General features: G+C 39.9%; 1 protein-coding gene across 1 annotated transcript; it reads right to left on the bottom strand.

Moving 5' to 3' along the window:
• Positions 1-36586: 36586 nt before the first annotated feature.
• TFAP2D (transcription factor AP-2 delta) lies at positions 36587-95719 on the bottom strand. Its single transcript, XM_065913314.1, has 8 exons — positions 95681-95719; positions 94168-94665; positions 90622-90682; positions 79295-79460; positions 78855-78973; positions 62837-62978; positions 58402-58515; positions 36587-36806 (listed from the first exon to the last, which is right to left on the bottom strand). The coding sequence occupies exons 1-8, from the start codon at positions 95717-95719 to the stop codon at positions 36587-36589; spliced, it is 1359 nt and encodes a 452-aa protein (XP_065769386.1).
• Positions 95720-114960: the final 19241 nt, after the last annotated feature.

Raw genomic sequence — 114960 nt, 5'->3', positions numbered from 1 at the left:
AACACCTTAAATTATACAAAATCTGTACAAATCTTCGGCTGAGCGAAGATTTCCTTCTTTGCTCCTGGACCTAGTCTGGACATGGGGAGGCATTCTTTCTAATCTTGTTGTGTGGTGGGACTTGAAACGGGCTTTTACCCTCTCTTTCCAGACTTTCCAGAAATAAAACCAATCTCAGATCAATATTGTCTGAGATAGATATTATAGACTTGGAAATTCAAATTCTCTAGACAAAATTTATTAATGGGAATAACTGCCTTCTCCCTTTCAAGTCAGTAACTCCTTTATCTTTTTTACTTAAAGATCACTCCAACCCAAATAAAAAGCACTTGGAAAAGAATCTTAACTTTTTTCCCTAAACGCTTTTAACACCTTTTTATCTCTTTTTGGTATATGATTGCTCAGTCTAAAATAAATAAACTCTAAAGCTTGAAACAAACAAAAAAGCCTGAGAAGGATACTTTTATTTAAACAACTACTTAAAAATACACAATACGTTTTTAGGGTAACTATTTAACATAGCCGTATATAGAGAATTTCAAATTTTCCATGTGTAATTTTATTTTGTGGTACAATTGTGTATTTTAAAAATTAGCACTGTCTTGAAATATTTGGTTGAAATTTATGTAAATTCTTCAGAAAAACGGAAATCTGGTTTATTAGGAATGAAGTATAAATTTTAAAATATATACACATATACATATATGTAAGAGATACCCAAGGAAATACATAATTTATCATTAAAGTCCGAGTCAATTTTTCAACGTGGGCATTATTCAAAAAATCCTTGAAATTGCAAGGGAAATTTTTTTTAGGAAGCCTTCCCTAAGTCATTGAACGGGCAACAGCGCCCTCTGTCGGGGTTTTGTGTAAGCAAATTCTGCACGAAAGCACGATTTTTTGTTTTTTCCCCCGAGAGATTTCTTTCGGTTCTTCAAAACCTGTTATTATTAAGGACATTTTAAAAGTTCAAGTCTTATCATGTCTACTAATTTTAGAAATGATTTTTTCCCGCATCTAAAAATTCCAAATGTCTCAAGTATATACAAATAAAAGTTCATTCTCTTCTAAGAAAAATTTCCTAACTTGAGCCAGCTTCTAACTTTCCATTGCATTTCGCTTTAACCTCCAATCACGTGATGCAGGAACAGCTTCCCACAAGGACTCAATAAATGCAAAACAAAATAAAGATAAAGGCAAAATAAACTCTGATTTCGAAGGGAAGATAAACGACCCAATATATGTATTTTCATCATCGTTTCATTTTCCATTTCATCACGCCTTACACCCATACATACATATTTTCTTGTTTTTGTTTTGTTTTTCAAGGCTGGCACACGCTAGTCTAAGTAGAAGTGCTCTGGAGACATCCCAGGTTCATATTTTCCGCTCTCACTTAAACTTACGTTTTTAACAGCAGAAAGGAAGGTTGATAATACTCCCCTTTTCTCAGTCTCAGAGAGAGGGACTATTTTCCGATAAATGTAGGCGCCACACATGGATGTGAATGCTCTTGGCATGGAGCCCTCTGCTGGCGGTTTTCTAGTAGATTTCTAACTTTTTTTTTTATGTCACCGAAAAATACTCTATTAAATCAACTATTCCCACTCTCATGTCTCACTTCTTTCTTCTAGAAATCTAATTAAGAATTGTCTAAATTTCTCCGACTTCCTTCCTTCCCTTATTACTCACCTTGGCACCTGAGATTTAAGGTTTCATAAACTCTCTCTGTGGCTCCCTGTGACTGCCTTTACTTTTACACGATACACTGTCGGCCTGGGTCTCCCTCTTCTGTCATTCCAAGCCACAAAGATAGTAAAATGGGGGAACACCAAGATTTTGGATTATCGTGTCACTTTAGGACCCAGATCCCTTTCATCCTGGGTGTTGGAGTAAGCTATTCAATAGCTAGCGTGCTGAGCTGTGAAATGGGAATGCATATGAGAATTCCTTAAGATCACACATGGGAAGGAATCCACTCCTGTCACTTTGCAAAACAATTTAATTTCCCATCATCAATTCAAGACCCCGAACGGGGTGTAAAGAAAATGAAGGCTTTCATCAGCTGGGGACGTGCATAATTTCCTGCTTAGAAAGTAAGGGTGAGAACTCCAGCCTGGATCTCCCACCTATGCACATACTCAGCACTTGGTCCACACTGCATGATGCTGTCTTTCTTCCTCCCTCCCTTCTTTCCTTTCTTCCTCTCGAAATGAAGGAGACAATATTTTTGAACTATCACTTTTCTCCAGGGTTATTTTTGTCCTGGATTCATAAACAGGCAAAAGAAAGCAAGAAAAAGGGAGCGTTGACTTATTTTCACATTCCCAAATACCACTTCAACCTCTTACCCATCAAAAAGCATAACTGCTCACCAAATCAGACATTATAGGTGCATGTTTTGTTGTGATAGTCTGACTCTAATTTTTTTGTTTACCACGTTTCTATCTGGAAGCTTTCTTGTAATCATATTTTGGAGGAATCTTGATTATATAATTTTAATATCAATTTGGAAAAATTACTGTCGAATGTGTGAAATTACAGTTCAAGCTCCTGCCCTTAGATTTATAAGACTTTGCTACCACGTAGGTGTCAGTGATCTGGATATGAGAGAGCGAAATAGAAGGGACTAATGTTTGCATAAAGGTTTTCTTTTTCTTAAATTAAATGCGGGTGAAATGACCTCTAGAATGATTCTTCGTGATTATACAGATGGAGGCAAACACTGGAAAGGAAACAACTTTTCTTGCTTTAACCATAATGTTTAATCAATGTCAATACTGTGAATTTCTAAAGTGATGCTTAAACTGAAATCACTTGTAAGGATGAAAATCACTGTGACTACAGAAACTTCTACCCTCTCTGGGACTTGAGGAGCAGCAGTAATTTTATTGCCTATTTTGGATGTTTGGACATCCTTAGGCTTTTCTGTTTAATTGTGGGGGTGTAAAGTTGCAGAAAGGAACACTTTTCAAATTTCTATCTCCTGGAGATAAAGAGGTTAAGGAATGGAAGATGGGGGTAGGGCTTGGAGTAAATGGTGCACAAAGCCAGAGAACAATTGCTTCCAACACTCGTGGATATTTCACATACAAAATGTGAGAGGTGCTCATTTTCCCTGGCGTGACCAATGCAGGGGGACAGGTACTTCCATCGTTGTGAATATTTTCCATATTATTGCTTAAAGAAGGGGCAATCTCAAAGGGTGAGAATGCTAAACAATTTGGTTTCAAAATGCAACCAATAGACCAATACACATCTGTGAGGAAAAATTTGCAAATAAAGACATGGAAAGATGTAGAGCAGAAATCTAACCTTTAAAGCATGAGTAAACACATACGATGTATAACATCAGAGCTGAAATGTCTCTTAAGTCCAAGGAACATTCAGGAGAAATTAGCATTACATTGGAACTATTTCCTAAAAGTCCCATTCATGAACTTTGAGAAAAATGGAGATTTATGTGTATTCAATGACTTTTTATTTCTTTAACATAAGCAGATTCTTTCACTTACCAGCTATGTCATCTTGGGCAAGTCCTTGGATCTTTCCATTCCTCAATTTTCTCATCTACAAAATGAGACGAATTTAATGAATGATATTGAAGTTCTTTTTCCTTAGAAATGGACTTAATGAGATTTATAAAAGCAACTAATGGTAATTAATGAAAAATTTTAAACGAAAGTCTTTCTTTCTGAACATGTGACAGCAAAATCTGAACTCTCTGGGACTGTCTAGGGGACAGTTTAAGAGAACTGACCCTGATCTTTTGATAAATACTAGTTTCACACATGGGCTTCCCAGGTGGTGCTAGTGGTAAAGAATCCACCTGTTCATCAATGCAGGAAACATAAAAGACATGGTTTGATCCCTGGATCGGGAAGATCCCCCGGAGGAGGGTATGGCAACTCACTCCAATATTCTTGCCTGAAGAATCTCATGGACGGAGGAACCTGGAGATCTACAGTCCATAGGGTCGCAAAGAGTCAGACATGACTGAAGCGACTTGGCTCACACACACAAAAGCTTTTAGGAAAATCATATTATAAGAAAACGAAGAAAGGATAAGAATAAAACTTGAAGGAAGAGGCAATCATTTTGATAGTACCTAATAGGAGCTTTGAAAGAGATCAAGTGTCAAGTCTAGAAGAATGACATCCTAATATAGTCAAGAGTTTGCAGTTTCGATCTTGAAATTATGGTCAGTTACCTTTGAAAATGTATGCAAAATGGGAAGAATGTGTAATAGCAGAGGCTGAAAAAAAAACTTATTTTTCAGAAAGAGGGAGAAAGAGGGGCTCTAGAAACTACAGGTGGGGAATCATGCTGCTGTTTCCACAGAAAAGTGATAGTTTAGATTGTCAGCGTGGCTAGTCATGCACTCTGGAAGGGTAAGAGGGCACCCCTAGGGGCCAGCATGGATTCTGGAAGAACAGATCCTTCCATGTGTTCCCACATCCTTTGCTATAGATTTACTAGACTGAGTATCAGGGCCATAATGTATCTGGAGCTTACAGAGACATTTCAAAACTTTCTCACTGGCTTTCCAGTCTGAGTTGAGTGATCCATGCTATGTGAAGGCAGTGTGACTTTAGACTAAGGACATGAGCTTTGGGGTGGGACAGACATTTGTGAATTTCAGATCCATCCCTTGCTCTCTTGGATATTAGAAAATTACATAACCTCTCTCAGCGATAATATCCTTGTATGAAACCCTTGAAACATACCTCCATATATGAGACACATTCCTTATATGAAACATGCATAGCAATAATCTTTGCATGGCCATGGTTGTGATGATTAAATAAGATAATACATATGAAATGCTTATCATGGCCTCCAACATAAGGAAATCAATTGGTATGTTGTATCTACCACTTTCACCCCAGATTTGCAGCTATTTGAATAATTCTCTCCCAAAGAGGTTGATTGACTAATAGAAACCAATTTGAGACAATTGTTTCAATGATTTGCTATAGGACTCTTGTCCTTAGCCTTATCCTTTCTAATATTAAAAGTTAGTGACTCAGAAGAATTAGAAGATGTGTTCATTAGAGTCAGTAGCTTGCGTTATAGAATGAGGATTCAAAAATATGTTGACAGGCTAATACTCTGGAAAAAAATCCTCGAGGCTATAATTTAACAAAGATAAAAATAAAAACGTAAGCGTAAAGGGGAGGATGAGAAATGGACAGAGGAAGACATGAAAATGTGTTCAATTTGGGGATTCTCTGGCAGTCCAGTGGTGAACACACCACACTTACACTGACACAGGCGTGGGTTCAATCCCTGGTTGGGGAACTTAGATCTTGCAAGCCACAAAGCATAGCAAAAACCACATTAAGCATCATGCCCAGCAACACACTGAGACCGACAAACACAGGGAGTGAGTGAAATCCCAGACTGCATTAGTAAAGATCAGGGGTGATGTGCTTATAACCTCATTTGTAAACCCAAATGTCCCTAACAGAGAACAATCAGATTAGAGAAAGTCCTGGACATCATATTGAGGGAGAAAGAGTTGAGGAGATTTCGATCGTCATCCTAGAACAGAGAAAACTTAGAATTGTGAACCCTATCCTCCAGTATTTGGGGCTGGTTTTGGGGAAGAAGATGTAGACTGCAGATGAAGTTGGTATTTGTTTCTTTCATTCTTACATTGCCAGCATACAGCAAAATGGTTCACCCAGATGTGCTCAAAGCATTTTAGGTGAAATCATGCCCTTTTCCTAAAGATATAGGATAAAAGACAGTCGAGAGATGTTACCAGGAGACTGATTAAACTCAATGTGAGAAAATTTTTTTCTAAAAATTTAAAGGACTGGAAAGACAGCTTTGACTGTGGTGAACTGCCTGTCCCTTCAGGATGTAAGGTTAGCCTGGGCGATCTCTGTCAGGGATGGGGTAACACTGACTGTATAGAACTGGGTGGGAAGTCCTTAATGAAGCCAAGGTATTGTGATTCTGCTCAATGTGCTCAGCTTGACATTCTATTGCAAGTCTTCCAGATTAATCATTGTAAAGGACTGACATTGAGAGGTGTATGCAGAAGATCCTGTCATTTCTGCATCTGTATGACTATTATCTGATTGAAGAATTGCACACATTTACTCAGCACGTGTTTCCAGGTACTGTGTATGTTCAGTTCAGTTCAATTCAGTCGCTCAGTCATGTCTGACTATCTGCGACCCCATGAATCACAGCATGCCAGGCCTCCCTGTCCATCACCAACTCCCAGAGTTTACTCAAACTCATGCCCATCGAGTCGGTGATGCCATCCAGCCATCTCATCCTCTGTCATCCCCTTCTCCTCCTGCCCCCAATCCCTCCCAGCATCAGAGTCTTTATCAATGAGTCAACTCTTCTTATGATGTGGCCAAAGTACTGTACTTTCAGCTTCAGCATCAGTCCTTCCAGTGAACACCCAGGACTGGTCTCCTTTAGGATGGACTGGTTGGATCTCCTTGCAGTCCAAGGGACTCTCAAGAGTCTTCTCCAACACCACAGTTCAAAAGCATCAATTCTTCGGTGCTCAGCTTTCTTCACAGTCCAACTCTCACATCCATACATGACCACTGGAAAAACCATAGCCCTGACTAGACGCACCTTTGTTGGCAAAGTAATGTCTCTGCTTTTTAATATGCTGTCTAGGTTGGTCATAACTTTCCTTCCAAGGAATAAGCATCTTTTAATTTCATGGCTGAAATCACCATCTGCAGTGATTTTGGAGCCCAAAAAAATAAAGTCTGACATCGTTTCCACTGTTTCCCCATCTATTTCCCACGAAGTGATGGGACCAGATGCCACGATCTTAGTTTTCTGAATGTTGAGCTTTAAGCCAACTTTTTCACTCTCCTCTTTCACTTTCATCAAGAGGCTCTTTAGTTCCTCTTCACTTTCTGCCATAAGGGTGGTGTCATCTGCATATCTGAGGTTATTGATATTTCTCCCGGCAATCTTGATTCCAGTTTGTGCTTCTTCCAGCCCAGCGTTTCTCATGATGTACTCTGCATATAAGTTAAATAAGCAGGGTGACAATATATAGCCTTGACTACTCCTTTTCCTATTTGGAACCAGTCTGTTGGTCCACGTCCAGTTCTGACTGTTGCTTCCTGACCTGCATATAGGTTTCTCAAGAGGCAGGCCAGGTGGTCTGGTATTCCCACTGTGTATGTTACCCGATGTCTATTAATAGAAATAATATCCTAATAATTATACTCAGTAACCTTATTGGTCTGTCAGTCTCTGATTCTTTTGCTTGTCATTATCACTTTTTTCTTTATTTAATTGGATTTCTGGGGGGTGGTTTTATAGAATTATAAAAGGAAATTTATTTAGGTTATGGATGAAGGGCACTTAAGCTTTCATTTGTAATCATTTTTGAGGGACATTTGTTTGACCCATAAGAGTAATAAATCCTCTGCTGAGGATTTATCCAATGACCACACTCCAAACCAAATTCTATTGGAGCCAGTTTCAAAACTCTTTTATTAGAGCTTTGTAATTCTAAACAATGAACAGTAATTTTATTTCTGGATTCTTTTGTGTAGGCAAATCTTTTTGCTCCCCATACCACAGTAATACTGTATCAACTTAACTCACAGAAAGGTATATTAAATAAATAAATAATTTTAAACAATGACAGCACCACAATAAAATATTTAGACAGTTTAACAAGCACACAATAATAGAAAAGTCATTCTTTTTTTTTTTTTTTTGGTTACTATTTTTATTTTCCATTTTATTCAACTTGTGTGTTCAGTCGCTAAGCTTTGTCTGACTCTTTGCAACCCTATGGACTGTAGCCCGCCAGGCTCCTCTGTCCGTGGAATTTCCCAGGCAAAAATACTGGAGTGGGTTGCCATTTCCTTCTCTGGGGGGTCTTCCTGACCCAGGGATTGAACCAGTCGTGTCTGACTCTTTGCGACCCCATGGACTATACAGTCCATGGAATCCTCCAGGCCAGAATACTGGAGTGGGTAGTCTTTCCCTTCTCTAGGGGATCTTCCCAACCCAAGGATCGAACCCAGGTCTCTCGCATTGCAGGTGAATTCTTTACCAGCTGAGCCACAAGGGAAGCCCAAGAGTACTGGAGTAAGCAGCCTACTCCTCCAGCGGATCTTCCCGACCCAGGAATTGAACTGGGGTCTCCTGCAGTACAGATGGATTCTTTACCAACTGAGCTAGCAGGGAAGCCGCCTGCATTGGCAGGCAGTTTCTTTAGCACTGAGCTGCCAGGGAAGCCCAGAAAAGTCAATCTTTTAAAACCTTTCTTTAATTGCGTTCACCATTATTTCTCAAGAAATTATGGCCTATATCCTTTTCCTATTGTGTTGTAAAATGTTTTTAATAATGCCACCATCACAACCTAAACAAAGAGCGAAAAAGTATTTTAAAACCCAACTAAGTATGGACAGCATGTTTTAAATCATCTCTTTCTCACCAATTTCCTTCAAATTTTTGGTCAATACATGAAATATGGAGTTTTCAGCTTGAAAACCATCTGAAAGCTTCCAAGGAACCAAAATGGAAACTTGCATTAGGTCATATTTTCAACTTTTGAAGCCATCTGATGCTTTTACGGGGCCCATCCTTTCAGTAAATGCATATTAAGGGTTTATTGTTTGCAGTGCTTTATACAGATATAAAGGTAAATCAGAGAAGGAAATTAATTGGAAAGATTTTACTGTCTTGGCAAAGGAAGTGAAATAGGATGAGAAGAGTTTGTGATTTGGGCAATGAAACTACATTAAGGGGTATTTTATTTTCTAATGTAAAGCCTTAAATAACTTATCCTATCTAGAGTTTAGAAGCCCGAGTTCTGACAAATTTTGCTTTTCTTTCTATGAGTTTTGCTTTATTTTAATATATAGAAATCATGATTAGTGTTAGTACATGAAATGCATGTGTGTGTCCATGTGTGTGGGTTCAGTTCAGTCGCTCAGTTGTGTCTGACTTGTTGCAACCCCATGGGCTGCAGCACGCCAGGCCTACCTCTCCATCACCAACTCCCAGAGTTCACTCAAACTCATGTCCATCGAGTCAGTGATAACATCCAACCATCTCATCCTCTGTCGTCCCCTTCTCCTCCTACCTTTAATCTTTCCCAGCATCAGGGTCTTTTCCAATGAGTCAGCTCTTCCCATCAGGTGGCCAAAGTATTGGCATTTCAGCTTCAGCATCAGTCCTTCCAATAAATATTCAGGACTGATTTCCTTTAGGATGGACTGGTTGGATCTCCTTGCAGTCCTAGGGACTCTCAAGCGTCTTATCCAACACCACAGTTCAAAAGCATCAGTTCTTTGGCATTCAGCTTTATAGCCCAACTCTCACATCCATACATGACTACTGGAAAAACCATAGTTCTGATTAGACTGACTTTTGTTGGTAAAGTAATCTCTCTGCTTTTTCATATGCTATCTAGGTTGGTCATAGTTTTTCTTCCAAGGAGCAAGCGTCTTTTAATTTCATGGCTGCAGTCACCATTTGCAGTGATATTGGAGCACAAGAAAAAGTCACTGTTTCCATTGTTTCCCCATCTATTTGCCATGAAGTATGTGCATAGGTGGGGGTCTATTTGTTCCCTTTCAGGCTGTATGATCCCTGAGCTTTCATTTATTGATAGGAAGAACTGTTCCATATTCTGCCAGTGGTGACTGTGTCCCATGAAGTCTCAGCCTGAGCACCCCAGGTCTTGATTTACACAGTCACTAGCAGAAGCCTCGGCTTCCCTGGTGCCTGCAATGCAGGAAACCCGGGTTTAATCCCTAGGTCGGGAAGATCCTCTGGAGAAGGAAATGACTACCCACCCCAGTATTCTTGCCTGGAGAATCCCATGGACAGAGGAATGTGGTGGGCTACCGTCCATGGGGTTGTAAAGAGTCAGGCGCAACTGAACTGCTAACACTAGTGGAAGCCTATCTTCAAGGTCACATCTCTTATCATCATCATAACCTTTGGTACTTGGCCCAAGGAAAGCAAAGAGCTTTGGACTGTGAACTGAAGAGGAGCCCAGTCCTGGCCTGGACACTGGTGTACTCACTACCTGGTCTTTTGATCTTCCTGGGCCTCAGAATCCAGGATCAGTATTCTGTGACTCAGCGTTCCTGCCTGTTGAATGACAGCTCATGGAGACAGCTAGGTCAGGCAGCAACTAGGCAGTTACTTGGCGATGCTAAAAAGGATATGTTCCAGGATTAAACAGCTTTACTAGCCTTTCTGATTTTCACACATCTTGAGTTCAAGTCTGACCTTGGTTTATTCTTAACCTGGTTTCTTGGCACAACAGCTCTTTTTTTTTTTAATGATTTATTTATTTTAATTAGAGGCTAATTACAATGTTGTGGTGGTTTTTGCCATACATTGACATGAATCAGTCACGGGTGTACATGTGTCCCTCCATCCTGAACCCCCCTCCCCACCTCATCCCTCTGGGTTGTCCCAGAGCACCAGCTTTGGGTGCCCTGCTACATGCATCAAACTTGCACTGGTCGTCTATTTTAAATGTGGCAATATACATGTTTCAATGCTATTCTCTCAAATCATCCCACCCTCTCCTTCTCCCACATAGAACAAAAGTCTGTTCTTTACACCTGTGTCTCTGCTGCATGGCGTACAGGTTTGTTATTACCTCTTTCTAAATTACATATGTATGTTAATATACTGAATTGGTGTTTCTCTTTCTGACTTACTTCACTCTGTGTAATAGACTCCAATTTCATCCACCTCAATAGAACTGACTCGAATGTGTTCTTTTTATAACTGAGTAATATTCTGTTGTGTATATATACCACAACTTCCTTAACCATTCATCTGCCAATGGACATCTAGGTTGCTTCAAGGTCCTATTTGGGATAACAGCTCTTTGCAATCAACAGCTCTTTTTAATCATTGGCTTTGATGTTATTTTTGAAAATACTTCTAATTTCAGCTCCAGTCTTGAGGACAGTAGTAGAAAATGAAGAATACAATTTTAGATGTGATGATGTGGCTGCAAAGCGACCCTTTACCCAAAGGATTCCAAGAATAACAAAAATGAATTTGACTACAAAGAAAGGCCTCCAAAATCATATTTAATATGAAGAGAACCAACATATCAGCTCTAGCCTTTTGAAATTAGGGTGTTTCAGAAATATTCTCCAAACATTACTTGGTGAATTTATTGTTTTCAGTCATCATTTTTTTCTTCAATAGTAGAAGAGAGTCACTACTTTTAGAATGACTATTATATCAATATATTTCTAGTACCACACACTTACATTTGAGAATGAACTCAGTTGTTCCGGTGAAACAGTCCCATGACAGACACTTAGAAGGAATTAGCAATTTTTTGGTATAACTTGGCAGAAAGACTCAAAAACTGATTGACCACCAATAAATCTGCCCTTTATTCTGCATTTATTTTCTTTGGGCTAATTAGATTGTACCTGTTTTGACAACTAACAATAATAGTTTTAACTGCTATTGTGAGCTCTTCTACTCTTAAAATCTCTTCACGGTGACTGAGGTATGGCTTCCTTTTCCCTAGTAACCTCCTATTAGTAAGTAATAGTTGCCACCTGTTGAGATCTTCTCATGTCCCATGCCCTAAGCTAAGTACAGTAATTAGTTGAGCTCACTTAAACTTAAGATTCTGCAACTCCAATGCAGAATTTAATTCTTGTTCAGGGAAATGAGATCCCACATGCCACATGGTGTGGCCATTAAAAACAAAAATCAAAAAAACCTAAATGTCCGTGAGATACCTACTATTGGTCATCAGTGCTTCAGTTTAGTTCAGTTGCTCAGTCATGTCCAGACTCATTAGCACTTAGGTTATGATAAGGATGGCTAATGTTTACTAGGTGCTTTTTTGTGCCAAGCAAAGTTCTAAGTGTATGTGTTATAGGTGTTATCCCATGTACTGTAGCAGCCACTGGACGATCTGGAGATGAGCAGAAATCAAAGCAGAATTCCTTCATCCTTTGGGAATATGTATTTAATTGAGAAGCAGTGCATACCAGTCTGAAACCCACTTATATATGGAAATGTCTGAAAAGAGAAAAGGATAGAAGGGAAAGTTAGTACTAGTCACACATGATTTTAATCAGAAAGGATTTCTAGGAGAAGGCGAATATGCAGCTAAAACTTAGGGGGAGCAGAGGAGAAGGAAAAACATGAAGAGGAGGAATGGGTGCCCAGGAATTTTGAAAATATAAAGATAGCCCCTTCCAACAGCAACTGAGAAATCCTGTGAAAGATACTGGAATATGCCCTTGGTTGATGGATCTTTTCCCATGGTTATATCTGAAGGTGGAGTTCTAAAGCTAACGAAGTGACTCAAGATGAGTCTAATTCAACTTGATCCTCGTGACCTTGGGACCTGAGGTCTTTGTGTGTAAGCCAGACAGAAGGCAGTCTGAGCCGCAAGGGGTTCCAGCAGACGGACTGTGCCTTTCTCAGATGCAGAAATGGATGTCCACACCTCTACAGTGCATTCAATAGTTTATTTTTCCATCTAGCTAGCAATCTCATTCACTGAGATGAAAAAAAGGGGAAAAAATTATCTATTTTCCCAGGTGACCAGAAATGTGCATAGGATGCTGGCTAATTGGCTCACTGATGTAGTCAAATATTTTTGTTCAAAGGTGTATCTCTCTCAAACATTCTATATATGGGCTGATTTTTAAAAAGCAGTAATAATACCGCCTTTGTTTTAATAATGCTACTTCATTACATTAAAATAGTACTGAATATTTTAGAGACACTATAACAAAATGTTAAGCCTAGGTGTGAAATTTTATTATGTAGTTTATTAAAAATATGTTTAAAAAGAATCATTTTGGTTAAAAAATATCATCTACTAATTTACCATAATATTTTGGTGGGGGGCTACCTGTAGTTGAACTATCACAAGACAGGCCCGGTTTCCATCTTTGTTACTTAAGGAAATCAGGATTGGCCAGGTTCAAGGATGCTCCTGGGACTATGCAGGGACTTGTGTCATTAGGGAGTAGATTGTTCTGTTTGCAAAGCAAATCTGGCTCTATTTTTACTTACTGGTTTGTGTTTGTTTTCACCTCTTTGATTTTTTTTCCAGTGGTTCTCATTTGCCTCTTCCCTGGATCATTGCTTTTGTAATCTTCAAAAGCAAGTTGTTATGTCTTTGACATTTCCTATCTACAAGATTTGAAGCTAGGAATAAATTATATTAAAGTCATATTTTAAAAGTTTTTGTATAAAGAGGACTTGTAATTAAAATCAGACATTTCAGATTAATCCCTGATACAAAATGGAACAAATAAAATGAATGAAATATGGTGAAGGAAGATAAGTAGCAAAAACTGATAAAGGAAATGTTTCTTTTTGTTAACATGTGGCTTAGGGTTCATGAGGAATGAAACTTCATATGGCTCTGCAAATTTGAATTTTGGCATAATTTGTTGTTAGACAATGGAGAAAATATAGCTTTCATTTCCTATGCAAATAATAGCAATGTTATACTTTAAGCATTCATGGGAAAAGATAGATTCATTCAAACAAATATTTTAAAATCTTTCTTTTTTTTTTTTTCATCTTTTAATACAAGTGAAGAACTTCCCCAATGGCTCAGAGGGTAAAGAATGCACCTGCAATGTAGGAGACACAGGAGCTGCAGGTTGGTTCCCTGGATCAGGAAGATCCCCTGGAGGAGGAAATGGCAACCCACTCTTAGTATTCTTGCCTGGAAGATCCCATGGACAGAGGAGCTTGGCAGGCTACAGTCCAAAGGGATGCAGAAAGTCAGACATGACTGAGTGATTAAGCACAAGATACAAATGAAAATGTCTATACCAACTTTGAGGAATTGGACAAAAACATAACACATTAAGCAACATTCTTTTTTTCAAATTCTGAAACATCATATAGAAACTAAATATTCCCTTCCATTTTCCAGGTTATGGGTCTACATATTTACATACAAAGAAATAGTGAGAACATAACTGGTTAGGTACAAAGGATGGAGGAGATGGTGGGAGCCTTGAAACCTATATGTGATTACAAGTGGGGAAAAAAAAGTTGTAGCACTCACCCTTTTCTTGAAAACTCTCTAGACTGTGAGGTAAATAAGATGGTAAAACTCAGTCCTTGTGATTTAATGTCACCTGATTCATCCTGCAATTGTGACAGATAGGGAAGGGTAGAATGCAAGTGGAGACATTTTGCTTGAATGTTTTGGCTCAGACAGTAAAGAATCTGCCTGCAATGCAGGAGACCCAGGTTTGGTCCCTGGGTCGGGAAGATCCAGGAGTAGGAAGTGGCAACCTGCTCCAGGATTTTTGTCTGGAAAATCCCATGGACAGAGGAGCCTGGAGGGCTACAGTCCATGGGGTCGCAAAGAGTCAGACACGACTGAGTGACTAAACACAGCACAGCACAGAAATTACGTGTTCTCACTGCATCCTTAGAAGGTCATTGACGTCAGCCTGTGCCATGATTGGTGCTATCAACGTTGAATGACTGGCTCAAATGGTGTCTGCCATGTCTCCTCTGTAAAATTATTTTTTCTTTTATCAGGAAGGAACACTGCATTCATGCTACTTGAGAGATAAATGACAACTGCTCATGTAATGAAAGAGGGAGAAACTGTTCCATGTTAAAGGAGATTAAAGGGATAAGACAACAGAATGTAGTGCATGATCTGATATTTTCTTTCACTTTAAAAGACGTTATTGGTATTATTGGTGAAATCTAAATAAGACTGTAGATTATAAATAGTATCTTAGCAATATTAAGTTCCTGATTTTGAAAGTTGTGTTGTGGCTTTGTATGCAAATATCTTTACCTACTAACACATAAAATAGATAGCTAATAAAATCTTAATGTATAGCACAGGTAACACTACTCAATACTCTGTAATGGCCTATAACAGAAAAGAATTTTAAGAAAAAAGTGGATATGTGTCTGTGTATAACTGATTCCTTTTGCTATATAGCAGAAACAAACACAATGTTGTAAATTTACTATACTCCATTAAAAATTTAGACGATCTTAAAAATTAAGAAAATTAAATTTTGTTTTTCAAAAAAAAGAAAGAAAACTTAATGAAAAAAGAGAATACCACCATACTTGGGAAACATGCTGAAGTTTTCCAGAATAAAGCAGCATTAAGTCTGATGTTTGTTCTCAAATGGCTATACGAAAAACAAATGAACTAGATGGTTAGTATTTGGAGAATCTGGTGAAGTGTATATTAACATACATAGCAATCAATAAGGCAGAAGAAAAAGCCCAGTTTTGGCAGCTGGTCCTTGTTTTGATTTCTTATCTAACCCTGGGAAAAATACTTGGGCATCTTATTTTTTTAACTACTGTAACCATCAATTTCACTATTTTTCACCTTGGTCTGTTCTCATTTGTAAAGACTTTATATTCACTCTCTAATGCATTTCTAGACTTTCTATTCACTTTCTTACTTTACAACCTCAAGTGAGTTCAGTTTTGCTAGGAGTAAACTTTGCTGAGAGGCTGTCTTTTCCAGCCTCTGAAGGTCATATATGTATATGACCAGTGAACTAAACATGCAGTGAAATTTCAGGATGGATGCTCAAAGAAAGATTAGGCTGAAAGAGTCCATTTAGTCTTTTCTGTCTTCCTTATTTCTCTTGCCTGCTATGTGGGTATGGTGGCAGTCATCTTGGACCATGAATTGAATCTTAAAAATGGAAACCAGGGCTTGGATGGTGGATTTGAAGGATAGAAGGATCTTGGGCCATTGATGACTGGTGTCACCACACCAACCCTGGGCCTCTTACCTCTGGATTCCTTTTATCTAAGAGAGAAGTAATTTTTATCTTACTTAAGACTTTGGTATTTCAGATTTTCTGTTAAATCTTTTCCTGATTGACCATGTTACTGTGAGATTCTCAATAAGACAGTTTCTCTAGGCACTTACTTTTTAAATATATCAGACCTAAGTTAATCATGTATTTCCCTAGTCTTTCAAGTTTGGCAGGCCTTATGGAATGAGTACATGGCTGAAGACCAAGCTATTCTTTAGGTTTATTTATTGAGGGAGGATGAGTCAAGACTTATGCTTCACCTTTGGTTCTTCCCAAAGAACTGCAGGTGGAGGACGCAGAAGTATAGTGATCTCACTTTTCTTCTTGTGCACAGGAGATGCATATATTTCTCCTCTCCTCCCAGACTTCAGAAGTTCACTAGGTCTGGAAAGAGAAGGCTTCTGATTCCTGGGAGAGGCTGACAATGTCCCGACATGCCTATTCTTGAGGGAAACGTACAGTAGACTCAGTATGTAGCTCAGACCCTCCAAAGACAGCTATCGGCCTCTCCCCTTCAAGCTTGAGACTTCCACTGTGTTGTATCGAACCCTCTGTCTGGACTGTAAGACTTCCAAAATGTTTCTCCATGCCCTTTATTGGGTTGTTTCTGTCAGTCCTTGTCAACCAGTTTCCATAATCATACATCAATTACATCATTCCAATTCCCATATCTGACTTTTGTTACTCTCTGCGAATTTCAACATTATTTAAGAATCAATCCAAGTTTCACCTTCTCCTTGAATCATCCCCCAAGAGTTAGCGCTCTTTGATATCTCCAACTGCAGTTAAAGTCAGCAGCACACAGGTTAGTAATTGATTATTATATGGCTCATGGCGTAGCTATCTCCTTGCAAAAGATTAACATCTGCTTGAGGGTAGACAATACAGCATATCCCTTAGCGAATCCCATAATTGCCTCTTCTCTTCTTTTGTGTACATGACTTTCTGTATCCTTGCTTTTTTTGTGTTTTTTATTAAATTTTTTAAGTTTTTTTTTTTTTTTTTTTTTTTTTTTTTTAACTTGGCTGCACCACACAGTTTCTGAGATCTTAGCTCCCCAACCAAGGACTCAATCCATGTGCCCTGAGGTGGAAGTGCAGAGTCCTAGCCATTGGACTAAAAAGGAATTCCCTCCTTGCTGTTTTCAATTTCAAAACACTTAAATGAGGTGGATAAAAGGTATTTAAAAAATTATTTAATAGGAAGAAAAGCTGTAAGGCTAAGAAAAGTGAAATGGTTAATGGAAAATAAATTGGACAATAAACATTAGAACCCAAATCTCGTTTCCTAGATCTTCCTCATCCATTAGGTAACACAAGTTAGAATATACGCTCCATGAAGGCAGGCACATAAGTTTGTTTTATTTGCTGATATAACCCCAGTGCCTAGAAGAGTGTCTAGAACACAGCAGGTTCTCAGTAAACATTTACTGATTAACTGATGGGAGCTTTTGAGCCTAGATAATCATTTGCTCTTTATTTAAAGACCACAGACAAATAAGCATTGGTCAGAATGTGGAGGAAAGAGAACTCTCCTCCACTAATGGATATTACACTTGATCTTAGCCAAAAAGCCGAGAAGTGATCTCCTGCACTAATGGTAGGAATAAAAATTGGGGCAGCCACTATGGAAAACAGTATGGAGTTTCCTTTAAAATTAAAAATAGAACTACCATATGACCTGGCAATGCCACTTCTGGGTATTACCTGAAGAAACTAAAAACACTACTTTGAAAATATATATGCACCCTTGTGTTTATTACCGCATTATTTATAATTGACAAGACATGAAAGCAATCGATAGGTGCTTATCAATAGATGAATGGACAAAGAAGATGTAATATATATATACATATATACATGTACAATAGAATCTTATTCAGCCATAAAAAAGAATGAAATCTTGCCATTTTTGACAACATGGATGGACCTGAGGGTGTTATGAAACAAGTCAGATGGAGAAAGACAATACTGTATGATTTCACTTTAATGTGGAATCTAAAAAAACAAAATAAATAAACAAAACAGAAACAGACCTATAGATACAGAGAAGAAAACTGGGTATCTGCCAGAGAGCAGGGGATGTGGGGCAGAGAACAAAAGGTGAAGGGGATTAAGAGGCACAAACTTTCAGGTACATAAGTCATGGGGATACAGTGTACATGATAGGGAATAGAGTCAATAATAATGTAAGAGCTTTAAATGGTGACAGGTGGTAACTCACGGTGGTAAACATCTCTTACAACATATATAAATATCAAATCACTATGTTGTACACCAGAAACTAATACAACATTTGTACTTGAATTTAAAAAAAGACCATAGACATATAAGCTATTTTCCCATATCTTCAAGAAAGTGTCAGAAGTTAAGTGTATTTTAAGGCAGGAAGCAAATAAAAATACAAGGTATATTTCCATCAAATAAACATAAATATATGAAACACCTATTTTTCTTATGTTCTTAATTAGCTGATAAAATGAGTCTTCAAAATCCAGGTTAGTCACATATATACGGAATTTAGATAGATGGTGGCGATAACCCTATATGCAAAACAGAAAAAGAGACACAGAAATACAGAACAGACTTTTGAACTCTGGGGGAGAACGTGAGGGTGGGATGTTTTGAAAGAACAGCATGTATATTATCTATGGTGAAACGGACCACCAGCCCAGGTGGGATACATGAGTCAGGTGCTCGGGCCTGGTGCACTGGGAGGACCCTGAGGAGTCGGGTGGGGAGGGAGGTGGGAGGGGGGATCGGGATGGGGAATACATGTAACTATATGGCTGATTCATGTCAATGTATGACAAAACCCACTGAAATGTTGTAAAGTGATTGGCCTCCAACTAATAAAATAATATTAAAAAAAAAAAAAAAAAAAATCCAGGTTAGTAAAATTGCTGTATTTTTGTATTTGTAAAACAAAGAATATTTTTAAGACATTAAAAAAGATCATTTGTTTAAAATAAAAAAAGGAGAGGTAATTTATTTTGAGAAGAGGAGAATTCTTAAAGGTGACTTTATTGCCATATAAATTTGTATTATATTTACAAGGGTAGTGATTTAGAGTATTGTTTTAAAAATAGAGATAGCCACATGCAGCTGGAATGTACTGATTAGTACAATGGAAACTAACCTGAAGTTAAGTGGAAATTCCCTCAGATTTTCCAACTTAGAGTCATAAAAGCCTGTTTCACCAGGGGGGTTATGAATGAACCATATAATTTTGTGGTTCACAAGTAAGGTGCATTCATGATACCCTCCCATCTGTTACTTACTTATGCAGGTTGGAGTTGCAGACACACGAGGAAAGACTTGAAGGACAACATTTTGATCCCGAGGAGGAAATGCTTCCCCTGGTTAAGGCAACCAAGACATGCAAACATTCTTACAGGGGAGGACATTATAAAATGGTTAACAGAATGATCTGGGCTGAAGACGTGCCTGCTGAAAGGAAACAAAAGGTATCTATCCTAAAACCATCGGACCAGCAGGGAGGTCACCTCACTGCCGAAGAGGCTCTGAGAGTCAAGAATGACAGCCTAACACCTCTCTACTGTGGTCCCTGGATCTTATGTTGCTTCTAAATGATGACTGCTGAGAATGAATGGATTTTCACTTGTTCTTTCCATTTTGGACACATGGATTCTTCTAATAGATAGCAAGAAGGTTGGTCTGGATCTGTGGAAGTCATGGGATTGCCCTAATAGTTTAGAGGTAAATAGTTTAGAGGTGAGCACTGGAGGTTAAAAAAAAAAAACAAAAAACACAAACAAAACACCTCACCTTCATAGCTGCCCTGGTTGTAAACATTAATTCAGTTAGGTGAGAGAAGGGGAAACTATCCTATGACTCTAACCAACCTGGTTATGGATAAAAGAGGGGAAAGGAGCTGGAGAAGCAATGATACATGTAAAGAGAAGGGTATTTCTCTCTCCCCTCAAGGCTCTATAGGGGCTGCAGTTTCTCTCAGCTGGTCACCTGTTTATGGGTCTCCACCCTTAAAATGGAGGGTCTAAGAAAGGTGGTTTTTTGGTTTTCTTCTTCTTCTTTTTTTAAATAAAAAGCTGCTTTATACACTTCAGTTAAAACAAGTTAAAAAAAAAAACAAGAAGCAAGATCTCCATTATAACACAAATTTGCAGCAGTTCTATTTTTCTGAGCTCAAACTATAGTTCCAACAGTGGTTTTGGATTTTTTTTTTTTGTTTTTAATTTCTTTATTTTAATTGGAGGCTAATTACTTTACATTGGTTTTCTTCTAATGCTGCGTTCTGCAGGAAGATTCTGCAGTGAACTCAATGAGTGACCTGTTGCTTTTAGAAACTGGAATAATGTCAGGTAGTCCATAAGGACCAAGTCATTAAAGGACAAAATACCAGCAACAGTTTTTTTTCAGCATCTGCTAGGTGCCAGGACTTGTGCTTTGCACTCTGTACGCACTGTCCCCCATTCTCCCCTAAATTCGGCAAGTTGAGTTTCTTTACTTTCATTTTATAAATGCGAAAAATGCAATGCAGGGAAGAGATTTCATGACTTACTAACTCCATGATTGAAGTCAGTGAAAGTTACTTAAAACTTTCTGTGCCTTAGTTTCTTCATGGGTAAAGTTGGCACCTCTCTCCCGGGTCTCTTAAACATGGTATATGCTATGCAAGTATTTGCTCTAACAGATATTCGGTGCTTTGTTGGAACTGAGATAAAATTCCAAGTTTATCTGAGCCTGAAACCTATGCCTGTTCCCAGCATGATGATGAGAATAACATTCTTGAGTCAGTGTTTCTGTCCAAACATGACCCCAGTGAGTCACGGAGGCATCATTCAGAAGTGAGTGTCAGCAGTACCTGGCAAGGGAGGATACAAGTATGTTCCTAAACTAGAACAGCTTAAATTTTAAAACCATTTTATTTCCAAGTTTCTGGAAACTTTGAGTTAAACCTATGGTTATAATAAAACTATGACATTAAATATGACATCTATTTTTAAGAAAATTCAAGCAAACACAGTTTGTCACCCTCAGGGAACTTCGAATATTGGAGTAAAAACGTAGATGGGTAAGCTAAGGCAGAAAGCAATGCAACTATTTATGAAATGTGTTAAGGGCTCTCATGGAATACATATAGAATAGAGAAATGAAATAAATTATAATGTTGTGATAAAACCTTCTTTATCTATCCAGTTATTCTTTTCTTACTTGACAACAATTTTCCAGTTTCTAGCCTAAATCTTTTCCCTCTGTGGAGCATCTTCAGTTTATCAATTATCTGTACATGGGTTAGGACATCTCCTCTCACATTCCCTCCTTGTCAAATGCCTGCCATCTAAAAAGTGTTATCCTAGTTTTATCTTTCAAGTTTGTAGAAGTTTGATTTAGAACTGAAAATAGATCTAACACAGTTGCAGAATATAATCAATCTTATCTCTGAATAATTATCTATACACTTATCAATTATCATCTCTATCATCTATCCATCTATGTATCCACCCATCTATTCATCTCTCATCTGTCTATGTCTATATCCATCATCTGTTTTAGATGATACATTGGCTGACAGATGCTAATTAACCTGGATTAGTTGACCGAGAGAGCAGCCATTTCCTTTTTAGTTGATGGGTGATAACTCCATCTTCCAGCAGAGGGCAGTAGAATACGGTCTCTTGCTTATCAACGCCTTCCGAGCTACTGCTAATATTTGGGAAAGGCAGTATTCATTTGGAGAGAGAGTAATGTGAAAGTTTTAGGTAAAAAAACTTAGAGGAAAAGTAGGGGTTACATTAATTCTTGTCAAAAGAATGAAAAATTATTTTTATTGTAACTTCTTTCTTCTTCAGGGAATTGGTAAATGCTGCATGACTCAAAAACCTCCGTTACCACAAAACCCTGTACTTTTCCTGTATCTTTGTGAATTATCTCCTATATTTGAATATTTCATCCATTTTGTATTTCCTTGTGAAATGGGTTGCAGCGCATATAACTATAACGCCTATGTGTGTGTGTGTGTGTGTGTGTGTGTGTGTGTGTGTGTTCAGTCGCTCAGTCGTGTCTGACTCTTTGTGGCCCCATGGCCCGCCAGTCTCCTCTGCAAGGAATTTTCCAAGCAAAAAGCGTCCTCTGCATTTGCAGGCAAATTCTTTACCACTAGCGGCACCTGGGAAACCCCCGTAACACCTGGTTACTAGTTTATTTAGTAAGATAAATCTGTGCTTTATAGTTACTAAAATAATTAGTAGTCAGAGAAACCTGTGCCCTTAATTATTAGTAGTTAAGTAGTAGTAAAATCACTCAGTCATGTCCAACTCTTTGCGACCCCATGGACTTTAGCCCACCAGGCTCCTCTGTCCGTGGAATTCTCCAGGCAAGAATACTGGAGTGGGTAGCCTTTCCCTTCTCCAGGGGATCTTCCCAGCCCAAAGATGGAATTCAAGTCTCCTGTATTGCAGGCAGATTCTTTACCATCTGAGCCACCAGGGAAGCCCATTTTATTCAAGAGACATGCAAAATAGCTTCAAAAATATTTTACAGACAGAGATCCTCTTCCAGAACCCCACGTCTATAGATGATTTTATCCAAAACCTTGTTTATTCATGCCACTCCAGTGTGTGAGGATATATAGGAAGTTCCCTCAGCCCTTTGATCTCACTGCCTGTTTGATCATATTTTTATTCCCTGTTACCCACATGGACGCATCTCCACCATTCGCAAATATCCCTCCTTCCACTGCAGTGATCACTGTCAGTGCCAATTTTCCATTAAGAAGACAAAGTACAGGAAGTAAGATAATGGAAATATTCCCTCAGGTCACAATTCCTTGAGGTCTCCTGGTGCTGGAGACATTTAGTTGTTTGCTAGTCATGATGAAGGTGAAACTAGAATTTGGGGAAACAACATGAAGGAAAGAAGGATGGGCCATCACAGGACAGATGGGAAAGTTTGCTGAGCAAAGTCACAAAGTTTTTTGTAGCTGTTCTTTCGAAGATTTAAAGTCTGTATCACCTCAAATACTCTATTCATTCTTATTTTTAGGACTAAGAGGCTGAATTATATTACATGTATGGTTTATTCCAATTCCAAATTCTCTAAATAGCTCCTCTTACCTGTTTGTCTGGTTGGTTTGGTGCAACACTTTTGATAACTTTTCCTGCTGCCCCAGGTGCTGTAGGAATAAGATAGATAAAATCCCTACCCACTCATGGACTTAATAGTTCAGTAGAGCTCACAGGGTATAGATAAACCCAATCAAGAATTATAGGATTGCCCCTTTATTTAGCCTTTCTTTATGTAATTGACTGATGTGTATTGATGACCTACTCTGTGTCAGGTATCCCACTCCCATGGACACATGAAATAAATCACTTGACAAATAAATAAGATACTCCCAGAGAGTGGCAAGTGCTATGAAAAATGTAATCAGAGATTCTGTGTGTGAGTTAGTCACTCAGTCATTACTTTTTGAGACCCCATGGACTCTCAGACTCTTTGTGACTATGTGGACTGTAGCCCACCAGGCTCTTCTGTCTATGGAATTCTTCAGGCAAGAATACTGAGTGAGTAGCTATTCCCTTCTCCAGGGGATTTTTTGCGACCCAGAGATCAAATCTGTGTTTCCTGCACTGCAGACAGATCCTTACCATCTGAGCCACCAGGGAAGCTCAATCAGAGATTACTATACTACAAATATGGAGTGAGGGCGAGATCATCTGCAGGATCTAGATGGGATGACTTGCCCTTTCAGATTGTTGAAAACGTTCAGAATCTTCCCACGATCTCGGAGAAAATTTGGCGGCTGGCAAAATTGGAAAGGCTAACAGAGCAAAAGAACTGAAGGTCCCTCTGTTTTGTTAAGGTGTTTGGGCTTTGTCACAAGAATACTGGAAAACAATTCAATAGAATTGCTTAACGTTTTAAGAACTATTTTCTAGATATGCTTTGACATTGGGTGCCATTTTCAAGTTTGTGAATTCTTTGCATATGGTCCTTTTGTAAGGGTCCTGTATTAAACGTGTGTTTTCCAAAGAATACTTTTAATTTCATTCATTTATTCATTAATATTTAGGTGAATACTTCCATCAGTGAAAGTGAAAGTCGCTCAGTTGTGTTTGACTCTTTGTGACCCCATGGACTATAGAGTCCATGGAATTCTCCAGGCCAGAATACTGGAGTGGGTAGCCTTTCCCTTCTCCAGGGGATCCTCCCAACCCAGGGATCAAACCCAGGTCTCCCGCATTGCAGGTGGATTCTTTACCAGCTGAGCCACAAGGGAAGCCCAAGAATACTGGAGTGGGTTGCTTATCCCTTCTCCAGCGGATCTTCCTGACCCAGGAATCGAACCGGGGTCTCCTGCATTGCAGGCGGATTCTTTACAACTGAGCTATCAGGGACAAAACATTAAATTTTTCCTCACATGGAAGCTCATTTGAAGGAATAAATTAGAAAAAATTTACTCGGGGAACTGTTGTCAAGAACTATGTAGGGTCTGAGATTTTACTATACTTGCAAGACCCTGGCTTGATTTCATGCAAGCTGGCAGAAAATATAAGAATCCTGGGCCAGAGACAAAGGACTTTATTAGAAGCCAGAACATAAGCATTTGTGCCCATTCCCACAAGATAATGTGGAGAGGGTCAGATAATACCTATACATGCCGTGAGTTGTGTTATAAGAGAGGAAACCTGAGCTTCCTGAACACAGATCTTTTATAAAAGACAGTAAACAGAATGACTATCCCTTGCTCCAGAGGGAGAAATTACACTATATTATTATTTACACAGTACAAACAACCTTGAAGAGCTAGTTCAGACCAGAATACTCAGTGCAAAAGACAGAAGCACAGGAAATCCATGGAGAACAGTCCCCCAACAGCTTTATCTCTGTTCTAGTCAGTTTAAAGCATGGGCCACGGTATTGTTCCATGGCCAAAATAAGACCGAAGTGCATCTGCTGGTTTTTTAGTAACAGTATATCTGGATCTATCCTTAGTGGGTCTGCACAGGTGAGTTTTGTGACTTGCTGACCTCCATACATTAGATCTACAGACTTTAGTCCTGCCTACAGACATGTTTTGAGAGGCTGGGAGGTTTGGGGTTTTAGATCCTCCCTTTTGTGACTGTTGGAAACTTGTTACACCTTTTAGCAAACTTCAAAGCTGCTTTTCCTGTTTACATGGCATTTACATGCTTATGTATAAAGATAAGAACAAGGTAAAATAAAATATACTGAAAAATAAATTAATTAGTAAAATTGTCATAGAGAATACATTGGTGGTTGCCAGGGGAAGAGGAGTGGGAGAGGGATGGATTGGGAGTTTGGGATTAGAAGATGCAAAGTGGTGTGTCTTGGCTTCCCAGGCGGCACTAGTGGTAAAGAATCTGCCTGCCAATGCAGGAGATTCAGGAGACATGGGTTCCATCCCGGGATGGGGAAGATCTTCTGGAGTAGGAAATGGCAACCCACTCAAGTATTCTTGCTTGGAAAATTCCATGACACAGGAGCCTGGCGGGCCATAGTCCATGGGGTCACAAAAGAGCTGGATGTGACTGAGGATACAAACACACACAAACTGCTGTGTGTGTGTGTGTGTGTGTGTGTGTGTGTGTGTGTGTATATTTAATGGGTAAACCACAAGGTCCTACTGCATAGCATAAGGAACTATACTCAGTATCCTGTGACAAAGCATAATGGAAAATAATGTGAAAAAAAATATATATATATATATAAAACTGAGTTACTTTTCTGTACGACAGTACTTAATGCAACATTGTAAATCAACTGTACTTCAATTTAAAAAAATCAACACATTGTAAATCAACTATACTCCTATAAAAATTTCAAAACAATAAATAAAATAAAAATTTAAAAATTGTCAATGTGGTAGCTCTTAAAAAATTGTCATGGAGAATTTTTTGGCCAAATTTTTAATAGATATTTAAGATTGGGCATCCTTTTTGATGGCTACCTTACTTTGTCAGTGCTTCTAAGTGATTTTCAATCATATAAATAATATTTTAATTGTTACCTTTAACTCTAGAACTCTAGTTACTTAAAGTTTAATGTTATAGTATTTTCATACAACATATATTTAGTTTCTTACACAGTAATTATTGTAAATTTTAAAAATGAGAAATGCTGTTCTTGTCAAACATACAAAACATCCATTTTGGGGAGTTGCAGGGATAAAAGTGTTTTAAAATACTAAAGGAGAAAGGACCAGTGTCTTACTTGGTTAAGCACAGAATTTTTTTTGGCAAAAGCCTCACACTTGAAAGATTCACTTTGTAAAACCATTGATCAATCCAATGGAACATTCAACTTCACAAACTGATTTTACCCCAAGCCCCTCTCCTCTTTTTTTGGATAAACTATTGTATGCTAAATCTAGATGACACTTACCTATTTAAATAGGAGTAGCTTTTTCCTATTTTTCCTCTAAAGAAGGTAGGGTGGGCATTTTTAGATGAATGTCATCAATATTTCTATTTCTTGATATCACAGAGTTAATGTAAATTCGTGTGCCCAACACACAGTGAGGACAAAGAAACTGAAAGCAGAGAAAGGTTCGCTGCAGAGCCTTGTGAGGAGACACGTGACTCCTGCCCTAAAAAGCCTGGAACTCCCCAAGGGTTTTGGCAAAGCATTTTTAAAAGTCAGGTGAGGGAGCAGATTTCACAGGGTACTTTATTAGATTGTGCAAAACTCTCTGATTGGCTAATGGTGCATCACAGAGGTTATCATTGTCAGTCCCTGGCTCCAGCAGACCTGGGGCTATGTACTTATGGTGATCAAGTAGTTAACATCTTCCAGTTGGTGGGTGTTCACATCTGCAAAACAACTCAGGAAATTTGCATCAAATACTATAATCTAGGTACTTCAAGGATTAGTCAAGGAGTACATCAAGGCTGTACATTGTCACCCTGCTTGTTTAACTTATATGCAGAGTACATCATGCAAAATGCCAGGCTGGATGAAGCACAAGCTGGAATAAAGATTACCAGAAGAAATATCAATAACCTCAGATATGCAGATGACACCACCCTTATGGCAGAAAACAAAGAAGAACTAAAGAACCTCTTAATAAAAGTGAAAAAGAAGAGTGAAAAAATTGGCTTAAAACTCAACATTCAGAAAACTAAGATCATGGCATCTGGCCGCATCACTTCATGGCAAATAGATGGGGAAATAATGGAAACAGTGAGATACTTTATTTTGGGGGGGCCCCAAATCACTGTAGATAGTAACTGCAGCCATGAAATTAAAAGATGCTTGCTCCTTGGAAGAAAAGCTATGACAAACCTAGACAGCATATTAAAAAGCAGAGACATTATTTTGCCAACAAAAGTCAGTCTACTCAAAGCTATGGTCTTTCCAGTAGTCATGTATGGATGTGAGAACTGAACTATAAAGAAAGCTGAGCACAGAAGAATAGATGCTTTTGAAATGTGGTGTTGGAGAAGACTCTTAAGAGTCCCTTGGACTGCAAGGAGATCCAACCAGTCCATCCTAAAGGAAATCAGTCCTGAATATTCATTGGAAGGACTGATCCTGAAGCTGAAACTCCAACATTTTGGCCACCTGATACGAAGAGCTGACTCATTGGAAAAGATCCTGATGCTGGGAAAGATTGAAGGCGGGAAGAGAAGGGGATGACAGAGAATGAGATGGTTGGATGGCATCACCAACTCAATGGACATGAGCTTGAGCAAGTTCTGGAAGATGGTGATGGACAGGGAAGCCTGGTGTGCTGCAGTCCATAGGGTCACAAAGAGTCAGACATGACTCAGTGAATGAAATGAACTGAGGTACTTCAGTGATGAGCTAAAGCAGAGGATATGGGGGAAGGCCTATCCCAGCCCCATAGGGTCCTGCCTGGTTACAACAGGAATATTTATAGTTTTAAAAACTAAGAAGATGTGAACTGGAGTTTCTTAGGCCAGGCTCTGTATTTAGAGAGCTATCTCATTCATCTCACTGGGTTTCCCTCGTGGTAAAAAAGTCTGCCTGCAATGCAGGAGACCCGGGTTTGATCTCTGGATTGGGAAGATCCCCTGGAGAAGTAACTGTCAACCCACTACAGTATTCTTGCTTGGAGAATCCCATGGACAGAGGAGCCTGATGGTCTTCAGTCCATGGGGTCACAAAGAGTCAGACACAACTGAGCAACTAACATTCATCCAACAGTGTTAAACTTTATGGGAAACCTGTATCCTCAGGCAACAGCAATGTTTAAGAAATCCTCCCTCTCTTCTGCTTTCAGGAAATGCCTTACTGCCAAGAAACACTCTTCCCCATGTGACTTTGATAAGATCCAGGTGTCCTCTCACTGACCTTTGGCCATGCCAGACACACACCCTCCACATTCTCATTCCTTTTCTCATAAATGATGGGTTGAACAGTTTGTACCCACTGACTAATCTGAACAAAATACCTGACTTGACTAAAGTGAAGTGAACTTGGTTCCTTCGCCCAAACTCTTGAACTTTGGGTTATGCGCAATCTGAGCCAGTGTACAAGCCCTTCTTAACCACCCTTCCAAGAATCAACTGACCCAAAGAAGGTGCATTCCTGGATGAACTGTCTGATCACCCCACGTCCTCCCCCACCCCAGATTCCTTCTAGCCTTATTTACTCCCCATCTCTTATTAAAGTCCTTTTCTGCTGGACCATTGAAATCCTGCAGATCTTCCAACTGGGGTGTCTCCCTACTGCAAGAGGCCCCCCTTCCCAACCTGTAATGATCTCTTTGAATGAAGTTTCTCCTTAACTAAGTCCAAATTAGTTTTTATTTAACACAGGTTTAGTCTCCAATACTGTTCTTTTCACCTCTCTTTGAGGAAATTGTCAATCTTGTTTACATAGAAAATTAAGTTCAATTCACAGGCATGTTCAAAACATTCAAAACACTTGACTGTGGATGGTCGGATGTTAACTAGGACTACCACGGTGCTTGTTTCACAATATGTACAAAATCCAGTCATTAGAATGTACACACAAAACTAATAAAATGTTGTCAATTATATCTCAGTTAAAAGCAAAACAAACAAAAACACACTTGACTATGGTTTCCATAAATGCTTGGAATAAATCTAAAATGTCAAGTTCATATGAATTTCTTGGGGGTCCAGTGGTTAGAACTCCATGCTGGAGGGCCCCGGTTCAATTCCTGTTTAGGGAATGAAGATCCTGCAAGCCACACAGGGTGGCCAAAAAATAAAAAAATAAAAATTTGAGATGAACTTTTGCTGCTGAATACTTGCTTGTGAAAAGTCAAGTACAGATTCTAAGGAAGCCATATACTAAAGATAAAACATGATGTGGCAAATACTTGAATATCAATTGGTTGCCAAATCCACTCTCAGCAAGTGCTCCTGGGGAATTTGAAACTTCACACATAAAAGAAAGTGGCCCTGCCATGATCTTTGGTTGGGTATCTTCACTGAGGACTTCAGCAATCCTGGATTTTGAAGATGCAGATTACCACGCTTACCCTGAGGTCTAAGGGTTAGGGGACTGGGCAGCCTCCCTCTGGAATCTCACTGATGCTCTTTGTCCACCTCATTCTACAGACATGCACCTGCTTTTCTAATGAGATTTTAAAATATTTATTTCCAAGCTCCCAAAATTATTTACCTGTTTCCAACTAGAAGGGAGCCCTAAAAAGAAAGAAAAACATAGGAGTTCTAAAGGACAGATAGGAAGAGGCTTTGAGGACTGAAAACCCCAATTGGTTTCGTCATTTTCTGGATTAAAAACTCTCATTGGCTCTCTGCTGCACACACTATGAAACACAAGATCTAGAGTTGGACCACAGGTCTGGAACATTCCTGCCATCTCATCTCCACCCCTACCTGTGGCTCATCGGGCCCTAACTCACCCCATGGAAGCCACATTGGCCTCTGACAGTTCCTGCAGATGCCAAGCTCTCTTCCTCCTCGAGGGCTTGGCACATGCTGCTCCCCCACCAGAAATGATCTTCACTGTCCCCTTGGATTAGTTAAACACCACCATCCTTCAGGTTATTCTCCTTTTCATTAGTAAGGTTTACCTTCTCTCTCCTTGCCTAAATTAATTCTTTGTCATCTTGTCTCCATAATAGTACTTTATATTACTTCTTGATTCGTTAATTCATTTCAAATTAGTGCTGAAGTGCTGAGGTTGAGAAACTCTAATTTGCTGAAAGAGTGTTGTTCATTGTTCCTTTCCCAAGGATTTTTTTGAAAGACTTTCCTTCTCTTAATCTAAGTGTCAGAAATAGTTGTATTTCTGCCTAGCAATTGCTTTGGCTTAGTCTTAGGCGCAAACACAGTGAATTGAATAAATGATCAATTTCCATTTTGCTATTAGAATTAAATTTGTTACCTACCTGTAGTAAATGGGACTTCCCAGGTGGCTCAGTGGTAAAGATCTCCTGCCAATGTAGGAGATGCAGGAGATGTGGGTTTGATCCCTGGGTCAGGATCCCCTGGAGAAGGCAATGGCAACCCACTCAAGTATTCTTGCCCAAGAAATCCCATGGACAGAGGAGCCTGGCAGGCTACAGTCCATGGGGTCACAAAGAGTTGAATGTGACAAAGCACACCTATAGTAAATACTCATAACTCTATTTTTTATTTTAGCTTCATTTCTGGCTCTACTTTTGATGATCAATTTGTATTTCCGAGCTGTTTCTAAATTGTAGTATGTTATTATCTGTATAAGTTCTTGAAAACTGTATTAAATCTTATTTTTAAAGAATCTAGGGGTATAAATGAATAAATGCATAAAACAAAATAAGATATTTTCAGTCTGTGATCAAGGACTTACTAAAAAATAAGTACATAATAAGAAATTCTACATAGCCACTGGAAATGAGAATATCTTAGGTCTAGGACTTGAAATTAATATGAATTTTTAAGAAATGAGGCCAATGAAAGCAAGTGAAAAAAAAAAAAGGTTTAAAGCTCTAGTGCTGAGCTTATTCAGAATCCGCTATTAAATATTTAACATAGTGACTAGCATGTACTAAGTTCTCAATAAGTATTTGTTGACTAAATAGATGAATGAATTTGATTAGTCTCCATTCTCATCATGACAGTGAAATGATTTTATAAGAAAAATTTCTGGGTTCAAGAAAGTCTGTTATTCAATATGATCTGTTGCTGAAAATTAGAATTTTAGCTTGACCAATTTATAAAGAAGTCTGGAATTCCCAAAGTTACTATTATTTGTTCTAGGAGTTACATGCCCATATAACAATTAAATACATGCCTTCATTCAGGGTAACCAGGAAATAGAGGGAAAACTTATATACAGTGTGCTCTGAGCATAATACTGCTTTTTCTTACATGTTCTAAGAAAGTCACAGGCAATCTTTGCCAAAACCCTTTCAATAAAACCATCATAAATCTTCTGTTTCAAAGTCATTATAATAGCTTTATAACTTCTAGGATAAAAGACTATAATTTTCAGTGAAATTCTGTCATTCATTAAGAAAACAAAATTTATCCACTATAAAATGGAAGTTAACCAATTAGAGAAAGCATTTAGGAAGTCAGAAAGAAAATGCAGCTTTTCCATACCCTCTCCACTACTCCAGAAAAAAAGAAAGCACCTCAACTGCTAGTAAATAGGCTTTAAATACATAATTAGGATAACTAGGAACAATAAGCATTTATACCCATTTCAGTGCTTTTGAGGACATGACACTATGTACCAAGAATGCTCTGCCGTGCATGAGACAACAAGTTGTCAGTTTTATTTTGCATCGCTCTTTCATTTAAAATCTTGGTTTCAGCAATGTGCTTACAGGATGTATACACGGAGGGTGAATGTGACAGTGACTTTTTCTGTGTTAATGCAGGAGATATTTTGCTACTATCACTTTTTGTTCTGGCACTGTGAATCTGAAAACACTTCTAGGGCATCCAATAATTTATGATTGTTCATTTTCTTAGAGTCCAACCTGCCCTGCTTGCCAGCTACCTGGGTTGCCTCTGGGTGTGCCTGAAATATCCATTTTTTGCTTCATCTCTCTGAGTTGCCAGAATAGCTGCTGCTTTCGTTTTCTGCTCACATCCACATCCTCCCAGTCTCTCCCAGCCATGCTGACTCTTCTTGTCTGAGAACTGTCTGCCTAGACACACTCCAGATAGACAGCACCCCAGTTTCTGCTCAGGGCTGGGTCTTCTTTCTCCCTCCTGCACCCCCAGCATGTGGTCTCGTCTTAGAGGGATGCAATGATCACTAACCTTTCTTCAATGCTTCTTTTATCCTCTCGTTCTTTTGTCAACCTGAGGACTGGTTTTTTTTTGGACTGCTGTATGTGTGTGTGTGTGTGAGTGTATAAGGAGAAAGATAAAGGTCCTGACTGACTTTTAAACCTCAAGTCCTAGGACTTCCTTAGGTTAGGACTCCACGCTCCCAACACAGGGAGCCCAGGTTCCACAGCTGGTCAGGGAACTAGATCTTGCATGCTGCAACTAAAGATCCTGCATGCCACACCTGAAAAAAACAAAACAGAAACCTGCAAGTCCTCCTTAAGGCTTAGGATTTTGCAACTGAAAACTTGTATAGAGGGGCAACGCCTTTGCAGTCTGCATCCGCTTGGTCCTTCCCTGAGGCAATATGGGCAACTTGTTAGGTGACTCTGCAGATGGAGGAAAAAAATAACCGGAAGTCCAAGCAACATCAGTTAGTTTTCAAAAGTCACATCCTGCCCTAAATGTTTTTAACTTACCCGGAACCGTAAAGTCTCCTGGTTCCGGTTTCCACCTTTCCTTACCCTTCCACCTTCACAACCTCTTCCTTGATTTCCCTCCCTCCCTGCAATCCCCTGGACCTGGGTCTGGTTTGTGTCAGGGTAACTTGATATGTTTCCATCAGGACACTAGCCATATTCTAATGGCTGGGATCGTCATAGGAGACCACAAGAAACTCAAGTAAAACACTTAATTCCACTATCTTCAGTCTCTCAGACAGAGCCTGACATATATAATAGAAAGGAGTCAATAAACTGAGGAGATAAAAAGTATGGTTTGTCCCAACTCTAAGTACTAATAACAACAACTAATACTCAAGTAGCAGTAGCTACGCCCCTGCTCTTGGCAGTTTGGATCTGTCAACTCTTTGATTCAGACAGTAATTCTGTGAATAGGTATCTATTATTACTCTTATTTTACAGATGGGGAAGTGGAGACACAGAAAGGTTCAGCATCTTGCCCAAGATCACACAGAAGCAAATGAAAGGTCCCTGATTTGAACCCACGTGATTTGGCTTTAGAGTCTATGCTCTTAGTCACTATCTCAGGCCACCTCTCGTATACTGACTTGACTTTCAAAGGGTGATGGCATATTCACTGTGTAAAAGATGCTGATACATTTTAAAAATTACTGGTCAAAAACACCTCCAATGAAACCCAAAAGAAAGAAAACATAGGGCAATGGAATTACATTGCTTTACTCATCTTAACAAGGATAATTCATTGACACATTTACTTTAAAGCACCAGATGACAAAAGGTCAAATTCCTATCACTCTCAGTCTAGCGTCTGGATGCTCATCTGTGCTAAAGGTCAAGTTCAAGTTCGGTCTTAGATACTGAAGAGAACACACCCTCACAGATGGGAAAGGAAAAAGGAACTGCAAAGGTGGAAAGAATTACCCCTTTTCAAAGCATCTGGAAAGAAGGATGCAGGAGAATAGACTAGATACCTTTCCTGTGCTCTGATCTTTCCAGAGAAGAAAATATAGAATAATTCAGTTTTCTTTACTTTGCGAGAACCACCAAACTTAAGTTAAAAGGTAACTCCAGTGAAATAACCATGGCAATGGCATTTAAATTAGTTACTGAAATGGCTTTAAAACAAACATTTCTTTTTGTGGGAGTTTGACTCAATCTTTCACAGGTTTATTAATTCTAAGTAATTAATGATAGATTTGGATAAAATGCCTGGGCCAGTAATAGTTAATCTGGAAAGCTTTTTCATTCCTTTCTTACTTACTGAAATACTGAAAATCAGATTTTGGTGACTTATCTTCCTTTGCTATAAATTATGATACTGATAATGATCATAATTTTACTTCTGTGGACATTCTGATACTTACCTTGTTGCTTTTATTTTATATTAAATGCACCTAATTGCAACTAATGTGATAGAGTGGAAACATTTTCTTACTCAAATAAAAAGTGTTATCCATAAATTACCATGGAAGAATCCAGCCAGATTGAAACAATGGGTATCCCCCCAAAAAAAATCAAAAGTAAAAGTAAAAGGTCCTTTGGCCCATTTTGGACAAAGAACACACACACATTCATTTACTCATTTATTTAAAAAGTGTTGAGTACCTATTATATACAAGGTAAAAGTTGGCATGTTAACAATGTCTATTAAATATGATAAATAATTACTCTGAACATGACCAGTCCATTAATTCATTTATGTCCTAATGGCTGGTTAAGTTAAATGATGGGTGCTGTCCACTTAAGGCTCTGAAGACACCCAAAGTCCTGGTAAATAATATGCACTGTAGTTATAGTTTTACTTCTGTTTCAAAGTTAATAAATATAACACCCCACTGAGGTGTTAAGAACCCCAACTAATTACATCTATGGGTGAAGTAAGCTGGTACTATAAGCCGGATCTAATTTTTTTGTCTGATTATGGGTGAACATTTGACATGGTATATAACTACATTAAGCACCTAGCAGATATGCATATCAAAATGCCATATTAAGTACATATGTATGTTAATAATAAAAGGAATAAAACTCAATGTGGAAATTTCATTAAGGAAATTAGTAGCCCACATTATCTGTATATAGCTTTCCTACTAGCTATTAAACTGAAATAGTCATCATTTTTTGTTTCATGTATTTATTTTACAATATGGGAATTTTCATGTAAAATGGAGTCAATTTATTTTGTGATGAAATCTGGAACTGCAGCAGAATCTCAGCTTTTATTCTATTTTTTTAAAAAAATTTAAAGCCATGAATAACGGTAAGATTTTAAAAAATGGAACTAGAGAAACACACGAAGTCACAATGCATTACTTTTACATTTTCTTTAAACTCTTCTACTGTGTAACTATAAAACCGCTTTATTATAGAATTCCTTATTAGGGTCTTTTGTTAACTGAATTTAATCTAGAAAATTTAGATACTCATTGGTTATGTTCCTCTTTTCTGTACAAGATTGAAGATAAACGTTAAATGATTTTAAGAATTATCAGGTAAAAAACATTTTCTTGTGATCTCTTGATGAAAACTCTCAAGCAATTTCCTTTCCATTAAAAATAATAATATTCCTTATGGGGTTATAATGTGGCCGAGACTTTCTGAAAGTAATTGATGTATGTTAACGAGAGGACAATATTTTCATGCCAAACAATATCAGGGGTTCACATATTTTTTAAATGATATTTTTCATTGACGATGACCTACATTTTTATTTGCTTACAACTTTGAAAACTGTTAACAGTAGAAAGGTTAGTACTATGTGGCGCCAATTAGGTTTCTCTACACATTCAGGTTTTAATGGACTGAACTTTCATTCAATTAGCCCCTGGACTTGGCAGCCAGGAACCTCTTGTTTTCCATGTTTTAACTAAAGGACAATAAGGCTTAAGAACAAGCTATGAAAAAAGGAAGCATCTTAAAAGCAAAAGTCTTCTCTGATCATTGTGTTTTCGTTTTCTTTATTGAACACAGACCTGAATGCTTTGAGCCTCTAAAGGTTTAGAAAGCAGCTACTGGGCAGGGAGAAGAACCACAAAGGTAGAAAAAGAAGAGTGGCTGTCATCATAACCATACAATCATTGGCCGCCAACACGTCGAGGGGCCTCCACTAGTTCCCTGGGCTCCTCTCCTGTCTCTGAGGGACAGGGCTTCCTGGAAAGTGCTGTTCCTATGCTCATGCTTTTCCAGCTGAGACAATACCACAGCTTTTCTTTGGAAGCCTAAGTAGCCAAGCTCCCCTTTCCTATATCCATCTTGCCCTGACCCGCTGTGCGCAGTCTGTTTCCTTAAACTGTTAGGTTGGGGATGTGAGAAGATTGGATAGAAGAGGTCATCTCTTATCTCTTAAACATTCTGCTGAGTCTTTTCTTTAAAAAAAAATTGGTCCTAGGATGGGATGAGAATAATCACACAAAGAGGGGATAGAGTTTTCTGGAGTTTTTAAATACCACCAAGGCACTGGTAGTTAAGTGGGCTAGCAGTGACCAAGATTTTAAAATTGCTGTCAAATCACAGGACAAAGATTCATGAATGCCCTTTTCAGTTCCCAAAGCATTTAATGATGGATTGATTGCCAAATTGGTCTATTTAGTGGAAAGAGGCACTCTTTTGTTATAGGGGATTAAGTTGAGAAAGACGGGCGCTGTAGGCGCTGGTGGTGGGTTCCAGTTTGGTCATGCTTTCTGATCCCTAACTACAGAGTTGGATAAGAAAGTGCATCAGTTAGATGTGAAAAAGCATGTGCTGCCTCTCCAAAGTCCAGAAGTGCTTAAAAATTGTGATGTATATAATTCGGAACAATAAATTACGTGCACAAAAGGAGTTTATCATAACATAAAATTAAAAAGTGACAACTTCATCACACAGTTACACTGCTGTTTTCCTTTTTTTTGTCTTTTTTTTTTTTTGATTTTGTCCTTTTTTGTTTCGTTTTTCATTTCCATTTTTGTTTTTTTTTTATGGAGGGCTGGGGGAGGGCAGAGATTTTCTCCACTGAAGATTAATCACCCTCAATGATATATAAATTAGAAAAAATATCAGCAGCAAGACTCTCTGGAAATAGATTCTGTTTGATGTAGCTAGTCTGTCTTTTCTGTTTTGCCCTCTTTCACGGCGGCCTCTGAAGTTTTCCGCAGGGGGGCTTTCTCCGAGGTGCCATGTCCTTGGCCAGAATCTGCCGCTCCACCATTTTTGTGAGTCGTGTGTTTTTCCAAGTAGTTCAGCATTTCACTGAGGACTGTTTGGAAAGTGCTTAGGGCTGCACATATTGCTGGGGTCCCAAAGCCATGAGTGATCAAACTGGGAATGAGAAACAGTAGGAAAAGGAGATTAGCAATTTGCAGCATGATATAACAAATCATCCCTCCCTCCCCACTTAATCTGGAACATTCCATTGAAAAGCATTTATTGTATTCCTAAACTGTGCCAAGCATTGTGGAAGGTAGATGCAGGTCAATGTACTGCTCTGAATGATAAGAAATTCAGGGTCTATTTGTTATAATGTGTCATTAATGGACTTGATTTGTTGTTGTTTAGTTGCTGAGTTGTGTCCCACGCTTTTTTGACCCCCATGGACTGCAGCCCGCCAGCTTCCTTTGTGCACGGGATTTCCCAGGCAAGGACACTGGAGTGGGTTGCCATTTCCTGCTCCAGGGTGTCTTCCTGACCCAGGAATTGAACCTGTATCTCCTGCACTGGTGGGTTCTTTACTACTGAGCCACCAGGGAAACCCTGACAGACTTGGTGGACACTAATTATTAGCAATTCCAAGTGTTTGACACATGCCTTGACTCTGAGTCTTTATATCATTAAGAAAGCCAGTAAATACAACTTTCTATTGTGAGAATCATTGCTTTAAAGAATGGCACATACACTTCCATAAGCAGAGATCACATAATAAGAGACCAAAAGTGGCTGAGTGTGCCTGATGGTTAGCTGTTCCTCTAACTTCATTCTTCTTTTCTTCGAAGTTATGAAGTTTTATCTAAGCATGAGGCACCCTGCTGGAGACCACATTCCCAAGCTTCCCTTGCAGGTAAGTTTGGACCCAGGACTAACCTTTCCACAAAAGACCAAAAGAAGAAGTGATGTTTGCAATTCCCATCGGCTTAAAATGAAAAGTACTGCCCTCTGTTTTCTCTCAAAATAGCCATGCGGCTGAGCAGATGAGACTGGAACAAGATGGCAAGAATCTACTCACCTCCTGTCTCCTATCTCTTTTTTGGGGTTTCAGCAAGTAATTAATTCACTAATAGCCATGACTAATGAGCCATGTAGGGAGGGCTGTGGCAACTTCAGCACTGGTAGCCCATCCAACCGTAACAAACATCCTCTCTAGTTGAACAAATACCTAAGCGTAGATTCACTCTTTCTGCGAACAAAACCCACACAGATTATTCACTTGTGTCTGTTGTTCCTGAAATGACATTGTCAGGTTGCTCCCCATTATTCATATCTTGTAAAATATAGAAAAACATGCTTTATGTACATAATACACATGTGATTATATCCATTTATCTATATATAACATTGCAGATAAATGGTACATTCGATAAGAAGTTATTAACTGCTTACAAGCCCTAGTTGTTACAGTTATTGTGACATTGTGCTTAGTCACTCAGTCGTGTCCAGCTCTTTGTGACACCCTGGACTGTAGCCCTCCAGGGTCCTCCATCCATGGGGATTCTCCAGGCAAAAATACTGGAGTGGGTTGCCATGCCTCCTCCAGGGATCTTCCCAATCCAGGGATTGAACCCAGGTCTCCTGCATTGCAGGTGGATTCTTTACCAGCTGAGCTACCAGGGAAGCCCGCTGTGATATTAGCAGTTTTAAAATCAGATAGTACTATCCTTCACAATATGTTAACTTGCTAGTTATCCTTCTTAGGGTATGTAATCTTAAGGGACAAAAATGACAAGTTCTTAAAATATTGCAAATGATGAATTTAGGATCAAGGTAGCTACTGATATGCCTCAATGGTGATAATAGTAAGATCGAGCACATGGAGTTGTTGCCTAAATTAATACACGCAAAGGAGTCTGCATGATGCCAGACTATTCTTAGGAAGTGTTTCAGCAAATGGTAGAAATTGTTGGCTGTGGGATGTTCATGGTGAGGGTGAATTTTTCTGCATGTCCATTATATTTTACAGGTTGCTACTATCTTTCATGCTGGCATTTTACAAAGCCTACCCTATTCCTAAGTCATAACTAAATATATTAAAAAGAAAAAAACAGACCTCAGTCACCAATTATTTAGAAAACAAGACTGGTTAATGCTTGGACAACTATATACACCAAAGTTTGCCTTTTATGAGTAAGGCATCACCATTGTTGAAGCATATACATATACATATCTTGCACTGCTGAACAGGAAAACTGACTTCAGCTCCATTTCTACAATGATAACAGTTAGAGGGGAATCCAAATATTTTAGAACTTATCAGGAAGACAGAACATAAATGGAGTTGATTGAAGTGGTAGAAGAATTAATCATGGCGGCAACCACATAAAGTACAAATGACGCCATCTATTAATGTCTAGATGCTTGACCCTGAGCTAAAACTGTTGGGTTGACCAAAAAGTTCATTCAGTTTTTTCCATAGGATGTTATGCATGCTAACGTGATACCTCTTTTCTCACGCTTTATTCCTGTTCAGGGCTCCTGGTACCATTGAAAGTGAAAGTCACTTAGTCATGGCTGGTGTCTGACCCATTGTGACCCCATGAACTGTAGCCCACTAGGCTCCTCTGTCCACAGAATTCTCCAGGCAAGAATACTGGAGTGGGTTGCCATTTCCTACTCCAGGGGATCTTCCTGACCCAGGGATCAAACTGGGGTCTCCTGCACTGCAGGCAGATTCTTCACCATTTCAGCTACCAGGGAAGCCCATTAGATGAATTTATTTTTTTCTCTATTGCCATGTCCTCTTGGTTTTGACTCCTCTTTTCAGAAAAATTACAGAATTTAGTTCCACTTGGGTAAATATTAAGGTTAGTAGCCAATATTTGAGTCCTGATCATATGACAGGCCCTGTTCTAAGTGCTTTCTTCTACACCTGTGATACAATCCTGGCAACAACTTGAAGAAGTATTATTATGTCCATTTTACATATGAAGAAGCAGATACTCAGACATATTAAATAATTTGCCTGGGAAATTCTGTATTGCCTCTGTGCTTATTTACGTTCCTCTCAGGCTGTGAGTGTGTTTATGATTTCACTTTGAGAAGTGAAGTCTGTTGGCCGTTTTTGCTCAGCTTCTCTAATTGAAGTTTGTTCTATAGGCCAACTTATAGCCTGAAAGATCATTCTTACTCATTCTCCTGTTTAAGACCAGGGTTCTAAAAGGCCAACTACAGGGACTTCCCTGATAGTCCATTGGCTAAAACTCTGTGCTCCCAATGCAGGGGGCCTGGGTTTGATCTAGTCAGGGAACTAGATCCCACATGCTACAACTAGGAGTTCACATGCCTCAACTAAAGATGCCACATACAGCAATGAACCTTGAAGATCCTGCACACCACAATTAAGACCTGGTGCAGCCAAATACATAAATAAAAATAAATATTAAAAAAAATCTTTTTAAAGGCCAAGTACAAAATAGGTCTGTATAAATGCTCTACTTCTCTATGTTGAGAAGAGTGGTTGTCATAATGAAAGATTCTCAGGCTGGCATCCCTCCTTGGCTGATGGTCATTTTTGCTTCTAAAATATGTACCTGGTCTTTAGTAAGCTTGCCCCATATGCCCTGGGTTGAGAACTCCTTGCATAAAGTCTTCACACTGCCTTTGACCTCAGGCACTGTGTAATTTGTGGGAAGTTATGTAGCCTTGTGAAATGGTCTGATGAAAACATCTGCAAGTATCTTTCCAGGTCTAAGCTGCGGTTCACTGGTATAATGCTTATGGTGCACTTCTTAAAACCAAGGACATGACAGAAGGTTATGGACATTGAAAAACCACTTAGCTCAACAAAGAAGTCTAAAACTCTGAAATATTCAATGTAAGGAAAGGAAGGGCCCGAAGTGCTATCTTCAACACAAAAAATATAATGTAAATGGTAATTTCCTTGATTTCACATTACCTGCACATCAAAAAATATGCATGGAACACCACATAGGATAATGTTAAATGCAAAGTATAGTTCTGCTCTAGCAGTGTTCAGTGAGGCTTATGAGTCCAAATAATTAAAGTAAACTGTTATTGTATGAGAATCACAGAACAAAGTGTAAAATCACAGGATGATTAAAAGAATTTCTGGGGACGTCATGTTTTTCTTTTGGCCCCAACCATTTCAGAAAAATAGGTATATCTCTCATTCACAGTGACATACAAAAAGGAGAAAAGGAATAATGTAGAGTCTACAGAAAAACAAGAGAAAAACAGAAAGCTGAGGCTGACTTTCAGTCCTAGACAGAAAATAAAGTCATGTGTAAGGTAACACCCCATAGTCAAATCTTCAAAATCTTTGATAAGGCCCTTTTCTGCCCTTAGAAAATATTTTTAGCCATAGATTTAATGCTTAAGTTATATTTGGTATTTGCATCTATTTTTATCAAATTAATATCAGAGAGCATTCACAAGTAAATATTACCTGGGCTAAGTAGCAGCCATGATGGCTTGAAGGAGGTTATCAAAATATAAAAGTCTTTATAAATTCATATTCATCTAAAAGTTTGTCCTCAAGTAGGCAAGTGAGAAAGACAACCAACATCGTGCTAGATGTATCATCTTCATGCCACGTTGACCACATTTTGCTCAACAGTGGCAGAGAATACAAAGGTTGTATCAGATTCTTAATGTATTTGCATTTTACTGCTCTTCTTTATTCACTCTTTATAATCAGATGTTCTATTATTGTATTTTTGAAAGGCTTATCTCTTCTCTATCCTTAAACCTGCAATGGTCATTCCCACTTGTGTTTGTTTACCCTCCCTTTCCAGCCACTCTAAAAACCACTCACCCTTCAAAGCTCCTTGGATAATATTGAAAAAAGGAGTCAGTTTCCTGGTCCCCTGATTAAGACACTGAAAAGGATGTGCTTCTAAAAGCATGGAAGCTTGCCAAAGGACAGAAACTTGCCCAAGTGATGAGAAAATTTAACCTGAATTCTGAAGAGAAGGGAGTAACATTCCCCACCCCACCTCCACCCCAAAATATAAAACTAGAGTCCAGAGAACACAATGAAAAGAAAATAAGTGAGGGCAAGATCTCATCATCAAAGAGGAAGCTATATGGAGCCATATCAATTACAGCATAAGTGATCATCAAAGTTTCAACTTCAATCATGCCTGAAAGGGCAGTCAGGAGGTCCTCCAGTGCCGGCAGGAGGGCCTGGGCTCCTGAGACTCCAACGGGAACAGCAGCCTCCAGGTTCTGCCCTTGTCCTCAGGCTTCTAGAGGCTTCTCAGAGCTGTTCCTCAACTCTGGGACCCCCCCTTCTACTCTGTGTACGTAAGCTGCGAGCAGACACCAGCTCTCATGTGGACACGCGTGTCTGCCCAATGCAGGGGAAGATGGTGCTCGTGGCTTCCTCCAGGCAGCCCTCACCCCATCACTCCCTGCAGGGCCTCGGCGTTTGCACATCCCCCGTCTGAGGCCTGAGCCGTCCTGCTCTCAGCACCCTGGGCCGTGGGCTGCTCCCGGCCGGGCCCTGATCTCCCTTCTGCCTCTGGCTGGGTTGCCTGCCCTGACCAAGTAAGTTCTGACAGTGCCTCCCCTACCTGGGGCCTCCAAGAAGAGTATTTTTACACCTCTCTCTTGCTTCCTTTTTTATTCAACTTGATAATAAAGAGCTTGTAGTGAGAAAAAAATTTAATATAAGATTTAGTATATTCATATAAAATCTATATTAACAGAGATTTTAATGTAAGTGGCAAATAAGATGTTAAATGTATCTCCAACAATCTGTGGCTTGAACTCTTACCATAAACTGGTAACCAAATGTTAGAGTCTAGCCTTCAAAAAAATACCGAGGGCTGTTAAAACAAAATAGAACCAAACCACCAGCTAACAGCAACAACTAAAACAAGGAGGACTGAGACAGGGCACTTGAATTGTCAACCTACACTCTACTTGACATGGTCTGGTTGCCACCATTTGTGTATTTGTGACTTCCAGGAGGCACCAGTCTTGAGGGAGAAGAGGCAGGACTCCCATGTATGGAAAAATTGAGTTAACGAAGACTAAAGTTCCCTTGGTTTCATCCAGGAGCCTATAGAATTTAATTTTTTTTGGTTGTGCTGGGTCTTCATTGCAGGCACACAGGCTTAGTTGCCCTGCGGTATGTGGTATTTAAGTTCCCCGACCAGGGGACCTGTGTCCCCTGCATTGGAAGGTGAATTCATAACCACTGTTCCACCAAGGAAGTCCAAGACCTGTAGTCTGAATTTCTGCTCCAAGAACGAGAAAGAGGAACAATACAGAGACAGGCTTAGGTGAGGGAGTACTATGTTAGCAAGTGATAGATTAAATGGTAATTAAAATATTTTGCTTTCTTTTCAAAGAGGTTAATCTTTAAAACTGGCAAGGGTGTTAGTGGAACTGCAACTTTTTTTTTTAACATAGGAAACTCCTATTTAAACATAAAGAAAACATAGGTGTTTGTTTCTGACACACTCGAGTGGCTGAGTAATCTTTGAAAAATCACAGAAGATGGAACAGAAGTAGTGAAATAGAAAACTCCAATACTCTGGCCACCTGATACGAACAGCCAACACATTAGAAAAGACCCTGATGCTGGCAAAGATTGAGGGCATGATGGAGGATGGGATGGTTGGATGGCATCACTGATTCAATGCACATGAGTGTGAGCAAACTTCGGAAGATAGTGAAGGACAGGGAGGCCTGGCGTGCTGCAGTCCATGGCGTTGCAAAGAGTCAAACACCACTGAGCGACTGAACAACAAATACCTTAATAATCAAAGCAGGGGGGGAAAGAGACAGATTTTAGAAATTCTAGGTTATTAAATTACATTTAATTAGTCCCATAGTAAATTTCTTATTTTTAAAAATCATGTATACCTAGTTTGAGTTTACATACAATAATAGTAACCCTTTTTAGGGATGTAGTTTGTTGAATTTCAACAAACTCACAAAGTTGTGTCATGACCACCATTACCCAAAACATTATCTTGTGATTTGTTTTGGTCAATGACACTTTCCTCACCCCGAGATCCTGGGAATCAGTGTCCTAATTTCTATCTATATAGTTTTTACTTTTCCCCTGAATGTCATATAAATTGAATCATGAAGTCTACAGACTTTTATCACTGGCTCTTTTCACTTTGCCTAATAATTTGGGGATTCATCCAGATTGCAGTGTTTATCAATAGATGATTTCTTTTTTACTGCTGGTAGGTTTTCCATTAAATGGAATTATTGCAATTTGTTCATGTAAAGAACACATCCAAGGGGCTAATATTTTTTAAAAATAGAAGTGATCACTACAGTGCTGCATGGGTTCAGTAATAATAATTGAGTTCACAAAAGCTAAATATTCCTCAGTTTCCAATGGAATGCTGCAAGACTTTCTCATTAATCCTACTCTGCTCCACATCTTAATTGACAATGGGATTGACAGCGTCATGGATTTGTAACTTAATGGCTGGCATTAGAACAGAGAGGAAAATTCCTGCATTGGATAACAGAACCAAAGTTCTGAAATACCTTTATGTGGTAAAAAGCTTAGTTGGTGGGCTAAATCAATGATGTGAAATTTAGGAGAGATTAAGGAAACACATCCACTTGCAGTATATTGAGAAAAGGAGATAGCTGACTCGAGCAATTTTCAGGGAAAAGGCTCACCAAACAGTAAGTCAAACCAAAAAGCGAGGGTCAAAATGTGAAGTCTGGATGCTAGCTAGCCAGGCTTAGAACTACATTCACCTTGAACTATTTTCTCTCTAAGTAGATTCCAGCTCATTGATTTAATTTTCCCAGAACTAATTTCACACCGAGGAGCAGACAGGTTTTGACAACCACGTGCTGAGAAAACCCAGACTGTTGTAGTTTACAGCACCTGATGTTCTAGAAAATGTAACTTATATTTAACAGTCATCTTCTCAATTTTACTCATGGTTTTAAAAACCCCTACTTTGCTAGACCTTTTAATTGACATTCTCTAGAGCATCTTTCTGCCACATAAACCATTTTCAAATTGACTCAGTTTAGGAAGGTAGGTAATAGTTTGCTGGATCCAGAGGTGAAACCCTACTTTTGACACTGCCCCTAGTGTTAAAAGTATGTTCACATCTTAGCAGTGGGAGAGGTACCAAACGGTAGAACCACCTTTTCTAGGGAGACTCTCTGTGTATGCACACATGTATACCCAATTGACTTACACTGTTTTTATTGACCTGAACACATACTGCAGAGATAGATTTTAACTTTTTTTAAGGAAAATATATTGCAACAGTTCAAATTGTCCTATTAGTGAGATTAAAAATGAAACAATTGAGGGACTCCCTGGTGGTTCAGTGGCTAAGACTCTGAGTTCCCAGTGCAGGGGATCTGGATTTGATCCCTGGTCAAGGAACTAGATCCCACACGTCTCAACTAAGAGTTTGCACGCTGCAACTAAGACCCGGCACAGTCAAATAAAGAAATAGATATTTTTTTAAAAAAGAAGAAATTGAGGAAAAATGAAAGCGGTCATAGAGGATGGTAGAGACGAGACTGCTGCTTGAAAAGGAATAAATTGTTATTCTTTTTTTCTTTTTCGCTGTGCAATTTTCTAATAAGACGTTATTAACAACCCATCTTTAACTCCAGCAATATTTATGTTTATAAACTACTTGACATTAATCATGAGGAATTATCAGGAGACTTCTATATAATAGAAATTTCACAAACTCCCTGTGATCTCTGGCTAAATGAATATTTTTTGCTTGTGGCTAAATCCTTACGTATTTATCTTTAAAATCTCCAAAGCTTCAGTGCTTACTTGGAATATAGGTTAATATAGGATTCTGAATAAACATCTACCAGAGGAACAAGTAAATATAGTTTACATTTCAATAGCCTTGCTGTCAGCTAGAGACATGTTACAAAGCTTTTTCCATATTGCCCTAATTGTCCTTCAGAAATGCTTTATCACAACTTTAATTGATTTGTCTAAACTAATTTAAATTAAGCTACTAAGGTAATTTTCTAAAGCATGGCCTAAAGCAAATTTCTATGGAATCTTCCCCTGAATTCTTCCTATCTTGGCAAGAGTTGGGCCTGGCACATGAAAAGATGATCAACATCACTAATATTAGAGAAATTCAAATCAAAACAACAATGAGACATTACCTCACACTTGTTAGAATTGCTATCAACAAAAAGTCTGCAAGTAACAAATGTTGGTGATGATGTGGAGAGAAGGAAAGCCTTATACACTGTTGACAGGAACATAACCTGTAGAACAGTTATGTAGAACATAACTGGTAGAAAACAGTACAGAGGTTTCTCAAAAAACTAAAAATAGAGCTATGATATGATCCAGCAATTCCACTCTTGAGTATACATCCAGAAAAAAATGAAATCACTAATACAAAATGATACATGTATACCAACATTCACAGCATTTATTTACAATTGCCAACACATGGAAGCAACCCAACTGTCTATCAACTGATGAATTTACAAAGAAGATATGGTATAGCCACTTTAGGAAAAATTAAAGTCTGCCCTTTTAAGCAATGTGGATGAACCTAGAGAATATCATGCTTAGTGAAATAAGTCAGAGAAAGACAAATACTGTATGAAATCACTTATATGTGGAGTCTAAAAAATAATACAAATAAATGACTATAACAATACAAAAACAGGCTCACAGATAGAGAAAACAAACTAGTGATTATCAGAGAGCAGAGGGAAGGGGAGAGGGGCAAGTTAGGGTTATAGGATTAAGAGATCCAACTATTATGTATAATAGATAAGCAATAAGGATACACTGTATAGCATAGGGAATTATAGTCATTATCTTATAATAACATTTTTTAAAAAGTCTAAAAATACTGAATCACTGTGCTATATACCTGAAACTAATATAGTACTGTAAGTCAACTGTACTTGAATTTTAAAAAAAGTTGGGCCTGGGGTCCAACATATCCTCTCTACCTACTAAGCAAACACTCTCTAATGGCAGAAAGTGAAGAGGAACTAAACAGCTTCTTGATGAAAGTAAAAGAGGAGAGTGAAAAAGCTGGCTTAAAACTCAACATTAAAAAACTAAGATCATGGCATTTGGTCCCATCACTTCATGACAAATAGAAGGGGAAAAAGTGGAAGCAGTGAGAGATTTTATTTTCTTGGGCTCCAAGATCACTGTGGACAGTGACTGCAGCCATGAAATTAAAAGACGCTTGCTCCTTGGAAAGAAAGCTATGACAAACCTAGACAGCATATTAAAAAGAAGAGACATCACTTTGCTGGCAAAGGTCCATATAGTCAAAGCTATAGTTCTTCCAGTAGTCATGTACGATGTGATAGTTGGACCATAAAGAAGGCTGAGTGCTGAAGAATTGATGCTTTCAAACTCTGGAGAAAATTCTTGAGAGTCCCTTGGAAGGCAAGGAGATCAAAGCTGTCAATCCTAAAGGAGCTCAACCCTGAATATTCACTGGAAGGACTGATGCTGTAGCTGAAGTTCTAACACTGTGGCCACATGATGTAGAGAGCGACTCGCTGGAAAAGACCCTGATACTGGGAAAGATTGAAGGCAAAAGGAGAAGGGAGTGGCAGAGGATGAAATGGTTAAATAGCATCATCAACTCGATGCACGTGAATTTAAGCAAACTCTGCGAGACATAGTGAAGGACAGAGGAGCCTGGGCTGCTGTAGTCCATGGGGTCACAAAGAGTCAGACAAGACTCAACGACTGAACAATAACAACAACAACAACAACAAGCAAACACTAATTTAACAGGATTAAAAGGAAAATGAAAGTCTCATTACCATGTGCCACTGAAGACCGCCTCATTTAGTTGTGTCCAACAGCCAAACACAGATTTTTTTTGGCTTTCTTTTGGGATACAAAGAACTGGGCATAGTAGATACTATCATGCTACAAACTAGAAGACTGAAATTCAAGAGGAAATATCCTGGGACTTTCCTGGTGGTCCAGTGGTTAGGGCTCTGTGCTTCTACTCAGGGGGCACAGGTTTGATCCCTGGTCAGGGAACTAAGATCCCATAAACCACACAACCAAACAAAAACAAAAAACAAAAAGAAATAAAGAAAACTATCATTTAGATAATTACAGCAAAACTTGATTTTATTTTATAAAATAAAAAACTTTTCTATCTGGAAAAGTTTTGGTGTCTGTAAAGGTTGAAATAGTTTGGGCTACTCCTATTATTTTGTTATGTTGCATCATTCCGATGTGTGCTTGCTCTCCTGTATCTTTGATTTCCTGAATAGCATACGGATGCCACTGTCACCAACCTCAGTTCTGTTTTCTGGCCTCCGGGAGGCATGCAGGTAGCAAGATTTAAAGGGAAGATAAGTCTTCTTTTCCTTCTCTCCTGGATTTTTCAGTGACTGCAGGTTTGGGTCCAACTGTAGCCTGAGGCACAGTCTGTACTCCTCACTACAGTTTTAGGTGGCAGCTGGAAAAATGCCTCCTTCCACTCGTGAGAAAAGCCATGAGGGCAGGAGCCTGGGAAATAGCCGCTGGAGAACGCCAGCAAAGGATTGTGGGGCTTCTCTGCAAAACCTTAGTTCTTTTCAGAACCATGAGGGGAAGATGCTTCATGTCTCCTGAATATAGGTCATGGAGAGAGACCTCAGCCTGAGAAAAGAAGCTGGGGCCTTTGCACCCAGAGCTGCTTGATGACATCTATCCTTTGCAGCCTAACTGGACGAGGAAGCAGAGAAAAAGGGAATTGGCTGATTGTGCTTATTGTCTACATAAATTATGTTATCCCACAGGCCCAAGGGCTTTTGAAATGGAGGTTGATTGAGGTGTATAAATAAGGTGTATGGTTCTCTGGTAGGGAGGAATCCTTACAGCCCACTCATTAGCAAGGCCTGTCAGCACTCACAAATGTTCTGTGGTTCCTTTGGGTGCTGGTTCTCAACCCTGGATACATGCAAAAATCACCCAGGGACCTTATTTTAAAAATGCCAGTAGTCTAGATGGGAGGGAAGTTTAGGGGGAAAATGGATACATGTCTGTGTATGGCTAAGTCCCACTGCTGTTCAGCTGAAACTATCACAACACTGGGCTGTGCCCCAAAACAAAATAAAAAGTATTTTAAAAATAGATTAATAAAAATTGCCAACATGTGGGTTCTATCCCAGAGATCCTGATTTAATTGGTTTGGGATGGGTTCAAAACATTAGCATTTTAAAAACAGTACTAAATAGTTTAAATGTAGCTAAGGGAGTTGGTCGTGTTCCCTCATCCCCAAGAAATGACACCCCAATACCAAATATCCTCCCTGGATAAAGGAGGATGGTGAACTTTTCTTGCATTTCCTGGAAGAACTTCTGCCCAACCTCAGTTCCATGGAATGTTAATAGGTATTCTGAGATAAAACAGTTTCTGTGGTCAAGTTTTGGAGACTGGAGGCTAAGCATTCCTTCTATTCAAAAACAGTTCTGGGAGCTTATAATATGCTAATTGCACTAGCTTCTTCCAGAGAGGAGAATGGTAGTCAGAGTTTCTTGAGCCAGAAAACACTAGACCATGACACATTTTCAAGGAGCAGCTCATGGAACTATGAAACTCACCTTGGAGAAATGCATTTATGACTGTTCTGAACCTCTGCCAGGTTGGGAGATGTGTTGCCTGTCCACCATCCTAAAGTCATATTTCTCTTGTATTTTTCAACTACTTAACTCTGAGGTCCCAAAGAGATTAGGTCCTTATGATTCCATTTTACTGCACTCCAACTCATTAGCAAAGAAAGCTAAGGTTGTAATAATTTCACACATTAGGAGAGACCGAAATCGATCACATCCAAGTCAACTTTTTGAAGGTAAAGACATTTTTTTTTTTAAATCTGTGCCCTATTTTTAACATATGGAGAAAGAGCCTTTCAGGATAAATTAACCATGTCTTTATATGTCTCCCTATCAGACAACTCAAATTTTCTATGTAAAATAGGGGAAGGAAAATGCTAAGCTGAGGTCTCTTGCGCTTTCTTAGATGAACTGTACTTGACTGTTGACTTTTGGGGGAGTTTTTTAATTGGGGTAACACTGTTTTATAACATTATGTAAGTTTCACATGCACATTATACTTCTACTTCTGTATATATAACAGTGTCCCTATCACTAAATATTTAGTTCCTATCAGCTGTCAACTTTTGTAAATGAACAATTTGCTAAAACATAAAGAGAAGAAATGAGATCACATGGAAACACAGCATAAATGACTGATTTAGCAGTAAATGGAGAATAGAATAAAGAAGCCTAGAAAGAGCCTTAGAGATCACCCAGTTTAACTGTGTCAGTTTACAGATCAACCTGCAGAGGCCAGACTGGTAAATGTCTGCTCTAAACCCACATTTCCAGCTGGTAACCAAGAGAAGACTGAGCCAGACCCTTTGACATCCATCCTGAGTGTCTCCTTCGATCTCCTGCTGTCTCTTCTCCAATCCAAAGACAGAAATTATTTAAAGAAAAATTTACCAAATTATTCACATATAATAGTTAGGAAACAGTGTCATAATTTTTTATAACTGTTGCCTCTGGTTTCTCTTGTTTGAATTACTAGTCTCCTATATGGTGAACCTAAAACTCCACTAAAATGTTATCAAATGACCTGCAATAGATGCTTGTATGTTCGTTTCTCTTGCAGCATTTGGTTTGGGGCCATGCACCTTGAGAAGTGGGCTTCCTCAGTGGCTCTGTCAGTAAAGAATCTGCCTGCAATGAAGGAGACCTGGTTTGATCCTTGGGTCGGGAAGGTCCCCTGGAGGAGGAAATGGCAACCCACTCCAGTATGATTGCTTACGAATTCCCAGGGACAGAGGAGCCTGGCAGGCTACAGTCCACGGGGTCGCAAGAGTTGGACACGGCTGAGCGACTAAACCACCACCACCTTATAAAGTATAATAAATGTTGGCCACTGATTTACACTTTAATTTCCTGCTTAACATTAAATGAAGGTAAGTAATTTAATATAGATTCACACAAGAAAGGCATAGTGGTTTCACTTGTCTGCTAAGGAAACCAGTTGCCTGTTTTATTTTTTAGTCTATATTTCTTTCTATTGAAAGTTTTACTTCAAGGGAAATGGGTTTTTTTCTCCTATGTAAATACAGACTATCCTTTTTAACTTAAGTAGTAAATAAGACGAGAAGGCAATGGCACCCCACTCCAGCGCTCTTGCCTGGAAAATCCCATGAATGGAGGAGCCTGGTAGGCTGCAGTCCGTGGGGTTGCGAAGAGTCGGACATGACTGAGCGACTTCACTTTCACTTTTCACTTTTATGCAATGGAGAAGGAAATGGCAACCCACTCCAGTGTTCTTGCCTGGAGAATCCCAGGGATGCAGTCACACAGAGTCAGACACGACTGAAGTGACTTAGCAGTAGCAGTAGCAGTAAATAAGACCTGACCACTTACAGGTATGTTTTTCTTTGTAGTTGTGAATGTAAGTACATTTTTGGAATTTAAGTTTTAAAGTTTAATTTCAACCTTACAAAAAGGAGCTTAAGTTTGTAAAGCATAAGAGTTTTTTTCCTTCACAATTCAGGCCTATTATTTCCCATATTCTTAAATAAAATCATCTTCGAAGTTGCCTTGAACTGGCAAAACATCCTGAAGGAGGCCTAATGATTCTATTTCTTAAATCCAAGCCTAGTCAGGTAATTTATGATGATTTTCTTTGGGAACTGGAGATTGGAGATTTAATTGAAATTTAAATTGAAATGACATCTCTTCTGATATTAAAAATGCTTTCACAAGATTAATAAAGTAGCCCCTCCTGATTACATTCCCCACCAGTTTTCCATCCCAAGAAAATTTAAAAAATAAAAGCAAACAACAAAAATAGCATACATCTTCGGCTCCTTGGAGAGGAAGACCAAACATGCTCACATTTAGTAGAGACACATATCCTATCTTCCATGTATCGCCAAGCCAGAGCACTCAGAAAATACTAGTCAAGTTGACTGGCGTGCATGTTATGTGTGGAGCACAAAGAAAAGGAGGATGAATAGCCCAGAAAGAGCAAACTCAGAGAGACATGAGAGCTGCCTTTAGAAACTGGAAGGGAAACAGGATTGAACTGACTCTGTAGGGCCCCCAAGGAGTGGAATGTTAGTAAGACAGATGTTGCCTCAGTGGAAGGAAAGCATTTCTAATAGAGCTGTCAGAGCTAGAAGGGATGCCGAGGCAAGAAAAGAGCCGCCTATCATGGGGAGGTTTTGAGCCTGGTATGGGTGACAGCTTGACAGGGATGTTGGAGGGATGATCCAAATGTTGAAGGAGAGTGGGCAACTTGAGGGGCCTTCCAACACTGAGAATCAATGATGAAAATTTAATCACCAGCAAATACAGATACCTAGAAAGCCTAGGCATTTCTTATTTCCAAAGTGTTACAGCAGTTGTAGGAGGGTCTAAGAAGATGTGATATCAGTACACTTTGTGACTCAAACAGAACAATTTAAGTGCATGGATCATTTCACTTCCCCAGCCTATGGTTCAATTGAAATACCATGGCCCTGGGAAGGAACCAGGGGAGAATACATACAAGACCTAACAGAGTTAGCATCATAATCTACACTTAGTAAAATATTTATTGGGCACATATTAGGGCTAGGAGCTTCCCCAACGGCTCAAGCAGTAAAGAATTTGCCTGCAATGCAGGAGACATGGGTTCAATCCCTGAGTCGGGAAGATCCCCTAGAGAAGGAAATGGCAACCCACTCCAGCATTCTTGCCTGGAGAATCCCATGGACAGAGGAGTCTGGCGGGCTACAGTCCGTAGGGTCGCAAAGATTTGGACACAACAGAGCATGCACACACATTCATTCATTTGCTAGTGCTAAGTACTGTGGATCTAAAGAGGAAATCCTTCAAATACCTGCTGTATAGCACAGGGAACTATATTCAATATTTTATAATAACTTATAAGGGAAAAGAATCTGAAAAAATACATATATGTCTGTATAACTGAGTCACAGTGCTGTACATCTGAAATTAACATGACTGTAAGTCAACTGCACTTCAACTATAGAAGTATGTACAGTAAAAAGGAAGAAGAAATCCTTTCCTAATTATCCCAGGTAAGTACCTGCACTCTGCTTAACTCTCTATTATAAGCTCCCTCTCTCTTATATTTTAAATCTTTGCATGTAATTGCCTTCCACATTAGAAGTTCTTAAAGACGGGACAATTCTATAGTCATCTTTGCAGCACCTGCCACTAGCAAGGGAAAATACAAGAAAAAATAAAATAGGCTCCCAAGGTGGGTGTTGAGAAAGGAAACGTCCTTGTTTTTCTGATAGGCTGTTTTCTCTAAGTATTAGAAAGGGCTTCCCTGGTGGCTCGGTTGGTAAAAGTCTGCCAGCAATGTGGGAGACCTGGGTTTGATCCCTCGGTCGGGAAGATCCCCTGGAGAAGGAAATGGCAACCCATTCCTCCCTGGAATATCCCACTAGAAACAGTCTGACTTCTTCCCTTTATTTATATTGGTTGATGTACTTTCACTTGACTTCAGATTCAAGGATATTATAAGAACATAAGAACAAAGAAGGGCAAAGTTATTAATTTCTTGAGCTCTCCAAGAAGGGAATCCCTAATGTTTCAGAAAATCAGGATTTTGGTTTCTATCTGAATGGGGTCTGTAGGGGCGTCTGCAGATTTTTATCAATCATCTTCCCCTTTCCCGTAGGTGTTGTGGTGTCTGCTATGTTCTCTAAAGCAGTATACACTTTGGATGGCCCTCAGTAAATTATAAATAACGAATGAACCTGCCTCCTGTCATTTTGATAGAAACAAGCAGCATTCCAGGCTGTGAGTCAATCAGCAGAGGGGTCACTGCTCTGCCCACAGTTTCCCAGAGCACCGTGATATGTCAGCTACCACAGAAACTGGAAGTAGTTATTGGGGCTTCCCAAGGCCAGTTCATTTCCTAGCTCTACCTGGACATATTCAATCTGTTGAGAGTAAGCCAGAGTTCTCCAGATATCAAAGCAGCCACCCTGGAAGGTGTAATTCAAGAAGTTCGCATTGGGAAGGAGATTTTGATCAAATAAAACAGTGTAGCACAACTTGATGCTACTAGTTAGAGTTGTCTCAATGCCTGTCTAATTACACTGTCTCCCTACTTCTTTCCCAGCCAGCACTAAGCAAAAACAATGGAAATCAGTCTCTCCCAATGGACTGCTTTCAATGTCAGATGTAATATATTTCCTTTCTAAGTCATTTTTCTCTTGAGCTGATGCTTCTGTCAAAATTCAAGTTACCACTATCAGTTAGGAAATTACAAAATAGATACCCTCCATGCTAACACATTGCTACCCAGATTAATAGTAAGATAAGAGATGTAGAATTTCTTTAATTCACTAGTGTATGAGACAGAACTTTAGATACCCTCCATGCTAACACATTGCTACCCAGATTAATAGTACGATAATAGATGTAGAATTTCTTTAATTCACTAGTATATGAGACAGAACTTTACATAATTCTCAGTCACTTTAAAAATGAATTAGAATTATTTTTTCTTCTAAGGGGAAAAAAGCTAATAGTCTAGGAATATCCTAGGACTGTGGTTCTTTCAAGCTGTCTAACTATGAAAATCAACTTCAGATTTTGCAAATTATAAAGATGCCTAACTCCAATCTGAGACCTGACCTATTAAATCAGATCTTTAAGAGCGTACATCAGGTTTCAGGATTTTTAAAAAGCTCCAAGAGAAATTCCACTACAAAGCCACATTGAAGAGCTACATTTTTAAAGTGTAGAGTCTTTTTCCAAGGTCAGGCAACAAGCTGGACTTTACAGTCCTATCAAGATATTTTATTGAGGCTACTTTTAATAAATGCATAGTGAAAACCAAAAAACACACATTTAAATTCAGTTTACAGCAGGAAACTTAAATTTGGATTTTAATTGGAAATGTCAACCATGTTTAAATCCTGTGTTTAAAAGAAAATTCTTTAAGACATGCAAAAAAGTGAAGTTGGACACATCTTATACTGTATACAAAAATTAACTCAGAATGGATCAAAGACCTAAACATAAGGCCTAAAACTATAAAACTCTTAGAAGAAAACCTCTAGGGGGGAAGCTTCATGACACTGGAAATGGCAAGGATTCCCTGGATATGACACCAAAATCACAGGCAACGAAAGTAAAAATAGGCAAATTGAACTACATCAAAAACTTCCATACATCGAAGAATACCACAGAATAAAGAGGCAACCTGTAGAGTGGGAGAAAATACTTACAAATCATATGTCTAATACAGGGTTTATATACAGATTTCTAAAGAACCACAACTGAACAACAAAACGCAATCATATTTACAAATGGCAAAAGGTGTGAATAAATATCTTTCCAAAGATATCACAGAAATAGCCAACAAGCATATTAAAAGATGCTTAACATCATAATCATTATGGAAATACAAATAAAAACTTCAATGAAATATCACTTCACATTCATTAGGGTAACTACTACCCACCCCCCCAAATCAAACCACAATGGTAAATAACAAGTGGAGGCCCTGTGCACTGTTTAAAAGAAAATTCTTTAAGACATGCAAAAAAGTGAAGTTGAACACATCTTATACTGTATACAAAAATTAACTCAAAATGGAAAACAATATGACATTTTCTCAAAAATTAAAAATAGAACTACCAAATGACATAGTGATTCTACTACTGGACATATATATTAAAAAAAATTGAAAGCAGGATCTCCGAGACATATTTGCACATGCATGTTCAGAGTAGCACTATTCACAATAGCCAAGAAGTGGAAGCAACCCAAGTATCCACTAATGGATGAATGGATAAGCAAAATGTGGTTTATGCGTACAGAAGAATCCAATTTAGTCTTAAGGGGAAGGAAATGTAACATGTGCTCGACATACATGAACCTTGAGGACATTATGCAAAGTGAAATAAACCAGTCACAAAAAGACAAATACTTATCAATTTACTTATACGAAGTATTTAGTCAAATTCATAGAGACAGAAAGTAGAATGGTGGTTGTCAAGGGTTGGGGGGAAGGGGAAACTTGTTGTTTAATGATTATAGAGTTTCAGATTTGCAAAATGAAAAAGTCCTGGAGACTGGTTGCCTAAAAATGTGAATATACTGAATACTACTGAATTAGAAATCATTAAGATGGTAAATTTTGTGTTGTTGTTTTTTTTAACCACAGTTTTTAAAATGATATAATTCAGGAAATTTGCTATAGCATAAATTTTGGTTAAGTGATTTCTAGCATCATACTACCTACCATTATGAAATCCGGAAGATTTCATCTAAATAAATAATCTGGGATGCAGTTCAAGCAAAATAAATGAAAAAATCTGACAAACATTAAAAAAGTATAGTAAATGAGAGTTAAAACTTTCTGATGGCAAATTACTCAGCATATAAGTAATACTGCCAAAATTTTATAGGTGATCCTTTTATAAGTAGATACACCAGGTAATGTTGAATGTTTTAAGATATGGTTATACATTTCAAATTGCTGTGATTGAGAATCTGCAGCCCAAACATCTTCTCAAGAGTTTTATACCCAAAATGTAATTTCTCCCTTTTTTCTTTAAACTGAGAACAAGGAGGGGTTAATTTACCATACATTTAGCTCTTCTCTGGAAAACACCAGACTAGCTTCTCTGGGTAATTCTAGACTAGATTGTTACCATATTCTGCATGGGTAGGAACCAAACAGCACATAAAGCTCACTAGAAAACATTCAGCCCAAGTGTAGCAATGAACATTTTCTCTAAAAAGTCCTGAGACATTAAGCTGGCAGTGACTAAAATTATTAACAAATCAGCAGATTATGCGTATGCTAAGCAAACAAATGGTTGCTGATATTCAATTTACACATTGAAGTGTAGTCTGTTTTGAGCCTGATAAAGGACAGACCACTGTCCAATAAAAGCTGCAACATCTGTGATTGGAAATGACCTAGCAGACATGACAGAAAGCCTCAGTTCTCTGTATTTGAACAGTGAATTCCTTCTTAGAGTAAATTCGTAACTCAGTAAACTTCCTTAAATCCAGAACTAAACTTGTATAAAAATTATTAAGCTTTGAACTGAACTTCTGATGAAATTATCTTTTTAGTATGTACACAAATAAAAATATGGAAAATATTTGTACAGATATGATAGTAGAAATCTTTAAACTTGGATCAGTGGTGCAGTAAACAGTGTATTATTTATCAAATGCTTACTCTATGTTCATTTTCTCATTTTAGCCCACTGCCACCATATAATGGAGGGGTTCTTATTCCAGCTAAAGCTAGAGAAAGATAAGCTTGAGAAGAATACATACATTACTCCAAAAAACCCAGTTAAAATGTACTAGGGGTCTGGAAGACAAGTTCTTTTGACTCTAAAACCTTTTGCTCTTACTTCTGGGCACAATACTTTATCCAGTTTTAGCACATTCACCTTCACTAATCTAATTGAATGGTAGGAGAAAAGTCCTGGGAACATATACTACATTTGATGCATTTTTAGAAGACAAATTCTAAGTTTAGTTTTCAAAGATATGTCTGTTACATCTTGAGGAGCATTGTGATGCATGAAAACTTAAATATTCTTTTTTGACAATCTCTAAATTGCATATAAAATTCCAATTTACTTAAATACCCACTAGTTTACATAATGGAATATCCTCTTCAAAGGCATTATAGTCATTGAGAGGTATCAAAAACTTTTAAAAGTTTAATGTATGTTAGTCTTTCCTTAGCATTGTTTTTTTAAAAAACTAAATAATAGTAATAAAAAAAGGGGGATACATATTTTAATTGGTGAGAAATACCATGTTGGCATTAGAATTCTAGAGTTTTACAATTGGAAGTCACCTGAAAAATTATCACATTCTTTTTCACATTGCATTCAGAGTATAAATTAATCAGGAAAAATAGTCTATCCTCTTCTGAAGTATCTCAGAAAATTAAAGATATGCTTTCAATAATCCTGGGTTCTTTAAAAGTATCCTGGGTTCTTTAAAATATGTTTTTGTGGTCTAACTTAAGAACCATTAACTGAGGTGTGCAATTTCTAACTACAGAGAAATCATTAACATAGTCCTGGAAAAATCAGTCTATGATAGCCTACTAATTTCATCTGTCCATTCAACAATTTGATAAACAATCAAGATAAAAAACTGCGTAAAGGATTTCAGTATCCTAATCTGAAAGTGTTATGGTTGAAATAACAGTGCTCACTCTCAAAGTCACAAACTCTTGGAAATCACACAAAAATATAAATTTTCTGATCCAAAGTGCTTTATGCTTTATTTATCTTTACAATTTGATCTTATATGCTTGGAATTTCAAAAAATTCAGGCCACATCATATAAATATATATGTTATCTCTAAATGGAACTGTGGCAGGACTGCAAACATGCCTAGGTTAGCAAAGACTGTTTTAAGAATTGAAAAGAGAGTCAATAGAGGCGAGAATGGGGGGGAAGGGACAGTTAGGGAGTTTGGGATGGATAGGTACACATTGCTATATTTAAAATGGATAACCAGCAAGGACCTACTGTATAGCACATGGAACTCTGCTCAATGTTATGTGGCAACTTAGATGAGAGGGGAGTTTAGGGGAGAATAGATACATGTATATACATGGCTGAGTTCCTTCACTGTGCACCAGAACTATCACAACATTATTGATCAGCTATCCCCCAATACAAAAGAAAAAGTTTTTTTCAAAAGGGGAATCCAACCAAATTGGAAAACCAGTCTTACCTGAAATGTGTTAAGTGTCTCTGAATGTCAAGGTCTAGAATTGGAGTGGGTCTGGAGGAGCCCAGCGGTGATCTATCTTGACTCAAAAGGTCTTGAAATTCTTTACAAATTTGTCTAAAATGAAAGACTCAAAATTAAGGTTGAACTCTTTAAACAGGGTTTGAATTTCATTCCATGATATCTTTCCAAAAGTTTGCTTTCTCTTTTAAAAGAAAGCTTGATAAAGTTTCACAAGACAACCTCTGAAGTTCCATCTACAACATACAGGTGAGGAAGGACAAATGGACAGAATAACACTGAAACATATACATTAACATATGTTAAATAGACAGCCAGTTGGAATTTGCTATAATGATGCAGGGAGTTCAAACCCAGCACTCTGTGACAACTCAGAGGGGGTGGGATGGGGTGGGAGGTGGGAAGGAGGTTCAAGAGGGAGGGGACATATGCATGCATATGGCTGATTCATCTTAATGTTTGGCAGAAAATAATATAATATTGTAAAGTAATTACTCTCTTATTAAAAAGAAATTTATAAAAAAATACAGATGAGGTTCACAATGGCAACTATGTCTCAAATACTACAAGATGATCATTTAAATATATTAAAAAATTTAAATGGAGGCTAAAACATTGCTTCAGTTCTTATATTAGGATATTTGAATATTTTTGATAATTGAATAAACTAATTTATAAGTTGGCAGATCAACTGCTTTACTGTTTAAACAATAGAACGAGTTACAATAAAGTTAAAGTTGAGGAAGAAATGAGGAAAATGCAAGTATGGAAAAATTTAGCTTATGCTAAGCAATTCAAGTACATCACACATGAAGCTGTATCCGGAGTAGTTTCAGAATTTCAACCTTGATGTTTGATTCTTTTTCTTTATTCACCGACTTAGGAGAGCCTCCAGACTTGAAAACAGATGACAACTTTGTAGATTTCCTTTAGGCAATTATCATATCTTATTATGACAGTTATTGAGTTATTATTTTTATGCTTAATTTCATTCTTATTTAAATTGTTATTTATGAAGCTACAGTAAAAAGATTCTTATTTTTTAAGCAAAATGTCACATTATGAATTATGTAACACACAAGATGATCTTTGATGAATCATAAATTCTAACTTTATCACTTACGTCATGGTCCTTAAGGGCATAATTTTTTAGATGATGTCTGAATTTAAAGTTTTGTTTTTCCTTTTGACTATCAATGTTACACTATCAATTAAAACTCCCTAACTATTCTGCTTTACCCTAATACAGATTAGTGTTAATCATACTGAGTTATAAATTCAATGAAGAGGTTTATTCATGTTTTTCATAAATCAAATAAATGTTTTGTCAGGTACATTTTTTGATTCCCAAAACTGTCTAACTCATTTCTATTCCTCTTTTTAAATAATTGTCTAATTAATCAAAATATTTAGTTAATCAACAAAGCCCTGGGAACAATGAGGAGTTAGGAGGCTAATGGCATTTAATGAGCTCTTCGTACAATTGTATATTTGGCAATATAATTAAATAGAACAGAATCTGTTATTCATAGAGGCAAAAAAAATATGCAACCCAATGTGCCAAGGCAGATGAGTTATTTGGTCTCTCTTCTAAAGAGTTTTAAATTTTGTATATATTTTGGATATAGTTGTCATAGTCTTGTGAACAAAGGTAAACTGATTAGAATGTAATGAATATCCATATCGACTACTTCATTTCAACTTTGAACATTTTATTTGAAAATGGCCAATGCCTTACTGCTGGAAAAAATAGAAACTATTCAGAACACATGTTGGATGCACTAATATTTTCAGAAAGGCATTAATTCCAAAACTTTCCTTATTTCATCTACTTATATTAATTACTGCTTGTATTTAATACGTTTGCTATGACTGCATAGTCTCTGGTTCTTCAATTCTTCATGTGGTCTAAAAAAGATGGAATGGATATATATAACCACAAAGACAAATTATTTTGTCTGTCTTTTAATTTCCAGATGTTTATAGCCTATCTACTCTTGTATAAAATAAGGTAATTTGAATTAGTGAATTCAATTCTTGCTTAACATTTAATGGTCTGCTAATGTCCAGCTATGGGCACAGGGATCAAAAAGAATTACATGTTCTTGAAATATTTTTTGAAATCAAAGTTCAAAAATCACCTAAATTAATATATATTACTTAGATCCCAGGTAACAGGGAAATACTATTCCTTATTGAATCCACTTGACAAATATGAAAGAACTGATGCTTCTCTTACTTCTCCTAAGTTCTTCTAATGTTTACTTCTATGAAAACAAAATCTCAGCATCCATTTGAATGCACTGGTCCAAACACTCAAACAGAGTGATGGGAATTCTTAAGAAAATGGGAACTTGTGTTTGGAATAGCAACGGTAGCACCGCTGTGGACAGAAGGGGTGGACAGTTATACAGACATTTCTGGAGGAAGGAGGACAAGAAGGATTTCTCTGGATCAGAGGTGTGAAATTCTTGGAATATGCATGATAAAAACATAATCAAGTGGTTTCGAGGTATAAAACATGAAGATGTTTTATTTTGGGTAATTAGTATTGGCAGATAATAGTATCATTCAGAGGTATCACATGGCTATGCATATTGGGAAATCAATAAAATCCTGCCAGTTACAATGCTTTGGGAACACCTAGAAGATACTACCTAACTTCTAGCACTATATATTTCTCTTAATCTGTAACAAACTGTTATAGTCTCCTGAGATTATTTTAAGGATAGAAATGAACAAATGACATGTTGGGCTGGCCACAAAGTTCATTCAGGTTTTTTTGTAACATCTTTCAGTTCTCTCTGGAAAAAACTGAAACATGGTGGATGAAGACCCCTCTGAGTCAAAAACTGCTGGAAGAGGGAAAGAGTAGAAACAAAACAGAAGTGAAGACACCCAGGGAGATAAATGGCCCCAAAAAATCCAGGTTTAGGTCTTTTCACTCATAAGTATTTGGGAACTTCCCCACCACAAAGCTCATCTCAAAACTTTAAGTCCAAATGCTATATCCCCCACAACGTTCTTTCTCAAATTTCTTGGTCTTCATTCTCTTTCTGCTAATATTTTCCCCTTTATCTCCTTGTTTTGTCTTTTCTTTTGCCCTACCTTATGTTCCCTTTCTCTCTGGGGGCAAGATGAGAGAACTATCTACTACTCTCAGAAAAGCAATGAACAAATATATCTGAAACCCAAGCAGTGGCAGCCATGAGCAGCACGAACACCAAATGAGGGGTTTGCATTTCTTGGGCAAGTCTGTTGGGTATCCCATATACAACCTTAAATTTTAAAAAAGACCTATCTTACATTGGATGGGGGTAGAAGGAGGAATATTTAGTTTTTGTTTTATGCATTTTGAGATAATTTACATTTTAGCCAACATATCATAAGGTCATTTTTTGAAGCAATGTTTCTAACACTATCTACCATATACTTTCTCTTTAGAAGTTTCCCCCAAATAAGAAACTAATTTATAAATGATAAGTTAATCAGCTGGAACTATTAGCTCTAAAATCTGAACACAGAGGTAGGAAATTAAACAAGACTATTAATTGTCTATATGTAGCAATAACTTATTTTAGTAAAGGGAACAGAGCAAGAATCAGCCGTCACTTGAAAGATTTTGGACTAAAAATCTGAATGTGACTTGAGCAGTACTTAAGTACTTAAACAGTACTGAAGCAGCACTACTGGGTTTTCACACAGTAAATGGTAGTTCTTCCTTTAATTATCAAAAAGTTTTCAAGTTTGAGGGAATACGGAATCATCTTATGCAAGCTTCCTCCTTTCGGCATCATTTGTCTCATTATCTTAATTCATATTTTAATTGAGCTTTTTACAACTTGTAGAAGTTCTCATACATTCTGTCTTTTTCTTTTTGACAATATCACATGAAAGCTGGGGCAATACAGGGGTCATTTGCTCAATCATATTCAGGAAAAAAATGGGGGCACTGATGCCAATCCTGGATCCCAGAAATCTCCCTGTTACCTCTCATGCATCTGGGTCCTGAATTTTTGTCACACTCCCTGAACACTTCTAGTGTTTCAGATCTTTATCCTCATTCACTATAGCACAGTGAGTGGCTTAGACCAAATTACATATTTAATACCAACTAACTGGCCTACTTGCCTGGAACTTGCATCTTCTAAACACATTTATCTCCTAAGAGTTCCCGTTATTCTGAAGAGGTTTTCTAAGAACTTTCATCAGGGTCAATGGTAGCTCCATCACTAACACAATTGGCAAATCTTGCTACGGGTACCATGCTGAGGAGGTCCTTGTTTAATACATCTAGCTGCTGGTGTATGAGACCCTCTTGTTTTAGAGAATGGGTGTTTTCCAGACTGTATTCCCTCATTCAAAGAAAATGAAAAAACAGGATGAAGGCACATAGAGACTCCCCCACTCTGCTTACTTGGTGGCTAGGATCATCTTTTTTCTTGCTGTCTGTTCTTTCTGTTCCATATGTTGTCTGGCAAGATGTTCTCCTACTGCTTTGGCTGGAAACTCTGTTTCACAAGTGTAGCCAAAATCTCGAGCCAAGTGTAATGCCTCGCCTGTTGGCAGACAGAAAAAGTCAGTTTCTCACTGATGTCCACACTCAACAAGAGGAATACCTTCTCTTTCCTCAAGCCTCATTCCTGGCTGTGGGTCAAATGGATCATTTTTTCTATTCATTGTAAACAATCCAAGAGGAAAGGAGCTTTGCAGGGGTGGTGAAGAAAGAAACAGAAGCTACTTACCAGGCAGGGGTATGTGACAAATTGTAGGAGGAAAACTGGAACCACAGTCAAGCAGTTCTGACTCCCCACCAGGCTCTGACCATTAGACCAGACGGACATCAGAGATCCTACATCTTAATGCCCTAGGCAAAAGCTCTATGGGCATGTCATTTTGTTGCTGCTCAACCTATAACTTATTCTCAATGTAACTGAAATATTCAGATATCTTTTCCATGATATCTTCTCTTGTGGCTTCCATAATAGCTTCCTTATGGCTCAGCTGGTAAAGAATCCACCTGCAATGCGGGGGACCTGGATTTGATCCCTGGGTTGGGAAGATCCCCTGGAGAAGGGAAAGGCTACCCACTCCAGTAATCTGGCCTGGAGAATTCCATGGAATTCCATGGGGTCGCAAAGAGTTAGACACGATTGAGCAACTTTCACTTTCACTTCACTGCCTTTTCCATGAGATCTATCAAAACATTGACAAACATTCCACATAATTTTTCAATGAACTTGGAACACTTTGGAAAGGCAAATAATCAAATCGTGTCAATTTCATAACATTACCTTGCTAAAGAAAGCATACTGCATAATTAGAGTACTAGCAATGTCAGGCTTTATGGAGAGCCTCCGTACCTTTCAGCACTATGTAAGTGCTTCTTCAATACATTATCAAAAATAATAATATTTTTAAATATAGCATAATGATTAATAATGTTTTTTCTTTCATATAATCTGAACCCTGAGCAAACTTTTAAGACAAATGGTAAAATGACTTATTGGCAAAGTGGGATTTGGCCACGGACGTCAGTTTGGAAAACAACAGTATTTTAAAAACTCAATCAAGCCAATTCTGACTTGACCATTAAAATTTTAAAAAAGCAAGTTCTTGCTACATATGTACTAAGCACCTATTTTGCTCAAGGGGCAGTGCTAGGTAGGCCTAAAGGGGGTATAAAAGGACACTAAAGATTGTCCCTGTTTCTAGGAAGATGACAATCATATCAATAATGGTAATCACAGCAATAATAAACCCAGAAAACACCTTAGAAGCATTTCATAAGTTATATTGCATCTATATAAGCATTATCTATAATCTGTACATGTTCATTAACATTATACTAATATTGTATATAATGAATGTTATCATATTGTATTACAAGTATCAAGTGAATATTAGAGATAAAAAATTTTCAGAGGAGGAGAAGGTGGTACTCATGGAAAGGTGACCAAACAGTCAATCAAATTTTGCCATGAAGAAATTAAAAAATAGGTTTGATGACCAAACCTCATGACACTTGTTTGGTGATTGGCCAAAGCAATGTATTTGATTCTGCTTTATATTCATAGAATAAAGAGTAGTCAATAAATCAATACCAGGAAGAAATAAAAATGATTAATATCACTACAGAGAAGTAGGAAAAGTTTATAGATAAATACACATAATAGGCTAACTAATATCAAAGAAACTTTCCTTAGTAAAGATACTATTTTTTTTCTCTAGAAAAAAAGAGAAATATTAATCTTTCAGATTGGGAAGCTCATATTTTTAAAAACGACCCCAAAATTATCAACAACAGAAAACATGAAAACATTTTAGGATAGTATAGAGCTGAAAAAATATAATCCCAAGAGTACTTTTCCCTTAAATTTTTCTTAGATACATTTTTTCCCCTAGGATCTTTAGTTGTAAAAAATGTAAATAATAATGTTCAATATTTGTTTTGGGGTTTTTTTTTCCCTAAAAGCTTCTATCTCAAAGGTTTTTTCTTATCTGTCTTAAGGAGAAGAAGGAACAAGACGAAGCGTTCTTTAATGATGGTTTAGTTACGCACAGAGTCGGACTGAAGTGACTTAGCAGCAGTTACGTGATTTATGCCCACAGGACTAATGGAAATTGGTAGGGTTCCTGCCCTTGTTCATTTCACCAAAGGCACACTTAGCCTATGGAAAGCTCCACCATCACCATGCAGATATTAGTTAATACCCTGATTTGAAGCTTCAATGTGTACAAATATTAACATCAAAATTAGACTTGCATTTGTACAAGTGTGTTTAAATTTTATTTATGCTACTATGAGACATCAATGTTGCAATTCATCCTTTTCATTCATTCCCTGAGTCTTAAACAATTTTTTTCTTTCCTCAAACCTGAAAAGCCCTGTTCTAGGCCTTGGAAGAGTCTAAGTTAATATAAAAATATAATAATGTGGTAAAATGCTAAGTCAGATAATGCTTTGTGAATGATCCAGTCATGATTTTCCCCTCAGTCTGTTTCAAAGCAGCGGCAGGTCTTAAGTCAAGACTTCTTCATGTGGTAGAAAACATCATTTTTTCTCCATTTGAAATAGAAAGATGACAAAACTGGATAAAAAAGGTCTCAATATTGACTAGTCTGGGTAGTGCTAATTATTGGAGGGTCACACTTTTAGATAAAGCTTCAAGGTATGAGCAATATTTTAAAAGAGCTTATCACAGCAGTTGATCACCCTAACCAATTAGGAAAGAGAATGTGTGCTTATTTGACAGAAGAAAAGGCACAGATTTTTAAAAAAGGGACATTGTAGGGATGTCCCTGGAGGTCCAGTGGTTAAGACCTTGTTTTCTAATGCAAGGGGTACAAGTTTGATTCCTGGTGGGGGAACCAGGATCCCACATGCCTCATGACCAAAAAACCAAATATAAAAGGAGCAATATTATAACAAATTCAATAAAGACTTAAAAAATGGCCCACATTAAAAAAAATCTTTAAAAAAAAGGATATTGTAACACCCTTTGTAATGCCCAATGTAGGATGATGACTTTTGCTAAGAAAATGACAGCAGGGAGATAATTCAAGAAATTTCAAATGTGAGGTAAAACATCTTAAAACTTGACCCAGCAAAGAATGGCTATAGCACCTGACCGGAGGACAAACTCATGTGACCTCAGGACTCAGAAGTATTTTGCAACTAACACAAACACCTTTCATAACTTCATCCTTGTAGAGCAAGTTGAGTTATATAAATTGATATGTCTTCATACTGCAATATTCATACAGAAATTGATATTTAAATAAAAATTTAAGAGACTATTATAGATACACACACACATATATATATGGATATATGCACAATACATTCTTTTCCTCTACTGTTTGTGCAATAGGAGAAGGAGTGAAACAGTGCATACAGGGGAACAGCAGCATGCCTCTTAAATTTTGTGCTAACACCTGATTCTCGGGGATCTGGAGCATTTTATGCAAAGCTCTTACCGTGCGGAAGTTTTAAAAACAGTTTGGATGGAACAGCTGCTATTTACATTTGCACTGACAGCCAGATCCTTTCTTCCCTTAGTTCTGTTTACTGCTTTCTCCTGCTTGCGAGGTAACATTGTTACTGGATGTAGAGCAATGCTATATCAAAAGAAGTGGCAAGTGAAGACATTCTGACGTGTAGTTAAAATGTGTAGACTGTGCCACAAAGCTTTGGCTGTGAAAACCCAAGAATGAATGACTAAATGGGTCCGTGAGTTAAATGACACACACCATTCAGGAACAATGACAAATCTAGAGTTCAGTCCTGTACCATAAGCATCATAGAGTCAACAGGTTTAAGAAAAATGAAATATGGGGAGCGGAAAAGCACGTGAATAAGACGTTAGGGGATTCAACTGATTGGTAACAATAAAGATCTACAAGCTTTCCTGTCTCTGTGGGGGGACGAAGTAGCCATGTGAACAAGTAGGTGCAGGAACCTGGGGTGACAGAGTGATCCCTGAAGGGCCATGATCCATACATGATCCATACAGCAAACATGGCTGCTATTGCCTCATTTCTGGGCACGAGGCGGCAGGCTGCCCCATGGTGGCTGTTTTCCAAAGTGGATTTAATCTCTTCCTTTACTTCAATGCATTGTGCCACCTGACAAACCAGGACCAACCCACCCCCTTTTTTACACCACTGAAGCAACACAATAACTTTGGCAAATACATCCATTGTTATTTCATGCCATTCCAAGAATGACCATTTTAGAAGTAGATTACATGGGGATAGTAAGAGAGCTTAGAGTATTCTCAGTGCAAGGCTTTAGGCTCTCTAGGCCAAGGAGTGCCATCCTCCCCTTCCAAAAATGGGGGTGGGGAGGGAGGCGGGATTGGGGATCGGGATGGGGAACACATGTAAATCCATGGCTGATTCATGTCAATGTATGGCAAAAACCACTTAATTAGCCTCCAACTAATAAAAATAAATGAAAAAAAAAAGGGGGGAACCACCAAGGGTTTTTGATTTTTTAGCAGGAGCAGCAACAGATGATGACCCATATTGAGGCTCTCTCTCCAAAAGTTGGTACAAGCAAAGTTACAGAATATGGGAAGAACATAAAGAGAGAATTTGCTCTTTGGTTTCAGGGCATTTGTTTTTCACACTGAAAAGCAAAAAGGAAAAAAAAAAAACTGAAGGGTAAATATTAGGAAAAATGTAAATGGTAATTATTGATGCAGCCCAGAAATGGACAGTTAATGGAAAAATGTTTTCTGAAGAAAGTGAATTGCTCATTTTCCTAACATTCTGGGTTTCTCCATTATGTTACCTGAAGTAGATCTAAATGCATCTTTTTCAAAGATTTTAAAAAAGTGGAGTGTAATTGCTTTACAGTCTCATGTCAGTTTCTTGCGTACAACAAACATGAAATCAGCCATATGTATACATATATTCTTTTCCTTCGCATCTAAATGTAGTTTTAAAATAGAAATGGACACACCTGATTTCAACCTTTTATCCAATCATTAAGGATTTTTTTCTTCCTTTAAAATTACTATATTTTAGAGGTAAATATATTTTAGACAACTATCAATAAATATCTAAAACTAGTTTGTACTAAGGATACTTCTACATTATTATTCATTGGATAATTCTCACCAAACATCACTAAGTGCACTTCCTTGGAAATTATCTAGGTTTAACTTCTTACTGTAATACTCAATAGTATTCAGTGAAAGCAATAATTCATATGTGTTAAATTCTAGTCACATATCTGTGATTTCAATTTTAATTACATGTATGGAAAATAATACATTCAAATCTATCTCTGGGATTATTCCAAGAAGTACATATTGGAAAGCAAATTTGAAAATATTTTCAAATCTGGGTAAGATATTATATTAAATAAGTTATCTTATAACATCAAGCTGCAGTAAATCCTAAAGCTGAAGGACAGGTTTAATGTATCTGTTATAGGCATCCAGAATGATTCTAAAAGGAGTGCATTCTGTAACACTATATATCATACAGCCTGGGTTATAGAAAAGGGTCTTATAAGGTGGTAGTTTCTCTATTTAATGATGATTTTGTTTCAATACCAATACTTTGTTTTTAAAGTCATAGTTTTATTCCCCATTCCATGCCCTGTACTTAGTACAGTATCTGATTCATAATAGGTACTTAGTAAACATGTATTAAATGGAAAAGCTTTCAAATATTTTATTGGCTAATTGTAACAGCAGTCTTGAGAGGTACCCCTTGGAAAATATATAAATGAAAAACTAGAGCAAAAGAGAATTGCTAGAAAGAATGAAATTAAAAAAAACACTTGAGTATATCATTGTATCATGGAGCCATTTAATAAAATAGGTAAGTTTAAAGGTAGTGTTTTTCAACCCTTGCTATTCCCACAACCGGGGATTCTGTTTAATACATGTATATACAAGTGCACACACACACACACTCACACATACACACATCAGAGTTTCATCCTACATCATTTAATCTCTGGAGCCAGGGCATCTGCATTTTTTGAAAGCTCCCGACCTCCTCTCAAGCCAGGTTTGAGAACTACTGTCCTAAGATGAAAGGAAAGCATTATGTGGGAAGGAACTCTACACCTTCCCCCAAACCAGGATTCTGTGGCTTATGCAAAAGAAAGCAGTCGCTACAGAGTTAATATTAAACTGTAAAGACCTCTGTCTGTCTGGGTTCTCTGCATTCTGCCTTATTGGCTCTAACACAGTACACACTCTAGAAACAAAAGTGGCTATGTGGTGGTAACGGAGAGATAGCATTCTTGGGGGAAAAAAGTCATCGGTCTATTAAAAAGTACATTTGTATAAAGAGATTTAATGTAAGATAAAACTTGCTTATCATAACAGTAGGGGAAAATGAATTATCAATAAAAGGTGTTGGGACAACTGGCTGGCCATCTGGGCCAAGAAAGCAAATAAAATTATATCTATATCATACATCCAACAACAAAAAACATCCAGATGGATCAAAGATTTAAAGTATAGATCCACAAAGTAATTAGAAGATAATGCAGGAGAAATATTTTATAATCTTGGAATAAAAAAAAAAGGACTTTCAAAGTATTATAGTAAAAAGCTAAAAGCTATGGAATAAAATATATGAGAAATATGATTATATCAATATAAAAAAGTTCTGCATGATATAGACCTGAACAAATAAGCAAGCAAAAAAAGTCATAGTATCAAACAGACAAACCAGAGATGGGGTGGAGAGGCTTTGCAACTCATATCAAAGATATACAACCTGTTTTCCTTATATATAATGAGCACGTAAAAAGGAATGAGAGAAATGTCAAAAAATACCCCACCAGTACAAAGTAAATAGACAAAAAAGCTCATAAAATTCTCCTAAGAATATACTCAATCTCTTTCATAAAAGATGGAGTTTATTTTTTTTCAATCAAATTAGCAAAGATCAAAAAATTGATAGTACCTGGTATGGACTAGTGAATGGAGGGAAGTACTAGCATATAGATACTTCTTACCTCCACCACTGATAAAACTGTAAAGAAAAATCTTCCAATAATCTCCCAAAATTACAAACGCAAATATCGTTTGATCCTGTAACTCATTCTTAGGAATTCACTGAATAGGTGTACTTGCATATCTGTAGAATTATTTATACAAATGTGAGCTTGCTCACTGTAGCACTATTTGTAAGAGCCGAAGATTAAAAACTCCTTTATGATATCTAGTGGAGTACTGGTTAAATACTTAATAATGCATTTAAACAATGGAATACTGTGAATGTTGAAAAGAATGAACAACTTGCAAAAACTGAAACAAAAAGAGCACTATGATAAGGTGTGAAAAAATGTGTAGGACAGTATGCACAGATAGCTATAAATTTTTTTACTTATTAAAAAATAATTTATTTTTAATTGAAGGATAATTGCTCTACAGAATTTTGTTGTTTTCTGTCAAATATCAACATGAATCAGCCATAGGTGTACATATGTCCCCTCCCTCTCGAACCTCCCTCCTATCTCCCTCCCCATCCCACAGATCTAGGGTGATACAGCGCCCCTGTTTGAGTTCCCTGAGACATAGAGCAAAATCTCATTGGCTTAGATTGCTATAATTTTTAAAATGAAAACCAAAACTATGCACACACACAATACACACACACACACACACACACACACACATACATATCTTCTTGGAAGAAAACAGAGAAACCAATAACATTTCTTTCTTCCAGGAGGGGAACTAAATGAAGGATAAAGTGAAAAGAAGCTACTTCACTCTTTTGTAACTTTTGGGTTTTTACCATCTACATAAATTATCTATTTAAAATTATATTAATTAAAAACAAAACTACTCTCTGACCTAGATCTTAGAAAGTTTTTATTCAAAACTCAAATATTAGTTGTAAATTAAAACCTAAGCAATTTCAAAATTTCCATGACTATTCAATGGGCATTAGACATTACTAGGAATTATACAGTTTGCAATGTTATTAGAATACCTACAAATTTTGATAAATGTAAACAATGGAAATAAGCAGAAACAGGAGTGTTTGAAAAGCACATTAGTTGGCATAAACTTTGAAAGAGAGGGTAATAGAAAATAGAAAAAAAACAACTTAGGCAAGTAATGCAGGAACATACTTTCAAGGGAGCATCCTGATTTATGAGAGTGAATAATAAGTTGGACCTAAGGGGTAGGGCAGGACTGAGCCAAACAGGCTTAGATAAACTTAACTTTTTGTGCCTGAATAGGAGTAGGACTCTAAGGACCCCACAAGCACACAGTCAGACACAAAGGCATGCGTGTAATAATAGCCTATGTCCTCTACCCCTACATGTAAACAACTTTCTCCCTGAAAATGAAAGAAACATAAGACGCAGGTCAGAGGAGTACTGTTAGGAAGTAAGCAAACAATTTAAGAAGATTCCTCTGAGATTGTGTCTGTTTATGCATAATATTATAAGATGCTGAGACCAATCACTGACAATTCTGATAAATATTAGTTCTCAAATATTAGACAAGGATATCGGACTGTTATCTATCAATAGTCAAAGCAAAGTCTCTCAGATAGAAACTATTCCATGACTTAGAATAAGAAATTTACAGATAAGACAATACCTATTAGTCTGAAAACGAGCCATTTTCCAAGAAAGACCTTAAAATAACTAACATAGACTGCACTAGCATTTACTTATTGAGTCCAATTCCACTGGCATCTCTGAAAAGCAAAACTATGCCCGAGAAGACACTGTCTATGCCAGAGTGTGTGCAAAGGGGGAGAGCAGGCTCCCCTAGTGATTGGGCTTTTCTAGCTGATCATACGACCAAAACGAGCACCGGTGAGAACAGTTACAATACAACAAGGAGGCAATTTATGGTCTTTCTTTAATATCATATACAGTTTTAGAAGAAAGCTAGACCTTGTTATCCCAGAGGAAGGACTAAAGTGGAAATATGTCTGGAGTGGGCGGTGGAGACGTTATATCAGGATGATGGTCCTTTCAGACCTACAAACATGCCGTGGAGGTCCCTGGAGTCCCTGGAGGTCACCCTTAAGCTCCACATGCCCAGAGAAATCCACTGTGGTACCTGTGTGAATATCATGGTAATATCAGCTTTGTCCTAAAATCCCCGAGAAGAGCAAACAATGCTGAACATACTCTGTGCATTTATTTTTACTGATACCAAAGGATTTTGGTGTTTTGAAGCCTCAAGTAGTGAACAATACCTCTTCCTAAATTAAATAGCCATAGACTAATTATAGCAAAAAAAAAAAAATCTGCTCCCTAATATCTCTTTTAAAGGAAAAGAGTTTATTGTCAACTTGATGGTTCTTTCCCCTGTTTTCTTGGAAATGCAATCATACAGACTCAGGATTAGAGACAAAAGGGACACATCACCAAGTGATAACACTCCTTTCTCCTATCTTTGGTTGGTTTGGCTGAAGTGAAAAGAAAATATTTTGTAAGATAGTCTAACTAACTAGATTGGCATCCCCTTGAAAGGACAAGAGATACTTTTGATAATTATTCCAGAAAAGTGGAAAAGGACCAAGATTTAATGTCATCCTAACTTTGAGGGATTAAGTGGCAGCAGATGGTATATCAGGATGTTAAAAAATAAATAAATAAAACTTGTACAAGAAAGCTCAACAAACGTGCTCAGGATTCCTACCAGCATGGGATGTCCAATCCGTGGTGAAAAACAGGCCAACTTCTCTCTATTCCTTGGTTATACTGCTATACCGTTATAACTATAAATATATAGCTGAATTCAGAAGTAGTTCAGCAATGCAACTGCTCGCAATCTATATCACTAACATAAATCTGAGTGGAAAACACATGGTAATGTTGCAAACCAGACCTGGATTCTCCTCCTCGCTGTTCCCGTGATCCTGTGCAAAATGGTGAATCTCACTATACCTTCCTTAGGTACATTTGGGAACAATGATCACTAAATTTAATTGACACTTACTTTGTGCTGGGAACCCTGGGAACCACTCTACAAACATTCAGATTTCACTCCCATGACCATCTTATGAGGAGAGTACTGTTTCTGGTGATGGACAGGGAAGCCTGGTGTGCTGCAGTCCATGGGGTTGCAGAGTTGGACATGACTGAGTGACTGAACTGAACTGAACACTCCTTAACACTGATGCTCATAGAGGCTGTGTGTCTTTGCTTGTAGGACACAGCTAGCAAGTGTAAGTGGTAGAAGTGGGTTCAGACAAGGTGATTTGACTCCAGAAGCACATTGGTAACCAGTGATACTATGACTTAGTGCTTTGGACTATTCAGTTTTCCATTTCCCTCCAGGGCTAAAGTTTTATGATTCTGAGTAAATTCTGCTATGAAGTAATACTATTGTTTAGGGAGAGGAAAGCCAAAGGACAGGTACTTATTTTTAACAACTGCCTCTGTGCCCCACGGCGTCAGGTGTTTAATCTAGCAAATGGATTTAATGCTACAAAAGACACACAAGGCAATGTTATGGAAGAAAGGGGTGCTGGGCCGTCCAAGGTCTATCCTTTCTTTTACACTAGAGAGTTGCTGCTAAGAAGGTTCGGGACATGACATTTTCTAGCATATCTCACACCCACCTCTGGAATGAGGTGTGCTCATGGAACATAGACAGCAGCAATGTAGGCTACTTCCTGACCAAGCAGGTAGGAAGCTGTGTCCTTTTACCATCCGATCTTTCTTTATTGTGAGCTGAATGCATAGGGCTCTGAAAAGCAAGAGGAGGGCATAGCTAGAGGCAGAAGGACTCTGGCCCCTGAATGAGACTATGAGAAGAAGGAAGGGTCCCGAGGAGGAACACTCATGTCATCTGTGAAGAGTGAGAAATAAGCTTCTCCTGTGTTAAGCCCCTGAAAATTTGGAAATTAACTATTATAACAGATAGCATTACCCTAACCATTACAGATAGTATGACCTTTGTCTGTATATTAGGAAACTGAAGCTTAGTCAGGTTAAGCAACTGACCCAAAGTCAGACAAAATGTCAAAAGTGATATTATGGGGGGTGACGATGGGGGTGTACAGGATAGGGTCTGGAAGCCTACTGATTTCTTTTTAACTAAAGAAGGAAGCAATAGCAGCAAAGGTTTTAGATTTGAAAGAGTGAATAGAAATCATACACATATTTGTAAATGGTCCCCTTTCTTTTGCTGATGGATATTTATACCCTTCCCTCCCCCCATATTGTTTTTTAAAATATATATGTTGTTGTTCAGTCACTTAGTCGTGTCCAATTCTCTGTGACCCCATGGACTGCAGCACGCCAGGCTTCCCTGTCCTTCACTATCTCCTGGAGCTTGCTCAAACTCATGTCCATTGAGCCGGCGATGCCATCCAACCAATCTCATCCTCAGTTGTCCCCTTCTCCTCCTGCCTTTAATCTTTTCCAGCATCAGGGTCTTTTCTAATGAGTAGAATTTGACCTCTAGCCACGACAAACTGGAAAGGGCTTCCCAAGTGGCGCCAGTGGTAAAGAACCTGCCTGCCAATGCAGGAGATACAAGAGACATGGGTTCAATCCCTGGGTCAGGAAGACCCCCAGAGGAGGGCATAGCAACCCACTCCAGTATTCTTGCCTGGGGAATCCCATGGACAGAGGAACCTGGTGGGCTACAGTCCACAGGGTCACACAGAGTTGGACTGAAGCAACTTAGCATGCATGCATACATGACAACCGGAAAGCCCAGCCATTTATGTTCAAGGACTTAAACTGTGCTTCAAACTCCTGGTGTTGCCTGAGGATGCTATGTGAGCTTTCGCAAGTTCAGCAAAACTGTCCCAGGAAAGGACCCCACTCAGGTAAACAAAACTTCCCTTCAGCAACACTCTGCAACTTTGACCATCTTGGAAAACCTCAAGTGAGGTGGGAGTGATGGGCAAGAATGACTACATAACTGACTCCTCATATTTAACACCACCAACACTGCAAAGATTGTTCTGGAGTAAAATGTAGAGGAGGCAGTTAATTGGTGATTCATAAATAATAAATATATAGCAAGGATATTAGAACTAGGACAATAATATTGGCCAAATTCTTTGAATGCTTTCCAGAGATAGAATTCTTCCCACTCTTAAGAGAGTATTGGATTATCCCAAGATCTCAGGAAGATCAGTAACTTGGGTTAAGCAATTCTAATCTGAATCTTCCAGAGAATGACAACTCTCTGGTATTATAGATACCAGAGTGGACCAAGGAGAAGTCATAGCAATGTGATTAACAAGGGGAAATAAGAAGAACTTTAGGCTTGCAATAAAGTGGATAAAAGAAGCTGTAACAACCATTAGTTATATATTTACACTCCACTAAATGAAGGCATATGGGTAACAAGGAAACAGTTACATTCAGGGGATTAGTATTACATTCAGGGGATTCTGAATTCAAATACTTATATTTTATTGTAGATCAAATATATCTGTACATGTGGACCAAAAAATAAATCCCCATTCTAAAGACGTACCTTACTAAAATGTCCCCTTTCAAACAGCTTTAAAAGGTGAAAAAAGTCAGCCACTTTTGAGTTCATCCCATTGGTTACTAGGTGCAGTGATATTTGTACAAACGTTGTGAATAATTTAAATATAAATTTGCATGAAATAGCCCTCTCATACGTTCTTAAAACAGTCCCTAAAATAATGACTCTAATACGTTGATTTGACACCGATGCTAGGATGGCACTATTAGTAGTGCCAGCCCAGGTTGGATGCATGAGACAAGTGCTCAGGCCTGGTGCACTGGGATGACCCAGAGGGATGGGGTGGAGAGGGAGGTGGGAGGGGGGATTGGGATGGGGAATACATGTACACCCATGGCGGATCCATGTCAATGTATGGCAAAACCACTACAATATTGTAAAGTAATTAGCCTCCAACTAAAATAAATAAATTTATATTTTTAAAAAAGCATTTACAATCACAGTGTATTTATAAAATGCAAATAAACTTGATTGAAAGTTTAAAAAAAATGTCCAAATGATTGAAAAACCTAGTATTCTTTCCTACAAAACCAGAGGTTTACAAGAAAACTGATGAACTATTTTTGACAATTAGAAATCTCATTTTAGAATTTCTAGAGAAACACATCAAAAATGTTGCCGGCTCCTGTAAAAACGTCTGCTTGAGGGGCAAAAATATTACCCAAAGACATGGTCAAAACAAGGTCCATGAATACCAACTAGTAAATATGGTAAAGTTTTAATATTTACTAGCTAAAATTATGCAAGCAAAACACACTTGAAATAACTAAATCAAATTCACATTAGCACCAAAAGGACCAAGGTCACAAAATATTAGGTTCTCCTCTTATTTTAAGACAACTTGTAGTTTTTAAAATTGTCAGTCATGACACGTGACTCAACAGTGAGTCTTGAAATAAATTTAGTGGGCTTATGTTCAACATTTAAAAGTAGTGGATCTACAATTAGCATTCTAAAATAATATAAAAATATGGAATAGAATAAAAATACTATAGTATGTATTAATGTATATAATATAGTACACAAATGAAACTTAAGATGTGCGTGTGTGTGTGCATATGTGTGAGAGGGAGAGAGAATACACATTTGAAGGTCATAACATAATATATGGGGAGTTGAGGGATACAAACAATCCTTTGCCCTTAACTCTCATTTTTTCAGTTCCATCAAAATGCCTGGCCTGGAATTCAACAATAAAATATTTCTTTCTCTACATCGTGAATATCTGGAGGATTTCAAAAGCATCCAGTGAAAAGTAGGACATATCTGTGGAACCCTGCTCAATGTTATGTGGCAGCCTGGACGGGAGGGGTGTTTGGGGAAGAATGGATGCATGTATATGGACGGCTGAGTCCCTTCGCAGTTCGCCTGAAACTATCACAACATCGTTAATCAACTATACCTCAATATAAAATAAAAAAGTTTAAAAGAGAAAAACATAAAGTAAGATGTATCTGGGAAGAATAAAATTTTAAGTTTCACCAGCCAAGGCTGACGTAACTCCTCTGTGAACAGAGGTCAAATGAATAGAACACAAGTTAGGCATTTTTGTGATGAGAGGTTTGCTGGAAGAGTAGATGCCAAAACCATGAGATGGTCCTAGGATTTCACACATTTAACCTGTATCCTTTCTGGTAGCATTGCTCAAGGATTCCCTCACAGGGTACTCGGTGTTTCGGGATACCATAAAAATCAACAAGAAATGTGAATATGTGCTTTTAGGGTTTTTAAGGTTTTACTGGGCAGTACATTCACAGACACTGTGGATAAAAGTCTTTCTTAGGTCTTTGCTTTTCATACTAGCTACATGAAAAGTATCTTAAGGAACATTTAAATCAAGGATCCTTAAACCTCATTATATATCAGCGGGTGTTTTTAAAAATAAAGATATGTGCACCATAACCCCAGAGGCTACATTTCAAGTGGTTTGGGAATGGGGTCCAGAGATTTTAATAAACATCCTCAACTGATTTTACTGTGGAACTGGGTTTGAGAACCAATGAAGTTCTTCTAGTCATGTGATTCTTGAATTCACCATTATATTTTGAACATGCTTTTGTTCTTTTGTTAGGTAGCTATAATTTTAATGATGTTTTTACTTAAATTAAGCAGGAATCTGCTTCTCTTTTGAATCAACCCATGAGTCATTTTGAATCAACCCATGCTCTTCCTTTAGTACCTCCAAACCCTATGGGTGGATTATGAGTCAACTTCAATTACCACATGCCAGCTCTCAGTATCAGCACACACAGGCAAATAGCACAAGACATACACTATAATAACATTTGTTTTCGTTCAGTTGCTAAATCACATCTGACTCTCTGTGACCCCATGGACTGCACACGCCAGGCTTCCCTGTCCTTCACTATCTCCCGGAGTTTGCACAAACTCATGGCCATCGAGTCGGTGACGTTTATTAAATGTTCACGGCCAATAATAATATTGTGGTTGTTATCATTACTACAACTAGGAAGTAAAGCAAAGATACCTGTTAAAAGCAAAATCACCAAAGTGATTTTGTCAAGACCAATGTCAAGAACACACCACTTCACAGAGTTGTTCAATAAATAGTGTGTGCTGATAATCTGGAAAAGGACAAGATGTTTGCTTTTGTGTTTCACTTACTTTTCACCTCCTACAGTGCCTTATAGACAAGTGAGAAATCAATGCAAGAAAAGTGTCACAGGTGTGTGCAGGTGAATCTTGGCAAAAAGGTTCCTTCATTCATTTTTAAAACAATAGCATTCTAGGTTATACAACAACTCTCCCTGACATTCAATGGCTCCTCTACGAAGTGTAAAAGATGTCCAGTGATAACTTTTCTTGGAAGATTGAATGAGAATATGTAAAGTTTAGTTCTTACAGAAGAAACACAAAAGAAAAAATAAATTGGAAAAAAATAACTTCTGGGAATATGTTTCTACCCCTGTGTCTACCCCATTGGTTAGCCTTTGTGGGTCAGCTCACTTGCTCATAAAGTCATGGAACTTCACTGAACCTTAAGAGATGTCTACAGGATTAATACAACATGCTCTCAGACTCAGGACCATGCATTGAGTCCTGTGAACGCCTTATAAAGGATTATTGGTTATCCTATAGAACATGCTGCACTGAATAACAATTAGTTAAGCCAGATTGATCTGAACTTTAAAATAAACAATAATAAAAGTAGCTCAGTTTTTTGTTGCTGTTATGAAGGGAATACGTGTCTAAATATCAAAATCTTCCATTGCTATTGTTTTTCCTATTACTGCTAAGATTAGTAAATCAAATGATAGTTTATGAATCTACATCTAAACCTTCTATTAATTCTAACTGAATCATCACTATCACAGTTAGTTGGGAAATTCACCTGTAAATCAACCGTCTTTAACATATAGACAAAAATGAAATGGCATCATTAACAAACCTGAATTTCAAAGAACTGCTAACCTTGCATCATTACTTTGCTGCGCTGAAAACTCCTACCTTCAACTAAGGAAGTGAGGAGAGTCACATTGGCTGCTTTCCGTCTTCCCGCTGGCAAGTTCAGACCCAGCCTATCCAGCTTCTCCCTCAGGCAGCGACCCCCATTCTTGGATTTTGCTCTGTCCAAAAACAAACAAAGGCTAGGTTTTGCAAGTTGTCATTTAGAGGAAAACAATTAAGACTTGACTATCTGAGCTGTTCAACATGAGACAGAACACGTAAGGGCTGAGGGTTGAGGTGCATGGTATCAGTACAGATGGAAGATCACAATGCCAGTGACTTCGCTGGCTGCCCAGTGGTTAAGACTTCGAGCCGCCAATGCAGAGAGTACAGGTTCAATCCCTGGTCAGGGAACTAAGATCTCACATGCCACACAGTGCGGCCAAAGGATAAAACACCGCCCCCCCAAACTACAGTACCAGAAAACTGCTGAGTCTTACCTTCTCAAAATGCCTCCCAAGAGTGAAGCGTTGAGGCATTCAGGGGGTGAGAGGCGTCTCTTCACCTCGGCAATGGTCACCTTGTATTTGGAAGTAGAACTGAGAAGGGACAGACGACCAGGGACAGAGCAAAATAAGTCTGTGGGGTTGACCACACAGGTGCCACCTTTGGAGGGAAAAGTATATTTTATATTAGTGACCATGAGCACAGATATTAGTAACTATATAAAACACAGTTACTAGCACGATGCTACTTAGCATTTGGAAATACACAGTGTGGTTTTTCTTTCTTTTTTTTTTTAAATTTTATTTATTTTGGCTACAGTGGGTCTTCGTTGCTTTGTACTGGCTTTCTTTAGTTGTGGAGATCAGGGGTTACTCTTTATTGTAGGGAGTGGCCTTCTCACTGTGGTGGCTTCTCTTGTTGTAGATCACAGGCTCTAGGCACGTGGACTTCAGTAGTTGCAGCACACAGGCTCAGCAGTTGTGACTCGTGGACTTAGATCCATAGCATGTGGAAACTTCCCGGACCAGGGATCGAACCTGTGTCCCTTGCACTGGCAGGTTGGATTCTCATCCACTGTGCCACCAGGGAAGTTCCACAGTATGATTTTTCTTATACATTCACCACCTGGGACATCTCAGAAAGCTGCTCTGAAGATGTCTCTTCCAGTAACACTCAAGCTTTGTCTTTCATATATCATACAGAAAATGTTTGTGAGGGTATGATTTTCATTTTAGCCAAAATTAGCCTCCTATGAAGTGCTGACTGGCCCACCAATGTTCATTTTGCCATCATCCACCACCAGTCCATCCTAAAGGAGTGACTGATGTTGAAGCTGAAGCTCCAATACTTTGGCCACCTAATGCGAAGAGCTGACTCATTTGAAAAGACATCAATGCCGGGAAAGATTGAGGGCAGGAGGAGAAGGGGACGACAGAGGATGAGATGGTTGGATGGCATCACTGACTCAATGGACATGGGTTTGCGAGGACTCCGGGAGTTGGTGATGGACAGGGAGGCCTGGTGTGCTGCGGTTCATGGGGTCACAAAGAGTTGGACACGACTGAGCGACAGAACTGAACTGAACTGAACACCAAGAAACACTTCAATTAGTTAAAAACCTCAAACTATACCAGCCAGCCCACAAAGGGTAGGTATTATATAGCCATGGCTCTGTGTGTATGTGTGCACACACATGTACACAATGAATAGATATATTTTTATCCATGACTTACCATATACACAAAAGCTTTGAAAGCTGTGTTCTAAAATGATTGAGAACTGCCATCTCCTTTCCCTCATCTGTCTGCCAAGTACAGGCACCAAAGTCACTTAGTCCCCAGGTACCATTAAAAATCACACGCCCGTTGCCAGACACCTCCAACCCATATGTGATCATGTGCGTGCTAAGTAACTTCAGTCCCATCTCCTTGCAACACTATGGACTGTAGTTCTCCAGGCTCCTATGTCCATGGGAGTTTCCAGGCAAGAATACGGAGTGGGTTGCCATTTCTCCTCCAGGAGATCCTCCCGACCCAGGGATCGAACCTGCATCTCCTGCGTCTCCTGTATTACAGGCGGATTCTTTACCGCTGAGCCACCGGGGAAGCCCTGCATTGTGCATGGGGCACACGATCTTGAGCTAACATTAGAACATAGTAACAGTAACATATAAAATGCTAGTGGCCATTAATATTGTTATGCTTGTTATTATTACTATTACTAGGAAACAAAGCAAAGATAACTGCTGTTGGCAAAAATCACCAAAGCAATATCTCCCTGCTGGTGCTCCTGGAGCAGAAGCCTTCTGTCTCCAGGATCCAGAAAGCCCCCTGGAGCTTTTCTGTTCTCCAGGAATAAAAGAGAACATCCCCTACTCTCAGGCAGCTGAAGTAGACTGAGGACCCAGAGCAATCCATCAATCATGAGCGGGGAAAGTTTCCTACTGTCAGCCCTTCCTTTATTGCAAAAATCCGAGCCAGTGTCCACGCCACTGCACAGCCCCAGGATGCAAGGCTGCCTCCCCAAGCACCAAGGGCAGAGCTTTAGAGGTTCAGTGGCAAGTTCAAATTCAAAGGTTACTTTTCTGAGCATACACTGGAGTTCTTGAGTTATAGGCATTTTAAGATCCATCTCCAGAAAAGGGTCAAGTTCAATGAGGTTAATGAGGAAAAATAAAAGAGAGAGAGAGAGAGATGATGATTAAAGAAAAATGGGCAGAAGAGTGTTGCCCAATTGTTTTACTCAAAGGGTGGTTCTCAACTGGCAGCATTGGCATCTCCTGAGAGCTTGTTAGAAATGCTGAATCTCAAGCCCAACCCCAGATCTTGAGTAGAGCCTGCATCTGAACGAGCCCCTCAGGGGGCTCACCTGAACTTTAAGTTTTGAGAAGCACTGGTCTAGGACTCACCACCTGCCCTCCCTTCTTTGACAAAGCAGCTCAGATGGAATGTTATGTCCACTGGGTCTGTGGCATTAAGATTCAGGTGTGCTTTCTAGGCACAGGGGTTAAGGAACCTGCGAGGATGTTTAAAAAGGTAAGAGGCCCTGGACCTGGGTGCAGAGAACAGACTAGCTTTGCCCCACTCTTAGGGGATTCCTACCCCTGTGCTGTCTAGAATTCTTCCTGCTTTCCTAGGGTTATCCAAGATTCCCCTGAAAGTGCTGGCACCCACCAAGATCTTTCTCCTGAAGCATTCCAAGGCTGGAAATCACCCTGAATGCCTCCTACCCCAAAACACAAGAGAAGATAATAAGAACATCCAAGCAGCCAGCTTGCTACAGGTTGGAAGATGCGCCATGTACACTTGGCTAAATTCCCAATGGTAGAGTTTGGAAACCTGCCCCCTGTTTGAAATCTAAAAGGTAATAGTTTCAATGATCAGATTTGAAATCTTTTTCTTGGTAATTAAACTTGTAGCCAGTATAGTGGAAAAAAACATACAAATGCCTGCCTCAGGAGCAGGGAACAAAAATTCAACTGTGCTTCTTCACCTCATATTCTCAGAGAGGATTTTAAAACCAACAGTAATAATAATAACTTCCCCAGATGTCTAGAAGTAGATTCCTGTTGGCTCAGATAATAAAGAATCTGTCTGCAATGCAGGAGACCCTAGTTTGACCCCTGGGTCAGGAAGACTCCCTGGAGAAGGAAACGGCTACCCATTCCAGTATTCTTGCCTGGAGAATTTCACGGATAGAGAAGCCTGGAGGGTTCCAGTCTATGGGGTCGCAGAGAGTCAGACAAGAGTGAGTGACTTGGCACACAATGGTCTAGAAACTACCATTATACTTTCACCGATGCTTTCACTTTGTACTTGTAGATGCAAAATGTATTTTAAGGACTTTCCCAATGGCACAGTGGGTAAGAATCCACCTGCCAGTGGAGGGGACACAGGTTCAATCCCTGGTCCCTAGTCCAGGAAGATGCTGTGAAGCATCTAAGCCCATGTGCCACAACTACTGAAATCTGCGCACCTAGAGCCTGTGCTCTGCAACAAAAGAAGCCATCACAATGAAAAGCCATGTCCCCACAACGAAGAGTAGTTCCTCTCGAAAAGAGTAGTTTCGCTCAACGCAAGTAGAAAAAGTCCACATCCTCCAACAAAGACCCATGCCCTCCTCCAGGGTATCTTTCCAACCCAGGGATTGAACCCAGGTCTTCCACATTGCAGGCAGAGTCTTTACCATCTGAACCACCAGGGAAGCCCAAGAATACTACAGTGGGTAGCCTATAGCTTCTCCTGGAAACTTCCAGATCCAGGAATCAAACAGAGGTTTCCTGCATTGCAGGTGGATTCTTTACCAGCTGAGCTACCAGGGAAGCCCAACAAAGACCCAATGCAACCAAAATTAAATCAATAAACTCAAGCAACTGCTCAAAAGTTGAGATGAATAGGAAAGTAAGTTAGGTATCAGTGAATTTGGATTTTATTGTCATGTAAGAATCATGACCCTGTGAGCTTCAGAACTTAGGTCATACTGAGTTCATCTGAAGCAGAAACATTAAGAAGATAATACCCTGGGTATTCAGTGGGTTAGGACTCTGTATTTGCACTGCTGGGGGCCCCATGACACGGCCAGAAACAAACAAAACAAGAAATGATAATGTTTTTACTAAAAAGTCACACGTTTTGACCTGATAATGAGCCTTTCCCTGTGGTCACTATGAATCATTAGCAAATTTATATTCTTATATAAATCTTCTTCTCTTGCACACTAGCCAGTACACAGTGGAAGACACAGGAATCTCACTCAAATTGTCTTAAGTTTATTATAAGTGTATGTGTTGTTTTCCAGGAAAGGAAAGAGCATAGTTTTAGAACTTTCCTATCTTGGCTAATCTATGGTAGGTTAGACATGAAATTTAGGGAGATGCAGAAGATTGTAATTTTTGTAAAAATTTTTTAAATAGTTAAATTGGGCTTTCTCCAACTGGAAAATTGCTTCCTTTGGACAAAGTGAATCCGCGTGCTAAAAGCCAGCTACTTTCAAGGAAGTCACTGAGTCTGCTACCTCACCAAAGGTGAAATTCCTGAACCCTAGGCCTTCTCTCCTGCATCCAGGTTAGTCTTCTGGCTTATGCTCAAATAAGCATTTATTAGGTAAGTCACACAGGCTGCATATTAAGAATATGTTTTATGCACACACCAATTGCCTGGAGGATTTATTTTGTATTCAGGATTAGCCATCAACTCCAGAGTCTTTTATTTTTTATGTCACAGCATCTTTAAAGGGAATTTCTGTTACTTTGATACTTGGCATTGCTGCAGCCTTGGGGAACTCTCTTGTCCTGGCTGAAGATTTGGCAACTTGTAGAGTTTACAGCAGCGTGAGGAACTGATGTCTTTCTTCCCAGTGCTTTATTTTTTAAGGAGGAAGAAAAGAGTCATAGGTCAACATAATCAGAGTTTTGCATTTGGAATGAAGGTGGGCCACCTCTAAGGGGATCCAGACTACAGATGGCAATGATGAGATTTCAAAAAAGGAAAGGCATGACAGGGTCAAGGATGCCAAGCCATTGACAGTGTTCCGCCCCAATGTGCTAGCTGAAGTTCCTCATGGTACCTGTGTTGCATGTCAGTTCTGATTGAAATCATGCAATATTCATTCTAGATCCAGCACTCTAGTTAGGGGCATCTCTGCTGCCATGGCCAAAGTCCTCACACCCAGCTCTCTTTTCCCAAGTGTACATCTCTTTTCCATTCATAATGTGCAGAGGCAAAGTACTTCCACGGGGCTTACTATTTTAAAAATAGAAATTTGGAGATAGAGACTCCTATTTCCAGTGACGCTTCAAACCCAGATGGGTAGCTATAGTAACAGCCTAAGAAATCATCTACTCAAGGTCACTTGTCTAGGACATGGCTATCATAAAAGGGATAACTTTGCCACAGCTATATTGGAAAGTCAGCCAAAGACGGTATGTGGGGCAAAACCAGCCCCACATAAATACAGAGACGCAGATCCTCCGGCTGCCAGACTTTGTCAGATGTTATGAAGCTAAAAACAGCGCGGGGAGGGAGCTGCGCCTCTCCTGGTGTGGCCGGGGCCGGTGGCGGGGCGTGAAAGAAGTAAGACGCTGGCCAACTAGTGGCCCATGCCGCCTTAGGGGAGTTGTTCTGGGCCTCAGTCCGCCCATCTGAAAAGTGGGGATGCTCACACCTGCTCTATTTAACTTGAGGAGGTAAATAGGCAAAACGGAGGCACACGCCCTCAGCATCCTGAGTTCAGGCCACTCAACCCCACCGTTGTGCAGAGAAGCCGCCGCGGCGCTGGGCGCGAGCGGAGGAGCGCGACAAGACTCCGCCCACTTTGTGCGCGGCTCCGGAATCGGAAAGCCAGGCGCCGCTGCCTGAGCGCGCTTTTTCTTCTCCTCCCAGGCAATTAGGGCCGAGGAAACAGCCCGGGCCCTCTCCCAGGAACTGCGGCTCCCCTGGAGCCCCTAAAGCTGCCTCTAGGCTACTCACCCCCACAGGGTGCCTTCCCGCCTCGGAACAGAGCGGGTGAAGGCGAGAGGCCCCACGCGCTCCGCAGGTGCGATCAATACTTCCCGGCGGGCTTCCGGGCGCGGGCCGCTGCGCGCAGCCTCTCCAAAGCCGCAGCGCCGCCCCAATCGCCGCCGCCTCGGTGTTGACATAATTAGACCAAATCTTGAGAGCAAAATAAATGTTCTGTTCGCCTTACAGCCAAACAGATGTTTACAATTCAAATGAAAGAAATACAAACGGCAGGGATTTTTTTTTTTCTCTCTGTCTCCTTCTTTATCTCCAGTGATCGCTCGTTTTTTCTGACACATTAAAAAATATGTAAGCGATTACAGGAGTTTCCTGTCCCTGTTTGTTCTTCGGCTGCATTTCTGCGAGGTGCGCGTGTAAACGGGGTGGGGTGGGATCGTTCTCGGCTGCTTCCTCTCTAGCCTCTCGCCCTTCTCCATCCCCCCCCCTCCCCCCTGAAATACCCTTCCTCCAGGCAAAGCGGATGTTAATTGTAATCAAACACCAAAGGGATAGGGGCTTAACTGCAATTAAATAGGCCTCGGGATGCTGTATCTGCAGTGAGTTGCAGTGTTTAGGAGAAGGTTATGTAGTAACAGGTATTACTGGATTACCAGGTCTGAGTGCGCTTCTCCGGGTGCGGATTCCACGCAGAACAAAAGGAAGGGAAGTCTGCATAGAGAGACCTACTGTTTTAAGGTGGCGATGGATGTGTAATGGTGTGTGTTGGCGGGGTGGGGAGGGGCGGGGAGCAGGGGGTGAAATTAATTCCCATTTCCCAGCGCAGAGAGTGCTTTGGCTTTTGGTGATGTTCAAAGCAATAACGAAATTAAGAGAGGCGGCGATAGGCTATGGAAAAATAGCTCCCCCTCCCCGTAAAATAGATTTCCCACAAAACAGGCCTCTAAATCCTTTCCTACGTGAATTTTAGACTCCTTAAAGGAGACTGAATTCTGGATCTGCAGCATCTGTATTTGGGTAATGCAAGACAGGTGAGGCTCCTGGTGTATTTCTGACAATATTTTCACAATGGATGAGCCACAGAAATGAGTTTTGGCGATTTAAGAGCGATTCCCTGGGCTCTGACGAAAGAAGGGGAACAAGGCTTCTCACCCCACTTCAATCTTACTCCTTTCAAGAGCTGCTGAAAGAGCCAAAAGGCTCTCTCTAACTCCAGTTCCAAAACTCAGGACCCTCGCGAAAACCGAAAAAGCAAAGCAAAGTTCATCTTTCTGCCCAAGCCGCCTGTGGGCAGCCAAGAAGGCTGCAGACAGGAAGAGCGGTCAGGCCCATCCGCTGTTATTGGCTGACTGGGCGACTGATGCTAAGCTCCATTTTACGGAAGCTTTTTTTAAAAAATTAAATCAGATCTGACAATGTTTGTACCGCAGCGTAAATGCCTCCGCTTGGCGTGCCAGTCACCTCTAAGCGATCTGACAAACTCCAACTCTCTTAAAACGTGCAGAGTTCAGATCATATTAATTCCCCAAAAATGTTTTGATTCAAAGTAGTTTGTATTTTGTGTAGCCACGGGCAATCCGGTAAGCGCTCCTGCCTGCCCGTGGCCGGGTCCGCTCCCTCTCCGCGTGGCCCAGAGGCTATGGCGGTATTTAAGCTTCTGAAATTAGCCTGGGGCTGCAAGGCAGAGTGATCACAAAGCGAAACAAGGGCGCTTCCCCTCTTCACTTTTTTCATTTTTTTCTTTCTTCCTTTTTTTTTTTTTTTTTGAGTTTGCCATCCCGATTTCACACACAAAAAAGACCAGGGCCAAAATGTCACTTTTCCACCCAAATACGGAAAAGCTATGTCTTCTCTTCTAATCTCCTTTCTGTTCTGAAAGCCAGGAGCTCCTACCCAATTGAACCCCTACCCCTGCGATTTCAATCTAGATCCACTCATTATTAGCTTCATCATCATCATCGTCGTCATCAACATTGTTCTCCTTCTGTTAAATTCTCAGAGCAAGAAATGAAAGGGACCAGCATCTGACAAAGGGGAGGGGGCCATGAGGGAGCCTCAGAAGATTCATGGGGAAAAGAAGAGTGGGTTTTCCTTTCTTTCTTTCTTTTTTTTTTAATGATTAAAAACACAGACGACTCCTGTAAATAGAAGCCTCATTTCTTCAAGAGATGCCTTTTGAAACCCACTATCTGAATATTCAACGAAGGCAAAGCTCCACTCTGTACGTACAACATTAATATGATCTCTGCAGAATTTGCTACTCAGAAATATTAACATATCAAAGCCGATGCCGGAGGCGAGAGAAGCTATCGATACGCGAGCACGGGGTAAAGTAAAGATTATTGGTTCTGATGGTTGGAGTGGCGGAGCTGCGGGCAAAATCGTGCACACCATTAACCGAGAGTGAGCGCGCGGGGAGCTGCACCTCCGAGGCGGTGGCAAATATTTTATCTAGGTGGTAATTACCTCGCCGCTGCCCCTCTTCCGCTTTCTTTGGCTATAGGGCTTCATTATAGGCAAAAACAATGTAACTGCTACTTACCAAAGTGAGTCAGGGAAATGGTATTTTGTTCTTTGCAAACAGAAGTGGCTAAATTTAAAGAACCGAGACACCACTGCCCCCCTACCCCCAACAAACGCACACACTCAGCACTGTAAACAGGACAGCCTCTCCCTGGTGAATCTGTGTAGGGCATTAAGGGATCTTTTTTTCTAGAAGAGCATCCGGGGATCTTGAGAAGTAAAAGAGAATCTCTATTTTTTTTTTTCTCCCATTGCAAATTCTAGAAATCACTAGAAATTTAAGTGTATCCAAGAGCTCAGCAGGAGAGAAACAATGGCAAAAAGTTGTGCTTTTCAAATCATGTTTCATATGGTGAGTCACCTGCAAAGCATGAATTAGAAGAGCAACAGACTTTTCCATCTGAGCTACATTGCACAGTGTGGTCATATAGCAGAGCGCTTGAGTTAAAGTCCTCCCAATTCTTGATGAACAAAGGTGACTTGAGCTACGGATATTAGAATGCTGTCTGCTGCCATGACAAGAAACTTCCTTAGCTGTAGCTGAAAAACGAGTCCTAAGATGAAGGACCTGGGACGGCGGCAGGATAAACACCGCCTTTTAATGCAAGACTTCCTTGCTCTCCATTTGTAAATTGTCATGAACATTGATCGTTTCAGAGTAAACAGACAAACACAGACACACTCCTTGGTCTCTGAGGCACAACTAAGTTAATTGGTCTTTTTCTAAGACACGTGGAAGTGGAATAAACTCAGCAGCTAAATTCTGAATTCCTTCGCATGGAGGGGGATGGATCAGGCTTAGTCAGACAATAGAGATGTAAACCCCCAAGTTACCTCCCATTTTTGCTTGGAGCCCTGCTGTTCTTCTAAAAGATAAATATTTGATTTAAAATACATTCAGCTGTGATTTTTAGGTGAATGACACCGAATTCTACAAGAGCAATCAAACATCACCTAAGGAAAACCATTTCCGCGGCTCTGAGAGGATAGGAACGCAGTTCCCATCTTGTGGTGACTGGAGAGCGTTGGCCTTTCTTGGATAGCTGGTTAAGTCTATTCCGTAAATCTCTTCAAAAATTCAAGTCATTGCGCAGCAGCCTGTGCAGCGTTTCCAGCTCCCCGCCTGGGTCTCAAATAATTCTAACCCCCTGTCAGCTATTGTATGATCTGATGCAATTTCCAAGCATTTGAAAAGGTGATCTTGGAGCAAGCGCGGAACTGAACGCAGAAACGCAGTAGCGCGAGTCGGGCTCCGCGAGGAGCCGGCTCCGGGCGCTAATTAGTGGCGCTGTCCTTCAGCACCACCGACGTCTCCGTGCGCCCTGACTGCTTGGCGTCACCTTTAGCGTGGTCGCCTCAACACACTTGTCACCTGGTCCCCCTTTCACGTGTGTTTTAACCCCCTCGCTCCAACAATATGTATATTTTCTTTCAATTTTCACTAGTCTAGGCCTATTTCATGTCTTTTCAATATGGCTGAGTATTGGCCTGGCTGAAAGCTTAAATCTGGCTCATTTTTAAAAAGTCTTCCTGGAACAACATTAGCAGTGGCGCGCGGGGGGGGGGGGGGTGTTGGAAACAACTTTCAGATCTCCATAGGGTGAAACAACAGATTTAAATAGCCATTTTTCATGTAAGGAAATCCAAAAGATCCACTCTGACAATAGTTTCTCAAAGGAAAACATTCTATTTTCTTCCCACCTTAATTTAAATGGATTTTCACGTTGGACACTGGGTTGTAAAACCTGCAGTTTAAACATGAAAGAAGCCACTGCTTCCTATCCATGCAATCCTTTCTTTGGAAAAGCTCTGGAGTCTTTCAACAAGCTTTGAAAGGGATGGAGAGGGACTGAAGAACATTTATTTGGTGCCACCAGGAGTGACTCCATTTTAGTGGCTCAGTTACTAGAGACAACTGTGGCCCTGGAGTTGGAATTAGTCCTGGTGAATAGGCCATGTCTTATTAATTCGTATGAAGTTGGGATAACAGCTGGTCCCCCTTGCGTTGTGTGCTCCTCGGGTTACTCAGCTTGCTAGGAAAATAAGCTTCAGAAGCTCTGAGTACAGTGAAGTGAGGAAGCCAATGAAATTGGCATTGCCTTGAGGCTCATAAAATGTCATAGTTCAAAACCTTTTGTCAAAATGGAACATTTGAGATGCAGCCCTCTTCAGTGTCTGGGCTGAAATCAACAGCTCTCCATTCTTGCCTTCCCCCCACCTTCCAATTCCATGGGTAACTCTGGGTTCAGATGTTTTCCTCAACAGATGGGAACAAGAAAGCTTTATCTGGTACCGTTAACACCACCTCCTCTTCTCACCCTCCGTTAAAGAAAGAAATGTTCTGGACATTTAGAAAAATAAGGGCAGCTACGATATTGGTGTTTCATTAGCTTTCCCTGAAGCCCAATGAATTTAGCCTTTCACAGAATCCTTCAAAGCCTCAAGCTAACACCAACACCTCAAACACCCAGGCTGTGGCTGGCACATTTAGGGCTAAAAGAGACCAGAAATTCTGCTCGAGGATGTGGTGATGGGGGAAGGGTATGTGAGAAAGATTTTTTTTTTTTTTTCTTTTCTCTTTTGCCTCTAACTTTGATTCTGTCACTGTGGACTGAGGAAGAGCAAATCTATCACTCTCTTTTGGGCACAGACACTCCACTCCTCAGTGGAGTAAGGGTAGCTTTTTAATCTGGGTATGCCTGGGTGGGACAGGAGTAATTGACCAAGAGTCATTGTTTTCTTTATCATCAGGTGGGGATCTGATGTTTAAAAGCACTGCTGGATTTTCAAATCAAAATAATAGATGAGAGAAGAATGCTTAGTTTCATTATGTTGTTACTTACCTCTTCTTATCACTCCACCTTGGCCATTGAGAACAAGCCCACATTGGGCTTCCACAGAGCCCTTAATGAAAGAAAAAGAAATACAATCACTCATATGGATACTAACAGATACATGAGTTAAGTCTTTCAGTCTGCCCCAACTCTGAATCCCATATCTTCATTACCCCATAGTAGACACTTAAAAGCAACCATTGAGCTGAAGCAACTTTGGCAGCACACACTATTGTAAGGGGAAAAAATTGCCAGAAAAACCACAATCTAAAAGTTGTATAAATCTTAAGGTATGCATTTTACAGCACCATACAATATTACACTTCAAAGCACCTGAGTGCCTTTTATCTTGGCATAAGAGAATGAGAAGCCCTTTAAGTCTCCATCAAGGCACATAGCATATATATAGACAGTTTCCACAGCATTTTCTGCACGGAGCAAATTACACTGGAAGTGTCAAGCCTGGCACTGCAGGTTTCTTGGGAGCTCAGAGGAGCTATTTCAAGTGCAGGATTCAAGGTATTTTATGAAGGTACTGTTTTACCCCAGATGTAGGAGCATCCTATCATGCTACCCAAAATGTGTCTTATAGAGGGAACACCTTCAGCATCACTCACTGTATATCTTCAGGCTCCTAGTGGATTGAGGAATCATTTGAGCTGGGAAGAAGGAAAAGGCCTGCTGATTTTTGATTAAGAAAAATAAAAATTTCTGTCTCTCTGTCTTTTTTTTTCCTGAGTCGAAATGTGTTAAAGGCTCATTTTCCTTTACAAACAAACGAGGTATTGGACTTGAAAGAGGCCTTGAAGGGTGTTAACCTACCCAACAGCCCGTGAAGAGTTAAGTAAATGCGGAGAGAGTCGGTGCATAATAAAAACCCACTTTACAAAACAACCTTTACAGCCCTGGCTCCCTTTTGCTTCCCCATTTTCACCATATTGAGGCAGGCCTGTAAGACCCCCCTTTTCAACTTACTCACGAGCTCTTTCTTATTTTAACTGTTCTGCCTTAAAGTGATTATCAAATCAATATGAAAAAAAAAAACTTAGAGACTGAGCATAAATTAAAGCGGTGATGGGAAAAGGTGTGACAGTTTTCTTTGTTGGCCATAGCAAATCTTTTTAGGGGACTCAAAGATGGAACTGAAGCCACAAGACTGTTTGCATCTGTTAGGCAGACTTAGACCGCCCTCCAAACCATTGGACTTTCACTTAAAATTCTGTGCAGGGAAAAGTATATTTACATTTGTTGCATTTGAAATGAGGCATATGCTGATGAATGTTTTAAAAAGGAAGAAATAAAAGGAGAGAGACAGGTTTCTCCCACACATCCCCTCCCCATTTCTCTTTTTAAAAGTAGCTATGACTGTTTTGCTTTTTCATTTTGACAACTAAGTCCAGGAGGAGTGGAAGAAAATAACTTGCCAGAATTACAACTTTCTCCATATATCCCTATCTATGTAAAAAATGTATCTACACACTTCTATAGACATAGATACATAAATATAGCATATACCTCTGTTCTCCATTTCTGCTAGTATCTTGGAGTGTTTCTCTCAGTATGAATTTTCCCTCAGTGTGAGCAATATATGGGAAAAAGGAGGTTAAGAATGTAAAAAAAAAAAAAAAAAAAGAAAAACAGGATGAAAATAAAGGTTTCAAAATATCTGAAATGGAGACAGTAGAGGCTCTCCAAGGGACGAAACCGCTCTTCCTCCTAGACTCTGGCGCACCGTTAAGATGTTTATTTTCTTAGAAGAAACGAATCTTGGTCTCTTCACTTAACAAACTTTCCCCCCTCATAAGTAAAACATGTTGTTTGGTCGGATGACATTGCATAAATGACCAGTTGAATGGCACTAAGTCGAAAATTGGATAAACTACGGTGTTCTTTTGCACGGGATTCGCTCTTTGTCTGGTGCTTGCAAATGTTCTAATCCCCTCTTTTGAAAAATGCCCGGCTTTGTGCCTAGCACAGAAAAAAAATTTGTACAGATACAAAAAAATCAGCAGCAGACGCGGCTATTAAAAGAAGTAAATAGGTTTTAGTTGAGCTAAGCATTGAATGGCAGATTTTTTTCCTCTTGAGACATAAGGAGATCCTTGTGAAAAATGTAAAAATGCCCTGAGCGTATAAAATTATTTCGTGAGTGTAAATGTAGAAAGTCAAGGTTTATGGAGCCAAATCTTTTTTCTTGTGCACCGATCTTGTGGCTTGGGCTCTTTGTTGGGACTGTAAGGGCTTTCACTTTAATTTTAAAATAATCCCTTGCTCAGAGGTAAGTGAGGGGAAAGGATTTTCTGTGCGCAACGAGGGATCTCTTCTGTCTCCAAATCGGGCTCTCCCAGAATCTCCCTTTTCGCTTCGGGGACCTTAGAGAAAGTAGCCAGCTTTGTGCAGACTCACAGGCAAAGCTGTAATTTCAGCCAAAAGAAGTTACAAATATGTGTCTTCTGGGTCTGTTTGGGATATGTGTAGACTTGGAAACATGGCTGTGACAGTGTATCTACATAATTATAAATTCTATTGTTGGCAAACAATGTGCAAAAATACATAAAGAAAGTACATCATCTGATTGAGTCATGGCCTTCACTGTATCTGAATTCCTTCCTTCCTTCCTTCCTCTTTCTTTCTTCCCTCTTTCCCTCCCTACCTTTTCTCCTTTCTTTCTACCTTCTTATTCATTTTCTCCCCGCCCCCCGCCCCGCACCCCTTTCCTTATTTCATTTCCTTCTCTTTAAGGAGTTGCATCTTATTTAAAAGTTAATGGCTTGGAGAGACAGGAGGAAAAAAAAAAAATAATAAACTTGTGAATCGTCCAGCGGGTGATGAGAGTGGGCACTCCTCAGGCAGCGAGAATTAGGTTCAAGCCCGCACCCGGGTCAGACGCACGGTGCAGAGGATTTTACTGGGGTTCGTTTTTGAGGATTTCATTTGGGATCCCTCACTTTTCACAACAATCTAGAATATTGGTGAAACTTTCGCTGGAGCTCAGGGCTTCCACGCCCCGCAAAGTTTTGGAGCAAACCAGCCCCCCTAGTTGATAGTAAGCGCCCCACAAGCTCAGTCTGGGCCTGAAATACGCCGGTAGACCGAGCAAAGCGCCGAGACTGAGGGTGCGATTGGTCATCAACTTATCGGGTCTTACTCTGAGTCCAGTTGGCTCAACCCCAGCCTCCTTGATCTCCCCCACCCCATCCCCTCAGGGACAAAAATGCGGATTCACAAAGACCTCGGTGCAGACCGACGGGAAGTAGGGGCCCCGCAGCTAGCCGGACTCCCGAGCGTCCAGGTGAAATGCCTGCTCCAATGAGAGGGACAGAATAGCACACGCCTCCTCTAATTGTTTTGATAACTTTCCATAAGTGGTGTGTGTGTGAGAGAGAGGGAGAGGGAGAGAGAGAGAGAGAGAGGGAGAGAGAGGGAGAGGGGGAGAGAGGGAGAGGGAGAGAGAGAGGAGAGAGAGGAGACGGCTTACTGCCGGAGTATGAACGGTGCGGGAGGGGGAGGGCGAGGAGGGGAGGGCGCAGACAAATTCGCCGCACGCTTATTTACCTGCAAGTCGTCGGCTCCCGCGGCGGCCAGCCCCAGGCTGGGCCCTGGCAGGAGTCTTTGATCTGGGTGCATTCCATACTGAGAGCCATGGCTCATGAGGGACAGGTCGTGCCGGCGGTAGGCATCGAGGCAGCCCAGCTCCCGCCTCTGCTCGTCCAGGCAGGACGACTTGAGCGCCCGCGCATTGTGCAGGTTAATAAAGTCGGTGGGCTCCCCGTGGTGGATCTGCTGGTAGTACTGCTGCGAGTGGTGGAGCGAGTTCAGAGAGTAGGCGTCGGGAGTGACGGCCGGGTGGCTGTGCTGAAACTCGTAATGGAAAGACTGGTGGTGGAGCGGGGTGTACTGGTGGTTAGTGGAGAAGTAGGGGGACGCAAACTCGGTGCCGGTGGTGGAGTAAGTTAGAGGGGAGGAGGAGGAATAGGCGACAGTGGAATTGGCTACGGACTCCAGACAGCCAAGCTGCATCAAACGGTAGCTGTTTGATCCGTCGTGACGTATCTGGAAGGAAGAGGGGGAAAGGGGAGAGCAGAAAAACTTGAGGTTTGTCATTTTGCAACCGAGGCGCAGCTCTCCCGGAGCCCGGGAGCTTTCTCTGGCTCTCCAAGCGGCGCGAGCGCGCAGGGCTCGGGCCGAGCCGCTGCCGGGCTCCGAGCCTTTGCTAGGGAGCGGCTGCGAGCAGGCGGACTGGGGGTGGGCGGCCTCGTCCTCACAGTCGAGAGCGCGGAAAAAAAAAAAATCCCCCACCCTATATAGGTGCGGGTGGCACACACACATACACACGCGCGCACACACACGCGCGCACACACACCCAGCCCCTGCCCAACTTGCGCGGGGAGCTGGGCTCCGGGAGCCAGGGTTTGCCACTGACTCCGGGGCTGCCCGGAGCAGAACCAAGAGTCCACAGGCGCCCGGGAGCCACTCCAAAACGCTCCCAACAGCGAGATGCCTCGGCGGTCCCCGCCGGGATGGTCTGCCAGAGCTTCTCAAAATCATTATCTATGTATTTTTTTTTTTTTAAATCCAGTCTGTGCAAATCGTCCAACTTGCTCATTTCTTAACCATTTGGGGCAAGGAATCCGACGCCCCTCACCCCGTGTTCTGCTTTACTTTCCTAGAATAAGCCCATTCCAAACGGGGTGCGTGTTCCCCACCCCCCTTGTCCACCAACCCCCCCCCCCCATCAATCTCTTTACCTTGCCTTTCTGAGTATCTTTTCTTCATCTCTATCTCTTTCTCCTCAGCCCTCCTCCCTTCCTTTATTATTAGGATTATGTTTTTCCCCCTCATTATGGCAAATGTTTCTTAACGTGGCAGAGAGTTGCCCTTCCTGGCGACAGATGTCATAACGAACTTTCCTCCCTTTGCTTCCTTAACTTCCCCCCGAAAGCCAGATTATAATTAAACGTAACGGTCCAATATAGATTAGAGGCAGGGAAAGCTGCCACCGCCGCCGCCGCCACCCGCCGCCACACACACGCGCGCTCAAAAAAAAAAAAAAAAAAAGTAATAATACCTCGGCATCGTGGACTAGTCCCGGAAAGGTAGTTGACATGTTGGGTTTCTCCGAAAGCTTACGATGCAATTTCCCCCTCCAAAAAAAGAATCGGGAAAAAAATCCAAACTTCTTGTATTTTCCAATTTTTTTTTTTAAGGAAAAAAAAAATGTTCTATAGATAGAGATCTAAATTGTAATGGCTTTGCCCGGATCAGATAGCTCCTTGCCTCGTACCCACTTAAAAACCTGTAGGAACAAAATTTTCCCTCTGCACAAAAGCAGCTCCCTGGAACAGATTTTGTACTTGCTGAGTATTTCTTTGGCTGATGTCGTAGGTCCCTTGGTAATATAGAAGTTTTGAAAATTAAGCATCAGCACTGAGAACTGGGAGGACAATAGGCAGAAGAGATTTATCCCAGGAGACAAGGAATAAATATTGTATCTTCGCCTAATAAGGAACTGGAGGTTCTTTCAACATTTTTATCCATTTTTTCCAACCTTTATCATGCTTTTCTATACCAACTGAGGTGGGGACTCATCTCTGCAGAGAGCATTTGCACACATTTTATTGTGAAGATAAAGATCTAGCCCTGCTGTGTGTATATTAGAGATAGAAATATATATTAATTAAAGCTTCCTTTTCCAAGTAAGTGTTCACTCCTATTGGTTCCACTCCCTGGATGCTGAAAGCTGCCTTTTTCCAACGAGCACCCAAATCAGTTTCACCCAGATTGGGGTATCTGCCTTTGCCCAAGTGGGAACAATACTCCTCTGTCCATATTTACATGAATTTGGGTTCTTTTCTCTTTTTTGAAAGGCAACACCTGGCAGTGGCTTACACTTTCAGCAGCTTTAAAACAAATAACCATGATGGGCAGTCCCCAGTTTCCATCATAAGGAAATAGTGTAACTGGCAATATATTTAAGAAAAATATAAGAGAATAAAGACTGGTGACAAGATTCTACATTTAGGAGAAACGTTGTCTTCCACTCCTCAACCCAACCCGTTTCCCCCTGCTTGTATTTTCCTTCTTCTTTTTCAGAAAGACTGCTGAATAGGGGGTGGGGTGTGGATCATTTAGCACTGACACAAGCTATTTGAACATCATTACCCCCTAAATAACCCTTATATGTTTGAAAGCAATATTTTACAAAGAGAGGGCAGGAAGGAGGCAGTGCACACCTAGCTTTGCCTGTTTGGTGTCTTTCTCAACTTCGGAACAGTATTTGAGGTTTACTTCGTTCAAAATTCAGCTTCCAACACTAAGTGCTCTAGTGCCTGGAGCAGAGGTAGCTGTGGCTACAGGCCCGCAATACTGAGACTCTGCTGATCCGCTAGCCAGCTCTGCCTATCTCCTAAGAACTGGCTGGCCCCACAGACTCATCTCAGAGATAGAAGGGGTAATTTGGTCTTAATTGCCATTTCATTTGGTTAGCTTTTAAGTGTTTAAGCTAAGAAGGTGTCTTAATAATAAGCCGCAGGCAAACAGGCATGTGGCTTTTTTTTTTTTTTTTTAGATCAGGGTTTGGGAGGGTTTATTAGGATCTGCTCATGCAGGCTAACTGGGGCTGTCACTCAGCGCTCTTCGCTTTATATAAATGGACAAAGGCACATGACAAGAATTGAAATGCACTGTCTGAAATGGAGATCCGTGATGCTTCAGTCCTGAGCAAGGGTCAGCTGCCAACACTTGCTCCCCTTTTCAAGGTGTGCACGTGCCCCCCTCCCAACTTCTTGAAATTCCATATTTTGGTTTAATGAAACCAGCCCAATGAAGATGAAAAGCAAGAATGATCAACTTGATCTTTAAGTAGGAGGGGTAAGATAAGGGCCATTGCCACTGAGAAGATGACTTCCAAAAATGCTTGCAGCGAAACCTTTTGTTTGGCAGCACCTAGAAAGGCCTCTATATTCAGCCCATAGACAAAACAAGTGTCCGTGGGAGCCTGCTCCCACAACCTTACCGCAGGAACCTCCACCCCTATAATACATCCCCCGCAGAAGAAGAATGTGTAGGGCCTGCAGCTTATCAGGGGAATGACCAGACACCCCTTCTTTCCCTGGGTGGCTGTTGTTGGTTTCCCAGTAAGTCCCACTGAGAAGGACTGCCCCTTCTCAGACAAGCTGCAAATCCCTCCCCCAGGTCCCCTACTGTCAGATACATCTTCATTGAAGGTGAAGGGACCTTCTTTCCCCGGCTTAGGTCCAGGCAGCAGATGCAAAACCCTGTCCCTCAGGAATGACCAGGAGGCTCAAGACATCTTGGCCGCCTGCTGTCCCAGCCTGTTTGGCCCTGCATTTGTCCCGGTCGAGGCAAACATCCACAGGCAGCCCTTGCACTTCAGATCTTCCTGGTGATGAGCTTTGGCCTCGAGATGAGTACATCCACAGAATGACCTCTAATTGTCTCGGCCATCTGAATCCTTCTGGATATCACCGAAGCCCTGGTGAATGTACCTTTCCCTTCCACTTCCTAACCCCTCTCTGTTCTCCTGAGTTACTTCTAGGTACCAAGACAAAAGATGCCCAGGGCTTCATTTACTGTGCTTCTTGACCTCCCCATGACAATCCCCCACTGCCACCCTCACCATGATATTAGAGGAAACTAAAGGTCATGAAGGGTGAGGATAAAAAAAAATTAATAATAACTGGTATTTAAAGGAGACGAAGTGTGGAGGGTAAAGTGCTTCCTTTTTGCTTAGGAGTCTACTTTGCCAGGGCCCACGTGTTCTTTGGAAAGTGCTGCTCTCACCCTGCTGCCCCAGCTTCCCACACCAGCGTCTGAAAACTGTAGGGAAACCCCATTTGGCCAACTGCTTCCTCTCGCTTCATCCCAACTTAAAAAAAAAAAAAAGCTGTTTGTCCCTGAAAGAGAAGTTGGGGGAATCGTGTGTGCCATATGCACATACTGGTCAGCAACTCCCTTCCATCTGCTCCGGGGTTGCTCGACGCGCCCCTTTTCTAAAGAAACTCATCGAGGCAGGTGTGTGCTGCGCTGGGTGTGTGTGTGTGTCTGTGTGTGTGTGTCTGTGTGTGTGTGTCTGTGTGTGATATGCGCACACAGGATTTGTTTCTGTCAGACAGCCCCTCCCCCATCATCCCTTCCCATCCAATTAATAGTCTTAAGCAATTAATAAATGCCATCCTGCTTGACCCAAAGGCTGGGCTTTTCAGCAAAGCTCATTCCTTTTTCTCTGCTTGGGCCCTTTCCGGGAGAGCGACTGGCCACACATTCTCCAGCGGGTGGCGTAATTGAATTAACTGGCCACGGCGAGTTGGAGACACAGTGACAATCGCCTGGGGCTCCCTCCCTCAGGAAACCGATAGTGAGCATCCCAGCCTGAGCCCCGAGGCTTGGCTGGCTCCCGCCCACTCGAGATGGCTCATAAAAGCACAGAGCACCAGCCTGGAACCCTAGAAGCTGGAGAGGGTTTCTCTTAGCACCCAGCGCTTCTGTTCTGCCTTCTGATTCCATGCTCCACACTCCAGGAGGGATTGTTCCACTGCAGTCGCTTTACAGATCTGCAGGGAAATCTTTATATCTACCCTAACTGTTTTGGTTGGGATCCAGAGCTGGAGAAGAGAGTTTCTGAGCAGTTTCCTATAGTTCAGACTCTGATGCAGGAAGCTCAGGATCTGTCGTGGGTTTCTGAGAGCATGCATGCTAAGTCGCTTCAGTAAGTTTGATTCTTTTCGACCCCATGGACTGTAGCCCACCAGGCTACTCTGTTCATGGAATTCTCCAGGCAAGAGTACCGGAATGGTTGCCATGTTCTTCTCCAGGGGATCTTCTAGACTGGTAGCATATCGGTCACCTCAGTTTTCATCCAATCCCAAGTATCTCCATGGAAAAGTTCTGCCACTTACTGTGTGTTTGAGTTTTGTAGACAATTAGCAACAAGCAAGGGCCTATCCCTAGTTTTATTAAAATATATTTCTCCTCCTCCTCCTCCTGCTTCTTCCTAGGGGGATTCCTTTTGCTCCTCCAAAAGGACTTTTTCCTCCTGTTGCTTGAATGGACTTACCCTACAAAATTGCTTGTATAATGCTAAGTGAAGTAGAGTAGTTAAGGACTATAATTACATGGGCATTTTTCAACCAAAAAAAACCCTTCGTTGGATATTCACATACACCAGCCAAGATTTCTTCTTTCCTCTCTGTTTTTCCTCATTTCTTTTCTTTCTTCCTTCCTCCTTAGAGGAAGGTAGAGATTGAATTCATCAAGCTTTAAGACAGCATTGTGTACATTCTCTAATAATGAAATTTAGTGTGGTCTGTTCCCAGTGGGGGAATGTGGTTCCATAACCCAGACATGAGTTGGCAGAATAGGAGACAATTTTTACAGTCACAAAGACCCTGGCTTCAGAACGATACTTGTACAGGAAGACAGCAGAACACTGACAATCCAATATGTTCTCTCCACAGAATGGCCAGGAGGTGTAAATGTGTTCATCGGTACCTCTCCTGACCCTTTCAAGCCTTCAAGCCCCTTTCCTTTCACTTCTTATTTCAGATGCACAGAAGGAGAAGAGGTGCCTTTAGAGATTTTTAAAACCAACAAAAAACAGTGTCCTATCTTAGTGGTGTCTTATCCGGGTGGTGTTTTGTTTCCATCTGCCCTCACTCTGTGAATCTCTCACCTTCTGAGCCCTCTGAGCTGGATAGTCCTCTAAGACATCAGCCTAGGGTCTCCAAGAGTCAACCACACAGGGGTCCCAGTTTCACAGTCCCTCAGGATTGTAATGACCTGGAAGCATCTTCTTATCCAAGGACCTACTCTGGTGGGATTCTCCTGGCATCCCCGTAGTGGGTGGGGGAGTAATCCTTCAGGTGGTGGAAAGGGAGACAAGCTGGGTCCACCAGACAGTATCATAGTCCCTGGTTCATTCAGTTTTCCTGATTAGACAAGCTAGGGAGAGAAGAGTGCTCCCAATATTAGGAAAATTCCGGGCGGGAGCCAGGAATCTAAAACTTGACCCAGTTACATGGACCAGGATATTAGAGGAGAAAAGTCATGGCAACGTGAGTAGGTAAGGCGCTCGGGGTCAGATTCCCCTCCGCCCACCCCTAGAGAAAAATACTTCTGTTTGCCTAAGCTGGTGTCTTTCTAAGGGTTCCTCCCTTTGCCTTTCCAGTGAAGATTGGCGAACTCTTTTCCTCTTGGTATTCCCTACCCCCACCCCCATTCATCCATCCTCAAGAGAAGGGCCACTTTTAGAAAAAAACGTTACCTTAACTGCAAATGAGAAATAGCAGATTATTTTTATTTTTTGAGAAATGGCAGATTATTTTTAAAAAGAACTGTGGGATATTTAGGAGAAATTAACATTTCTGATAGACTCGCCAGTCATTCCAGTTTAAGGGATGTCATTGATTTTAAAAACAAACAAACAAACAAACAAACTCCGTTTTCTTTTTCTTTCTTTCCTTTTTGTAAACATTTTCCCCCCCATAAAACCTTCAGGCAGGACCCTACCGCCCCGCCCTCTGGGCTGTTTGTCAAAAGCCTAACGCGGATCTGTATTCCGCCTTAGCCTTGCAGCCCACAGGCAACGCCGATTCCGTAATCGCACAGAGAAAATGTATTTGCAAGCAATTAAAAAGCCCCGCGAACGTATTAGTCGAAAATTAAGCGGCAGCACGCTCTCGTCTGAAGTCTTCCCTTTGATAACCGTGCAACTTGGAGCGGAGGCCCTCATCCGAGAGGGCGGACTCGTCGCCCCGCGGCAGCAGCTGCTGAGTTGGGCCGGGGCGGGGCGCCCACCCTCTCCCCGCGGCGCAGCCGCAGCGCCCGCCTCGCCAGCCCCGCGCGGTCTGGGGGCGCTCACCCCAGGCAGCCGGGCGAGCCCCGGAGGGCGCGGCGCCCGGAGGTCTCCCGGCTGGCTGCGCTCTCCCTGGGCAGGAAGCTGAGGCCTTATTCTCCCAAGGGAAACGTGCCTTTTTAGCTAAGAAACGCGTGAGTTCGCCAACGACCGCGCTGCGTCGCTCGCTCCTCCCTCCGTTGGTCTAACCTTGGAGCGCGTTAGGGGTTTGGGAAAGTCCGCCGGCCGGCGTTCCCGTATCCTGAGCCCTCGTTTACTAAAGCACTTTTACAAGTGTTGACTGCTCTGATCCCGAGAGCACACTCTCTCCCCGTTACTTTCTTTTGATAGAGCCAAGAATAGCAATTAAGTCACAGCAACACTACCACCGAGCACTTCTACGTGTGAGCTCGGTTCCGAGCTCCTCAGGAGCGTTGTCACCGTACACATCCTTCCAGCATCCGTATGAGTCAAGCATCATGAGGTAGGTACGGAGTGCTACTCTCTGTGTGAGACAGGTGTGAGCGCCAGCGAGGACCCTGAGCGCTCGGCGGCTCAGGACTCTCCCTCGCCAAGCAGGTGGGCAAGCGCTGAAAGTGAGGTTCAAAGAGATTTGAGTGATCGCCTGGGTCACAGGAGCTTTGAACTCAGTGACTTTCGGGTTCGAATCCAGATCTCCCTCCCCCGTCCTCCTCCCCACTACATCTTCTGGCTTCTACTGCATCTAAACTTTTACCAGGTTTTAATTTCCTCCTTTTATGCCAAGTCTCCATTCCTTTCTAGATGCCTAACAGCACGCACCCACGCGAAGTACCCACATCGAGGCCCCCATCCAGATTTTATCTGTAGTAGTAAGGGAGGGTCATCTTGACACTCTTGGTTGCAAATCCAGGTTCCCAGATCTGGCCCCTCCTTTTACTGGTATGGAGGGCTTCCTGAGCCTGCCCCCTATCTTCGCACCCCCAGGCCGATCTGTCTCTGTCACTATCCCCAGATAGTTCTGGCCGGCCGGCCCCAGCACGGACGCTCTGAGGCTGCGGCGCGAACCCGGAGCCAGGCCACAGGGGCGGCCAGAGGTACCCACCAAGCTCCTCTTTTACATCCTTCCCAGTTCTGCGGCGGCTGTGGTTTGTGACTCCACCGCGGGCCTCCCAGGCCCCCTTGTAACTGAGATGGCTAATGGCAGCTGTAGAACCGCTGGATTTGGAACCACAAAATCTGAGCTTCAATCCCTGATTCTACTTGAGCAGGTTACTTCATTTTCTCACTTGTACAAGGGAAGATAAGTTACTAACACTTAGCTTCTCTGTCTGTTGTAAGGCTGAAGTGGAAAAACAACCTATTATCTATCTGTCCCTTTTGATCAGCCTGGACCAAGGGGAGCTTTCGATAAATGTTGGGTATTAATATTTGGAAGGACGGCAATTGTTAAGAAGGTCCCCAAAGAGAGGTTTTATTAGTAGGACATCCTCCCTTCCCCAGGGTCCATTTTTGCAGCCCTTGGACAGATGGCACCAAAGAAAATACAGCTGACAGGAACTCCAGAGGCCACAAGATCCTATCCTTTGCTAAAGTGTAAAGTCACACAACTAAATAAGCCACGGGGCCGGGGCCGGGGCCAGGGCCAGAGCTGGAACTCAATCGCCTGTGCTTGCATCCACATAGTCCAGGGTCTCTCATTCAGGATCCAGGGAATGGACAGCTCACTTCCTCCACCCCACTTTCTTTTATGGCTAATAAATATTTTCTCCTGATTTAATTAGCATGTTGGTCTGTAAAAAATTTTTGAATTTCATTTTTTCCCATTCACTCTCTCTCCCCTCTTTATTTCCTCCCCTTCCTCCCCCTCTCCCCCTACTTCTGCCCCAGGGTCCCCATATGCTTCCTGGGATCCTGCTCATTTATCCCCCTCCATTCTAATCTATGGCTTCCCTGGTGGCACAGTGGTAAAGAATCTGCCTGCCAATTCGGGAGACAGGAGTTCAATCCCTGGTCGGGGAAGATCCCCTGTAGAAGGATCCAGTATTCCTGAATATGTTCTTGCCTGGGAAAACCTCATGGACAGAGGAACCTGGCAGGCTACAGGGGTTGCAAAAGAGTCGGACACGACTGAGCAACTAAAGAACAACAACAAATAACTTCTAATTTCCAAAGGCTTCTGTCTCACCTTGGGCTCAATATCCTGGGCATCTTCTCAGCGATGTGGTCGGGGAGGGGAGGGTTGTGTGCTTCTCCATCTTCAGTGCTTCAAGTTCCGGTCACCCTAGCACCTATCTCACCTCCTACCTTCTAACCACCCCCTGTGGGTCTGCCTAGTTGCTGACCCCAAGCCCCTGCCTCTGCTTCTTCTCCCTCCTAGCAGCCTTGGGGAGCTTTGAGGCATCCAGGCAACCAAGGCCTTCTTCTTCTTTTTTTTTTTTTTTTTTTTAACTAAAAGAGCTTTGTCTGCTTCTTCTGTCAATTACCACAGCAGTCTCTCAGAGGTCCCGTTTATTTTTCCATTGACCTTTTCTTCCTTATGTACTGGAACAATGCCTTATTATTTTATTTATCTTAATCTCTGGTGCAATCGCCCTTTTATTCTTCAACTTGGCTGTGCTAGTGTTTGCCTTTACACTTTCTTGACTTCATTATGTAATCTTGCCGAATCTCCACGCTCTGTGCATGCTGTTTAGACCTCACGTCTGTCTTTTACTTACCCTTGAATAGTTTTGTTTTGAAACTCCTGGTCCATCCATATTTACCTTATTCCTTTGTTTCCTACTATCTGTCTGCTGCCTGGAATGCCTACAGATATTATCCAGAAATTTGCACCAATTCTGCTTTATTGCACATCTTACCTAACAAGATGCTCTGTTACAATTTTTTTTTTCCTACTTTGGTCCTGCCATTTTTGGAAGCCTGTGATAATGTCCCTTCTTTCAAGTTATTTCTGGTTATAGGGTTCATGTGGTCCTTAGACAATTGCTAAGTTTCTCTCTTTTGATTTCCCTTTGAGCAAGTGGAGGATGATAAAGAATGCATAGATCCTGCCACTGATTAGCTCTGTGACTTTAGACAAGTTATTTCACCATTGTGCTCTCTCTCACAACCAGGTTATATTAAATGGGGGGGTAAATATGTATGAATCAGCATTGTAACTGATAATGATTGGGTATGATTTATTTCTGCAAATCACCTTCTTGCTGATAAGCCAAGTTGCTTCATTAGGTTTGTATCAACCCTAATTGTGATGAGGGCTTCCTTTGTGGCTCAGCTGGTGAAGAATCCACCTGCAATGTGGGAGACCTGGGTTCGATCCCTGGGTTGGGAAGATCCCCTGGAGAAGGGAAAGGCTACCCACTCCAGTATTCTGACTTGGAGAATTCCATGGACTGTATAGTCCATGAGGTTGCAAAGAGTCGGATACGACTGAGCGACTTTCAGTTCACTAATTGTGATGAAGAGTGTTGTTTTTCTTCCATGACTCATCCTTTCCAACAGTAAATTCTGCTTTGTCTGTCTTCGTAGAAATGTTTACATTTCTACTAATTTCCATGTCAGAAGACTGTGTTCCAGAAGTCTAGAATCAGAAGGAGACACTTTTTGCTCAAGCCTAGTCTCCATTCTGAAATCACAGAAAGCCTCAAGGGAACCTACATGCACCCTCTAAATCCCCTGTCTCTTTTTATTATTATTATTTATTTGGCTGCGAAGGGTCTTAGTTGCAGTTCACAGGATCTTTGTTGAGTCATGTGGGATCTTTGCTTGTAGCACATGCCTCTAGTTGTGGCATATGGGCTCCATAATTCGAGGGCAGTCATTGTGACTCATGGGCTCCATAGCATGTGGGATCTTAGTTCCCCAACCAGGGATGGAACCTGTGTCCTCTGCATTGCAAGGCAGATTCTTAACCAGTGGACCACCAGGGAAGTCCCAATCCCCGGATCTTAGTGTTCTTTTTGAAAGAGGGAGCTTGCAATCCCAGAAACAACTTATCAGTGCTCCTGCCCTCTGGTAATCCCCTCCCTATCAATTTCTTTTTCCTCTCTCAACTACTCACTCCCTTTCTGTCTCTGTGTCTTCAGATAGAGAATCTTAACAGAAGGAAGAAATTACCCCAGGAAAGAAGCAACCCACTTGGGGCTTTGCCCTCTGAGGGGTACCCCGCTAGTCCGCCTGGGAGTAGATCATGTCATGGAATGTCCATTTTAAGAAGTTTAGTAAAGTGGGGCAGTATGGGTTAATGTTTTGTGATCTTCAGATGTGAAAATGACACCTCTCAAGCCTTCCCTTTTGGAGGAATTAGAGATTAAATCTAGCATTGAGATTTCTCTCTGGTACAAGTCACTGGAAACACGTATAGACTGTGATGTATTAAATATGTGCCATATATTAGAAATATCTGTAATGAATGCAGACATTCTGATAAATAATACAGTGTAAGGTTCTTTGTATGACTGAACACTATCTACTTCTCATATATTTATCTGGCAGCAGTTAAAGCGAACAGGTTTCTTTCCCTAGTTAAATACGTTGAAAGGAGTGTGTTCCAATCTGAATGCTAAGATTTAGATGGTGACAAAACTAAGCACATGTAGCTGCTCTGCTTTGGCACATTCGGTTTTGACTTAAAGGAGAAATTCTTCCATTAATTATCTGGACTCTGGTGGTGGAGGAGCTGTAGTAATGCAGAATGTTAGAGCGACATCATTTTAATGTTCTTTTCATTAATGAGATCAAGTGCATTTCAGATACAGTTGGCAGCAAAATTCAAAATCCTTGAGATGTAGAAATTGTATACCTTGACAATGTCTTTACCATCATTGTAGAAAATAACTGTAGGAAGGTCATCCTCCTCTTCCCAAGATGGTATGTCTAACATGAGACAGAGGTTATGTTAGGACACTTACTTGGTTGAGAAGAATGTCAGTAGGGTGACTTGAAATGACAGAGTTAGGGTTTTATGACATCATAGAAGCTATTTTTAAGAAGTGATTCATTGACTGGACACTTAGAAATGCTAAAAAGTAGAAAGATGTTTCACCCATTTATTGAACTGCTTATGCAACTCCACACCAACACAGAAAACTGGGCCGCCTTCACACACCTAATTACAGAAGTCTTCATCACATAGTCATTACATGATAGGGAAAAAAAGCTGATGAGAAAGAGGGATAAAAGAAAATCCAGAGCTTCATTACTAGCAGTGAAATTTGCAATATCTTTTTGATTCTACTGGAAAATATCTCCAGTCAATGTGACTCTCTAACAAATAGACACAATCAATTTCAGATTGTCTGAAATAACTGCTGTCTTATGCAATAATAACTAGCCACATGTGGTTATTGAACACTGTTATGGACTGAATTGTGTCCCCACCCCCCAAATTCATATATTGATGCCCTAACCCCCATGTAACTATAATTGAAGATGGGGCCTTTAAAAAGATAATTAAGGTTAAATGGGCCATAAGAATGACTCATGTTCTTATAAGCAGAGAGAGAGGCACCAGAAATGTGTACCTGCAAAGAAAAGGTCATGTAAGGACAGAATAACAACTCAGCCATCTGCATGCTAAGGAGAGCCTCCTGGAGAAACTAAACCTACCAACACCTTAATCTTGGACTTCCAGCCTCCAGAACTGTAAAAAAATAAGTTTCTGTCCTTTAATCTACTCAGTCACTGATATTTGATTGTGATGAACTAACAAGACTAACACAGGCACTTTGAAGAAGACAAAAAATCCAAAAAGTAAAATGATCCTCTACTGTTTAAGCATTGGACTGATATTATCTGTTAGGCCCTGGTGTTGCTATGGGCTGGCCTAACTGACACTCAGAGTCAGATCTTGGTGTCCCGTTGAACACAAGCCTTCACAGAATGTCAACAGACAGTACCACACTGTGACCATGAGGGATTAAGACGGAAATAAAACTACTCTGGAAGCCTCTCTGAACACATAACACAGAAGCACCCAGCATATACATCTCTTGGTTAATGTGGATTACTGTTGCTTCCTCACCAATACAACTTTAGCTTTAGTTTTTCCTCTCTATAAAAAGTTTATTGGGGGACTTCCCTTGTGGTCTAATGGTTAGGACTTGGCGCTTTCACTGGTGTGGCCCAAAGTTCAAGCTCTGGTCAGGAAATGAAGATCCCACAAGCTGCAGCATGGCCAAAAAAAAAGGTTTATTGATAAACCCAATCATAAAATTCTCTCTTTCTGAGAGCACTTAATCTAGTGTGAACCTCTGCTTCCTTGGCCCATCCCTGAAGTCACCCAACCAAGACACAAATCCTGTAAGTTCTTCCTAGTACCTTTTATTGGATGTTCCAGATCCTTGTGATGTGTGTCCTCTCTTGCTACAAGTTATAAACCCACCTTCTTCAACTGCAGAGGTGTGTTCTGTAGTTTTTGACTAGAAGGCATTGGCAATTTGAAATGAAGCTAGTCCAAACTGAAATATGTTGTGAAGTATAAAACATGCACCTGATTTTCAAATACTTAGTATAAAAAAGATAATGTGAAATATCTCAATTTTTGTACTAATTATAATATTTTGGTTATACTTATAAATACCTTATCAAATGTTAATTTATTTGTTTTCTTTTTTTTTTTTTGCTTTAAAATGTGGCTACTAAATATTTAAAATTACTTATGTGGCTTACATTTTATTTCTTTTGAACAGTGTTGGTTTATGATGTCCCCCAAAAGGTCAATTATTAACAATTCCAACCATGGGCAGCTTACTGCAGGTTTTTTTTTTTTTTTTCTTCTAAAGGAGTTTATTAGTTAAATTACAAAATGCTTCAATGTAATAACAACTCCAAAATCTCTGTGGTTGAACACAACAAAAGTTTATTTCTCTCAAATACGCAATTGATCCTGGATTTGGAGTCCTCAGGCTGCTAGCTTCTATCTCCATAGCCTCAGGGACCTACTGAGATCCTTATCTCTACAGTATCTCAAGGTGGAGGTTTGGGAGTGCTCTGCAGGCTCTAGTGCTAGTAAATTAAGTAAATTATCCTTTGTTCCTTTGTTGGAAAAGACCCTGATGCTGGGAAAGATTGAAGGCAGGAGGAGAAGGGGGCGACAGAGAATGAGATGGTCAGATGGCATCCCTGACTTGATGGACATGAATTTGAGCAAGTTCTGGGAGTTGGTGATGGACAGGGAAGCCTGGAATGCTGCAGTCCATGGTGTTGCAAAGAGTTTGACACCACTGAGCGACTGAACTGAACTGAAATTGATCCTTTTTTCCAGAAATACATTGGCCAGATCTAGTCATGTGGCACTGGTTAAGCATAAGGCTGAGAGAGAGTATGATCTTCCCATATGCCCAGAAAGAGAGGAGAATTGAAAATGAGGAACAATTGTAATTAATACCCTCCATAATGGGAGAAATGTAAATAGAGATACAAGTTCTAGGTCTCAGTTTAACACAAACTTGTGACATGTTTGATACATGCCTAAAGTATTTCATTTGGGAGACCTAGACTCAGAGAACATCTGCAATGTTGAATACATGGTCCAAAAAATGCTTAAATTTTCCAACTCACATTTCTTTGATAACGTTTTAAAGTTTCAAGGTCCCTTTAAATGAACACAACATGTGATTATCAATAGCTCACAATCCCTTACATCTTTTTTCTTATATCTAGGTGAACCTTAAAAGAAAGTTGAAACTTTGCTTGAAAGCAGCATATAATTGAATTAAATAGAGAAGAAGAAACTCTTCAAGATCATTAATATTCTTCAATTGGGGATGAGGCTCTATGTCTGTATCTATATTCATATCAACTCTATTTCCATGTCTCATTATACATATACATACATATATATATATACACACACACACACATATATGTGTGTGTGTGTGTGTGTATGTAGTCACACACACAGAGAGACACATTTCACCTGCATGTATTACTTTATTCAACAAGGATTCATAACATTAAAAACAAATGTGATCCTGGAGATTTCATTAGTAAGAATCCTCCCATCTGCAGGAGGGATTCCTAAAATGCAGGCGAACTTGCCTTTTCTTATCTTCAAAGGTCTCCTCCTAGCATCAGAAAAGTTGTTTGTAGTAAGCCCAGGGGAGAGAGGAGGGTCTGACAAGCTTTCTCCTCCCCTTTTGTGGCTGAACTGAGCAGACTTCTAGTATGACTAATTTTACCAATATAGATCAGTAGGTTAATTTCTGGAGGAGGCAAGCCTATGGCTGTGTGGGGCATAGGAAGGGGGTGAGTGGAGAGTTAGCACTTGTTCTTGTTCTCCCACCCCCTCTTTCTCTTCTCTCTCCTGGGTCTGCCACTGCCCTCCTACACGGCTAGCCCCCAGCACACAGCCTAAGAGAAAGGAGCTGTCCGTTCAGTACCAGGGCCACGTGCAACCTGCCCGCCAAAACACAAAGAACTGAAATATTAATTAAAAAAAGCCAATCTGCTCAATCCTCCGCCCGCAGGCAGGCTCTAACGGAAAACCGCATATGCTTTCCCTTTCTCCTCAATAAATCTTCATCTGGGCATTAAAATACCTAAAAGGATTAGTCATTAAATGCTTGTACATTTGGCTTAATTCGCAAGAAACTGTATGTCACAGGGTTACATCAGAACTGCAGTTTAATCTAATTTGCAGTATTTGCGTAAGTGCTTTATTTCTTCTGCTCACTGTTGCAGGGGATAATATTAATATCGCACGTGTCCAGAGGGAGAAGGTTAACACACCAGCACGGAAATGAGCTGGATGCTGACTGATGTATAAAAATATCAAAGCTTCTTTTAAGGTAAAACACAAAAAAGAATAAATGGGAGTGTGGCTTTTCCTCCTCAAGCTGCATTTATTATTGTTATTTATTATTTGATCTTAAGGTAATAAGGAGAAGGCATTTTTTTTTTTTTTGAAAAAGGGTTTTGCACTTCAGTTGGGTATGCTATCTGATACAGAGCATTCAAAAGCTTTCTATATGGAAACAGTGAGATAACTCTTCAAAGTGTTTAATTGTCGAGTGGTTCTTATTTTTTTTCTGAAGAGTTCCTGTAGCAACAACATCCAGTCCAGTTATGTGAGTCCCGAATATGTGAATTCCTCCCACCCCCTGCCAAACACTTCTCCTTCCACTGAACTACTGGAGCACATACTGTCTGCATTATGCATCTACATCTGGCCCTGATCATGTACTTTTTGGCACTCCTACTTAATTTTGTGCAAGGTTTTTATAATTTTGTGTGTGTACTCGGTTGTGTCCGAGTCTTTGTGACCTCATGGGCTATAGTCTGCCAGGCTCCTCTGTTCATGGAATTTTCCATTTCTAGGCAAGAATACTGGAGTGGGTTGCCATTTCCTACTCAAGGAGATCTTCCTGGCCCAGGAATTGAACCTGTGTCTCTTACATCTCCTGCACTAGGCAGGTAGGCTCTTCGCCACTAGTGCCACCTGGGAAGCCCTTTTTGTCATCATCATTTAGTTACTAAGTTGATTCCAACTCTTGGGACCCCATGGACTGTGGCCCACCAGGCTCCTCTGTCCATGGGATTCTCCAGGCAAGAATACTGGAGTGGGTTGCCATTTCCTTCTCCAGCGGCTCTTTCTGACCCAGGAATTGAACCCAGGTCTCCTGCACTGTGGGCAGATGCTTTACTGACTGAACTACAAGGGAAGACCCTTTACCAGACAGTAAATCCCCAGGCAAAAAGAGATCAAAGCTCTAACACTATCTTTAAAGAAATCTCATTTATTAAATACATATTTATTGATCACATGCTCTGTGTGAGCACTCACTGCTGATTTTTACACTTGATGTATTTTCTGAACTTATTTTTTGATTACATATTTTGGACGCATCCTAAATTAATGAAAGAAGCTCTTAAGTTGGGTTAATTCTTGCTTTATTTTGTCAGAATACACACAGAATACAAGCTAATATATTTTTAAAATATACATTTAAAATTAAAAATTTGTATTAATTTTAATAAAACTAGTTTTTAAGGGTATGAGAGATTTGAATGTGAAGTCAGCACTTGATTGCCCAAACTTTATCTATTGGTAATAAAGAGCATCAGATTGGGGCTTCCCGATGTGGCACCAGTGGTAAAGAACCCCTGCCAATGCAGGAGACTTAAGAGATCCAGGGTTGATCCCTGAGTCAGGAAGATCCTGTAGAGGAGCTCATGGCAACGTACTCCAGTGTTCTTGCCTGGAGAATTCCATGGACAGAGAAAGCATAGTAGACTACAGTTCACAGGGTCACAAAGAATTGAACATGACTGAAGCAACTTAGTATGCATGCATATAGCCTTAGACTGGTAAGGAGTCCATTTCAATCCCATTTTTTCCTTTGTGCATGATGTGCTAGATGCAAATATTTCCTCTAGTAACTTGGAAGGTTAGCAGTAAATACTTTATTGACATATCGTGCAGGTGGAGAAAAAAGATGATAAATGGACAATCAGACATTCCTTGGAAAGGTAGATGTTTTTAGTTGATTCAAAACAGCAGCATTACAATTGAGCCCGTGTGCATTACTATTCATGACAGATGAGTGACTATCTGTATATTTTGCTAAAATAGCCTATAAACATATAGAGAGCTTTTTACATTCTTGGTCTAGTCTCTCATTTTTCCATCTATAACAAATCTCTTGGTCTCTGATGATTCGCCTCTGATGTCAGACCAGTATATTAGGCATTTTTCAGATTTCTTCATGTTCTGATCTTCTGTGAATTCAGCTCCTGAAATTTTCATTCCATAGCCCATCATGATATTCTTATCTAAGTTAAAAATTTTCTTGAGTTGCTCTTTTTAGCTTGTCTTTAATAAAGAGGTAATTAAATGGAGATTTTAGTTAACAAAGCTGAAATCACCAGAATTATTTCAGTTTTTACTTATTGTCTCTGACATTTGCTTTCTTACTTTTTTTACTCCTATCTCCTTTAGGTGGTATTGTTGCTGAATAATTAATTGTTTGTCAAAACATAAAATGATTATTATTGATTTCTTAATAGTCAATCAAGGTTATGACTTGATGTTTTTATCATCAAAGTTTTGTTTTACTTTGAAAAAATTAGTTATACAAAATTAAACTGATTCTGATGCTCAGTGCTATTTTTGACCCTATTTAAATGTACGTTTAACATGTTGCTTCTCAATAATTTAATTAAATTCCAATAAAAACAATTACATAATTAGTAGGAACCTATTATATTTATATCTAATATGTTATTAAATAGTGAGGAAGGCACTAGGATGTATATAAAATAATTTTCAGTGGGGAATTTACAATCTAGTTAGGGAAACAGTATTCACATAAAAACATAAATTAAGAATACAAAATCAATTTTAATGAAAAGCAAAATGTGATTATAAAATATGACTCATGAAGTGAGTCAGAAAATGACATAAGTTAGTTTTCTAGGATTTGATGAAGAGGGACATTCTAAAACAACAAGGTCATAGCCTAGGCATTGATTAGTGGCATTAAAATCAAGTTACAAAATCATAATAATTTATTCACATTTTCAACCTCTTAATTCTTCTTTGACAGATAAATTTTTCTCCACTTTTATATTAGAACATGGCTATTATTTTGCCCTTTATATAAAGCCTTTTTTTCTCCCAAGAAACTCTCATGTTCTCTTTGCTCTAAGGAAGGAAATGATACTCACATTCAAAGCATAAACCTGAACTTCCCATGGGACAGCTTGGATGATAACTGGATAAGAGAATTACACTGGGGCAGAAGTGCAGGTCATATCATATCAAACCAAAAGCGTAAGGCGAGAGTCAAGTTTAGTGAATTTTGTTTGTATCTGATCATTTTCAGGTCAGCTCTGCAATTTAAGTCTTCCTAAATAAGGATAATATTCCTGTCACTGAACATTCAGTTGAGTTTCTTTTAAAGTAATAAACTAGCACACAGAGTACCACGGAGTCAGAAATTAGACTTGATCTGAAACAAATTGAAATGAACAATCCCTAATTAAAATAATGGCAACTAAAATATGTGAACCATAGAATTGCTTAGATGAGATTTTAAACTAAGCATATTGCTTTTTAACAAGTCCATCATTTCCAATGCACTGGTAATTCTAGGGAGAGAAGTTTGGGGAAACTTGCAATCTACAAGACTATTTAATATCATCTGTTGTCTACAAAAATACATAGCATTTACATCTAATTTGTATTTTTAACAATTATTTTGAGAAAGTTCTTACTATGACAAACACTTTTTTGCTAATATATTCTATCTGTTACATTTGGTACATATTTACAAACTCTGAAATAGAGAATTGAGGGTAAAAGATGCCTTAATTAAAAAAAAAAAATATATATATATATACATACACTACTTGCTATATAATAGTTTCATTTAAATAATGTTTGAGCTATAGTCTTGAGGCAGGAGGTAGATGGGCCCCTCCTCAGGGTAGATACTATAAGAAGAAAATAGCAGGACAGTTGAGGGAGAAGGCTGAGCCCTGCCCAGATAGAAGATACGAGAACACGTATCTCTCATTCTTGAAGTAGGAAACTTCTCCAATCACACATGTGCAGAAAAGCTCCTTAGAGGTCAAAAGAGAAGTGATGCTAAGTGATGCTAATTATTCATAGGCCTCTTTGGTGGAATCCATCTTTTCTAAGAGATGTTTGCACACACATGGGAGAATCCTGAGATATACCAAATAGGGACTCTGAATCAGGCAAATCAAAAGACCAAACAAACAAAAAAAAAACCCAGAAGAAAAGCCCCATGTAAGTGATTTAACCTGCCACAAGGGTGAGACTTAGTGACTGTCTCTCTCTGTTTGCCCACAAACTGTACTGTACTCTTCCCTCCCAATAAACACTTTACCTGTTTCTCTACTTTCTGTCTTTGTGAGAATTCTTTGCCTACAAAGTTGAAGAACCAGGGCCTTGTCACTGACCATTGGTTTAGTGGCTAGTATTGGTGCTCTTACCACCATGACTTGACCTCAATCTGTGGCAGGGAACCAAAGCCCTACTTTAAGCTACTGCAGGCTGAGGCCAATGGAGATCAAAACCAGGATTTGGACTCCACTTCAATGCTCATTTTCATTTTGGTTTTTGAATGGAAATTGCTAGCACTATTTCTTGTGTGTGTATGTCTAAAGAAAGTGAAACTTGGTTTATGTCCCCCACCTCCTTGCAAGCTTGGCTATCATCGCACAATAATAAGAAAATATACCTGGTTTCTTTTGAATAGCATAGATAATGATGAGATTTTTAAATTTAATTTTGAGCCAACACTGAAATGTAGAGAGAGCAGCTTAGATGTGGTCACAATGTGTCAGAAAAATTTCATGTTTAATTTTTATGTGGAGTAACAAGAATCTCTGCTTTTGAATAACGATTCAGGAGTGATTTGCTGGTTGGAGAGACAATATGCTTCAAACATATGTTATTCAAGATTGGAACAATTTTCAGAGTCCAGTCTTAAATTATTTCTGAGAATGTCCTGTGGAAGGAAAATGAATTAGAAAGGATCTGATAA

Source organism: Muntiacus reevesi, chromosome 20, assembly GCF_963930625.1.
Source record: "Muntiacus reevesi chromosome 20, mMunRee1.1, whole genome shotgun sequence".
In the NCBI taxonomy this organism is placed as follows: Eukaryota; Metazoa; Chordata; class Mammalia; order Artiodactyla; family Cervidae; genus Muntiacus; species Muntiacus reevesi.
The sequence above is the reverse complement of the archived record's forward strand: the minus strand, read 5'-3'. Positions and strand labels throughout refer to the sequence as shown.

Coding starts and splice junctions, on each gene's coding strand:
- TFAP2D (XM_065913314.1), bottom strand. CDS start 95,719: ATGTCAACTACCTTTCCGGGACTAGTCCACGATGCCGAG. Junction 90,683..94,167: donor CGGGAGCCGACGACTTGCAG/GTAAATAAGCGT, acceptor TCTTTCATTAAG/GGCTCTGTGGAAGCCCAATG. Junction 78,974..79,294: donor TTGGGAGGCATTTTGAGAAG/GTAAGACTCAGC, acceptor GTTTTTGGACAG/AGCAAAATCCAAGAATGGGG.